The 110,060-nt window shown below is 39.6% G+C and overlaps 2 protein-coding genes across 5 annotated transcripts; both read right to left on the minus strand.

Moving 5' to 3' along the window:
* Positions 1–30,107: 30,107 nt before the first annotated feature.
* LOC137106098 (dexamethasone-induced Ras-related protein 1-like) lies at positions 30,108–31,783 on the minus strand. Of its 2 annotated transcripts, none has more exons than XM_067489112.1 (2): positions 31,408–31,777; positions 30,108–31,219 (listed from the first exon to the last, which is right to left on the minus strand). In XM_067489112.1, exons 1-2 carry the CDS (start codon positions 31,676–31,678, stop codon positions 30,690–30,692), a joined length of 801 nt encoding a protein of 266 aa, XP_067345213.1. In that variant the 5' UTR covers positions 31,679–31,777; the 3' UTR covers positions 30,108–30,689. The 2 variants fall into 2 exon arrangements, with proteins under 2 accessions (XP_067345213.1, XP_067345214.1); XM_067489113.1 differs by having other exon boundaries at positions 30,814–31,145; positions 31,408–31,783.
* A 7,035-nt stretch (positions 31,784–38,818) lies between these two features.
* On the minus strand, positions 38,819–96,871 carry pemt (phosphatidylethanolamine N-methyltransferase). 3 transcript variants are annotated; one of them, XM_067488875.1, is made up of 8 exons: positions 96,583–96,863; positions 94,732–94,839; positions 70,766–70,881; positions 70,229–70,309; positions 59,642–59,787; positions 56,484–56,595; positions 44,695–44,769; positions 38,819–39,104 (listed from the first exon to the last, which is right to left on the minus strand). In XM_067488875.1, the coding sequence occupies exons 1-8, from the start codon at positions 96,688–96,690 to the stop codon at positions 39,050–39,052; spliced, it is 801 nt and encodes a 266-aa protein (XP_067344976.1). In that variant the 5' UTR covers positions 96,691–96,863; the 3' UTR covers positions 38,819–39,049. The 3 variants fall into 3 exon arrangements, with proteins under 3 accessions (XP_067344976.1, XP_067344978.1, XP_067344977.1); XM_067488877.1 differs by lacking the exon at positions 56,484–56,595 and having other exon boundaries at positions 96,583–96,871; XM_067488876.1 differs by lacking the exon at positions 70,229–70,309 and having other exon boundaries at positions 96,583–96,860.
* Between the last annotated feature and the right edge of the window lie 13,189 nt (positions 96,872–110,060).

Here is a 110,060-nt window from a genome sequence, read left to right on the forward strand (position 1 = left end):
TGAGCTTGTTCGGACTGACTCATCCCAGCTATTCTCCACCCACTATTATTGGCTGTCCTGCTGTCTTTCTCCCTTTAATTCTTCCCTTCTTGACAAGCGGAGGTCATCCTGCTCTGACGTCGTCCTGGTTATTCCTCCTACCTGAGAAACACACACACACCTTGCAGGCCCAGCCCTGCGATAACCTGTAAGCAAATAAGCCTCATATCCTCATTAAACTAATTACCTGTAAATCCAATGTAAACTCACCTTTTATCTCCTCTTTAGATCCGGGCTACTGGTCCATCTAGTGAGCCGGAGGAATCCCTGCAAGCTCTCACCACATTGATTCTATTGGCTTTTTGTCAACTTTTTCCCCATTAAATCTTTCATACACTAAGCGATTCGTCTCTAGCCATCTTTGGCTCCTCGTTATTTGATTAAAACTCACAAATACTGCTGAATAGAGGAATCCGTCTATTTCTAACGATGGCAAACATGCCCATTATAAATTTCATAACAAGTCACCCCTAGACAACAGCATATAAAAGGATGATGTGTCCCAAGGAACAATGTAATATGATTCCATTTAATTTCACTGTGTAACTATATTAACAGTTGTACACACTGTAAATTATTAGCTTGCTGATCTTTGTATGTGTCTTCATTGTTTTGTTTTTTATTATTGTTATAGTCATTTTCATTTTTTTTTTTTTTTTTTTTTTTTTTATGTTCCGCTGTTGTGGGACAGTGAAATCTGTTCTATGACTTATTGAGACCAAAGTCTGTCATGTCAACATGACTGGAGACAAACATGTTGCACTCCAGTGTGGCTCCACTACCCACAATGACCTCCACAATAAACAGAGTAGAATTATCACCTCTCTGACAGTTTCAACCAACATTGTAAAAGTAGAATTCATGGCAGAAGTGCTGTATTGGCTTGCATTAGATTGTGCAGGTGGTCATAATGTTACGCCTGATCGGTGTACGTGAGCGAACACATTACAAACCGGGCACGCTGGTTTACTCCCTCATGCAAACTCCACACAAACCAGGGACTTTCTAGCCACTTCACCATCTTGTTGCCCCCAGGACTGTCCTCCTGTGAAATACAAGAGTGTGGCGTTTCTATCGGCCGCAAGCAAAAATTGCAGCAGTAGTCAACATGAGATTGTGAAGTTGTTGGCGGGGGGGGGGGGGGGGGGGGTTGTGGAGGGTTCACAAAACACAGAACTTCCACATAAAATCCAGGGGCTCCAGTCCAGTGTGAGATGACTGTTGCTGTTGTTGTTGCCGCGGTCATGTGGAATCACTGCTTACGTCACAGCATGTGTCACATGAGGTCACGTTAAGGAAGTGCTGATAGTTAGAGCAGACTGCAACTTTTTTTAATAATCATTATTTAGTGGCCCGAACCAAATTACTGTGTGTGCACATTTCATATCCAACATTGTTGAGTGTTTAGAGCAAAAGACGATTATGAACCTGGTCCAATTTCGGCTTCACTGTAGGGAACAACATGTGCCATTTTGTAGTGCCATGTCAAAAGGGTGCAATTGAACAGATGCCATGCCCCCCTGGTGGGTGGATATGTTTCAACAAATAGTTCATTGAGTCAGCGGGTAGGTTCGAATGAGGTCTGTGGGTGTTAAGGTTTGAGCTAGTGCCAGCAGGTGATTAGCTTATATTAGCATAAAGGGTAAATGCATGACAGGTCTGAACACATTTAGAGGATATAAATAAAAAAAAAATAAAAATTATGTAGCACTTCAGTTGTTTGACTGAAAACCAATGATTCCCTCTTAGTTTTTTCATTCCATGCTTTCAGCTGTTTTTGTCCCACTCTCCCTTTCCAGATTTATTGTGTCTGCAGGGTTGTCTCTCCATCTTGCTGTGTGAAAAGCATTACAGTGAAACCCCTATCAGCATCAAGCATGTGGTGTATGCCAACCCTTGAAGCTCAAAGGAGGGAAACTAGTTGCACAAAACATACACCACTCACCCATAGCCCCAACTACGATGTGTTAGGACGTTACTCAGCATAGCATTCTAGAAAGTTATAGTAAGTATTTCAATAGTTTTATTGGAAAAGTGAGTCTTTCTCTATGTTACAGAGAATGTTGATGTGCACACAGACTCTGTCTTAAGATGCACGACGAGTCCCAGTCCCGTGCTCCACACATACAACGAATGATTATCAGTGTGCAGGCAGGGGTAGCAAAGTGCTACAAATGAATAGGATCTGTTGAGAACCCTTGTGGGCGGGATTGTAATCCTGCAAACCAATATTTTCTAAAGCAACCTGGCTTTCATAGAAGCCTCCAGGCTGTGCAATAACACCAGTCATGTTTGCTTTTGTTGCCATCTCTGCACCCAGACTCCAGCTGCAGAACACGCGTGAAAAAATAGCAGCCACTCATGCTGCAGAATATGAAAGAAGAGCCAAATGCTAACTGTAAAGGCCTAACGGGTTTGGTCACTGTCATGCTCCAGATAACCTTTTTCCATTAAAGTACAATTAAATGACACTGCAGGCACTGTTGTCCATGTCTTCTCCAATGAAAAGGTTTATAAGCTGAGAGGAACTAGGGGACTCGTTACCTCTCATTGCTTTTTATGAGTTTACATAGTGGCTAAGAAAACCAATTCTGTATGTTTTAATACAGGGTGAGTGGCAATAAAATTGATTATTGCCATATGGTAAACAGGCCCAAAAAAATAAGGTTGCAAGCATGCGTGTGTGTGTGTGTCTATGTGTGAGTCGGGCAGCTGTGGGAAACTGAGAAGTTGAACACTGTGGGAAGGTTATAATGGAGAGAGGGGATGTTGGGACGGAGCATTCTGTGCCCTGTGAGCTGGATTATGCAGATAAAGACCATGACCTTTAATCATCAATACTCATCCATCCAAACACACACACACACACACACACACACACACACACACACACACACACACACACACACACACACAGAGACAGTCCCCCACAATGGCGCTTTCTTGCAATACTCATCAAGAAACTCTTCTCTAATGCATTTATATAAAATCTTGCACATGAACATGTGTAAGGAGTGTGCGACGATTTGTGTGGTAAGACAGTCGGCTGAAAAGTTGCAGTATTTCTCTTTCCATAATACAGTAGGGCTGTGCACTGACAAGAATCTGGTGATATGATGCATAGCATGATGCAGGTATTGGGATCAAATTGAAACTGTCACTATATAAAGAACACACAGTCACATGCTCAGAATCTGAGTAAATATTTAATTTTCTTTTTATGCAATCTCAGTGGCAAAACAATGATCTAATCAGTTGGGGCTCACGTGTCACAAAGTTATCCATTATCTCTGGCAAAACTTTGCAAGTAATGTGTTATATTTAAACGGACTTTTTGGAGAATACGAAGTGATACTCAATTGTAAGGATTTTTCCACTCCTATAATACAGTATTTAAACTCATATTTATTTTAAGACTAATATGTCAAGAAATCAATTACAAATGATTGTATTTCATGAGCTATTCTAAAACTTGGTGTAAGGCCCTGGTCATAGAATATTTTACAGCAAAATCAATAATTTCAGTGGAAAATATCAACTAGTAATGACTTGTGCAGATGTTTTATGTGCAGCTCTGAGAAAATTACACCAAAATTGACCAAAATTGAGATGCCTTGACAGTTGACCCCGACTCTCAGGTCTGGCAAGTCAGTGCCCATAACAGAGGAAGCTATAATAGCTTATTAGCTACTCTTCACGATCCCCTTATTGTCTTCTGAGGAAACAGAAGAAAGTCACTGTCCTGTAAGTGAGCAAGTCAAGGTCATAATTTATTGTCAGCAAGCTCAATAACTTTACTTACCTCTTGAAATGTGAGCTATTGTGACTGACTAGCTTACCATTAAATTATCTTCATATAGATCAATGACAAATTTTATATATTATATATATATATATAAAATATTATTAATAATGTAGATATATTTAAAAAACAAATTTGAAACGATGTACCCTACTGTAGTAGCTACAAATGAATTTCTTACAGTTAATCCCAATAATAAGAATAATAATAATAACAATAAAGTTGTAGTTGCTTGTAAGTCCTACTTAAAAAAGGTCCCTATTAGTCCTAATCTTAAGACCTAGCAAGCCTTTACTATACACATAATCAGATGGCAAAAACAGAGACACATTTTGACATTGTGCCACTGCAGTGCGCTCGTGATACAGCACATTCCTCTGTTTTCTGCTGGCAGGGCTGAAGTCATGAATGTGATGTGCTTAAACATACACTCCTGCAAATACAGTATCTTTCTCAAGCCTCCTTGTCACTGATATGTACACTGCTGGTGGAGAGTGGCTCCAGACACAACTTCCCTCCCTTTGGACATTCTTATCTTGTAGCCTTTGTTTGCACTTATACTTGTTCCATATTACACTGTATGCACAAAGTCTCAGGGGGGCTGTAAGTGTGGAAGTTTAACAGCCCTAAATAGATGATTAGCGTAAAAATGCAGAAGTGTTCCACCTCAACTGAAGCAAAGAAATTGAAGTAATAGTTGTAGCCTACTTGAAGTAATAAAGGATGTGCTTTAAATGTACCTTTAAACGTTCATGCCTTGTTACTTTTAATTCATATTCAACAAATAAGCATCATTTCTGAGGTTTTAAAGTGAAAAATCATCGACATTGATTTCATTTCTTACCCTTAGACTCAAAACTATCATTGAAACTACAAAGATGTCTGTTCTGCAGAAACTTGATAAAAGATGAAGCTGAATTTTATTGTTTGATTGTTACTTTGTTTTATGAATGTGCATTAGCAAAGTGACCGTTAACTAAAGCTGTAAACTAAATGTAGTGCAGTAAAAAGTACAATAATTTCTTCTGAGTTTTAAAGAAGTCAATGTCAAAGTAACACAATTTAACAACAACAGTAAATTACAACACCTACCTCTAATTATTTCAAGGTTAGTAATGTAGAGGAAATGTTCTTAGGGACACACTCGTTGCTGAGAGGACATTAAAATGTTATGCAATGAACAAAGCAGCATATATACACTTTGTCACCGTTACACAACACACAACATGTGCAGTGTATGATGTACAGAGTAGCAATCAAGGGAGAATTGTTTGTCTGCTGATGTCAGTGTGTTTTGACAATAGCATAACCTCACGGTTAATGTTGTCATCTAAGCAACATAGCAACATGTATTTAGGAAACCTGATAACCCGATGTTTGTAGTAACCTGATTTCATAAATGTCAGGTAAACAAAAAAATCTAGTGTCAGTGTAGTTTGAGTTCGTTGGAGTCGTCAAATTCAGCTTCCCACATTTATTTTTTGTTACACAAATAATGTTAATTTACATATTTGGTTTCATTTAGTGCAAGAAAACTACGGTCCAACACCTAAAAGATGTTTTAATGTATGTTCATCTTTTTTCCCAGAACGTATCATCGTCTCTTTTGAGCTTTACATACAAAGTAGAAATACTTCCAACAAACCAGATGTCACCAGACCAAAACCAGGTTCAGCCCTGAAACTCTTTAGGATGCAGGATTCCCACCCTCTCTGTTGATCACTATGAAAGATGAAGCACATGTTTTCTTTGCTCGACAAGCCTCTTGTAAGAGGCTTCAGTCCGAACTCCACGGGCACTGAAGGTCTTTTGTAGCTCAAGATGATGACTGGGATCTAACCTCTGCTGATAACAGTGGCTGCTGGCGTCACCGTTAAAGATGTGTTTGGTACAATCATCCACCACATGGCACTTGTTTGTCAGTGGAAATAATAAGCCAATAGACAACGATCCCTTTTGTGAAATTAGGCTCTGTAAGCCCTAACATAAACACACCCACAAGCTCAACTAGCCTTGTGCCTGCAGTATAACATACCCACGGATGGCTCATCAAACACAGTTATAAAACAGATACAGTGTGTTGTACAGCTGTTTTATGATGACTCATGACAGCAGTGATGTTTCTAAAAGTAGGATTCTAAATTGAATAATAAATTAGGCCTATAATGCCAGTTCACCCCAAGTCACAAACAATAGAGTTTGTTGGACAGGGGTGGATTTGGTGATTTCAGGGGCAAGTCCCAAGAATATTATTAGTAATACAGATATAGCTGAATTTTCATGTTTGGTGTTTGAAGAAAGAAAGGAAACAAAGTATTGTTTAAAAATGTTGTTTTGTTTAAATGTTTAAAAATTTTTTACAAATTTTGTCCAAAGACAAATAAAAGATAACATTCGACTCCTTTGTGGTAAATATATTTTATACAAATGGCAGACACAGTACATAACGTTATGTACTGTGGGGTCAACGTATGGGGGCCAACATATTTTCATTTGTTGACCCCCATAAAGGGTGACTGCACCCTAAAGGCTGATTTTTACTATTACATTAATGGCTGTTACTGTTAATGTAAAATTCGGTTAAAGGTCAAGTGTCAGTCAACATTTACATGTTCCATGTTTTTGTTTAGGTTCTAAGTACAGCAGGGTCATACAAGGGATTTTGATGACCTGTGTCAAAAATTAAGTTTGCCAACCTTCTGTCACACAATCATTCTGCCCAAACAAATCCCCACGCCTTTATGGGGGGGGGGGGGGGATCCAGCTCAGGTAAGTAGCTCGATCACTGAACACCTCTCTTAGCCTGTTCTTTAAATATATTTCGAGTTATTGTTCATCTGCACTGTGAAGCATCGAGTTTTGAAGCCTTCGGCTGAATCAGAATAAAGATTAAAGATAGATAAAGATAAAGATATAAAAAATTTGCGATAAATTCTAAAGAACTCATCCTCCTGCTTTTGAAATTAGAAGGGAAATTGTTGCCATAACACTCCACCATGATTCCAAAATGAGGCAGTGTGATTCAGTTCAGAACCAGTTCTTTCTCGTCTACAAACTCTTCTCTACCATTATTTTCGTCTTTTCAATTCAATGTATTTACTCTGGGGACATTTCCTCTCAATTGTCAACGGATATGCCTACATTTTAAAGGACATGTTTGATCTAGGCAACAGCTGAAAAAGGGGTTGTTCTTCTTGGAGTGCTATAGAGCAGTGTTTTAATACATGTACTTGACCAAGGGCTGCTGTCTCTCTGCTAGAAGGTTGGAGGTTCGCATCCCCGACTGACCGTGGCCTTTCTGTGTGGAGATTCCATGCTGTTTCCTCCCACCGTCCAAAGACATGCATGCTAGGTTAATTGGAGACTCTGGTGAATCGGGGAAATTTCCTGTAGGTGTGAATGGTTGTCTGTCTGTGTACATCTCTTTGTGTTTACCCTGAGATAGACTGTGAGACCTGTCCAGCGTGTATCCCACTTCTCGCCCAATGACAGCCGGGACAGGCTCCAGCCCCCTCCGACCATGATACATCATGGGACATGAGGGTTTGCACTTTTTTCACGTCCTAGTTCATGAATCCTGTTTCAATCCCAAATAAAGGGGAGCAGATTTGTTTGGCTGTTGTCACAGGCACCGTTTTAACACTCACAGCGGAGCATTTATTACATAGCTGCAACCCCACAGACATGGCTACAGGACAGTAGTTAACAGAACTTAAGAAAACATTGTAATAGGGTGCATATGAAATTGAATGGCAATTGTCGCCACGGTCACAGAGCGTCCGGTGAGACATTACTTGTTCTGCACTTTGGAAAAGCAAAAAGAACAGCGATGGGTTCCAGAAGAAACTGATGTGTGAAGGACGCTTACGCAAACAGAGACTGAAGACTTGCTTGTAGGACCGAAGCTGTGATTAAAGAATTTACCCGCATGCGAGTTTCCTACGTCATGATCTGTTCCTTTTTTTCTGCCACACAATGAGCTGAAACACACAACAGGCCACAGTATCTTAAGTTGTGACACACATTTAAAATGTGTCAAATCTTGCATTAGCTAAAAGATCATATGATGGGCGATGATTGCACAGGGTACACAGGCCTTATTTGGGTTGTAACTGGGAAAGTGAGCAGACTAACTACAATATTTCAAATGAAACAAACTCACACAGTAAAACATAAGTGACAGGAATAAATATTAAAGCAACTGCCTCAGTTATTGTATAAATGAAATGTATTGTATTAAACGACTAAACAGGTAAATTTTTAAAATGCAAAAAATTTCAGTATTTTAAAAATATATTTAATGCACATTCAGCTAATACAAATGTCCCATTATCAGATATTAAAGTCAATTTTGAAGAATTTCCATGAATTGACATGTAAAGGGAGGCAAATCCCATAATAATAATGCACATTCTGCCAGTACAAATGTTTCTTTATCATCAGAAGTTACACACATGGTGAAGGTGTTTATAAACAAAATTATAATACAAATAACAAAGCATTACACTTGTGGCAAAGATGCATGTGCATTTCAATTCTAACTGTAAAAGAAAATTGGTGCCAATTTGCTAAAATGTGAATATTTATGGGTGAGTTTGAAACATTATGACAAAGGAGAAACAACAATCTAAAAAAAATATTTTGATTAATTATCATAATAAATATAGAAAAGCAAGCATTTCATCTGAAGAAGACAACTGGATCTGCTGAAGAATTATCCAGAGTGTATATTTGGATATTGTGCACACGTGTGTTCAGAATTCCTTCATGTCAGGTATTATCTATATTTATACAGCTTTTGTGTTGATCAGGTTAATTAAGAGGTTACACAGTGGAAACATTTGCCATTTCCAAAGCAGCTGCTATGTTTTTCCAGCTTCAAATTCAGATTCAAAGACTGATGACAGCCCAAAGAAAAGAGTGTATAGGAAGCGTTTATGTTTGTGTCTGGTGCTGTCTCTGATGTTCTTGTCCCTGTCCCTAGCAGCATAAGTGAGGAAAGGAACTTATACTACATATGATGTTGTCCATTACTTCAAATAGAATGGCTGTTATAATGAAAGTAAAGTGTTCGGGGAAAGTGAGGTAACAGAAAAGATGCTGAAGAGGCTTTAAGTGAATGTGAACAGAGAGGAGAACAAGTAACAAATCAGCATGAACTATAATAAACTCTCAACAGCTTCCTACAGTTTTTTATAAATTTGTCGCACCATTGCTGGAACCACATACTAAATAATACATAACAGGGTATTGATTGGAGTCACGAGAGAAGGAAGACACCGTTCATTCCTAAAGAACGTTTAACAACACAGCTAATTTTTTCTCTGTGTTGATAAAAACATTCAATGATTAAAATGATGAGCGCTTTTATCCAAAGCGCTTTACGATGTTGATTAGCACATGGTTTGTAGGATATCCTGTCTCCAACTATAAAATCATCCACCTACAGGTATTTACTGAGGGAGGAATAGCAAACTAAGAGTTACTGATTAATCACAAGTCATCATTTAGGTGTTGTCAGCTTCACTGGAACAGAAGAGAAAATAATACAAAGACTTAGACAAACACAATGAGAAACAATTCAAAGACGTTTACAAGGGCACCTGGTTGTGTATTTTATTTCAAATTTTAATAACTTTAATATTTTCATAGTTTGGTCATATTTTAACAATATGTTATGTTCCATGCATTTGCCCAAAATATATTCTAATAAATATACTTAATTTAATATCAACTCATTCAACTAATTAACAATTATCTTTCAATATTTAATATTTTTGTTTACTGACAATAATTTGCAAAATAAGCAGTAGCTGCAGTTGCCAGATAAGACTGGAGTCAAAAGTGTAGCTTTGTTTGAAGGTATATTGAATAGAAATTATAACGTAGCACAACATTTGAATACCTACACAACTTATCTGAAAGTACAGAAGTGAGTAATACATTTTTCATTAAAGTACAAATATACATTGTCTGGCCAAACAATGTCAAAAAAGCTTTTGATTGGTTAATTACTACACTCATCACCATGTCTCAGCTGGCACGTTTTTCCATCACAGGTTTATTTAATGGTGACCACGCTAGAATTCACTGGGCTCAAATTGTGAAAGTTCAGATCAGGGAGCATCATTTCCACACATGGATTAGCCACTTTAACCACAAAAAAAATCTTTGGGATGTGCTGAACAAGACTTTGCATAGTGGTACTACTCTCCCAACATTAATACAAGATCTGAAAGATGAATGCAACTCAGGATGGAAATAAATGTGACATTAAAGCTCATCGAAAGGACGCTGTGGCAAATACATGATGCGATCAAAGCTACGCTAAATATTAAAGCGTGCTATCTTTTTTTGGGCAGGTAGTGTAAATCCCTTATGTACAGTGCCATTTGATATTCATGTACACTAAATATAAAACTATTAATTGAATAAATTAATTAATTCAGTATATTTATTTTGCTTCACAGATGAGCTTGTGTGGTTTTAGATCATGAGAAGATCGTTTCTTCCTCCACATTTTTGCCTTTCCATCACTTGGGTAAAGGCTTATCTTGGTTTCATCAACCTTAAAACTTTGTTCCAGAACTCTGATGGTTCTTCTCAGCGTTGCTCAGTACAACAGTTGTTCCTATCCTTTCCAGAAAATTCCTTGTTTATGTACTGGATGTGCCGACTGTTTGTGAAATGCCTGTTTTTTTTTCTTCTCCACAATCTTAAAAGCTACAGTATCTGGTCTCTTATGTTGATGTATAATTTTCATGAATAAATTAAATGACCCAAAAATGCAAAATCCAAAATTAGTCAAAGTTTTGGATCAACAGTCTAACAGGACATGTCGCACATATTTGTCACGTTCCAGTACTTTTGCTCATTTAAAAGGTAGCTATCTGATACTATCGTCGCTATAAATGATCTGCACTTAGCGTTTTTCAACCTATTGGCACTCAAAGCGCTTCACACTGCTTCTCATTCACTCACACACACACACACCGATGGGGGAGCTGCTATGCAGCCGTCCAACACTCACTGGCAGCAACTAAGTTGGGGTTCAGTGTCTTTCTCAAGGACACTTCAACATGTGACAGGGATCAAACCAACAACTGCGGAATTGGTGGAAGACTGTGCCACAGACCTTTTGTTATTTGATATCTCATTGTAAATATTAATAAATAAAATCTTACCTTTAAATATTGATCTTAAACTCAAATGTCTTCTCTGTACAGCAAACACAGAATTTGAGGACTGTTTGTCTTTTTATTTCAACCAGATTTGCTGATTAGGAAGTGCTTTGAACTTAGTTATTCAGTCATTTAAGGTTAAGGTTCATAGTTAAATTCAAACTTTTTCATGGTCTCGTTGACGTCATGTGCTAGGCTATTGAAAATTACTCTATTATTCAATACACCTTGCAAAGAAAAGTGTCATTGCTGCAAATTCTATCCACCCCAAAAAACTTTTAGCATGACTGTTAAAAATGTACAGGCTTAAGTCCAATCTGAAACAAGACTGATCTGACTGTTTTAAGACTTGACAGGGCTTGTTCAGGCTTATAAAAAATATTATATCACTGTTTTCACAGACCCAAGAAGCCAACCTCAGTGAAACCCTTTGATTTATTTAAATGTAAATTTGTCTCACTCACTACAAAGTCAACGGCATATGCAATAAAATACACTACTACCTGTAAAATGCTTTGCCAAATGCTCTCAGTTTTGTATTGTAATGTCATTTTTTCTCACCATTACTCCACTTAGAGGATGCTCATCTGTTAACCCTTTAAGTGGAATTATTACCGCGTGGTTGACCTTTATTTTTTTTTTTGGCCGCTATTTTGCTGTAGTAAAAACTTTGAAAACCTATCTTTGGCTGTTTATCCTCATTAACCTCACTGAGCAGTGCATGTAACACTATGATTGACTGATTATATCCACTGGGTGGTTATGCTGTGAAGAAATATTGTTTGAAAGCTGTTGAAAAGAAAATTGGAATCGACTCTGTGCTGTACAGCTCATTTCTAGATACCCTAACAATCATATTTCAGTTGATTTGCATAAATCAGACAATAAAATGTATATCTATGATTCGTCAGAAAACAGCGTCAACCGCTCGGTTGAGCTGCCAGTGTAAGGAGGCAGTTTAAATAGCCTCGCTCAAGGTTAACTTCTCATTGTGTACCCACTGCTTGTCATTCAATTTTTAAGCTACACAGACATAAATATATCAAAATATTTGCCTACATGTAACCACATTACTCTTGATTCATATGTGTAAATATCTAAGCTGTGGCTTTTATACTTTTGGAGATATAGCTGTCTGAAGCCACCCATGCAGTTCTGGACTGCAGATTAGCGCCATTGATTTGACCAGTGAGCGCTGTTGTTAATCATATGATCATATCTCAAAAAACATCATACACCTTTAATATTTATATTGCGTGAATCTGTACGATTGTGTGTTGAAAATGATATTCTAAAATATACATTTTACACTAAATTGGCAGCTCAACCAGCTGGTTGACTTGCACATCTGCTTCCTGATTGACAAATGTGACAAATAAAACAGGAAATATTGCAGAACGTAAAGACAGCAACACAATTTCATTAATAAATATTGTTTTGCAAATGTATTTCTTAGTGTACAGCAAAACAAATACAATACAGATTCTCTGATCTTACCTAAAACACTTCAAGACACTGCTTATTGTAATTAATCCAGTCTAAAATTACAAAACATTTATAGGAACATTGCATGTGCATTTCAATTCTTTACGGAGAACAAGAGGCCCAGGTTGAAACAGATGCAGGTTAAGAGTTTAATTTCAAACGCGATCTCCCCCACAGAAAAAGTACACTGGTATAATACCTATTAGTAATTTCATCATTTTGTCAAAGTGGCACCCAGCGGAGGACCCTCACGCTCATTGTGGACTAAAATGCTAGCATCAACCTGAAGATGTACAAAAAGCTGCAGAATGACTAAGCACAGCACTATGTGGGACAGTCGGCACATGTGCCACAACGAGACAATTAAGTGGCTCAGACCCTTGAGTCATCGCCCACCCGCTGTACATCAAATCCATAACTAGAGCCGCCTGGTTTACATGGCTCTAAGATGCGTGTTATATTGTTTCTGTTTGAGTGATGTTGTGCGTCAGTGGATCAGCCTCCACCCCTGCACACACACACACACACATCCACACCCTCCCAAACTCACATCAGAAGGGCCTTTGATGAAAGCGTCTTATGTCATCAGTAATTGAATCTTCGCTCCTGTATCTTGTTCCGATATAAAGGCTTAGGAGGAGCAGATTATCTTCACACGCAAGACACACAAATCATCTGTTTCTCATGAAAAGCCCCTCGTCATGCAGGCCCAATTTTTCACATCCCTGCTGCTCTGTTTCTATTGATCCAAGAAAAACCATGCCACGAAAATCTTGCAGGAGCAGCATGTAGCAGAGGCTTTCTGCAGGGTTGTAAAGATAAGCAAGTTCGGAAAAAAAAAGGAAAGAAAAAAAGGTTTCTGTTCGAAATAAGACGAAACCTGTAAGGTGTTAACAGAATTTTATTATCATTAGCTGTTAATCTATGTATTATTATCCATGTGCATATACCGCATATAGTGCTACTGTCTTTATGCCCCTGTCATATTTATTATAGTAGCATTAACCACGGAAGAGAGAAGCATAAAGTAGCAGCAGGGGAGCAGATTATTATTCCATTCATTACATTTGACCTTGTATTATTAACATGTTTACACAGCTGTGATTATTTATCAGATGTTCATTCAACAACACTAAATACTAAGTTGGCTGCACCACTCAACACTTTGTCTACACACATGGAATTTTAGTCACTTTTTCCATCATCCATCTCATGAGCACCTGATGGAACAAATAGACTTGTAGTTTAATTAATTTCCAAGTGTTAAGTCACTGTCAGGAGAACTCAACATATTGCAAGGCTGAAAGCAGGAGACTTGTGATAACAGTTTATAGTGATGTGCCGCTCAATCGTATGGAAACGAGCTGCTCTGATTTATACATGTTGGTTTTGAACTGTGATTCTGCACAGGTACTTCTCTCATCATCAAAAAAAAAAAAAAAACCCCACCAGTTAAATGTAAAAATAAGCTGGTGTCAACCAGCGATTCACCAGTAACTGGAGTATTTATATGACAATACTTTAAACACAGTCACTGCACTCAGGTGATCTGCATTTGACTAATTCTGTGACTCCTTGCGCTGACTGACTGCACCGGGAATAATTTAGCTGCGTTAGTTCAAAGGAGACACTACTTATGCATTTAATTTGGATGACTTGGACATAATACGTAGATTTTTAAATTGACAATGATTCCATTTCATAACAATGAGTGTTTGTGTACATGTGTATGCGTGTGTGTCTCACTGCCAAGTTTATCCTGTGTCTGGTTTGTCTGTGTCAGTAAAAACAATGACAACATTACAACAGTGACCACAATGACAATAGTAAATATTTAATGTATGGTGTCAGTTTTTTAAAATATAATTATTGGAATTTTACAGTATCAGTTTTTCCCTAAATACAGTGAGACAGTTACAAAAACAAACTTCATAAAACACTTTTTTGCAAGGAATTTTTTTGCACGAGAGAACTACGGGATGAGGCTGTAGGCAAATGTATTTAACTGGCCCACTTCATTTTAAGGAGCAACTTGGAGCAGGGATGTCACAATGCCACAATAATGGCAGCCTGTAGCAATAGCATTGAAATTCCACTATTCTCAATTAAAAATCAACTATTGGAATATATATTTAATATATTTCAACATTAACTTTGATTCTCTTCAGCAACAAGAGCGTGATGGAGCCCTCACGTTATAAAAAAAGGAACAATGTTGTTCAAAATAAAACAATATTGTTACAAAAACATATTCATGAAAACGAATTTCTGATGTAGTGCTCAGCTGATGGAAATCTAAAAATATTTTGCAACTAACAAACTGCTGAGGTATGAGCCGGATACTGGGTAAACACATTACATATATATTTATTGAAAGGAAATCCTACAGGCTGCCGCTGCATGATGTGCTAACACAGACACACACTGCTTGGCTGACAGCGTAACAGTGACACCAAACACTAACATCAGTAGGCTTCACACTAATGTTACAGTCAGCCCCAAGTTCATCGTCCATCTGTTGTGAGCTATCACTTCCTTAGCATGAACAAGCTTCCGTTAGAGTTTGTGAACATTGTCTGTGGAACATGACTACAACAGTTACAGCTGACACGATTCACAAATGACATTACATTTTGTCCTTGGCCATCGGCCTTTTTCCAAAATGAACTACAAACGAGGTCTGACAGCAAATGTTTCCTTTTCATGGGATTCAAGCTCAACATAGGACAGAAAGGATTTATCAGTAGGTTAAACCCATAGGAAGTTAAGTTGATAACATTTAGATAAGATGTCAGTACGAAATTAACAACTAAATCTGTTTAATGTCAAACTACACTTGTAGCGATATGATGCTCAGAGTTTGACATTTTCAGTTCCAGAGAAATCCGCTGGCTATAACGACTGTTTGAGTTCATTTGGTTAGAAACTTTGACTTCTCTTTAAACGCTAATGTCTAAACAAACGTGTAACAATTGTACACTGTAAATTAGTTATTCAACCTTTTTTTTTTTTTTTTTTTTTAAATCATGCAAACTGATTGAAATTTAATTTACACAACTGAAAAGATAAGTGCACAGTACTTGAAAACTTACTTTAGGTGTAGTCATAATTCAGTATGAATTACTCAGTATTAACATTTTAAAAAACAAAATAACAAGCTTAAATGTTCTGAGTTCTAAACAGCACATTTAATTTGAGTTGTAACACTTCCTGTAACTTCAAATGCTTGAGTTCTTGCAGCTATCTGATTTGGCAAAAAGACCAAATAATAATTACTTATACCTACTTATTATATTCCAAACATCTATTATACATGACTTTCTATTTGTATCACAATTAGAGCGATGAAACTTAACCATATAATGGAAGTGAGGAGAGTTATTGGATTGTACAGTGTATTGCTATGTTTAAGGAAAGTTATAGTGGGAGGACAACTTTGTCAGACCAGGCTCTGACTTGGGTTGAAGTGCTGGGGACTTTGGTGTCTTGCATGCATTGCACTGACCCCCACCCTGTTTTGATGCTCTACAAAAATGCCAGGCTATCACTTGCCTTGGTAATAAACAATAACATTTGACGCATGAACATGTTTCAACCAAAACTATACATTATTACATTAATAAAGGTCGAATGAATTGCAGGCCTGATGTATTACACAGCTTTTAAGCTTTAGGTTCAGCTGAACATACACTGGCAGCACAGTGCACAGTATAGCGTTATGTCACTCTGTCCTATCAGTTTGAGCTCAGCGTGTCTGAGCCACGTCTCAGTCTGCTGTGCTGCACTGCTGAAACATAAATACATTACAGATTAAGAGTGATCCAACCGGAGGCTGAGCTACTCATCATCCCAGTTTCAGTCAATCATTTTGTGTATGAGGTGACAGTTTGGCGTAAGAACAATTTGTCCACCTGGTCAAGTGTTTTGCTGCCACAAAATGATTCCATTTGTAAGACAAATGTCCGTGTCAGTGGCACGTTCATTCTTACATAAGGTGGTTGTTAGCACTGAGGGATCAAAGGTTACTGAACAGTCCGTATGGTTTTTGTTTGAAAATATTAGATTAGGACACAGTGGCAAATTAAGGTTTTCCAGTTTTCCAGATCACCAGCCTTTTGTCAGCAGATTTAATTTAAGGAGGGCAGCAGTGCTGCACTTCACTCAGCCATAGAGTTAGTGATAAAGTGCTGTAATACTACAGTAATACTGCAGACACAGGAAACACAGTATTAAAAACCAACCCAAGTTGAAGACTTAGCAGAAAATACATTTGATGAAAATACACAAATGATTAATGGTTTAATCTTAATGTTTCGCATTGTTGCAGACAATATCAAATATCCGAACTAATAGGCCACATATAATGTCCCATCACGTTCAGCTGTGTAGAAGAGTTTGGTAAAATGTTGCACTGACATTCGTGGTTCCAAGTGAGACTCATACAAAATGTGAGATTATAGTGTGTAGAGTACTTTCTGGGTGCAGTTGTTGCCTGAACCAAATCACACACACGATCTAGGAGTCAGACTCATGTCTGTGTAATCAGTGGCCATCATCTGTTAGGGCCCAAGGAAAAAAATTGTGCATCGAAAAACCAATATGCTTAACATATGGAAAAACACACCACACCACACTGCACATAGCACAATAACTTACAGTAATACATCAGTAATTTAGTGAACTTGTCCAAATTTCTTTGCATCTAAATTCCATAACTTAGCATTCATAGCTTGACAGTTGGACACAGCTTTCATCAGTTTACTACAGAAACAGTAGAGTTAGCTGATTATTTGCAGCCTGCTAGCTAAGCAAATGTCAAAGTAAACAAAAAACTATGTTGTACATAGTTGAATTTCTGTCGGCCATTACTGACCTGAGGCCCCAAGCTGTGGCCTGCTGGCACGAAGCGCCTCTGTGTGTACGGTGGTTTGTACACTCACCATCCACCCTAACCACCAACTTGCAACTCCGTAAATACGTAAATGTAGCAAATATCATAAAACATCAGAACACAATTCAACAACTGATAACAATTCTGACAAAATGCATTTGCAGTTGCACAGAAACTGAATCAATTAAGCAGTGTACTTTTTGTATCTTAATGAATACATTTGCATCAAGACGTTTCCACCATGAGGGTGCACGGACATGCAAAAAGAAATAACTAGTAAACCTGCTTCTTTGAAAAGATAATTGTTGTAAACACGCAGTTATTCTTGGCAGAAAACACCCATTGATTTTGTTGTATAAATAATCCATGTCCAACAGCACATTCTTGGAAAGTAACACATAGTTGCAGAATATCAGTGAATCAGAAAAGTAGTTTGCTTTTCTAAAAACAGATGGATGGATACACATGGATGATTAGTTTTAAAATTGTTTGCGTATAAATGAGTAGTTTTTTTTAAACCGCGAGACTTGGACCCAAATGCAAGAACACTGGACACTGGTGGTGGTAGTGAACACATTCCAGAAGAGTTCTGGATTTTTAACCACAAACTAGAGAACTTAGGCCAAAGCTGTTCAAACCAAACAAAAAATCTATGGTAGAAAGCCAATGGTTTCTAGAAAAATGCTGCAGGAGGTGAAGGGTGTGGAGAACATGCCAAGGTAGACAATGGGAGGCAGGCTAAAAAAACTGGTGAGAAACAGGAAGTACAAAGCATGACACAATAAAAGCATGGCCAGACAATCATGAAATATTTAGAATTAACAATAATATCACTACCACGATCTGATCTAATCCAAAAAACATGATTTGCCTTTACTTCCAAAAGCTTAAATTAAAATTTTATTTAAAATGTGTGGTGACATTTAGTCAAATTACTTTCATTAATTGACACAACATTTTGATTTCGCTTCCATCCTACTCAAAAATGTCAAGAAATCTTACTTCAATTTTATTTGAGTAATTGTAACAAAATATTTTAAGTCAGAAGTAAAAATTTTAATTTAAAGACTCAACAGTCCACTAAGAATTTGTCACCTTAGTCAATGTCAACATGAAAACCTCTACATTTCATTCAAATAAAATAAATTGCATTCAAGAAGCTACTCTGCTCTGTGCAATAATTTGTTTTTGTGTCCCAAACTAATTAGTGAGTTGTGACATTTCCGATAAGGACTCAGTCTACAATTGTAGTATTTCAAGGTGACATCATCTAATAAAGATTACGTTGCACCCTGGGATTGACGGGGTCTTGCAGGCAAAATGACAGCAGTAAGAGAGTAACATTGATAAAAGACAGACTCCTCTGACCAAAAAATATTATCTAAGATGATGATGATGTAATGATGTTCTTTTCCCTTCTCTCCACATGCGTTGTCACGCTGCTGCGACATGAAAACACACACACACACACATACACACACTCAAAAAGTAAAAGTCAGAAAGCAGCATTTTCTGTCAATATACAGGTAAAACCTGTGTATCAGGCTTCCAAAATAAGTCGAGTTGGCAGGTTACTGCTGCATGAACATGTGGATTTCCAGTTACTTAAGTGCATGTATAACTAGAGAAAGCTGATTTCTCCGTGTACCCCAGTTTCTTAATTTCATGTAAGTTCTAACGCTCGGATAAGGTTCCTTACTTTGCAGCTCACTGTCATTCTGATCAGTAGTCAAAGAGATGACAATGGTTTGATGGTGATTTTCAGAAGAGCATTAGATGATGGACAAATTCACATGGAGCTGAACAAGCTATTTGGATCAGATTTTGCCTGTTGGACTGAAGTTTTGAAGAGAGCGGAGGCTGCTGACTGGCCTTCCAGTCCAGGGAAATATTTGGCAGATCAGATCATTGCAGCTACCAGAGAACACGAAGATCCATGACCTGAAAACTAAAGACAAATAAAGGTGGAAACATAAAAAACGTAGGGGAAACATAAAAGAACCTTTTTTTTTTTTTTTTGTCTTTATTTTGTCAGGTTTTTAAAGACTTTTACTGAACATGGAATTAAGTTTATTCTGCATGATGGTGACAGTCCTGCCACAAATGCCTTTTTTTGGTAAGTGGTGGTTGGGTTCGCTTACTGTCGTCTTGGATACAAAGATGTATATGTGGGTGGCCAAAAAGATTTCTGTTTGTGTAGTGGAAGCGTGGGCCTGCACTTCTGGGAATAAAAGAATAAGGACCACCTCTGACCATGAAGCAATTCCTGGCGGAAAATTATGAATGCAGCCAGTTCACACGTTTAAAATTTACCTGCACAATCTAATGAGGGACAAAACTGAACTGTTGATGATGGTCCTGTGTTGATGTCCAAGGGTCTGGGTTGAATAATATGAACAAATCTAGAGTGAAATGTCGTTCATTTATTTGACAAAGATGAAGCCATCAGTGTTCAACTCTTTAGAGATGTAATGAAACTCCACCCACATGTTTTAGTTCTTTGGATGGAGATATCAGTCGCGTTAACCTTGTGTCATGCAGCATGAACTAATAGTGATACTTAATGTTCACTCGGCATAGCAAAGTCATTTGGACCCATTCACTTAAATGATTTGGTTTTTTTTGGCTCTTCTCGTTTCTATTTCTGCGACATTTATGCTCTTCTAGCAGATCATTCATTTACACTGTTTGCTGAGGGAAGTGATGCAACTGGGCCCAAAGTTTTAGTAAACCAAAGGAGTAAAATAAGAACTTCCAGTGTCATTATGCTACAACTAAAGAGCTGAAGGAGAGTGACTCATGATGACCACTTTCAAAAATCAAAAATTTTATCCCAAATATTTTTTATGGATGTAGTGAGGGAGGACATGAAGTTAGTTGGTGTGAGTGAAGAGGATGCCGAGGACAGAGTTAGATGGAGGCACATGATTTGCTGTGGCGACTCCTGAAAGGGAACAGCCCAAAAGAAAAAGAAGATTTATTATAGTTTTGTTCAATTGCTAATATGGACTGGTCCAAACTAAAGTAAACAGTATAACATATCATTATATCTTAGTATAATATTTACAATGAAATGAAATAATAATCATAATGCATATCTGCAATTTCACAAATTACAATCACTAAAACTTTTTTTGCACAAGGAAATAACTATGCACAAAATATAGAAAAGGATTAAAAATTCTTTACAAATATAGAAAATAATAATTGAAGCAAATTGCTGAATTGCCAATTCATTCATTCTTGTTTACAAGTTGGGATTAAAGACGCGGGACAACAGTCATTGTGGCGTTAAGTAGCTGTGGCCTGATGGACATATATATTTTTATATAAATTTTCACCGATAAGTTTCATTTGGTTTCTACTTAATTATCACATTACTGTGTATTATCACAGTAGTATTTACAGTGTTCAGCTTTCCTGTGTTTAAAAACTATAGATAAAACTAAGAAATCTGATGCTGTGCTGGAACTTGCAGTACTTCTGTTTTTCCCTGAACGGGGAACACAGTACACGTGCTGTGCCACACTGAGTGTCTGATTTGGTCCGGTCTAGGTGCCCTGTAGGTCGCAGGAAGACCTTAGGATTTGTTTTTCACAGCGTTTCAACAGGCCATCTGAAAAAGTGCAGAGTGCAGCAGGGTTTGTTGTCTCTGGTAAAATCATCATGATCTATTGAGATATTGATAGATGTAATTTTTTATTTTGTCGTGCATTGTGAAATGACTGTAGAGTGGAAGTTGTGTTGTCTGCTATGTGTCATTTTAGGGCAGTGATTTGAAAATCTGACTAATCTGAGTAAACTGAGCCCAAGAGAAAATTTGCAATGTAGTATTTTATGTAGTCTATCATAAAATACTAACTTTAAAGACAAAACTTTATAATTTATTTAGGGCTCCTTGTTGTCAGTGTTTTTGTCACTGATTTTCTGAGGGAGAACTGTTGTTGTGTTCTGCTTGAATAAGCTTTTTTAGGGACTTGTATGAACTGCTTCAGTGGTTTGGCTGAGTTTTGGTGGTGAAATTAAATGTTTGGCCAAGAAGCATGTTGGTAATGCAGATTGTATGAAGATCTGCTCCTTGCAGACAAAAAAAAAATCAGGAACACAGCTTTTAGAACACTTCAAAATGAAAGTGGTAAACTTTCATTACACTGGGCAGGCGTATCAAAATATTTCAAACATTTAGGGATACTGGTACAAACTGTGCGGACGATAATCCAGAAATGGAAGAAATGTGGACACTTCCAAGAAGTAGAAGTGAGCAGGAAACCTGACAAAGTCCTCAGAAGCAACTGGAACAAAGCCCACATCACCGTAGTAAAGTGTAGTCTGCACAACAAACTAAAGTCATAGAAAGCAAGCTGAAAAAAAAAACCTGTAGAAGTTTTTTAAACTCTTCCTGACAACGTGTTACTTCTGATGATGAAGGAACACTTGTACTTGCTGTGCATTGCATATTATATTTAAAAACCATCTGTGTTATAATCATGTTGCCATTTCAGTGTAAGGGGATGCAAAGTTTTGCAGTCAACTATGAAACAGAATCTTTATTGTAATTGTTAAGTGAATTAGGCAAAGTCTCATATTGTTATTGTGGGATTTTTAGGCACAGAGGTTTTATAGTGTTCTCTAGGACAACCCCCCATTGTTTACTGTTCATCTTAGTGATGGCGTGTGGGAAGAAACTGTCCCTTTGTCTGGTTGTTTTGACCAGAAGCAAGGAGTTGGAACAGGTTGTGTGCAAGGGAGCGGGTGGAGTGGGGACTGGGGGGTGGGGGAGTCGGGTGTGCAGGGGTTTTTTTTTTATCTGCCCATTTCCTGGCTCTGGACTTGTACAGGTCCTGAATAGTGAGCCAGTGTTGTGTTGGGACTGTATTGACATATAATTCAGTATTATTAAGTGTTTAGAGTGTCACATCCAAGAGGTTTAAGGACCTTGCAGAGTTTGTACATCGCACTCATCTCTGCAGGGTTAAGCATGTTCGGCTCCACGTTAATCTGACTGTGCAGGACCAGTCGTTCGACCCCCCCTGTCTGTGTGTGGAATCATCACTGTGACAAATGAAGCCGATGATGCTTGTGTCATGTACAAATTTCATATGTTTGCATCTGATCGTGTGCTGGATGTAACTTTCCCCAGTTGGGGAGTTGAGGCTTTGGTTGATGTTGGATGTAGTGCAAAGTGCAGGAGGCTCAGCTTTACAATACGACACACACACACACACACACACACACACATGCCGTGATGTCTTTCAGGTGGGTCATAACCGGTCTCTCAAAGAACTTCATGACTACAAACGTCAGTGCGACCAGTCTGTACTCACCTAGTCATGTAATGGTGTATTTTTTTGGACCGGGTATAATTATAGCACACGTCAAAGGGACTGGGATCCTCGCAAAGGTCCAAAGATGTGTTTAAGTTCTATGTGAACTTGTCAACACAGACCTTGAGAAGCAGACCACACTCTCTGGCCTTCAAGACTTCCTGCTCTTTTGTCTGTGGAAAAGCTGACGCATATCCTTTTCATAGATCCATAATGAGGGTGGGGAATCAGCGGTAGGGTCGGTTGTTTGATGTCTGATGAGGAGCAGGTGCTGGGTGTGTGTTGTATTGTCATTCCTGCAGAACAATGCTGTCATGTCTTTAACTAATTGCAGACCCTCTGCAACGGTGGGGTTTCCTGTTGTTGGTGATGTCCTGCCAGCCTCTCCACAGCAGAGCAAGGCCATTCATTCATTCATGGCTTTCACCTGTTCAGTGTAGCTTCTATTAGCTGCTCTGTTGTCCTTTGTCAATGTGTTGATTTTTATATATTCACAGTATATTTACATATTTGCTTTTAAGAATTTTAAAGACATTTATGACATGTCAATTTTCAATACCACCTCTCTACATCTGGCCACTCACTATGTCCAGTGTTGACATTATTCCAGGTCCAACCGAGTGCTAAGTGGCAAAGAATACATCCGAAAGTAACAACACTTCACCATTTACCTTTTATAACTACGGTATAAACACAATCTACCACTATAGCGTTACACTCTAAAGTGTTTTAGTGTAAGTGTAAGTATTTGAACAGTTATAGTCCCCTGAAGTTGCTTCGAAAGATGAAGAAGAAACTTTGCACTACAAGATTTGCCCTTTGTACTGCAGACTTTGTCGTGCTTTGTTTAAGGATATAAAGGGCACGACTGAGATCAAGGGCAAGAATGGATCACAATGACAACAACGTTTGTTGACAAAAGAAACATAACTGGCTTGTTAAAGAAATGCGTGGGAGCTCAGGAAGAAAACATTGCATCAGTAGGGAGTGGAGCGGTGCCACCATGATTAAGATCACAATGGCTATGACTTTCAAATTACTAGGAAGATCCATTCTGTTATTTAATTATTTTTTAACATTTCTTTCTCTCGATACCTACTGGAGATATTATATAAGCAGCATGTTGGCAGTGGTTTTATTGTACAGTGGACTGTGTTGCATGTATGATGTAAAGGTGCCTCGTAATGGAGATGGGCCACAACTCGCATAAAAACATAAATTCAGTATATATACACTGACTATGTTAATTGTTTTTAAAAGTATCTCATACTTGCAGGGGGCCAGAATGTTTTTTTTTTTTTTACTTGCATGAGCGGAGGGATGGTGTTTCCCACAAAGTCCCTTGGTCAAGTTCTTGAAATGATTCTGTGTCTACATTTCTGAGCATTTTAAAAGAACACACTTACACTTTTATTAATATTATTCAAAGGTTGTCAAATGTAAAAAAAAAAAAAGCTCTAAACCTTTATAGGTGTTTTTGCATGAATGCATGTGAGATGGTGAAGCCAGAGAAATGCGGGATCTGAGTGACAGCGTAATAAAATAAGCAGGTCATGTCTGGAGGCAAATAAAGAATGACCTGTGATTTTTTTGATGGTGTCCAGGGACGACCAGCTGGGATTTAGCTTTGATGATGGATAATACAAAGTGTCACCACTTCAATCACAAACAATGAAAAATCTAGACATGACTGTCCAATGAAAAGCAAAACTCGGACACGAGGTGACCGGAGAGCGAAAATGACTCCTGAGATGCACAGAGCATTGCAGACAGCTGAGCCACAGACTGCCAGGCTGCAGTGTGCCACTTTGTCCCAGCTTCAGCCTCTCCCAGAATAACTGGGACAACATTAGAACATGCATAAGGTCATCTCATTTAATGCCAACGTTCAGATGTTTCCAACCTTGCTGTAACTTGCTGTTAAGGTCAGTGACGACATCTTGTTGCGTAAGCAGACGCTTGAAGACCTTCCACCACAGATATAGCAGCAGCATTTTATTCTTTCACCCTTTGCCGTTCATGACGTGTCAGGCTGATTAGGATTTGGACATATCTCATCATGCTCACTGCTAGAACAGTAGCACCAAAGGACATCTTCGATGTTATTGAACTTTGTCTTTTGGTTCTAGATTTAGTTCTAGTTTGGCTCGTACATGTACAAAAATGCCATTAAACTTCCCCTTGATTTCCATATATTAAAATATCTCTCTACTTCTAGCTAAAAAAATGCCTCCAGATAACTTCACTTGAAAGGAACCTTCAGTTCAGATGATGTCATCTAGTTGCTCACACTATGGAGTTTGTGATCATGGTCAACCTGCTTTTCCAGAGCTCCCACAGATGACGTCATCTGAACACCTAATGATGAAAAACTCCTTGATGATGTCATCTTTCCCTTTATGTAGCTCCGTAAGATTCATTGAACTCGGCTGTGAGCTGAATGGTTAACAGGCCAAACAACCTGTAAAGCCTGATCAATCTGATTGGCCCACTCTGAGTGAAGAACTGCTCTGCTGTGCTTCTCCTTTTGCTGATTAAACTCCCCATAAACATCACCTGTGAGCTGCCTCTTAACTTGCCTTACAATTTTGCGCCACGACACAGAGAAGAAGTTGAAAATTAGTTTAAATTTCTTTTTTAAACGCAGCAGAGGACCAAAACTCAAAGTGCGCTTTCATACCCCACCTCCTAAAGCTGGCTCAGTACCCTGTTATCGTGGACCAGACCTTCACATCATGGTTACAGAAATAAACTCAGAAGGTACCAGGGTCAGGGTCACAATCCACTTTCCAGGACAAGATCACGGTTTGGGTAAAAATAATTACTGCAACAACATGAATCAGTGCAACAAGAAAATAAGTCCTTTGAAATAAACGATAAACAGATGTCCTGCGTTTTTTCCTCCATCTTTTACTGGTGTTAGATTGGTTCAGTTTTGGAAGGTAAACTTGTGTTTTCATGCTCACGCTATACGCATGGTTCTGCTTATGTGCAAATACACATACAGATACAGTTTAGCACTCATTTTTACTCGTCCTTAATTTCTTAAACCTGTTTTGGCTTCTTTGCATGACCTCCGCCCCCATCAGCTATCACAAGATTTTGTCTTGGCATTGCTTACTTGAGTTTCTTGGAGTGCAGAATTGGAGCTCACACAACTGCTTCATTCAGTTCATGCCGACCTGGGATAAAAGCATTTGCCTGAAACACGCAGATGTTATGTTGGAAGCAGGGGAATTGAAAAGCTTTGCAAAGTAGAATCTGGACACTATGCATTTAGCTGTGTAAGCATTTCTTTTAAATTAAAACTACAAAATAATTTTTAGGAAAATATAATTAAATTATGAAAAAGTATCCATCCATCCATTGCAATTCAATGGCTATTAACAGCCCTACTCCACCTCATCGGCTGGCTCAGTAAGCTGTTACCATGCAGCAGACCTTGAATGATATGGTTACATTAATAAGCGCAGGGCCAATGAACACAGAGAAACAACCTGTCCTAGTTCAAATAGCAGAAAGTATCTGAATGGTATTAGTGCTTGACCTCAAAGACGATGTCAAGGTCTGAATAGCTGTGTCTCAACTTACGGGCCACATTCTTCGGAGGATTTCGTATTCATAAAGACATGGCCTTTGGAGACCAGACAGGTTAAACCAAAATGAGATGGATTGATCTACAGGTTTACGTACATTTGCATTGTTGAATTCCACAGGCTCTGACGCTGCCATATTGTTTTTTCAATGGCAGAAATATGTTGAGCTGCAAAGGATATTGCCCTTGGAGTCTTCAGGGAATAGCAGGCTGCATTCGTGGATCACATCTGAAATAGGACAGTCTTGTCATGATGGAGCGATACAGTTCTTAGTCAAATGCAGCCTCAGAAAGGAGACACAGCTAAAGTTTTAGCCCGTTCAGTGACCTCAAAATGATGTCAAACAGATAAGCTGGACTGAGCGTCCTTTGATGGACCTGCCCCGCACCCTCAACGATGAACGAACTGAATCACTGATCATCTCGTTTTGTCCCCCCTCCTCTGTTGTACTATGGTTTGTATTGATTGATTAAATCGTGAAGCCTTTGAGGTGTTTATGTGTTCAGTGACACTTGAATTGCACTTTTTATCCATTTGTCCATACTTTTCTTTGGTCTCACTCTCCTCGGTCTTTGTCTTACTTGCATTTATCATGCATCATGCACGGCCTTTGTTGGTTTACACTATTTTGCCTCACCAGCTATCAGCATTCACTTTTGTAAGTATTTAGTTTGAGTTTCTTGGAAGATATCTGTTGACTCAAAAGCATTTCAATCCTTAAGCAAAGTAAAAATAATAATAACACAATGTGGAAACACTGGTGAAAAGTGGTCGTCTACTCATCTTTCGCACTTTGAATGTCATCAGTTCATCAGGACCATAGATGTTGGTTAGCAGGACTCCATTTTCCAAAGCTGTTATCATGCACCACACCTTTGTTGCTGTGGTTCCAGTAATAAACACAGAGTGTTTGCAGTTAAGGCATGAATACTATTTATTATAAAAATAGTGTTTGGGGTAAAAGAATGACTTACATTACTTAGTAAAATATGAAAGTTGAGTCGCCCACCGTTTATTCCCATGCATTTGTTTTCTTGGCCTTATGGAACCTAAGCGTTATGATACATTTTAATTTTAGATTTGACTAAACCTATGTATTATTGTGACAGCTGAGTAAATTTACTCTGTCCCACAGTTTAGCACGTCTGACCTTTGGCAGAGAAACCTTTGTTTTCATTCTTAACTCCTGTATATGCTTCTGCTTTATAATATAAATACACCTTTGTAGTTTCTTGTTTTGCCTTCTCTTTTCCTTTCAGCCGTGACCTTTCTCAACTTACATAACATTCCCTGCTCATCAGCGATCACAGGATTGAGTTTTTGCACTGCATACTTGATATTTCTTGGAATTGCACAGGGAACCGGAGCTTAAGCAACAGTGGTTCCTCCACTGTTTGTAAACATGCAGCAAATGTGTGAATATTACGGAAGAATCATCGATTACTCCAAGTTTTTCTACACATTTTTATGGATCAACTTTGCACTTAAGTGTCCGTGGATCACAAACGTCTCTCCCAATTTTTTTGGTGCAGGATGCTACAACTTTCAGTTAATACTGTTTCATGGTAAAGTTGCATAATGCTCATCAATGGCCAGTAAGGCAGCAGAGTAGAGCAGGGCGGGTAGACGGAGGCTGGTGGAGCAGAGTGGACTGATCTGCAGACCTGTGCTACAGCACCAGCTTCAGCTGGATATTTTAACTGAGTAAATGTACTTTTCCACTGCTGGGTTAAATCTAATGAAAACACGAGCACATACTGTGCCAAACCACACATCAGACACAAAACTCAATATTTGTCTTAAGATGGAACTAACACATTCCACGGTTATCTGGTATTTTTAATATTTGTTCAGATATCATTTTTATATTCTTTGGGAACTTTGGGAACCTCAAATATCATCTTTATATTCTACTATGAGATATCTTGTATATATTTATATACAAGATATAAATATTTTTCATGATGCAACACGATTTTTGTTAATTGTTCTCGGCCTCTTTCCCATTGTCAGGACATTCTCAAATAAAAATGTAATTAAATAATAATAAATAAAAATGAATTTGTACTCTGGTTTGGGACACCAGCAAATACATACTGTAATGTCTGCACAATTATTATTTAAGACTCTGGCTGTGGCTCAGGAGGTAGAGGGGTTTGTCATTTAAACCCATGGTCAGCGGTTTGATCCCTACATGTGTCCAAGTTCCTCCTGGTACAGGTTCCTTCACTGTAAGATTCTTTGGATTGGATTTGCCAAATGGGACATGCTGTGGCCCAGGAGGAAGGGCAAGTTGCCGACCAACCACAGGGTCACCGGTTCAATGCCCAGCTCACCAGGTCCACATGTCGAAGTGTTTTTGGTACAAAAGTCGATGTTTTTGACACATGTAACAGTGATAACTCCTTGTGATTTTATTTAAATCTCATACATCATGATCATTTTGCACTTTATCAAGTGTCAGAGTGCTGCTGTTCTCCCTCACACTCGGGAAAAACACACATTTTACTATGAGCAAGCAGAGACAATGATCCATATTAATAAGCACTGTAATTATGTATTTCCACAATTAATGCGAAGAGGAGCAGAGCACAGAGTGTTACTGATTAGTTGGAGGGCAGTGTTACAGCACACTGACTGCTTTGTGTCCCTGACTCCTCACACACTTTGTAGCTCACACAGCAAGATAAAGCAGGATGTTCTATGTCTCCCTGTTTGTGTGTGTGTGTGTGTCTGTGTGTGTAAATGGTCAGGATACATTATACAGGATTATTGCTGATAGTGAGCAGCTGGGACGTCATAGAAAGAGAGAGTGTGAGTGAGAAAGTACTGGACACTGTGTTTTTGCTCTGGGGAAAAGGTCGAACTTGTAAACTCAGGTTCAAATAACACAGCATTAAAACCTGAGTGAGCACAAAGTGTGCGCCATGTTTAGAGCTGCAGGCCGCAACAATTCTGCTGGGTGCTGTGTGTTTGTGTGTGTGAGTGGATAGGGAAAAGGGTGGAGGGGTGGGTGGGGGTGTGGGGGGGTTGTTGTGTAGCCTGTTATAAAAATGTATGAGTAGGATCAAAATTGGAAATGATAATTTCGGTGTTGAAGAGGTTTAATCTGTCAGTTCATGCTACAAACGTCGACATGGTGATGTAACAGCTCATCATGTTTTTATTGCGGCTGTAAAATATGTGTGCGCGTGTGTGTGTGTGTGTGAAGATGAATATTCACACAAATGAACAATTTGTAGTCAAGGCCGGACCCTTCATTTCTCATTTTAATAGCGATGAATGTGCTCATATCCATTCGTGGGAATTCATTGCAAGTTGCGATTTGTTTTATTTTGCTTACTGTGATGCAAATATGTCGTTTTTAACCCGTGGGGACACCGATATGATGGTTTCATGTCTCTGTAAACACAGACTTCCTGTTTAAGCCTTACTTGCTCTGAACACTTGAATAAAGGCCCTTTTCTTTTAAATTCATGAGCATTTGTGCTGTTTGAATTCAGACGCTACAGACAAATCACAACGTGTCAGGAGTGAGTGAAGAACGCAAGGTAGAAGTTACTGTCGCTCATTGTGCAAACTAGTTGCATATTTTGAGCACGTGTGCAGAATTTTACATTAAATGCAGGTTTCTAGGTTTTTCGCTCATGTGAATGCTGATGTTTCTTCACACAGGTTCTGCACAGGTTCATGTTGCAGCGTGCACAGGGGCTCGTGTGCCTGCAACGCACACGGGCTCTGGGATACAACGGCAGAGAATGATCAAGGAATAAGAAGCAATGCAATGTAATTATTTGTTACTTTGTTTGTTTGTTTTTTATTATATTTTGAAAATTTTCTTTGCAAAATCCGACATTGACAATAAATATGTATTTACAATAAAAAAAAAATCATTGATTGCAACAAAACATTCAAGTGCACTTAGCCATTATAAAAACTATGACAAGATGTAAACAACATTATTTTTCCCAGCATTGCACCTCTGCAGCAATGAGTCTCTTTTCTCTCTGGCGTCTGTTAAAGGCATCACGTCAACAAAAACACATTTTACGCACTGATGCGCGAGTCTCACAAGGTCTGAAGCCACGTCACACACTGGGCTCTGACTGAACAAGCTAACATTCTCAAATGTCGCGTGGGCAGTTGTTTTTAGGCGAGTTTTTTTTTTTTTGTTTTGTTTTGTTTTGGGAGGACTCGTGTGTCCAGTCAATGTCCTTGGAAACGGCGCTGCGCCATGGCGCGCGGCGGCGGCCCCGCTGTCTCCACACTTTCCGTGTCAGTTTGAGCGCAGCCGGCCAAACAAGTTGCGTCTCAAGCCGACGCACCAGCTCTTTCTTCTTTTAAGGATTCGCGTTGAGCCTCGCGGTTTGCTTAACTGATCACACACCTCTCTTTGTCTTTACCCTGCCCGCCTCCTATCGCCTTCTCCTTGATGTACATGAGATCGCTGTGCACGCTGGGTCTGCGGGCGCACGGAGTGACCACACCGTACGCTTCCCCAGTGTCCTTCAGCTTCTTGTTCTTCAGAGACTTTCTCTGCAGCATGTCGCAGTACTGCACGGACACTTTGCGGTGAAGGTCGGGGCTCATTTCGTGAGGTAGTTTGGCCAAAGTAAAAAGAGTCTGAAACATCTTATCCACGTTCTCGTTGCGCTTGGCGGAGATCTCGAAGTACGCGCACTTCTCGTCTCCGGCCACCAGCTGGTCGATCTCCGCCTGCTGCACCTCCCGGTAAAACTCTCTGTCGCCCTTGTTCCCGCAGATGACCAGAGGCACGTCGATGTTCTCTTTGGTCTTGTTTTTCAGGCACGATTTGGTCTCGTAGATCTGCCGCTTGAGCCGCTGCACCTCCTGGAAGGAGTCTCGGTTGTCCAGGCTGAACACGAGGATGAACACATCACCTAGAGAGAGACAGAGAGACAGGAGCATGCTCTGGTTAATCTTTGCCTTTGAGCTCTGTACAGTGTTAGTGATGCAGCCTGGTGCAGCCTGCAGCCGTGAGCGCGTGGCTGTTGCATTTGCTGCACCAGGTTCTGACACAACGCGTTTATTCCATCGTGCACACAGTTGTACAGACGAGGACACATACCTGTCAGTATGGACAGTCTCCTCATGGCAGGGAAAGGGTGGTTCCCCGATGTATCCAGTATGTCCAGTTGATAAACGTCTCCCTTAATGCTGTACAGTTTCCTGTGAAAATCCTCGATGGTCGGTGTGTACTGCTCTTCAAACCTCCCGTTCAGAAACCGGGACACGATGGCCGTTTTCCCAACTTTAGTGGATCCCAATATCACCATCCTGTAGCAGTTCTTTGCTGGGATGTCAAAATCGCTCTCGGACGGGGACATTTTCTTAATCATGGTTAAACCTTGGTGCCTGCTCTCCCAAGGATGCGTGGGTAAGATCTTTAGCGTCAGCCGCTCGTCTGTTTTCTCTCTGAATGCGGTGCTGGAGTGTTGTATTTAAGCTCGCGGCGGGCCCCTCCCCCCCCGGTCTACGTCACATCTCAGCGAGTAGGTCCTCGGAGCTCGTCCGAGCTCCAGGGAAAGCGGACCGAAGTCCCACTGGTGCGTCAGTTTGTCATTACCAGTGAAGGCAGCGCTGGGAAAGTGGCAAGCGGTCCACGGTCCACGGTCCACAAGATCACTGTCGAGCTGTGTGACTGCAAAATAACTTCCGGCATGTTTGCTGGTTTGGAACACTGCGTTTAAAAAAAAAAAAAAAGTCGACCTTGGACAGCGGGTATGAGTTTTTCTAGACTCAGCAAACTGCTGAACGGCTGCGTTTGTGCTGCCAAATCCACATCCACAAAGCAGCCGTTTAGTGATGTTATACTTACATTGCAATAATCAGCACTGTATATTGTTTAAAGGGGATTTCTCGTACTTGTAAAAGTGAAAATATTTGCAAAATAACACATTGATACCTTTTTGTCTTATGGAAAACAGTTACAGTTATAGACACAGTCAATAATAATTCAGTGATTCACATCCTCAGCGTTGTGAGAAAGCGGCTGCAGTTACTGAAGTAACCAAAAGGGGGCACTCAGGGTTCGAGCGTCTCCACACGAACGGCACAGGATTAATGAAACAAAACAAAACCCTCAACCTTCATCTGTTTGTTGACTTCAAGAGCTTTTTTTTTTCTCTTTTATCACAGCTGGCAAATGCAAAAAGAATCGGAAAAATATGTAAATTGAAAAAGTCATTCATCTGTAATAAACAACAGTTTTTAAAGAAGAAAAATGTTTTGTGTCTTTGTGGGTGGAAGTGGGGGGAAAAAGCCTTTTTGCCACTAGCACTTCATAAAATCAGGAGTTTATGTAAACTGAAGGAGGAGGAGATAATGACTGAGTGAAACGGCAGAAACAAACATATTGATTCACAAATGATAACGATTCATTCAGTCAATGGTAAAGAATGACAAACTGACTGTCCAAAGTCTGAAACTCAGTTTCACACGGACATTATTGAGGCTGAAGTTGACATTTCTTAGCCAGCAGCTTGCAAAGCCACACAAACTGTGTACAGCAAGCTGGACTGATGCTAGGACTGCGTTGTCCCATTGCATGATGAGGCTCTTTGTCTCACCAAGGGAGCAATCACAGTCTTAACTGGAAGGTTTAGTCTGGCTCAGTTACTATGGTAACCTGCAGTATGGTGCACAGCTAAGTTGCTCAGGAGGAGCCGATCAAAACCTGCAGACGTGGTGGCTAATGACCTTTGACTTGCTCACAGAGGAAGGATGAAGCGTTTAGCTGGAAACTCTCTTCTCCTGTTTTATGCTGTAGTGATCTGAGCTCCAACACTTACACCACAGCTGGAGACTCGCCAAGATTCTTCAGGTGACACAGAAACATGGCCCATCTCTCCAAACTCAAAAACCCACAATGACAAATTGTATCCCTGTTTAAAACCCTGGATTCAGACCCTGTGCTGTACCACTCTCAGTTGTGGTCACATTCATTCCGTTTGTTCTAACATTTCTTCAGGTATGTTTCCAATTTCATTTCAATCAACCTGTGGTAAATTGATGTGTCAGGACATAGTTTAGAAATTCACAGACCTGTGAGCAGTAAATAAGGTCCCACAGTTTACACTGCATGTCAGAACTCACAGCTCCACAATAACAGACGTTGCTGAGGTACAGATCATTTCTAACACGCTGAATGTTCCCTGGAGCACGATGGCAAATAACCATGACTCTTCCTAAAGTTGGCCATCACACCAAACTGACTAAGTGGATTAATAAGAAGAATCTTGGTCAGGGAGGTGACTATGAGCCCAACAGTCACTTTAACAGAGACATTCAGGTTCTCTCCATGTCTCAGTAACACGGCATCAATAAGACCTTTTGGTGTAGAGTGGTTAGATAGAGGCCACGGCCTAACAACATTTAAACCTACTAATATCCGCGGAGAGACTGAAGAAAGCACGTTGAGATAATCTGCCTGTAGGACTTTGATAAACTACCTTAATACAGAGGTGAGAAACTAGACTTTTATTATTTATAGAGTGTCCAAGACCTTTAGAACCATGATTTCTCCTTCAGTGTGGCTCACTGAGTGCAGATTTCAGGATAAAATCAGCAATTTTATCCATTTAAAATAAGAAAATGCAAACAACAAAAGGTGTCTGAATTGTTCTCACCACTGAATGAATAAATAAATAAATAAATAACTTTATAAAGGTGTACCGCGGTGTCACCTCCTTGTTGAGGGACACCGTGATGTTCCATACATTCACTCCTGAAGAGCGTAGTGGAGGTTTGACTTTAATTACATTTTAAAAACAGGATTTAACTTGTAAGGGTGAATGTTTATTGTGTGGAATAATTTTTACTTGGCTTAATTATCTGGATGTTATAAAGAATAAATTCATTATTATTAATTAGATTCATAATTACAAACAGTTGATAAATGTACAAAAGTCTGGATTTTTGTGCCAAGCGAATTGACTGATTCCAAAATGACCCATGTGCTTGATAACAAAACACGCTGGTATTGGGCCACTCTGAGTGTGTGTGATCATCCAGGCGAATGCTTTCCTACTCGTTTTCTCACTGAAGGACATCGTCCTTGATTGTGATCGGCCGCTGAGATTCAAACTGTGGAATAATCAGTATGTGTGTGTGGCGGTGTGCCTCACCGAGTGGACGGACCCACTCGACCCACTTTGATTTTTGATTTAGTTTTTCCTGAGGCATCCTGCTCTGACACACATCATTCCCGCTGGGTGCTGGAGAGAAAAAAAAAAGCATGCTGACCTTGTGTGTACGATGACCTGGTCACTTGTGTGACTGTTGTTGCCCTATGAGTCATGACCCAGTGTTTTTCAAATATGTGCCTCTTGGAGCAGCTGTGGTGCAAGGAAAATTGCATGTTCTAGTGTGTGAGAATATGTAGTGTTACCAGTGTATTTACCCACTGTAACCTATCTACCTCCTCACTAGCAGGCAGAGAAAAGCCATGAACATCATCCAATGATTTACACTAAACTACACAAACTTTAAGAGCAAGGAGGTTTTTCAAGTTTCAAAAAGGTTTTCCCCATTTATTTCACCTTGGACGATACAGTGAGAAAAAGAATGGGGCTACAAATGAACAGTGGAGTCAAAAGAACCATCGTCAGCACAACCTACAGACTCCACCCTTCTGGAGATATAAGTAGACTTTCAGCACAAGTGCATAATAAGTAATCAGGGAGAAGAGCTCATTAAGCATGTGACACTAATGGATGTAACGAACATAATACTGTAGAAAAACTTCTGATTAGTCTTGTGTGGCTTTTATTCAGCTCTCTTCATTTGTCAGAGCTCAAATGCAAAAGAAGTAAAACAAAAGACAAAGCAGGTCTGGGCAGTGTTTTAAGATCGGCTGGCTGATGGATAATGACACTGTGAGGAAGGCCTGATGTACCGAAGAGCAGCAGTGGAGCAGGAGATGCAGAGGAAGAGTGGAAAAACAAATGGTGCAGACACTGAGCAAATATGACTTCTGCCCAGCAGCTCATAAAAGACAGTGACAGATGCACGTTTAATTTAGTGTGAAGTGGGGTCGAAAAACTGGCATCAGACTGCCTTCACATACGGTTTCAGCAGGACCCTTGTAATTAGAGAGAGAACAAAATGCAAAAGGCAGTGTGTGTGATTTCTACACCTCCACAGGGGGTTACACAGGGGGTTGCAGTGCTATGGAAATTGCACTTTGGTTTACACTTGCAATCAGGAAGCACCAGAACAAAATACATGCTGTCACTTGTTAAACTGCCAGGTTGTGAGCGGATTAACTGTAGGTGGCTGCAAGCAATCAGTCGCATTCATAAATTCAACATGTATCAAAAACATGTTCCATTTACACTAAACTACACAAACTTTAAGAGGCAAGGAGGTTTTTCAAGTTTCAAAAAGGTTTTCCCCATTTATTTCACCTTGGACGATACAGTGAGAAAAGCAATGCGGCTAGAAATGAACAGTGGAGTCAAAAGAACCATCGTCAGCACAACTTACAGACTCCGCGCTTCTGGAGATATAAGTAGACTTTCAGCACAGACCAATCAGGACAGGAGAAGCCCGGAGCATAAGGTGTTTCACATGAACGCAAATTAACACTGGCTGCATGTCTGTGTGTATGCAGCACTCATAGGTCTCCGAATACGAGCTTTACATTCTGTGTGCACGTTTACAAAAAAAAAAAAAAAGACCCTCGAAGTAGCACTGTGCTAAGTGTCCTGACTCACGCAAATGAAGAATAATGATGGTGATTTCTGTCACATCCCACATCGGCCAGTTAGAAGCAGATATGTAAAGTGCTGCCCTGTGGTGGTTCCATTAAGTAATCTTCGTTTCTTGAGATGCAAAACAACCAGTGCTGTGAACCCTGACTCATTCTTTTATTACATAAAAAAGAGCTCATTAGCATAGTGTACATGACCAGGTACAGTCATGTAGTCCGGTGTGCAGTATAAAGTTTTCAGATTGTCTGATTGTACAAGGACTCATACTTCTTTATGTATATCATAAAATATGTGTACAACTAAAAACTAGTATTTGGCTCAACAAAAACATTTGGTGAAATTAAGTAGACTAGATAAAATACATTGCAAAGAGGGAATTAATGTTTCTTCTAGAAATTAATGCATTTTTTTATTTACCATCCACTTAGTTATTTGCATTATTATAATATATAAAATTGCTAATTGCTCTAATTAGTTTTTCCATAGAAGAAAAAACACACTTTCCCTCCCAAATTTCACAAAGGCCGCTTTTTTAACCTTATGCACTGACACAAGGCAAGGAAGGTCCGATTACATGGCTAAATACTTTTTAGTGTTTTTAGTCTCATTTGTTTACAGTCGGGAACAGCTGTTCGGGCTGCGGCAGACCAGCACCGTTAATTAAAATTTAGTTTGGATTTTACACACCGTGGACCAAATAACGGAGGGGTGGAATGTGACATCATACACTCAGTTGAAGCCAGACCCGACATCCTGGCACCCTCTTAAGGATCTCTGTTCTCTTTAATCATGCAACCCTCTCAAAGACCCTCCCCACCATCACACAGTATGTGGGTTGTCACACCAAAGGGGAGAAGACACTGGACCTGATGTACTCAAATGTCAACCCCCCCACACAATTTCAGTCAGAGACAAACAAGTGCTCCACAGGACTCCACACATCTTTTCTCCCAAATGGACAGTTAGTATTGCTTTTATTTTGTTTATTTTTACTCCTCTAGCTGGGCTTTTTCTTACTTATTGATCAGTAGTTTGCATTTGTTGTCTTGGTTTGGTAGATGTCTTTTGTCATGTGGAGAGCAACTGTAACAAGGCAACACAATTTCCCTATGGTATCAATAAAGTTGTTGAATGTTAAATATGACCTTGCTGCTCCAATACGTCCAAAGTGGATTGTACATATTAAGTTGGACTATTAATGTTTTGCTGAATATCCTTCGCCACTGTATCTTAGCATCCGTCGCTGAATCTTTCCATCCTCCCTGGTGATGTTGTCCCAGAATGTGACCACATTTACTCTCAGCTGTTCCCTGTTTTAGGACCTTGAGTGGGGTTTTTAACCTGTTCTTCAGCAGGTGGAATGCAACTAAAATCAGACTGAGATCAGGCGATTGATTCAGCAGGTTAAGGTTATTCCATCTCCTCCCTCTTTGGAGAGGCAGGTAGTTTGGTTTCTTTGGCTACATGCTACGTGTTGTTGCTGGATAAGGACGTGTCATCCAGTGAACTCTGATACATTGAGCAAGGCACTGAACCCCAACTTAGTTGCTCCCGGTGAGTGTTGGCCAGCTGCATAGCAGCTCCCCCATTTGTGTATGAGTGTGTGTGTGAATGGGTGAATAATAAGCAGTGTAAAGCGCTTTGAGTGCCAATAGGTAGAAAAGCGCTATATAAGTGCAGAACATTTTGCTGTAGGTGTGACAGAGGAGTTCAAGGTTGAGGTGGGTCTGCATCAAGGATCAGCTCTGAGCCCCTTCTTGTTTGCTCTGGTGATGGACAGACTGACAGATGAGGTAAGACAGGAATCTCCATGGACTATGATGTTTGCAGATGACATTGTGATTTGAGAGCAGGGAGCAGGTGGAGGAAAATCTAGAGAGGTGGAGGTCTGCTCTGGAAAACAGAGGAATGAAGCTTAGCCACAGCAAGACAGAATACATGTGTGTGAATGAGAGGGACCCAGGTGGAATGGTGAGGTTACAGGGAGCAGAGGTGAAGAAGGTGCAGGACTTTAAGTACTTAGGGTCAACGGTTCAGAGCAACAGAGAGTGTAGAAAAGAGGTGAAGAGGCGAGTGCAGGCAGGTTGGAACGGGTGGAGAAAAGTGTCAGGTGTGTTGTGTGATAAAAGAGTATCAGCGAGAATGAAAGGAAAGATGTTCAAGACAGTGGTGAGACCAGAGATGTTGTTCTGCTTAGAGACAGTGGCACTGAAGAAAAGACAGGAGGCAGAGCTGGAGGTAGCAGAGCTTAAGATGTTGAGGTTCTCTTTTGGAGGGACGAGGATGGACAGGATCAGGAATGAGGACATCAGAGGGGCTGTGTAAACTGCTCAGAGTGGCCATGCTGAACCTGCTTCTCCATGACATTAAGATCACCAGTGGTGATGTCGATGATCGCTGTAGGAGCTGGGAGGGGGTTTTTGCCTAGCTTGGCATTATTCCTGGGAGCTGTAACTGTTTAATATTTACTTATCATAACCAACAGTTTATTCCTCCATCTGCTGGTTCTGTAAAACATCTGTGATGGCAGTTTGAACTTAATGGTGCTGACAACAGATGAGGACTCCACATAGCTGAGTCTTTTAAGGCATGAAAATGGACCACAACTACAAGTAAAACATGATTCATGTACATACATAGCAAATGAGTTACAACATGTTCATTTATGAGCTTTGGGGCTGTTGGTAAGTGCATTTTTTGTTTGGAGACAGACATTAGAGCGCTATTAGTGTTCTTATCTAATTCTCTGTAAGAAAGTAGATTAGATTGTTTTTAAAATATTAAACTTTATTATTACAGTTGGTCATAACCACATGAATCAGAAAAATGTAAAAGAAAAGGTAAAACTACATCAAAAACAGAAAATTTGCAGAACTTAGCCTTAGTATCCACACATTGGAGGTGGATTACGGACCAAGGCTGATGGTAAAAGTGTGTCTGTCCACATGACAGGACGGGAATCTTCAACCAAGAAACATCCGGGAGGGAGGGAGGCAATTAATCCTGCTTATGGTGCTGACTCCTCTCCTGATAGATCTGTTCAGTGAATGGTCTGTAAATACAGCAGAACAAACAAATCAGAGGACAATAAATCAGAGACTGGATCGCTGTACCACTCTGTGCCAGGGGTGCAACTGCGTGACGAACCGTATAAACGCTTGAATGGATGATAGGGAGATGCCTTGTGTCTCCACGTGTTCCTCCATTCTGTTGCACTTATCAAACTAACAACTGTACCAAAGAGCAGCACTTCCTTTCCTGGGGTTTAATTGGCCGAATTAGCTAAATAACAGCTCTGATAGATGAGAGAGAAAATATTTGAAGTATGAAGACAGAGTAACTGTTGTGCCGTTGTCAGTGAGTCCCCGTTTGTTTCCCAAGCAATTGGCAGCCGGACACTACACCAGTGAATCACTAGACAGACACATTTGTAAAGCGTGCAGCAGAACGAAGGATGCTCGATACCCTTTTTAAATATTTTCTTTGAACATCATGACTGTACTTTCGCGCCTAAGTTGGTATACTGGTATTGGTATATTTGCAGCTGGGGTACTTTAAGATAAAAAGTAAGTGGGTTCTATTGGATGCCACATGTAGACGGGGAAACATATACTGTATATATGAGCTACAGCCGCCTAGTCCCTCCTGGCTCCATTTTAAAGTGCCTTTGGGCAAGAAACTGGACCCTGCTTAGTTGCTCCAGGTGGGTCAGGGGAGCACATTAAAAGGCACCTGCTGGTGTGTGAGTGTGTGTAAAGTACTTTGGATGAAAGCACTATATACAGTAAGCAGACAAATATATTAGTATTGTGTTCTCAGAAAGGGCGGCATTCCAGCAACTACACTTGGTTACTCGTGCCTCTTAAACACTGCTGTAGGTTTAAAATGTCAGTGTTTCATACGTGCTTAGGTTATGTCTGATTCCCAACCAGATGATTCTGCAACAGCAGATTCAGGTGACATCATCACTATGGATGACAAAATATATTAAACAGAATACGAGAAGCCAGGGTACAAATTGCCAATTGCCTACTTATACTGTAATAATAGTGTTGTTGGAGGGTAAAATGTAGAATGGATAGTACTTATTCTATGTACTTAGAATAAAAAAAAAAACATTCTAAAATGTGGTCGGGACATCCAAAGGTGGAAATCCATATGCTGATGTTTGCTCTGTCTCTGTCACTGTCTGGAAGGTGGAGTAGCATCCTGCACAAACACCAATCTGGATGTTTGAATCATAAAGACAAAGAGATAACCATGTTTGTTATGTTCCATATCACACCCCAAATATGGTTAAAGGGAGGATGCAAGAGTGGAGGATCCTCTATTGCACTGTTGCATTATTTAGATATTTTGTATTTTTGATTAACATTTTTGTGTTAACATTGTATTTATATTCATGTCTGTAATGATTTGCCTAACACACGTGTGTGTGTGTGTGTGTGTATTGCTCTTCTGATCAATATGATGTATCTTTTTTAATGCAATCATTTAAGTAATTGCTGTGTAGCTCCCTGCATGTACTGTATCCCAGTGGTGCAATGTATTCTATCCAACTAGACACCTTGCTTTCATCGCGCAGGTTACCAAATGATATCATTTAGAACTGGTGCCAGCGGTGAAAGATAAATTTAGCATATGAATCCTTCCCCAGTCACAGTGTAGGGTAAAATCTGGCACCTGCCTTTCGTCTGATTCACAGGTTCAGGCTAAATTTTCTTTTCCATGGTTTTACGTGGCCCTGATGATGTGGCAATTCCTGGAGCGACATGACACCTCATGGTCTCATTCAAAAACCAAGCTATTAATGTGTGACATTTTCAGGAGAGCATGCTTCAGTTGCTGAGAAAGGGTAACCTCTCCTTTCCTTTTCATGTCTTCGATGGCTTTTTTATTTGCTGTTGCTGGAACATGGATCAGGGGATGTGAATAATAGGATGTGACGAGCTCAATGAAGTCGCTGATATTTGGATGATGTACACACATTTTTTTAATTCAGTGCTTTTAAAAATATTTTTTACTTCACTTTTTTAAATTTTCTTATGTACCAGAATGATACTACAGTTTGAATAATTATTTTTCTCATTATTCTACACTCAGTGCCCCATAATGACAAAGTGATAACAGAATCATAGAAATGCTGTAGATTTCTAAGAAAAAAAAATCACATGTTCATGAGTTTTCAGACCCTTTTCTCAGTACTTTGGGCGAAATTACAGCCTCGAGTTGTTTTGGTTATGATACCACAAGCGTTGCACACCTACATTGGGGGTTTTTCTGCCACTCTTCTTAGCAACACATCATCTCTCAAGCTCAGTCAGGTTGGATGGGGACTGTTGGTGGACAACCATTTTCGGGTCTCTCCAGAGATGTTCAAGAGGGTTCAGGTCAGGGTTCTCGCTGGGCCACTCTAGGACATTTACAGAATGGTCCCCAAACCACTGCTATGTTATCTTGGCTGTGTGCTTAGGATTGCTGTCATGTTGGAAGGTGAACCATCAGCCAAGCCTAAGGTCCTGAGCATTGTGGAATAGGTTTTCATTGAGGATTTCTCTGTACTTTATTATTCCATTGTCCCTGCTGCTGAAAAACATCCCCACATCATGAAGCTGCCACCACCATGCTTCACTGTAGGGATGGTATTGGGCATGTGATGAGTGGTGCCTGGTTAGACATAAAGTTTCGAATTGAGGCCAAACAGTTCAATCTTATTTTCATCAGACCAGAAAACTTGTTCACCACAGTCTGAGAGTTCTTCTTCTTTTCTACTAACTCCAAGCAGGCGTTTATGTGTTTGGACTGAGAAGAGGCTTCCGTCTTTCCACTCTGCCATAAAGCACAAAATTGGTAGAGGGCTGCACTACTGGTTCTCCTTCTGGAACTTTGTCTCTTCCCCACACCTTGGATTTCTGGAGCTAAGTCAGAATGACCATCAGCTTCTTGGTTGCCTTTCTTAGTAAGGCCCTTCTCCCCAGACTGCTCAGTGTGGCTGGGTGACCAGCTCTTGGAAGAGGCCTGGTCGTGCAAAACGTCTTCCATTTGAGAATTATGGTAGAGAGGTGCGTGCCTTTCCAGATCATGTCCCATCAATTTAATTTACCACAGGTGGACTCCAGTCAAGGTGTAAAAACATCTCAGGAATGATCCGGAGGGACCTGTGCTAAATTGTTTGCTAAGGAACAATGCTAAAGTGTTGTTTCAAAGAGCCTGAATACTTATGTACATGTGATATCCGTTTTTCCTTTTTAACAATTTTATAGACGTTTCTCAAATTCTGTTTTCACTTTGTCATTATGGGGTACGGATTGTAGATTATTGAGAAAAAGTGAATTTAAACGATTGTATCAGGCTGCAACATGTGAAGGGGGTCCCTTCGAATGCACTATGTGTGACATGTATAGGTCGGTCATCCTGAGACGTAATCTACAATTTGTTTAAGATTTTCTTAGAGTTTTAAAAATTGTTGTGACACAGTATGATGTGTTTAGGTACAATCGTGTCTAACTGTGCATCGTTGTTGTTAGTAGATTGCGGATTTTAATCATAAGCTGATATGCTGCTGTGCGACAGGTCCCTCTCACATCCAATGAATAGGACAGCTGCACAGGTACATGCATGTAGATACAAACACTCACACACCTGCACTGAAGATGAGAGAGCATCACACATACACACAGACACACACCATGGACTTGATGAGTAAGTGCAAATAGCAGCTGCTTCCATGCTGAGCTCTGCCTTGTTTGTGACGGCCTTATGTGGTAAAAGCATGTTGGTGTCTTTCTAGCTGTGTGGGTTTCTACACACCTGTGTGTGCGCGGACAGATGTCCAGAAGTAGGTCGCTCGTAACAGTTTTTCAGGTCTTATCTCGTAATGATTGTAGACAAGGAGGACGCGAAGGGACACGGGCTTTTAATGTGTGAGAACGTCCAGGTCAATTTCAACTTTTTGCACAGCTAATAAATGTTACCCCGAATAAATGGAGTTGATGTTTGAGAAGAAAACACAAGAACAGTAGGAAGGAAAGAACTAGTATTGTTTCTAAATGAACAATACGCATACCTGGTGGAGCTCTCACTATATTATCAAGTAACAACAATAGAACACGTATTAAAACTACAGTATGTAAGTTTTATCTTACTGAGATATAGGACATGTTATTTTATAATAGTCTGAAGAATAAAGTAATTAGTAAATTATAATTAGCTAAATACTGTTTTCATCTTTGCATAATGGGGGGGCCTGGCTCAATGGGTAGAGCACAGGATGCCAAAGCCCACGGTCCCAAGCCCAGATGAAATGGGACGGTTGCGCAGGAAGGTCACCTGGCGTAAAAACGCATGCCAAAATCAATATGCAGAACACGTTCTACTGTGGCGACCCCTGAAGAGACAAGCCAAAAGCCATTGATCTATTGATTTGGCTTGACTTTGTATAACTGAAAAAGCTGAAATTCGTGTATTATTACAAGGAGGAAACCTAATGTATTAGAATTCCCTAACTCAAGGTACAGGGACACTTAATTCAAGACAAAATGAAATGGCTTCAATATTCAATACTGGAAAAATGTTAATAATGGATGTCTATTCAGTGGTTACAGCAGGTCAGGCTTTTGATTTAGCTATGACCAGTGAATTCCAAGTATACAGAATTGCTACTTCTTTACCGTTTGGCTTTAGAGCAAATCATCTGACCCAAACAGCAGCCCTAAACCTAATTGAGCTAATAAAATTTGATGAAGGAGGAGTAATTGGTGCTGTACCTTTAGATTCATGTAAAGCTTTCGATGCAGTCAACCATGATATTCTTATTCTTAATTTACTCTCCCAATAAAACTTCACTTGTATGCTGGCATGGATTCTTTAACTTTAACAAACAGGATGCAGTGTGTTAAAATAAACGAGAGCTCCTCAAGGATCAGTGTCAGGCCCCCTTCTGTTTAATCTATATATCATTTTTCAATTTTCCACAACACTGATGTGGGAAGAGCCTTCAGATGTAAGCTGATGACATTATTGAATATACACAGGCAAAAACACCTGAGCTAGAGGCTGAGAAGTTAAACGCCATGTCGCATGTCATGACGCCGTGTCAGCATTGTGACTTTATGTGACCTACTTGGGGGAAATCAGGTAAAAAAGTAGCTATAGGTTAACTCTGGTGCAACACATCAAATGGAAACATTTTAAATTGCAAATGCTCTTTTTTTATTTAAATAAACTTTGCTAATCATAATAACCCAATCAGAACTGCTAGTTCCTCAGAGAATCTTTTTGGGTCCCATGTTGATTTAATTCTGTGTTAATGCTTAAAAACAATTGACAACAAGTTGGAATAAAACATTGCTCTTTATTGCAGATTTTCGTGATATGTTGGAAGAGATTGATCAATGATGTTTTGAGAATATATACACGTTATCTATCAAGAAAATAATCACATTGTCACAATAATTTTATAAGAAGAGGTAAAAAATTCTTCCAACTTTATGGGCAGTGTATAAATAATCAAACTGGCAATTGTACAAAGAGAATACAATATGTAATATCCATCAGTAGAATCTGGCCAGAATGATGATAATTTATTTTAGTCTCATTATGTTGACAACTGTGCACAGGACCCACAACAAAGAAAGACTTACCCCTCAAATCGTAAAGCCACTTTGTAAGCCACAGCTACTAGGGCAGTGAGAACAAGACCAACAGGACTGGCAGCACTAAGGACAGAGATGGGAGAGAACAAACAGTGGGATGGATACATCATACATTTTTTAAAACTATTTTTCAATTATGTTGAAATCAAAGTTAAACAATTAGTTAAAAATATCTAAAGGGTGTAAATAGAAGAGGCAAGAGAGGGAGAGAAATACATAAAGGCAAACAACAATTAGTATCTCTGTATCTTTGAACAAAAAGAGGAACAAAGAAATGTTTTTTTTTTTTAGAGTTAAAAAGAAGAAAATCCAAATTAAAAATGATAACTGTTTTAGCCTGGAGTTCAGCCTTGCAGAGAGAAACACACAAACACAGCTTATTCGACCTACATAGCTGCTCAGAAAGTAGCCCAGTGACACAGATTTATGAGGAGAAAACGCTAAAAACAACACTCGTCATACAGAGACACTTGCAGGTGAAGGTAATGCAGTGAGCATAAAAACCCTCCAGATCATCCCATGAGCTTATTTCTTCTAAATCTACCAAAACCATTTAATTTGGGTTAGAGAGACACAGTTTTTACAGAGCTTAGTGCACGTATCCTATTCGACTGTTACACAGCAGTGGTTCAGGTTTATTATTCATACTTACATTTCAAATAATCTATCAAAACCCCATTTCCAGAAAAGTTGAGACACTATGTAAAATCTAAGGCTGTTAGGTGACTGTAAAATATCACAAATATGACTAATGATATTTATATCCATAACTTATCTACGGAGCTACTGCTGTCCCCCCTCACCATGGAACACGAGTGATTAGTTTTGAAATTATCAGTAAAAACATGAACGTAAACCAGGTCAGTGATGACCTACAGTATACTGTAGAAACAGCGGAATGCTCCACGGGGGAAAAACCTGTGAGTGCTGGACTAAAGGAGTTGCCATATGGAGCTCGAGTATGACTAACAAAAAGCTATGCACATATTCAATATACTGTATACACAGTATGAGTTGGAGTCCCAACCGTGCAGCCTATGGTTTGTCCTTAACCAAAAGAAAGAAGCAGGATCCCATCAATGAAAACGACAGCACATTGCTGGGCAGCTAAACAAGAGCTGCTGATAAGACTTACATAACTGACCTAGTTAAACAGGCTCTATGGAGTCCAGGCAAATTTCGAGCCTTCTGGACATGTTCAACGACACTTACACATGAAGGCAACAGTAATATTTAAAGAACGACTTGCAGAATCTGAACATGAGACATTTAGATGGCAATTCCCCTCAAAATGCTTCAGCTTACGTGGGCTGCAAGGAAAATGTTCAACAAACCAGGACACGGCATGACGTGGTGGAAGGTTTTGGACTACCTGTGGTTCCCAAAAACATCTTTCACTTCTTTCAATTCTTTTAACTGCCTTGGACCTTTCTGCAGATCACGGGAGCCACAGAAAATAGGACAGCAGGTTGTACGCACTGTGTGCTCCCCAGTCAGTCTTAAAGGGCGACTTCACCAATTTTCAACTTTAGTTTAGGATTTAAATATACGTTAGTGCTTTTAAACTTCCCTTTGACTTCACTATATTAAAATACTCATCTGCTTCTAGCTGAAAACCTCCAGATGATATCACCCAGAGGAATTTTCCATCATTAGCAGTTCAGATGACAGCATCTGGGGGAGCTCTGGAAAAGCAGGTTGACCATGATGCCGTTTATGTACATGTACCACCCAAACTAGAACCAAGAGAAGCAAGTTCAAAATCAGTGAAAATCAGTGCCCTTTAAAATAAGAGGTCAGCTCTCAGCAGTCCCTCAAACATTAAACAGATTTGACATACAAATTTGTCACAATTGTGACAGACTTTCTTACACAAGTAAACATTTCGCAGACACTGTTATCCAAAGCTACAAGCATGTAGCACACACTAGGAGCAACTTGGGGTTCACCAGGAGTTGAACCACTGACCCTTTGGTTTGTAGATGAACACGTTCTTAACTGAGCTACAACTGAGGTTTAATCACTCAGTTATTCAGTACGCAGAAACTTTCAGGCCACAGTGTCCATCCTATTGCAAGCAGGAAGAAAACTGTCACATTTTTTTGAGCATCCCTCTCGTGCCTTTAAACATCGGCGTCAGCTCAGGAACAGCTGAGATCTTTGAAAATTCAACAGATGCTTTCAATTACTACCAATCTGACAAAAGACACCGTCTTCAGTGACACCCACAGATTGTGACACATCAATCTGACACCAAGATGAGTCAGTAGACCTTGTGCGGTCATACAAATTTACAACTGACCCATATTCCATGTCATAATTACAAATGACAAAATAAAAACCAAATGTTGGCTGCTTTGTTTTTACCAAACTGAAAAAAAGTAGATAATCTCTCTCCAGTGAAACAAATGTTTTTGTGCTGGACTTTCTTTTATGTGAACCATTATTTGATAAGATGAGCACAATCATATCAGCCACAGAGTAAGAACAGCGCTCAGAGACATCTGAACAAATGAATGCTGATGTCAGAATAGTGATATTATTTTTCTATTTTGTGCCATTGATCAGATTTTTGTTGGCTAAAAGTCTCAGTCTGGACGTTGTTTGTTAAATCTGTATGGAAATATGTGTCTATTATGCATTGCTGTTTGAATGAGTCAGACTGAAAACGCACATGTTCTAGAACTGTGTGGAAACCTCAGTATTTGGGAGAGAATGTTAAGCCCATAGGGACAGCAAAATCAAACAGACGTTACTGTAATTTTTTTTTGCACAGGACAGAATAATATGTGCTGATGATCCCGGAGCCAAATGTTGGCAACCTTTTCATTGAGGATTGATGCCAAATGTGCACAATTTGACAACAAAAGGGCAAAAAAATCCTCTGACACCTGTTGCAGATCCTAGAAATGGTGGAAATGTGACCCACATTCACAATAAAATGCCACGTAAAACGTAAACAGGATGCGACTGACACATCCTGCTGCTGAACCTGACGATATTTGCATGTACGACGTGCCAACTGGAGACAAGATGTTCGCTGCATAATATTCAGATTATTTAGGTCATATTGATCATCTCTGCACCATTCTTGATAACTGACATTGGTAGAGCTTATTGCTGGATAGTCCACAACCTGGGGAGAAGTGCTAGACTGCCGAGTCAGGTCACACGAGACCCCGGACAGACATTCACACTTGATCATGGCAGGAAGAAGCTGCAGAAAACAGCCAACTGTGAAGCCCAAGTGCACCCTCAACAACTCTCTCTTCCCTCAAATGTCACTGGCACTTATCTTCGGTTGGCAAATTGTTAGGTACACCTACAGTTGATAAATTATACAGTCTAACACAACAGTGCTGTAATAAATAATCCTTCATGAAGGAGGGGAAAAGCATAATAACAGAAGAACTTTCCTTCAATAGCGAAGATGATTTTATTGCTCTGTATGTCCTGGAGGAAGAAGTGCTTCCGTCAAACTGTACTGATATTAAAACGATGGGAGTTTACACATAAATGCAGGCATTGAGACTTTGGGGGATGCTCCTTTTACACCCAATCTTGATCCTCACACCTGTTACCAATTGACAGGTGAGAGGTCTTATCAACTTTTGTGTTAATGGTGTGTCACAAGCATCAAACTCAAAATTTCCTTATATTTAGAAGATTTTTATAAAGTTTGGCAGCAAAAACACTGAACAATGTCTTATCTTTGTACTTTTGTCAGTTAAAATTACTATTATTACAAATGGCAGATTTGAGCTTTTCTTGCATTTTGTGAAATAAAGGCCCAGTTACTGTATATATAATTGCTCTCTCTATGGAAAATTCTCCCGGCTGTATTTCTAATAGGAGCCTCAAACAGGAACAGATGCCACTGACCCATTTCACATCTAGTTACAAAACTCAATGTACTATGTGGCACATGACTCAAGCGTTGCATGTTAAGTACTGTGCCTTTGTAGAGTAATGTTTTTATCTACACAAACACACACATCTCACTGACATACAGTGAATGAGGTTCAATCCCATAATTTACTGTTGCCTGTTTTTATTTCTTAACAAGAAAAAGACAACCAATAGAGTCATTACACAAAACAATCAAAATAAATCAGACATTTGTAACAGTGTGTGAAGCTATGAGCAAATGACCGCTTCCAAGCACTGACCTAGTTTAGAGACAATCTAACCTAGAACCCTGAGTTCGAAAAAAAAAAAAAAAAAAAAAAATCTTCCTCATACACAAAAGACATATGAATGAATTTCATGTATTTTTAATGTCAAGACCTGGGTCATCTGTTTCCGACAGTTTGCAGAGAGCTGTTGGTATGCAGAATCAAATTAAAAACACAACTGAGGTGAGGAAAAACTGGAAAAATGAAAACCTGCCAAATGTCTGGCATACTCTACGCCTTTTTTAATATTTGAAAAAATGTAATGTAAATGTAACAGCGGCATCTTCATGTTCGACTGAATGTGCTAGAGACAACAATAGGCTTGTGTTAAATGTCCTGCCATGTGTAAAAAAAAAATGCGTCTGATCTGCTCACAAACAACCACTGAGAAGCTGCTCACAGAATTCATTGTCATTACTGCCCCCGTGTCATTGCTCTTTTTAGGTTGTACTGTACAATGGTTAATATTCTGCACTTGTGTAGCATTATTCCTAACTATTGGTACTTGGCACAACACGTTGTGTCTTGCTCGAGGGTGCATAAACATGCGACTGGAGGAGCCGGCAATCGACTCACCAACAAACAGCCCTGGGATTGGTCAATGTAATCTAAATATAAAAAATAACATTAATGCGGCTTTACGTCAAATGTCTCGATGTGTATGTGTGTAAATTGTGGCATATAGCGTAAACCAACCTAAAAGCAGCCATGGCACTGTCTGCCTTTCAAAGCGAAGCTACAACTAATCTAGTTATAATGTTCTGTGTATGTGATTTCTGTTGTTTACTACAGCGGGAGACTGGTGTTCACTAAATTGGGGTTTTAATGCAATGCCTTCTTCCAGGCAAACCCTAAAGAGGAATCAGGCCTGGGGAGAAGTGCTGCCTTGAAGAACTAATCCAATTTCGCTTGCTACTATTCCACAACCATAAACTTTATAGTCGGGTATGAGAAGGAGAATTAGAAGCACAATCATACACAGGTGGAAAAATGAAGCAAACACTCTTCCACTAGAAACTCATCCACACGGAAAAACAATTTATAACCAACCAAATGCTGGAGGAAGTTGAAAAAGAAGCTGAGACACAAGTAATAATTAGTAACTGACCTTGCGGCACAGGGCTGTTGCATTGTCAGGCAAAACCACTCAGACAACTCGACAGACAGTCGAATTTCAGGAGGTCTTAACAAGCCAGCAGCCAGGTCCTCTGTGTTGTTATTGTTCACTTTGAACATATTCACAAAGCTCGGGGAATGAACGGTGGTAGGTCAGAAAAGGGAGAGTGTTGAGGTCACAGCAGTGGGACACTTGGGCGAGGACACGCGGACATATTGCTGGCTAAAAAGATTTTAATGGATCCGCTTATGCACTTTGCAGGCTTATTAGAGATCATATCGGAGAACCTAAAATACCATGTGTCATGTTAGGAAAGGAATTTCAACTCGGGTTTGGATTCGGTATAATTTACTCATAATTGGAATAACCTTTGACAAATGAGGACCATAGGCAGCAGATAACATTTTCTGTGCTCTACTGATGATAAATTTTTTTTGGCATACACCAATATATAAGTAGGGCAGCAAGGTGGTGGAGTGGCTGCGGGATCGTTCCCTGGCCGGCTGCGGCCTTTCTGTGTGGAGTTTGCGTGTTCTGCCCGTGTTTGCCGGGGTTTCCTCCGGGTACTCAAGCTTCCTCCCACAGTTCAAAAATGTGCATGTTAGGTTATTTGGTGAATCCAAAGTTGCCCATAAGTCTGAATGTGATTGGTTTTCTATCTGTCCACGTCTCGCTGTGGCCCTGCAATAGACTGGCGATCTTGCTTCTTGCCAGATGACACCTGGTATAAGTTCCAGCCCTCCGCCCACAGTGTTCCCTCGCTAACCCACATAGGTGACAGATGATGGATAATGGATGGATAGTAGATAAGTATGTATGGAAGAATCCAGACCGCTCCAGTTTCACCTTGACTAATATTGTTTTTTCATGATTATCTGAGAAACATGAGTTCTTGGATGTTCAATTATAACATACTGATGACCCACATTAAAAATTGGAGCAAATAACATAAATTAATTGTGACGCCAGAGGAAAATGACCACTGTGGAAATAGGCTGTATAATGGAACTTTTTGTTTTAACAGTTTGAGAAGGACATTAGTAAAAACGTGTATTCAACCTCCCTCTTCAGCTATTATAATGCATAATGGGGACCAACAAGCTGGGAACAAAAAAACTAAAAGCAGCTTCAATTACTCACATGACCTGAGGGGTCCAATATTGCATCTGACATGTGCAACTCTCAGTTTGCCACGTTCTTGGATAAATGGATTCTAATTGTTGCCTTACATGACATCAGAGATGTACTAACGTGTATATTCACATGGTGTTGCTCTTATTAGAGTTTGGCCAAACAAAAATCCAGATGCTGAAGCGTATACATAGCTACTTTATACTGTAATCATGGTGCAGCAATGATAGCGATGAATACGTCCTTCGCCCTTGAAGCTGTCTTGAAGTATATTTAACTGTTTCAGGACAGAACTCTACCTGTTACACTCTTTCATGAATGGACAACAAGAGCAGTGCGGTTGAATGATGTAAAATTTCTCTCTGCTGCAGGCAAAATCACAAGTGGGACTGTTGTTTTCTCTTACTCAAGGATACTGCTCCATCCCACAATATCAACACATGATATTGGTCCACGGGGGGGCTGAAAGGCATTTTTCTCTGAACTATTATTCACTCGAAAACAACTCAACTGTCCCACTATGGACTGAAAAGCAAACACACATGGGCCAAAAAGCTAAATAGCTAGTATATGCATTTGCTACAATTCAGCTGTTAAGATCCTTAGGACTTTTGTATCATTGTATAAAAGCCCCGTTTTTATATCATTGGGGGGAAATTGATTGGCAGCTTTGGATGTAAAGGAACAGCTACTGCATGGTCTGTAAATGGAAGACCTACTATAAAGCCAACAACTAGTTTACAACTTTGTTTGGCCTGAAGTTACATGTGTTACATTCACACTACTAACAACCAACCTCTTTGCTTGTTACCTACTACAGTATAACTGGACAGCTGTGTTCTGACCCATCGGCCCACTCGATGACACGATTTGTTTCCATTCCACTAACGGGCTCAAATCCCAGCCTACGCTCAGTGCTAGCTCCCCAGGCGCCCCCCTGTGGCTGCCCACTGCTCCCCCAGGAGGATGGGTTAAATGAAAAGAATGAATTTCATTGTAACATTTCTGGGCAATATGTATATGTGCTCACTGACAATGGAGATTCTTCTTATTTTATTTTGGCTAGTAAATTTACTCTTTGACCTTCTGATTTGACTGAACTTTGTCACAGTATATTTGGAGGAAGTTGAGTTTATTCAGTGGCTAAAGTACAGCTGATAACGGCTAATCTGACTTGAGGTTGTTCAACATTAAATGATGAATTGAACTGAAGAGAGTTCACTCCGTTGGGTAAACTCACTAAAGTTACAAAATAAAGTGACATATTTTTTGGAGACAGAAACTTTCTATATTACAGTTTATTTTTATAACAATAAGAATTATGGTAACCATGATAAAGGTTAGTGATGAATTCAGCCCCTATAGCCGCAGGCAACTAGAATTTAAGAGATTCACTGAAACCGCAATGAGATATCTTTGTATGCTTTTGGTAAAATATTAGTTCAGGAGCCAGAGCTTGAAGTTCTTTACAAATTGTAAAAAAAAAAAATACATAAATAAATATATACAGTATCATTTGGCTGACTGTGTGACTAAATAGATGAGTCAACATAATATCTCAAGTTCAGTTAACTGAGTTAGTTTACTTATACACAAACTTCCAGCTTCCATTGAACTAAATAATAAACCCAAGTTTAGTTAAATCAATATTTCAAGGCAGCAGGTTAACTTTTGTTTGCAACATGAACAGTTTAGGGGCTCTAAGCTTTATCGTGTTTTCCCTATAGGCATGGAGGGCTGCCAACAAAACCCACCACCATCCCTACATTTAAAATTGTATTTTTAAATCTAGTGATGTTGTGTTTAATTCACTTACAAATGTCAGTGCCTGTCCTACATCCCCTTAACTCACTTTTTCACATTAAGAAAAAGAGCCAGCCACTGTCTTTGAATATATGTTGCTGACTTAATGCTGTGTGATTTGTCCGTTGCTTTCCCCACCTCCCCCCCCCCCCAGCTTGGTAAGAGTGAGAGCAGTGGAAGGGTGGGATATTGAGTGACTGAAGAAAGGGTGTGGTGTTAGTGAGAAAGAACTGCAAGAAAAAAAAAATTTAAACGATCTTTTCTGATTGTTATACAGCTGTTATCTTCCAAAACACAAAGAAATATATAACTGAAGTGTTCATTCATGTGATATGCAAGAATTCCCATGGTAATTTTTTATTTGTTGACTTCATAAATTTAAAAGAGAGTTTTTATATCATCAGCATAAACAGCTGGTTAGAAGAGGTACATGCCAGAGGGCTTTAATTAAGATTCCTGAGAATTATTTTATTATCATCTTATTAATACTCCCTCTTTACTTGACCTTTTTATGGAATATACCAACCAAAAGTGCTGTATGACAAAAAAGATTCTAGGGGAAATACTTCATCAGATCTTGTTTTCTACTTTTATCCTGGTTTTTGCTCTTAATCTAAAGGTTGGCTAGACACATCTGAAGAAAATATTAAAGCAAACAGAATGGTTGATCACCATGTGGACTACTACAACAAGGACAGATAACTTTTTTAATAAAAAACAACCAACATAAAAATAAGTAAATACAGAACATTTGTCTTTGTCTGTATGGGTTATTAAGAGTGGACTGATTTATTTTCTCATTTCAAATAGTCCTGAAATAAAGTCATCCATTTTTGCATTTCTGGTTCCCTCATCCTGAAGTCTATGGGCTTCTTGAATGGGTTTTTGGTGAAATGCGTGAAATTACGTGTCTTAAAAAGGCGATTGCTAAATGATACTATGGAAGATGTTGGTAACATTAAATACCGGAGATTCATCTACTCACTAATCTCTTTTTACTGCCTTGTTGAGTTTATATTGTAATGTGATTAGTATCTTTATCAGGTAACTAGAAGACGAGAGGCTTCTTTATAACAGGCAAGTGCACCATTGAAAGTTTAGTGTTTGTGACATTTAAGTCATGCAACTGTGGTGTATTTCCTTTATAGCCTGTCAAGTTTTTTATATTTTATTTTATACCTTATCACTTCTGGTAATTGTATTAAAGTAAAACATGAAAATATCAGAATTTTCTCCTTGTCACAGAGCTTATTTTCCTCAATAAACCAAATGCCAATGGAAAAAAAATCCCATAGACATTTTGCAGAGGAAACCAGGGGAAGGCAAATGTCCAGGTTGGCCAGCAAAACAATGTCTCTGAATGTTGGGAGCCAAACAGAGCTGTGTAGCTCATTGCTTATTAAATTGCACACGTTTTTTTGCTTCTTCATTTAAATTTCTTAAATCATATACAGAAATATTGTCACTGTATGAAAAGTACTGCTCTTTATAAAACAAAGTTTTTTTATGGTTCGTATTTGGAGGTGGACTATTTCAGAACTCCTCCTTCTGTTTGGGATTCTTTCTTTGGGTTGTGCTCCAGGTAAAAGCATATGGCATGCAATCACAAAAAGAAATGGCATCATCCAGCTATTTTAGCTCCAGTCCTATTTATTTAGCAGCAAAGGTTCAGCTCATGTTCATGTATTAGTTGAAGTGTATCTGCTAACGTGTGTCAGCTAATCTCTTGTCCAGGTCACACATAAAGTGGCCTAATGTGTGGGGGAGATTGTCTGGCACAGCAACGGATTTAGAAGAGTGTGAGGGGTGTGTGTGGGTGTCTGTTTAGAGAGTTTTTTTTCACACCGACATGCGTGTTCTTTGACTGAGTTTGAGAATATGACAAATCCTTCAGAATAACTGAAGTGTTCTCAGTCACAGCGAAGAATGTCTTTGTGGGCTTTGAGGACTTGAGTCACAGTTGCCAACATATCTTAAGCCTCTGAAGTCCAGGGTATATCTGGTCATTTTTGCATACTTTTGATTTCACCTTTACATTTCACCTTAAAACTATTAAAATCCCAATAGTTTTTTATGGGAAGCCAATGGAGAGAAGCTAGTGAAGGTGAAATATGATCTTTCTTGTTAGTTCCAGTCAGCTCTCTTGCTGCAGCAATTTTGGATTAATTGCAGGCTCTTTAGTAAGTTACTGGGGCATCCTGAAAGTAGGGACTTACAATAGTCCAACCTAGAGGTAACAAATGCATGGACCAGTTTTTCAGCATCACTTTGAGACAGGATGCTCCTAATGTTCCGTAGGTTCAAGAAGGCTGTTCTAGAGATTTGTTTTATATGTGAGCTAAAGGACAAATCGTGGTAAATTGGGTTTTCTCTATATATCTTTGTAGACTTTATTATGTAAAGTGCCTTGAGATGACATTGATGTTAATTAGCACTATAATAATAAAGTTAAATCTGAATGATTTAAACAACTTTGCAAGTATGCAGGTAGCCCGTTATAAAGACTGTAGCAGGATGACCATATACGCTGTAAATGGTACATGTGTCTCCCAACAGTTCACATGTCTTGATGTAGCTTCACATTGTCTATAACGTAATCTCATGGATGCACAGCTCCTCATGAACCTGTCTGAATAGAGGGATTTAAAAAAGTTTGGTGAAGCTGACGCGGAACATTTGTCTGAACAAATATGTAAATATTCTGCTTGGTAGATATTGTAATATTATGCACCTTAGAAATACACCATTCTCAGTTCAAAAGGGGTTTGTTTCACTGTAGAACAACAATAGGAAAAAGACTAGAGTAAGGACAGCAGAGCAGTTTGAAGCGGAGGCTGCTACTGTCTCGTAACTGAGTTTAAATAAAATAAAGGAAAACAGGAGGGTAGAGGTACAGTAGACAGAGACACTTGTGAATGAGAGATACAAAAGTGAGATGAGGTGATCATCAATCACAGAGGATACAGGGCTGAAAGTCAATTCAATTTAAATCAGAAAGGAAAAAGGGGCAAACTGAGTCACAACAAAAAGGACTATACAGGCAGTGATGCTAGAAATGGATCCCACAGCCTTGTGTGACAGAGAATACAGGGCTAATAGCTTTTATCAGCGTCTGGCTCGTCAACTCTGGAGCACTCGCCTAGCAACCACAAACGCTGGGCCATGAGTGATGTGGCCACAGTTGTCATAGAGACAAGACACACTTAAAAAGTTTCTACCTCCTGACCTTTTTCAAGAGGGAAGTGATTCGGAACTCGAGGATAACATTTTCCATTTGCAGGTCCCAGTTTGTCATCTATGCCTCTTCTGCATGCCCTCACTTTTTAAAAATGACATTTGACGTACATCAGCGCTTTGCCAGCAAAGCACCGGGTCATTTTCCAATGATTTTACTTTATTTCTGTGTTAATAGTTTTCTCAGGGAATAGCTAATGACGAAAGCCAAGTCCAGCTCGAGACCTCAGCATAGACATTAAATTCAAATTAAACCCCTCCAGTCTCGCTCACACACACACACACACACACACAAACACACGCACACAGACACTTACATCAGTGCCAAACCAAGGTAGTTGGCAGTGCTTCCCCAGTACATTGGGTTATCTATGATGTTGAAGGGAAAGCCCGTCACCTTCTCATCCATCAGAACGCCAAAGTAATCACCTGAAAAAGTAAACACAGACACACACACAGCAGGTTGATGCTAAGAAGCTCAGATAAGACACATTTGGTTTTTGACAAATTTGTACGCCTGCCATTTCTGTTCAGCGGTGCAGGACTTTGAGGCTTGTCCCAGCGTGCACTCCCAAATGTGTCAACCACCTCAGGTAGACTGGGAGTCAGTGCCAAGCTTGGCGTAATGCTTCACACTGCTGTCATGGCTGGCACTGTGCCATCAACCTTGATTCCTCGTTTTAAACTCGGACCAGACCGAGTTTTGACATGTTTCTGTCAAAACACCAGGGGACACTGAGTGAATTCAGACTGGGGATCCACTGCCAGGGAAACACACAGCTTGGTGCTGTCCTAAACTTTCACATGCTGCAATGTCACCTGGCTGTTACTGATGTCAGCAATATGACCGCATGGATATGACCTCGTGTGGAGTTAAAGTTGGATTACTGTATCAACACCAAAAATAAAAAATTACAAATTGTGTAACTGAAATTTTTCTCACATGTGTGTTAAAAAATATGAAATAACAGATGATTTTGCATTTTTCACGCAGGGATATGAAACAGTTGTTATGAACCAGTGTCTAAGGTTAAAGCTTGTGGGCTGGCGGTGGTCAAATAGCTTTTTGGTTTTAAGGGAGATTTGTAGTCTATTTTGAGATGGATTATTAACCGGAAAATTAACAGAACATGAAGGTACCAGGAGGGAAGGATACTGCCAATTTGTCCCAGAGTCCACTATCAATATGCCAATGAAAAAAATCTTGTGATGTGCAAAATGCATTTTCCCTGCGGGCCAGAACTGACAGAACTATATCTATAAACGATGTTGTTCTGTTGCCCCGTTTTTTCTATTGAGCAAGGCCATTTTACTGCAGAGCTACAATATAGTCTGTTCCTTTTCCATGGATCAAGTCGTGGTGCCAGCAGGTGACTCGACAGTTAGTATTGTGACCACATCACCTTGTACATTACCTCGTGATTACAGTCCTCATATAATGTACAGCACCATAAAGTATAGAGTCAAGCTTGAAGTAGGCAATGTTAAAATAACTGATGGACCTTGGCAATGGCTAACAACATTAGCTGTATAGTTTAAAAGCTAGTTAGGCCAAACATACTGTGCCACTCAAATTACAATATAAACACACTCATAGTCACTTATAATTTTGTGCCTCTTTGAGTGTTGACAAAATAAGAACATAAGGCAAACGTAGCACTAAGGACATATAAACAGGTTTCTAAAAAAAAAAAATTAATTCACATCTTATAGTAGAAGTACAAGTTATTTTAACACATTTCTTTGATCTTGAATAAAAAGATGCTATATCAATATACAGTATCTCAAACATTTGGGTTGTGTGTGTGTGTGTGTGAGCAAAAAAACATTGGGGGCATCTGAACTAGGACACCTAACTGTAACCTGAGCACTTACTATGGTTTGCTATGTAATAAGTTCCCCAGATATTGTGAGCACACAAACACATGCATCTGACCCATTTAGCGCCTTAAGTTTAAAAGGACACATTCACTCACACACATCTCACACACACACACACACACAGTAATGCACAAGTAAAGCCTACCCGTAAAAAATACACATGAAGTGCGACTGGCCCTGTTTTCTGTTGATAAAAAGCTGTTAATGCCGGAGTTATATAACAAATTTCATTACGAATGCTTATTTAAACACCAGGTAGAGCAGGGTAAAAAAGAGATTATATAAACAAATGTGCTTGGCGGTGAAAAGGGACCCAGCTGTAGCTGTCCTTTAGAAGAATATGCTAACCCCTTTTTTTGACCTATAAAGTGAATACCAGCAACCTATTCACATTTCAAAAACCAAGCATAACACTTTTTTCATGCTCTTGCATTATTGTTGTTTCCTTGCGGTTATGAAAACATGCCCACGGGCTATATCCTCCAGTTGGATTTGCTGGAAGGTAGTTAAACCTCGGTGGTAACCTAATGGTTAGAGAAGTGGGACTGTGTCTAGTGCGTTATGATCAGTGTATTTATCTCGGGCCAGCTGGCCGACGCGTAAACACTAAGTGTAATTTGATTGTGTTTGGATTTTTGTGTCTATCCCTGTGTCATCAGTTTGAATCACCAGGTCACAGTGATTCAAGTAGCTTAATAGAGCTCAAAAAAGACACATCAAATTACAACACACATGCCCAAAGGCTGTGTTCTCCAGTATGTGTGTTGATGTTTGAGTGTCCAGAGAAACACGGTGCTCGAAGGTCATGGTGCAGCATGCAAAATCAGCCCCCACATACACACAGAACAGAATCTTATCCACAGTAAGTTAAACTAAATCAGTTCATTTGTAAGGTAACGAGAAAACATTAGCTGATTAGCGTTTTAGAAATGTAGATGAAAAAAAGAAAAGGTGACGCACCATCGGTTTTAGAGAGCTACAGTATGACGGAGGAAGATCGTGAATTATCTCCCACAGCTGACTACAATTTTAAAGGGTCGCCACAGCGTTTGGTCCGCATTTTGATTTGGCACACTTCCTGACGCAACCCTCCCCATTACACCCAATAAACCCATTCGATTACACTGTAATGTTTTAGGGGACATATTTGTTCTTTTAGCCTGACACTGGAAGGAACATGTTGAACAACATGTTGAAATTGGAAAACGGTCTGGGACAAAAACCAAAACAAAAAACTGACTGACCCCTTGAAAAACGGGGATAGCTATAAAAACTTTCGAGCACGAATGAATGATTGCTGTCAAGATCTTAACAAAGCCTCCAGCATAAATAACCACATGGATCAGAGAAGTATTTAGTGGTACAACAAGTACTTTGTTAAGGTTAGCAGACATTCATAGTCATGGTTTCAATAATTATCAACAATGTAAGGTTATGAAACAATGAACTCCTTAGATATGTGCAAATGCTGGAAACTACAGTTTCTACATGTTTCAACCAACACATCCCCAGTTTGTAATTCTGGTTGTCTGTTCAAGTTTCGTGTCCAAACCCCAGCTAATGCCCTTTTTGGTTTTATTAGCTCGATACTCACCTAGGAAGGTTCCAGTGAATCCCAGAGCAAGGAAGCTGCTGACCACCAGTAGAGTCCCCAGCACTATGAGAACTACCCCAGTGTAGAAGACGACCGTCCTGTCCATCATCTCCAGTCTGCCCTGGGCCTTCATAGCCACAGTCATACTGCAGAAGAAGATAAATAATCATCTTTATTTAACCAGTTTTTGTACTGCAAGTTTCCCGCGTGTGCAAGAGAGTGTGGATTCTAACTGTAAGCAAGGACTGTAAAGGTTTGAGATCTAAGGGAAAATAGGCAAAGGGAACCAGTTATATCCTCCATAGTTGGCCTTGTTTCTATCTGGTCCTGAATAGGCGCGTTATCGGTACATAGGGGAGGTGAGAACAGAGCGGAGTCAGGGATGTAATGTTAAGACTCTAAACACCCTTAGTCCTCTAGAATGGGGTCGTTAGGCGTCGCCTCCTCGGTGGATGTGTAAAGTGATCTTAATCTTCCTGGGAATGGATGAAAGGGCAACATGAAAATGGGACAGTCATGTTAACATATATGGCTTTACGTACTTCAGATACTCAAATGTCCGTGTTTTTAAAGAAAATATGTACTGGATGGATTATGTGCCGATTTAACATATTTATGTTTCAAATGATTTTAATAATCTCAGAGGGAAATTGCTTTACTTGTGAGTACGTTAATAAATGATGTACTACATTTATTATTGGAACGCCACTCCCATCGAGGTGGTCTGATGTGAGTGTAGCCACGAAGCCCAGGCTTTTTACATCAAATATTCATACTCAGACTTTAGAGTCCTGTGTGTGTTAAAGTTTAGGCAAGAAAAGGACTTTGGTTAAGGTTAGAAATACATTTTGAGAAATGTCCTCATTCATTGCATACATGATAAAAAAAAAAAAAACAATACGTGTATAATTTTTTAGTAGCCCAGACACAAAAGAGGCTGCTTGTTTGTGAGGGTGCTTTTAACTTTCTCTGACGTCACACTCGACTGAGGTCTGTGCTTATAGAGTAAAAGCATTTTCGTTTTGGATCCTGTTTAATGTTGGAAGTAAACCTATGAAAGGTGCCAAATTTGGTTTTAATATTGCCTAAGATGCAACTTGCTGGCAGAAAGGATGCACTCATACTAAGATTCAATAGTTGGTCGAAATTCTGGAGCATTTTACCGTTTACTTTTTTGCAGTTCCACTTAAAACGTGGTGGCACCAAATAACCTCACAACCTCCTGCTTCACAGTTAAACAGTAAAAACCCAAACACAAAAGCACAGACCTGTTTAGAAAGTCTATCTACCAAACTAACTCAACTGGTGTTTGTATTCTTAACTGGTATTAATGCATCAAATGGTGAGACTATGCTACACCTCCTTTTTAATGCCAGTCATGTATAATTTCAGTGTTTCAGTATATTTATTATCTATTAGGGCAATAATATTTCAGTAGTTCTTTTGTACTCAAAAGGATCTTAAATCTTAATCAGTCTTTAAAATACTTAGCTTTAGGTTTTTTATGCAGTGACCACAACTGTTTAAAAATTGTGAAGAGGTTCAAAAAATAAATGTTGGTATTTATGTAATAATAAAGCCTTTGTATTGCTTTTATTTCATTTCAGCAAGCTAGAGAAAAGTGGCTAAATGACAGTGCAGACTTTGCTATTTTATTGATGCTATTTTAACCAGATTTTATTGAGGAATGTAACCACATTTATTTACACTTGTAAAATCAGTTCCTACTACTAAAATAAAAAATAAATAAAATAATAATGTTAACATGCCACGTTAATACAAGTCTAACATGAAGCTTAACAGTTCAAGGGGAACCTGGATACATAATTCCTCCCAGTTCAGTCCTGAATGATGAAAGTGGAGAAGAGAAGAAAAGCTGCCCATACAACTAGTCCACACAAAAATGTGCACATTAGTGAAACAGAGAAAATCCGATGACAAAGAACAGCCCTTATTAGAGTGTCTTTCGTTAGAGCAATGCATCCTTTCAGTTGGCGTCAATGCATTCAACAACATTTCATCCTACATTATATGCAGACGGTGCACCTGAATGGCAGGAGGGAAGCTGTAAATAAATACAGAAATATTGGCTTGGCTAAATAAAGGATCCCACACTTGTAAACATAAAAATGTAATTATTCCAAATTAAATCCAGAAAAACTGAAGGACGTTGGTGACATCAGGGTGCAGCGAGCATACGAATGTGTGTGAAATAAAGAACAAAACAAGAAATCCTAAAAGAACCATCGGCTCACACAACACATTGCAAAGAGAAGGTAAAAATGGGGTTGCCACAAATGACCGATACACTTATCATTACAGTTCCTATAACACTTAATAATAATTAAAAATTTAATGCTTAATGTGAATTAATGGGAAGTGTAGTTACACAGTAGCAGTAGAGCTAAGCAGCTCATAACAACAGAATAGCAGACTGACTGATACAGCTGTCTTTAAATGTCACTAGAACAAAGATTTCATGCTTTTCTAGTGGTAAAAAGGCTCCTAATGCTGCAAACCATAATGGGAACCACACAGGGGCTGGTGCTGAGGCAGCTTTGTGAATGTGTGTCCATGTGGGCAAAAACAGCTGCAGATAAAAATGGTTCCCAAATCAAAGCCAGGTTTGGGGTTAATAATCCAAAACTAGGTTAGGGGGTTTGTGCTGTGAATCCTCGGGCGTTTCCCCCCTTTGTCAAAGTAAGCAGGAAGTGCAATGTGATGCAGCATCTCTCCAGGACGAGGCACACTGCTGGGATTTGGATTAGAAAAGAAGGAAAGTGGGTCTGTGGGACGGATGTGTGAACAGGGGGCTAGTGGATGTGAGGGTGTGGTCACTGAATGTACCTGAACAACTCATCAATGAGTCACTACTGATGTGGTTTCTTGAAATATGGGTTTAACCTTAGTTGAAAAAGCATGTTAATTAGTGCATGTTTTTGCTATTTTCTGTATATTGTCTGTGTTTCATTTATGTTTGTGATTATGCATGTTAACACAGCTGGGTTGAAAATTGAGGACCCTCTCTGGAGAAAAAGCCATGCATCTTTTTCTACCGCGCTGAATGTAATTACAAAGGGCGATAACTGTAGGAGTCAGACAAAATCCTCTTCACAAAAAATCTCTTTACAGACGAGTTTAGAAATGCGAGAAATACAAGGCTGAAGAAGAGCAAGGCTGCAAGTTTATCTTTAGTTTCAGAAACACAGCTTTGTATTCTCCCAAATGTATTTGCACTGTGCAAATAAAAGAAATGCAATGTTTGGTATTCACTTGTCCAACCCTATCAAGCTTATCCATGGTCTCCCACTGTACCAAGTTCTGGAAATTATGTGGTAACTTACAACTACTTTCTAGAATATGTCTTTTAGTTATAGCAATCAGGTTGTGGACCTGCTGCTGTTTGTGTGGATAACATTAACAGTGCACTCTTTAATAATTTGTTTGTTTGGTTTGCATTTTATGAAACAATTTGCTTTGTTTGGGGTTTGATCATTCTTTTTACAGCAGTTCATTTTTCTGCTGCCATCATATCTTACGTCATCAATGAAGATTAATGAGCATGTCCCAGAGGAGGCCATGACATTACCTCCACTGTGTTTCAGAGATGAGCTTGTATGTTTGGGATCATGAGCAAAACTTTTCTTACTCCACACTTTAGCCTTTCCATCACTTTGTTAAAGGGCAATCTTTGCCATAATCAGTCCATAAAACATTGAGCCAGAATGTTTGTGGCTCATCTCTGTACTTTGACCGAAGTCTATGTGGGTCCCTCGTTAGCCTAGCACGAAGACCCACTCTGCAGCCCTGCTTCTGTTTCCTTTCTCTGTGGCAATCCTACCACCTTCCGGCTGGGACAGTGATCCTGGGCAACCCTGGTGGTATCCCAGTCTCCGTCGATGTCATGATGGTCAAAAGCAGTTGGTTTGCAGCAAACCAATGCCTATTAGGTTGAGCGGACAGTATTTAATGCCAACATGATCATACGTGGTGTTCAATACCGAACCCAGTAGAAGAATACCTATTAAGGAGATCTGTTTTACGGAGTCCTGAGCCCCCGCATGCTATTGTTGCTATTGTATTTAAATGACACACAAAAAACTTTTACTTATTAATGATACAAGATATGGCTTATCAGATTTGGTTCTCCAAAGCATCTTTCCACCCATCACCAAAAAAAAACAACTGGTTCTCAACACATGCTGCTTTAATTGTAACTACTCCAAGACTAAAATGGGCTTTACTAGAAATTTGATTAACATATGAATAATTTGCCTGATAGACAAACTTCAACAGTGAGTTTGACAGTCATGCTCTCACTAAATAACACTGGTCAATGAGGGTTAAGCAGTTGTAACTTGAATTACTGCTTTGTATTGGTTTGCCTGCATGAACCAGTCAAGTTGCACCATATATGCATGTCTGTCCAGACTCATGTTTTAAGAAGTTCATGCATGAGCCCAAGTGGATGTTTGTACCAGATGTAATGAAATTCCATTAGGGCTTTCTGAGATATTGTACCGAAGACAATAGGATAGATGGGAGGCCACAGTAACCTTGACCTTTGACCACCAAAATCTAATTAACTAAATTTTTAGTCTTGTTGGATGTATGTGCCAAATTTGAAGAAATCCCCTCAAGGTGTTCATGTTGAAAAGAAAGGCATGATGCCACAGTTGTCTTGACCTCTGACCCTCAAATCTAATCAGTCCATTCTTGAGTCCATATTGATGTTTGTGCAAAGTTTGATGAAGTGCATTAATAAGGTATCATTATTATAATATTTTAAAGTCTACATTTTGTTTTTTACTTTTTTACTGACAGTTCTTATGACATCCCCTTTAGCCTCAGTTTTACAGGTTTAGAGCCAACTAGGAAATATTAGCATCTTAGTGAGTGACAAACATAAAATCACTAATATTTCTAAATAGAAGTTTTGTTTTGTAACATTTAAACATTTTCTGTATAAACACAAAGGGAGAGAAAGTGTAATGTTATAAAGGTAATACTTTTTTTAAAATGATATTACATAAAGAGGTCATACCCAGTAGTGAATCCTAATCCTCTCATCTAATTAAGCTTGCTGTTAAAAGCTGGGACACCATCAGTCCATTAATCAGAAATTAACTCGTTAAAGCCCCTGGAGTTTTCCCTAAAACTGTGGTAATTTTGGTAATAAAAATATCTTTGTCAGCAACCTCTTTTTTAATCCCTGTGGCAAAGATGAGATGAAACTGATGTTGAAACAGAGACCAAAACTGAGACAAAAACAGAGGAGACTCATTTCCACATTGTCAAATAATGACCTAAGGACACAACTCTTTTTCTTTGAGTGGCCGGGCTACAGATGTCTCTTCCTCAATCTTCCCAGACACAATTGCCTGGACCAATTTTTGCACTTCAAAGTTACATCTGTAGGAGCTCAGAAAACATGAAGTAACAAGAAAAGAACACGATGTCGAGAGTGGGACTTGGTCAGAAGTTGATAACTGAGCATCTGAGCACTCGTAATGTAGAAACTGCTGAGAGACAAAAAGTACCTACTTTAACGTCAAGATTCAAAATATCATCTGATTTTAAGGCATCTGCAAAAAGCAGGCACGTCACACTATGTCAGACCTGAATCTAGAAATAGCTGACAAAATGACACAATCCCGAGAGACTTATTTAGCAACAATAATATTCAGAGTGCATCACTGATGCGTGTTAAGCAATAAACACTCTGTATCTTCTATGTGTCTATCTGTGGTGGAGCTATAAAAAGACATGGCTGTCAGTTTGTTAATGAGCATGGCAATGCAGCTATCAGTGTATATGCAAGTCAATGAGAGAGACAATTTCACAGCATGACATTGAAGCGCTATGTTCATTAGTCTGCAAAGTGAAACTGTCAGCCTGTCTGTTAGTTGGCACTGAAAAGACTAATTATGTTTTTCTATAGGACTGTAGAAAGCTGTTTAGCTGCAGACTGGTGGGAGATCCTTTGCTGACCCCTGGCTGATCTGTGTTCATTTACCTAAGTTTAAATGAAAGGTATTTGTACATTACTCAATTCTAATTCAGGGGGAAAACTGCATTTTTTACTTCAATACATTAGTTGCTATTTTCACAAATGAATGTTCAACATACAAAAACACGATGAGCTAATAAAATATGTGCACGACTTTACATTACAATGCAATCTGTACATATATAAAATAGTAGCTCCAACTCCTGTTTATTGACAATTAAACCAAGTTCACATTTTAAGTTGTGGTATGAAATCAAAAGTAACATAACTCCCTTTCAGACATGCACTGGAATTCAGACATTTTCCAGTCTTTCTCTGGGGTAGGTGTATGCATGAACGCAAACACATTCTGTTGCCCCTGACATTACTCGGCTTTTACCCAGCCAGTTCCCTAGTGCAAAGTCTGGATTATCTCCAACCGAGTTCATGTGTGAATAGAGGAGGTAATACTTAGGAGAATTCTCCATGAGTGACTGGGCGTGTCGATGATGTCCATTTTCTGCAACTGGCGCGAAAGTGGGCAAGTACAATCACTCGAAGGTGAAGAACTCGTTTATGTAAACGCACACATCAACAATTTCGAACAAATGTCGACAGCGAAATTCGTGAACTTTTCTCGGGAAGGCCAGACCTGGGACTGGTCAAACAAATACAAGGAACAGCACAAGATTCTGTGGTATACGACCAGATTACTATGTAAAAGACTGTCACTTCCACAGTTTTGTTTTTGCATCATGTTCTGCTCTCTGCTCAAAGCCCCACCCTTTGCTGAATTAGATGGAGTAATTCTTCTTTAGTGAGAACCCATCTCACACGGACTATTTACATGTTGGTTACATGTCAGAAAGGGACCTTGTCAGGACCTGATCCTCCTGACATTCTCAACAGTTCCTGTCTGAAACAGGCTATATATAAATGTTCCTCATCAGACAACAGAAGAAGTGTGAACAGTCCGTAAGGACAGAGGTAGCTCTCCTGTGGACACTGGGGTTGTAAATAGCCTACAGAGAAGGGCAGTGGAGTCCTGGTGATCTTTTCAGCAGTCTTCACCACTCTCTGCAGACTTTTACGGTCCATCACAGTAGTGCAGCCGTACCACGCGGTGATGCAGCTGGTCAAGATGCTCTCAACAGCTACAGAGGTTGCTGAGGATCTTAGGCAACATGCCAAACTTCCTTACTCTCATCAGGAAGTACAGCCACTTCTTAATCAGCTGGGTGGTGTTGAGTGTCCAGGTGAGGTCCTCAGTAATGTGGACCCCCAAGTCTTTGACACTGCTCCACTTTAAGCTACCGGATAAACAGTGGCTGATGAGTTCTCCTGTCATTACTCAAATCTACTAGCATCTCCTTCATCTTGTCTGAGTTGAGGGTGACGTTGTTGTCCTCACACCATGTCATCAGACTGATGGGTCCTATCACTGCGGTGTCTTTGGCAAACTTCAGGATGATGTTGTCCTTAAGGGAGGCGACACAGCCATGTGTGAACAGTGTGCAGAGGATGGGGCTGAGAACAAACCCCAGTGGAGTGACTGTTGAGGATTGAGGTGAAGTGGGACAATGTGTTGTGGTCTGAGGAGTCAAAATTTGAAATTATTTGAGCCATAGGAGCTGCACACTCCATGCTAATTAGAGTGAGATGATCTGACTTTCTATCTTGTTCAATATCTTTCTATCTTGATAGTGTCACAGTGAAATAGTACAGGAGTAATTTGCAGATTATTAAGGGGTCCATTAATGTTGTACGATGTATAGAAGTTTCAAAGAAACCAAAAATGGGAAAAAAGGTTATTTTAAAATTAAAGTGGTTGGTCTTCTGAGTTCCCAAGTGAGTGCTAATAAATGAAGAGATAATGATATTGTAACATCATTGTAAATTATGTTGTAAACAACTTTTTACTAGTGATTGATGCGGAGCTCAGGTTCGTTCCTGAATGAAGCCTGTCTAGAGAGCACCACTGAACACACAGAACATGTCTTTGTTCTAAAATCATAAAGTCTTTTTTGCGAGTGTCAGTTTAATATGGTACTAATGTGCAGTGGAGTCACGTCTACACTAAATAAATATTGTGTATGGCACTGATATTTGGTATTTACTGTAAAAACTGACATCAGGAAAGAGGAAAGTGGACAGGAAGGCTTGGTGGTGGGACAAGGAAGTTCAGGAGTGTATACAGAGAAAGAGGTTAGCTAAGAAGAAGTGGGACACTGAGAGGACTGAAAAGAGTAGACAGGAGTACAGGGAAATGCAGCATAAGGTGAAGGTAGAGGTGGCAAAGGCCAAACGAAGAGCATAGGAGGACTTGTATTCTAGGTTGGACACTAAAAAGCCTGTAGAAAAGTGGATTTGTACAGGCTGGCGAGACAGAGAGATAGAGATGGGAAGGCAGGATGCTGAGGACTGGAGAAGTGTACTGGTGCCCATTTTTAAGAACAAGGGAGATGAGCAGAGCTGTGGCAACTGCAGAGGAATAAAGCTGATGAGCCAAACAATGAAGTTGTGGGAAAGAGTAGTGGAAGCTCGGCTAAGGGCAGAGGTGAACATTTGTGAGCAGCAATATGGTTTCATGCCTAGACAGAATACATGTGTGTGAATGAGAGGGACCCAGGTGGAACAGTGAGGTTACAGGGAGCAGAGGTGAAGAAGGTGCAGGACTTTAACTACTTAGGGTCAACGGTTCAGAGCAATGGAGAGTGTGGAAAAGAGGTGAAGAGGCGAGTGCAGGCAGGTTGGAACGGGTGGAGAAAAGTGTCAGGTGTGTTGTGTGATAAAAGAGTATCAGCGAGAATGAAAGGAAAGGTGTTCAAGACGGTGGTGAGACTAGCGATGTTGTTCTGCTTAGAGACAGTGGCACTGAAGAAAAGACAGGAGGCAGAGCTGGAGGTAGCAGAGCTTAAGATGTTGAGGTTCTCTTTGGGAGTGACGAGGATGGACAGGATCAGGAATGAGGACATCAGAGGGACAGCTCATGTTAGATGTGTTGGAGATAAAGTCAGAGAGGACAGATTGAGGTGGTTTGGAGAGGAGAGGAGAAACTGTGAGGAGAAACTGTGAATATATCGGTAGAAGGTGCTGGCTTCATCCTTAAATAGGGGCCACGTGATTCACACCTGTTTTTTCACTAAATTGAGGACCTCAGTGACTGAATGCCACACAGCTATTTTTTTGAACAAACCCCTTTCAACTAATTTCCCAATTGCACAGCCTTAAGAGCTGCACATCATGAATGCTGGGTCTTGTTTGTTTTCTGAGAATCTACTGCATCTACTGGTACGTAGCAATAAAAAATATACTAAAAACCTGGATTATTCGGGTTAGTCACATTGTACTGCTATTATTTTGAACCATGCTGTAGATGTACCTGAAGACCTAGTTTATGGTTGGAAAAAATGCATGACCCCCCCTGGTTGTAGCTCTCTGTGTTGAATTTCTATTGCAGGCATTTTAAGATTGAAGACAATTTTGAACATAAACATTCACATTTTTCTTCTTCAATACTCTGTGTTAAATGACACAGCTAAAAATAACACAGATTCCACTGAAAAGATATAAGTTCCAAACAGTGAGAGTTGTTGGGGCTGCCCTACATCCTAGATGTAAAACAACAGAACACTTTCGCACCTAAGGAACTACAAGCCCACAGGTTGAGACTGTCCTGCAGCGAAATTAATTAGGAGCTGATCAAACACTTTCCCTTAGAAGACTGCAGTTCCACTCTATTTGATGTAACCACCAGGACTGTATAGGATGTAATGTATGTGACATTAAAGCGATAATGTAAAGGAACTCATACGTCTATGTGTCTTAACCCAACCAAAACACTATGTTTGCCACCATTTGGTGCCATTGTAAGAGAAGAAAGCCAGTCTTTTGGTGCCTGGCAGCAAAAGGGTGCCATGGAGGTGCTCTTTTCACAAACCCCCGTGTGGTTTGTGGGAACAAATGACAGACGGTAAGGGCATTTAGGTTGGAGGACTTGTTGCCCAGCATACTTTCTCATATACCGTTTCCAAGCTGTTATTTTCTGACTTGACAAAGTTTCTCAAAAACCACAGATGACATAAAAAAAAAAAACAGACTGTGCAGTACAAATAAATGACTTTTATGTGTAACATCTCAGAATTTCTCTTCATTTTGATAAAAGGTAGAGGAAGAGTGTTAATGGAATACCAGAGTTTTCTCTGTATCGTTACCGTTATTACAATTGTCTAACTAAAAGCATCACAAATGCACTGCAGGTTATTTTAAAGTAAAGAGTGACTTTTATATAAAAAAAAGTCCAGGTTAAACAATTGAGCCACTTTTCAACTCATTCACATCTCCTACTCTTAAGACGTCTGAATGAATGAATTGTTATGCATTAATACTATTTTTAGTTTGTCATGATGGACTGAATGTTGATTAACACTCTCCTGAAAAGCAGAAGAACTGGCGAAATCATGATTTGCTTAAAAGCAGCTTGTTCCCAATCTGTTGTTGCCCAGCAACAGACATCACAGATATCCTTCTAGAGAAGAACATAATCTTGCACTGGCGTACTGTACATTTGTGGCTTTGTGTAGAAGGTGCTTTGTCACCATTTTGATCCATAGTGGGATGTGTGGGAGTGTGCACTTCCAGAGGGTGCTGTACGAAGGCAGGCGGAGGGCGACACTGGCCTATACAGAACAATGGGCACAGACAAGAATAGGAGGAGGAGGAAGAAGAGCATCTAAGACAAGGAGAGAAAGAAGTATAAGATGGAAGAATATAAGAAATAAAAAGCAGGCGAGTCCTGCATGATAGAAGCTAAACTGAATGAGAGAAAAGATTAAGATGAATCTTGAATTGATCAAATTACAGCAGCATTTAAGCATAAAAACAAAGCAGAAATAAAGTAACAGAAACAGGGTGCTTTCTTTCAACGTAAAGATTAAAGATTTTTCTTGGCTGAGCCTTGTAATAGGATGGAAGAGGAACTTTGTTTCTGTGCATTCGGGTCCTCAGTCGTAACACTGACAGTAAAATTCATAAGACAAATATGTTAAAGATACAACAACAAATGTGAATGAAAAACTGCTTTGACAATGACTTGAAGACTCCCAGCTGTCTCCACCTTATATAATGTACTTTACCTGTGGCTGCGGTAGACGTTGAGGAGAATGATGACAAAGGCCAGACAATAACAAGCCACATAGGGGCTACCAAAGAGCCGGGTGAGTTTCCGTGTAGAATGCTCCCATCTTGCCACCTGAAAAATGACAGAGTAGACGTCATAATCATTGTCCCTTAATATTCCGTTAAAATTGCAGCAGTATGAATAAACGATGGCTGGAAATAGTATGTATCGAAGCATCCGAAGCATTTGAACTTAGTAAATGACAAACATTTACTAAGTTCAAAAAGCACATGTTGTGGTATGTCTGAGGTTGCATTTGCCTAACACTAAGATCAGATGATGAAGATGAGGTCTATGAAAAAAAATTTCTATTGACAGAAATCTGGAAAGCTCTTCTGGACATTTTGATTGCACTTGTGTGATGACTTCATCCCCTAAATCCATCCTGTTGGTTTCCCTTCTTCAACTCATACCGGGTTATATATCTTATGTGGTAAAAATGACACCTGAGGAATAACAGTCAAGCTTTATACTGTGTTGCAAAACAAAAGGAAAAATTTGAGAATGAATCTCAACCAATGTGTATTATTAGTATTCTATATGCTCATGCTGAAGCTTTTTTAAAATATTAATTTTCCTTAGTTATCCACAGGCTACCATGCATATTCCATGGGTCCTCTAAAAGATTACAGCTCCAAGATACACTTTACTCTTACAATAGAAACTATTTAGTTATGTAACATAAAAACATTTGGCCTGACTATGCTTACGGTGAAGCTGGATATCTGTGGCTTTAGTGACTGAATGGGTTCTTGATGGCCTAACAAACTGTAAATTACTGTCTGTGGGCTGAAGAAGTGCGTACACAACTGTAAAACACAGCAAAAAGCAAGATAGGGAAAGAAAAGGAAAATGGATAAAAGGTGAGAGGAACGTTTCATGTTGAGAAAGTAAAGAAAGCCATTGCCTTAGCGACTGCAGAAGTGCACCTATTAAGACGGCATTCTTTCGCGTTTTTGAGCTGTGAAAGGCTGAGCATGCACAGACTGACTATTAGTAAACTAAGCATCCTGTGACTGGTGGGTTACGCTCCACTCTCCTTAGAGACAACATTAGAAAAACTTAGCACAGGCCTGTCTCCTTAGTCTCCGTCTCCATATTCTCTGGTATCTCCTGATTTTAATCAGAGCTGCCAAAAACCTTTCTTCTGTGACTTAGACATATGGGTACATCCAGATATTGATAACATTACAGGCTGCTCTGTAGGACAGTGGGACACTGAGCCAGAGAGAGACATGACGATAACAATGAAGGGAATAATGGGAAGAACTGGCCTTACAGGTGCCAATACATAATGCATTTTATTGTTGCCATTAATCATTTTAAAGGCAAAACATAAGATAACAGCTATCTCGAAGGCAGAGGCTTTTATGTTTATTTTAGAATATGCTATGGAAATGGGGTTCATTATGATGTATCATACGTGATAATAACATTGCATGAAAATCATCTTCCATGACAATAACGTTACTATGCCAGTGACATTCACGTTTAATCAGCTAATTCATCCAATGACTATGGTTCACAGAAGACATGAGTATGTTTATTCAGTTAAATAGAGACAAGAGAGAAATCAATATTTTCAGCGATACAAACGAAATTGAAGGTTATTATTTTAGCTATATTCCGGAGCTGTCAAAAACATAAAAAGTAAAATACAACCCGAGGTAGAAATGATGGTGTTTTAATTGAGTGAAATCTGAATATCAGCAGCCACATCAAGGCCATAACTATTCCACTTTGTACTCAAACTAACAGCAAGTTGTTAAATCCTGTGAGAATGGATATTCTTGCATGTTCTTCTGCCAAAACAAATATGGTGCTGACCAGACTTTTATAAACAAAGCAAATGTGGCTGAAAAGCCATCTTACATTAAAACACCTCCAAATCACAGATATTGTTCCACCTCCGCCTACCTGCTTAAACAAAAACAGGTTTACATGCTTTCGGCTGCGGTATCAGAGGAGTTTTCCAAGTAAACAGTGGCAGTATCGGACCTGATACCCAATACTGTTAATGGTACTGGGACATCACTAAGTTAAATGAAAAAGTTGGAATATTTTACTCTGAGGGCAACAAAGGATCTTCGAGTTCCCCCACAAACATTCGACAGGATTTACAAACCCTCAAATGGATGACAGAGTAAATAAAAAAAAAAAAAAGGCCTTCTTGTGATGTTCAAATCATCAATCAAGCCATGGAACTAACACAAGGCAGGGGTGAGGGAGTGGTACGAGCAGAACTAGCAGCGCTCCAAAAGCAAATTCAATCAAGGCTTAGGTAACAGGCACCTCCTGTGTCCCCATCCGCCCACTTAAATCTGAGAGGCAGGCACTTGAGTGAGTTTGAAGTCAGGGCATTAGCAAGACATCTGAGCAGTAGGTACTTCTGACGTCTGATGTCCCTTAGTGGAGGAACATCTAAGCAGCGGAGAAAGGAAAATATAGCAGCGTCCAACTCATCCTCACCTCATCACACCCTCATCCACACATCAGGAATACACACACACTGACAACACAAGCATAACTTATGCAATACCACAGTGTGAAAAGAGAACTTTAAAGTTTTCAGTCTCTCCAGGGAGAAAGTCTAGAGCAGGGAGCAAGGACCACATGAGTCGCCCGCGGGCCTCTTCTAAAAATAGCTCACCATAACGCCACTTAGCAATGAGCTGCATCTAATTTTTTTGTTGCTATTCTTTTTTAAAATCACATTTGATAGTTAGTGTGAGAAACCATTATCATGATCTGTGTCTTCACATAGATTAATATCATTAATTTAATTGATTATGAATACTAACATATCATTGAAGGTAAATTGAGTAAATTTGTTATTTTAAAAATGCGTATCAAACTGGTAGCCCTTCGCATTAATTGGTACCCGAGAAGTAGCTCTCGGTTTCAAAACGTTGGTGACCCCTGGTCTAGAGCTCGGACTGCGATTCTGTCAGCCTGATCAGCAGCTGGTGGTTGGTCCAATGAATTAATATACAACAGTTTTTAATGGGAGGACAACATGCACACTGGCGTGCACATGCACACCCAGGTGCTTTTGAAGAGAAATAGAATAAAGACAGGTCACATGCACATCAGAGACCCCCTAAATAAGTACTCCTTCACTGAAAAGTTACTGTATGAATATTTATGAAGAAAAGAATGAGGGCGATGGGCTGGGTTCAGTTAAATTAGAGCGTTGCTCTAAGCATGGTGATGCTGCTCTGCCAGCAAATTAAACTACTGGATCCTTTGACTTGATGGAACCATATGTTTTTGACATTTTTATTTGGTTTTTGTAAAAGTATAACTACAGGATGGCAATGCCTCTAGAACGACCTAGAGGTGAACATTTGTCATTTGACACAACAACAATAAATAGAGAAGAGATTTTGGTGAAATTTGATTCGGATGCATACGCTACCATCGGGATCACGCTAGTGACCCACAGATCTTTCAATTAGAATCAGGGCATCGAAATTTCTAACACTTTGTACACAACAATTCTGACTTCAGATGTGGACACATTTCTTGGTAGTCTTCCATGAAAAAAGAATGCACAATTTTCTTTTGAAATAAAGTAACATATTTTATTTAAAAACGAAATCTGACTTTGCTTTTGATGTCTGATTTAACCACATATTTAGTGTCACCTAACTTGCTGCACAACCTTTAGAGGCAACCACTGCAAACAAACGATCTCTCTCAATTAGACTCTACCTGTTCCATTGTCAGGTTTGAATGTAACTGCATGTTTCGGCTCTTTCCATGGATGTTCACAGGATTTAGATTGGGGCTCAGAGAAAGCCATTTCAGAATACTTCAGTGTTTAGCTCTAGTAGCAGGGGTGAAGTTTTGCGCATGAGTTAGGGTTAAGTGTTAGGTATGACCCTGGCATTAACATGTTTATGAAAAGACAATGATGTAAAAATCTAAAAAAAACAATTAATTTTATTGTATAATTATTTTATTGCATTTATATAACACTTTAAAAAGAAAAAAGTCATTTTCGTTAAAAGTCTCAGCTGGTTGTTGATAGAGGGTTCGGCAGCTGAGATGCACATCTCTGTGATGTTGGACCAGTTTACAGAGAGGAGGTACAGAAGAAGCCCAAACAAATAGCTTAGAGCCAAAAGTATGTGAAGTTCAGCATCGAGCGCCACAGTAACACTGCTGCAAATGTGGTCAAGTCTAAGACAGCGAAAGCCAGAGACATGTGTAGAAGCAGACCTCCAGAGGGGCTTGAGCCTTATAGCCCCTTCTTCTTTGTTCTTTACCCGTCTTCAATAGTAAAACTGTAAGTAACTGTAGTAAGCAATAGTAAAACTGAGCACAGTGAGTGTGTGAGTTCGAGACATAGGGTGAAGAATATGAGTTGTTTTGCAGATGGAAGATCAGGGGGCCGGCTGAAGAACAGGAACAAGCCTTATTGTATACATCTCCAAATAAGGAAGGCAACCTGGAAAGAGACGCTTCCAGAAAAAGGTTCAGCGGCAGTAAAACCAACTGTCTATATAAGATTGGGTCAAGGGAGAGAGAGTCAGTTAGACTTTTGGCCTGACACTCTGTGTTGTTGTTAGGGAAGAAAACTCTGACCCGGAGCTCTGTACATTTTGCATTTTGGACTTTGTATTATTTTGATTATAGTGTTAAATTGTTATAATAGAATAAAGCATCTTAAAAGGAGAAACTGCTGGCAAGTCACAGACGATGGCACCATCTTAAAAAAAAACAAAAAAAAAAACGTGTGAAATGTCTCCAAGTCTAAGTCATAACATATTTAGCAATCTGACAGTTTGTTCATTAAAACAAAACTACTGTTTGTTACAAGTTTGGTTTTAATTTTAGAGCTCTGGTCATTTGTTCCATCTGTAATAATACGCAAGTCTCATTGCTAAGATCTCCAAAACATCACTTTGGTTCAACTGGCCACAAGTGTTGAGGTGTCTGTATCATTTTTAAACAATTTAGACAAGTTAGATAAATGTTTTTGTAATATAAAATGTAGACAAATGGGAAATTATTTTCCCTAACTTTCAGTTGCAAATATCCTATAAAGTTCTAGTTCATAGGGTAAACTGGTTTTAAGTTTTACTTCTAAATATATTCTTTATTATATTATTATATTATAAAGTGTCTGTGGAGTTACCCAACACATGTAACTAGTTACATGTAATACACTGGCAACACTTGTAATCAGTTAGTTATGTAATGAAATTACAGCAACTAATTATTTTGTGGCAAAGATATTATATTTATATACATTTGAATATCCTGTATCTGTCTGTTTTCAGAACATTTTAAGCTTTACTGACCAATTCACAACATTTGTTGGAAAATTAAACTGTAAACTACCTATGTGCAGAGCTAATTTGGAAAAATTGACCAGCTGAAGTAACAGTAACAATAGAAGCAAAGCTTAGCAAGCAGTTAATCGTACAAGACTGGTATTATATCAGTGCTGCAAGCTGAATAAGATGTCCACAATTTGGTACTATGCAGTACATCGTCAGACATTTTTATTTCAGTTCTAATGCTATAACTGGTTCTTTACATTGATAGAACAGCAGCATATAAAGTCACACTACACTTCATCAATGCAAAGTTCTCACTTTACGCATCCGTACTGAGAACAGAAGTTGTATTGAGGTTGATTAAGTTTGTCTTCTAAGACAAAGACTTATTCTTCCATGTGCGCAATACATGTGTGTCAGAGTTTAAAAATAATCAGGCGGAATGTTATCCACTGGATTTCATTCTACCAGAAGCTGCCATTAGAGCATGTAACCTGGAGAGTCATATGTTTATTCCTCAATTGTCCCCTTTTATTCAGATTCTTTTTTAATGTCTCATTTGTTAAACAACTACGAGTTTTTTAATTCGTGTCCTCACGGTCTCTGTTACTCTGTCACTTTTTTTCTGCTTTGTCTCCCACGTTTTGACACATTAATAACCCACATGATCTTTCTCTGCCTCATATCTGTATTAGCATTTAGAGACTATAAAGAACAATGCATCAGGTCAAGTACATCACGTTGTAGCTCCACTTTTGTTTACAGGGGCCCAGAGAGATTAAAACTCTTGTAAAGAGACAAAACACAATGACGTAAATCAAGTAAACACCTTCAATTTGAAGCATCAAGTGCAGCATTTAGAAGAATAGAAAACTGCAAAGAAACAAAACAACCAAATAGAAACAACAATTTTTCCCATGGTAATAATGAAACATTAAATCAATCAGGTTTTAACATTATGGCTCATTCTTCAAAGTTACTCCTATGTATGCTATACACAAAGAATTGTCATTCTTTATATACTGACAACAAGATAGTTATTATAGTTTTAACTTGTATTTGTATATGCTGCAGCAAACTGTGCTCACTGCTTTTTCGAAACCCACGCAGTGATTATCGCTCCACATAATGCAGTGCTGCCTGAGAGGCTCCAAAGAAAAAGTATCAAAGTCATTGCAATTTTATATTGATATAAAAAAAGAGATAATGGAAAAAAAGTTATATTGCATTTTTTTCCTTTGAAAAATTGAATAAACTCACTAGGTGAAACAGTTGGATTCATTGTAGGGTCACGAGTTATACGTCATTTTGTCAATCTTGACCGAATCTAATTTTGTGGACTGATCACTGACCTATGATAACACAGTGTGCGTCCCAGCAATTCTTTTGTTCCAATTCAAGCTACTTGCATGTGCACATCACAATGAAGCAATATATTGATTGAGAAACATTATTTTTTAAGTTTGTGATCGGAGCGCATGCAGTCTTTCAGAGCATCGCCCCATTCTTGTTACTGGAAGCCTCAGTCTCTGTGGGGTTCTGACCTGTTGCCAGTTACCTTCATTAGTTGTGAAATGTTCCATCAAGTCGAGGAAATTCATTCTGCAGGAGTCATCAAGTGCAGGAGTCATCTCGCATATTCAGAGTCTTGTGTGGTTAGTTTCAGGCGTGATGATGGAACATTTGTACCGGCTGAATGTGCAATGCTATTATAATAGGTTTTGGGTTAACTTTGCATCCCCTTACATGCAGAGGTAGGCAAACTTAACCCCAGCTAGTACAAATGTTCTTTTATGAGCAGGACTAACACAAATGGTCAAGGAGCCTATATAAAACTGTTTAGTACAAACGCTTGCAAAACTTTTGCACATGACTGTATTTAGTCACATGCTGAGACTGACTCAGTATTTGGACAAAACTCAAAGTTCTATACAAATCTTTTCAGTACACCTTGACCACAACTGGTTAGAAATGAATGCTCAAAGGAAACAAGGATGTTATCTCAAATTCAACAATGTTCTTTTTCTATCTAAACTATTTTGCATGTTGCGTCTCATGAAACAGAAATATTGCTTCTTCTTATTGACTTTTTGCTTTTTACTTCCTTTGTAATTCACTCTGCACAAGTATTTACCTAATAAGTAAATGTATATTAAACCGATTATTCAAACTTCTGCTGCTGCAATGCAGCATTATTTAGAAGGTCAACAGAATGTGACTTGCACCACTGTCCCACTGCTGTAGTTGCACAGTTACAGTTGCTCCCACTTCATGTTAGCTAAAATTTGACACAATATCAACCTGAGATTTCAATCTGAGGCAGAGAGATTAAAAAAAAGAACACGCTGACCACCTTCATCCCCACACCTCAAAGTCAGTGTGACATCTCTCTGATGCAGCCTCAAACTCAAATCTAATCTCCTTCAGGACCAGATCTGACTTTGAAATAGTTTCAACTATCTGCAGAGGCTGGAGCTGTGACAACCCCTTAATGTCCAGAAATTAAAGCAGGCTAAGAAATCAGACTCACCATAAACAACATTGGAAATGTCAACTAATCAGAAGCTATGCGAGACACACAGGTGTCCCACACCTTTATCACTATACACAAGAATATGGTACATGAATGCAACCGCAAGGGGGCACAAGCCAGTGTCTTCTTGTGCCAGTCCCAAGTCTGGATAAATGCAGAGGGTTGTGGCAGGAAGGGCATCCGACGTAAAACACATGCCAAATCAAACATGCGAATCGTGACAAAGACTTCCATACCGGATCGGTCGGGGCCTGGGTTAACAACGACCGCCACCGGTGCTGTTGACCTACAGGGTACCGGTGGAAATTGGACTACTGTTGGTCGAAGACGAAGAAGAAGAGGAGGAAGGTGTGTTCGTAGGCAGAGAGAGAAGAGGAAAGCTAAGAATGTAGGACTGACAGTAGGGACTTTGAATGTTGGTACTATGACAGGGAAGGCTAGGGAGTTGATCGACATGATGCAGAGAAGGAAGGTGGACATACTGTGTGTCCAGGAGACCAGGTGGAAAGGTAGCAAGGCTAGAAGCTTAGGAGCAGGGTTTAAGTTGTTTTACCATGGGTCAGATAGGAAGAGAAATGGAGTAGGAGTTATATTGAAAGAGGATTTTGTGAGGAATGTTCTAGAGGTGAAAAGAGTATCAGACAGGTTGATGAGTCTGAAGCTGGAAGTTGAAGGGGTGATGTTCAATGTTGTGAGTGGTTATGCCCCACAGGTAGGATGTGAGTTAGAAGAGAAGGAGAAATTCTGGAGTGAGTTAGATGAAGTGATGCAGAGCATCCCCAGAGGTGAGAGAGTTGTCATTGGTGCAGATTTCAATGGGCATGTAGGTGAAGGGAACAGAGGTGATGAGACTCTTATGGGCAGGTTTGGTGTTCAGGACAGGAACGCAGAAGGTCAGATGGTGGTTGACTTTGCAAAGAGGATGGAAATGGCTGTAGTAAACACTTTCTTTCAGAAGAGGCAGGAACATAGGGTGACGTACAAGAGCGGAGGGAGAAGCACTCAGGTGGACGACATCTTGTGTAGACGTTGTAATCTGAAAGAGATCAGTGACTGTAAAGCATTGGTAGGGGAGAGTGTAGCCAGACAACACAGGATGGTGGTGTGTAAAATGATGCTGGTGGTGAGGAAGATAAGGAGGACTAAGGCAGAGCAGAGGACAAAGTGGTGGAAGTTGAAAAAGGAAGAATGTCGTTTAGTTTTCAGGGAGGAGCTGAGACAGACTCTGGGTGGTTTGGAGGTGCTTCCAGATGACTGGACTACTACAACTAATGTGATCAGGGAGACAGATAGGAGGGTACTCTGTGTGTCATCTGGAAAGAGGAAAGCGGACAAGGAGACTTGGTGGTGGAACGAGGAAGTTCAGGAGTGTATTCAGAGAAAGAGGTTAGCTAAGAAGAAGTGGGACACTGAGAGGACTGAAGAGAGTAGACAGGAGTACAGGGAGATACAGCGTAAGGTGAAGATAGAGGTGGCAAAGGCCAAACAAAGAGCATATGAGGACTTGTATGTTAGGTTGGACACTAAAGAGACAGAGGTGGATTTGTACAGGGTGGTCAAACAAAGAGATAGAGATGGAAAGGATGTGCAGCAGGTTAGTGTGATTAAAGATAAGGATGGAAATGTATTGACAGGTGCCAGGAGTGTGATGGGAAGATGGAAGGAGAACGTTGAAGAGTTGATGAACGAGGAAAATGAAAGGGAACGAAGAGTAGAAGAGGTGACTGGTGTGGAGCAGGAAGTAGCAAAGATTAGTAAGAGTGAAGTGAGGAGGACGTTGAAGAGGATGAAGAGTGGAAAGGCAGTTGGTCCTGATGACATACCTGTGGAGGTATGGAAGTGTCTAGGAGAGGTGGCAGTGGAGTTTCTGACTAGTTTCTTTAACAAGATCTTGGAGAGTGAGAGGATGCCAGAGGACTGGAGGAGAAGTGTACTGGTGCCCATTTTTAAGAACAAGGGAGATGTGCAGAACTGTGGCAACTACAGAGGAATAAAGCTGATGAGCCACATGATGAAGTTGTGGGAAAGAGTAGTGGAAGCTCGGCTAAGGGCAGAGGTGAACATTTGTGAGCAGCAATATGGTTTCATGCCTAGAAAGAGTACAACAGATGCAGTATTTGCTTTGAGGATGCTGATGGAGAAGTACAGAGAAGGTCAGAGGGAGTTGCATTGTGTCTTCGTAGATTTAGAAAAAGCGTATGACAGGGTGCCGAGAGAGGAGCTGTGGTATTGTATGAGGACGTCTGGAGCGGCAGAGAAGTATGTTAGAGTGGTGCAGGACGTATGAGAGCTGTAAGACAGTGGTGAGGTGCAGTAGGTGTGACAGAGGAGTTCAAGGTGGAGGTGGGTCTGCATCAAGGATCGGCTTTGAGCCCCTTCTTGTTTGCTCTGGTGATGGACAGACTGACAGATGAGGTTAGACAAGAATCTCCCTGGACTATGATGTTTGCAGATGACATTGTTATTTGTAGTGAGAGCAGGGAGCAGGTGGAGGAAAATCTAGAGAGGTGGAGGTCTGCTCTGGAAAACAGAGGAATGAAGCTTAGCCACAGCAAGACAGAATACATGTGTGTGAATGAGAGGGACCCAGGTGGAATGGTGAGGTTACAGGGAGCAGAGGTGAAGAAGGTGCAGGACTTTAAGTACTTAGGGTCAACGGTTCAGAGCAACGGTGAGTGTGGAAAAGAGGTGAAGAGGCGAGTGCAGGCAGGTTGGAACGGGTGGAGAAAAGTGTCAGGTGTGTTGTGTGATAAAAGAGTATCACTGAGAATGAAAGGAAAGATGTTCAAGACGGTGGTGAGACTAGCGATGTTGTTCTGCTTAGAGACAGTGGCACTGAAGAAAAGACAGGAGGAAGAGCTGGAGGTAGCAGAGCTTAAGATGTTGAGGTTCTCTTTGGGAGTGACGAGGATGGACAGGATCAGGAATGAGTACATCAGAGGGACAGCTCATGTTAGATGTTTTGGGGATAAAGTCAGAGAGGCCAGATTGAGGTGGTTTGGACATGTTCAGAGGAGAAACTGTGAATATATCGGTAGAAGGATGCTGAGGTTGGAGCTGCCAGGCAGGAGGTCTAGAGGAAGACCAAAGAGGAGATTTATGGATGTAGTGAGGGAGGACATGAAGTTAGTTGGTGTGAGTGAAGAGGATGCAGAGGATAGAGTTAGATGGAGGCACATGATTCGCTGTGGCGACCCCTGAAAGGGAGCAGCCGAAAGGAAAAGAAGAAGACAAGAATATGGTACATGCTTGTTTCAAAGGTAACTGATTAAAGGGGCTCTACATGTTGAAAGATGCAAATGACATGGAATGAAGAATTCAGACCTACAACATAACTCCACTCTCTACAAATGAACCTACTATAACACACAAACATTTCATTTCTGCCTGAATGCTTATAACCAAAGAAACTGTAAGAATAGTGAAGTGTGTATACAAAAAGATAGAAAGACAGATGACTACATGGGCTACTTTTAATTGAATTGTGACTTCAAAATATATTATTAATTACTGCTTTGTTAATTATACCTTTCAGAAAATAAAGAATACATTTTTTATTTTTATTTTTTTTAATTTAGGGATCTTTTTGGCATCACCTGCATGATTGTGCATCCTTGTACACACAAAAAATAAAAAACAACAAAACGCACACTAAAGAACATTGCTACTTACCAATCTATAGAACATTAAGACATTCAAAACAGTGTGGTAAAGAATATTTTAAGTATTTCTAAGTTTATACTAGTTTTTTTCCCCCAAAACTCGCATCAGAATTTCAGTGAATATAAACTTACTACTGCAGCTTCTTAAATCTGTTCTCTTTGCACAGATGAAGGCCTATGCACCCTGCTGCTAATGTCACACAGTGACACGGTAATCATTGAGATAAAGATTGGAGCACATTTTTTTTCAGAAGAAAAAAAATAAAATGCGGTGCCTGATACACTTATCATAAGATTATTCTGCAGAATAGACTCAGACTGTCAGACTGTAGTCTGTCTGTTCCCATTAGTAAAGAAATATACTACACCAAATGGACAAAAAGGCTCAGACAGGTTATGCTCATCAGTTAGCTAGTCATCTTCGGAGACAGATAGGAGAAGTCTTCTCCTCCTCTTCTTCTTTAGTACAGTGTAGTACCTATAGTACTACAATAAGCTACATTACATCAGAAACAAAGCCAATGTTTGGCAGATGCTTTTATACAAAGGGAATTAAGTAACATACACCTGGGCAACGTAGCATGCAATGTCTTGCCAAAGGGCAATTTTAAATGTAGCCAGGAGAAACCAAAAGACCCTGTTGTTTATAAATGCATGAACCCCATTCTTAGAAACCCTGTCTACAAAAAAGAAATCTATAATCTGTGGTTCATCATTATGCACATACAGTGCATTTTCACCTGCAGTCGTCTGGCTACTGATGATTGCTCGACTGAATAGAGCCACCACTTTCCTCCACCCACTGAACACAGCCAGTTTGCAGAGCCACAGCCACATGAAAGCACTTCCACAGGGTATATTAGTACTGTAACTATCTTCCAGAGAAAAGAGTTCGTGTGCGCCCAGAAATTGGTTTCATTTGTCACTTTCGCATTCGTTTCCAAAAATAGTTTTTAAAGGGGTCTTTAAAGCCTAACTTTTACTTTCTAAACTAAAGGTAAAGGTCAACAATCTTCATACCGAGAATAATAATAATACATTTTATTTTCATAACACTTGGGAGAGTTTTCGAGTTAAGAAAAAAACTTCAAATGCTATGATTCACCATATTTCTACCAGAGATCTTGCACTCGTGTGGTTGACTGCCCTACTTCAGACTGTGGTACAAAGTAATGTAAGTTGGGACATTTGGGACCCCATGTTCAACGATGTCTCCACCATGACTTGTGCAATCAAAAAAAAATGTCACTGAGTGGTGTGATGCGCCTGTATGAGGTATTTTCATTTTTGGGCAATAGTGGTCTATAGCACAGTTGAAACATGAAACCCAGATTTTAAATTTAAGAAGCAAATGCAGAGGAACAATCAGAGGAACAGTGAGAGAAAACTATGGGTGATACGATATGTAGCCAAATATGAGACCAGACCTGGGAATCATTGAGAAGATTGGGAGCTAAAACCCAGTCATACAGGGAAAAATTGTTACTGTGTGATTCTCTAACTCTCCCAGGGACCAAAACCACTAATACCAAGAGCAGCAGCAGGACACAGTGAAAGAAGAAAACAGCAGGGGGCACAGAGAGAAACACAGTGCAAAAGTGAAATCAGAAAAACAAGGTAAATGAAGAGGAGGTACACAGAAACACACGTTTGTATAAGTAGATATTATCTTTTTTTTTTTTCTTTTTTTTTTACCTGGGTAATATATTCAGGATGAAGGTCCCTGCATGTGATTTCCTATTCTGTCCAAGTCCAGTTCACGTGGCTGGGCATGATCAGTGTTTTGTCAGACAGGAAGTGATGGGTTGCATGTATCAAGCAGATGACACGAGAGAATAACACCAGTGTGTGTGGGCTTGTTTGGATGGTAGTAGGTGCAGTGTGCTGTAAAGCAAGGCAGGGGCCCAAAAACAGGGGAAATTTACACAAAGAGAAAACAAGTGACCACCAAGAGCAAAAAGAGACCAAAATGATTAGAGAAAAAAAAAAAAAATCAAAACCACCGAGAGACACAAGGTGGCCATAATGACACAAAAACGTGTTAGAATAGATCTTCAGTGAAGGATAAGGCATTAAAGCAGTGTTCTTTCTATAACAGATCCAAGTACATTATCTATTACAAAGTGTATCAAGGACACAAAAAATAGCTTTAGGTTGTTTTTCTGAGGTTTATATAACATTTCATTTCATTCATTCTGCAGTAAAACAGGCTCCTTCTAATATTTGGCACAAATCTTCACTAAATATATAAAGAATTACAGAATACAACCTTATTTAAAACACTGTCTGATTGACAAGGAACATCTTTAGAAAACTCCACAACATGTAAGATGACTCCCACACAAATGGATGGAAGTCATCTTCATTCAACTTCTAATGACTGACCCAACATTTAGACGCCACATCTAATGCAGTGACTAATCTGATCTGCCTTAACAGAAATCTATTGGATTCCTTGTAACCTTTCTTCACGAATATAAGATTTTTATTGGAATTCTTGAATCTAACAATTATTATTACTTTCTGTAATGTACAGACTGCAGGCACATTCACAAGTTAAAGTTAGACAAACGTGATGATGAGAAATGAGCTTGCAGCATGGCAGTAATAACCAAAATTAACAACACTTGCCTAGTAGTATGAAATTATATCGCCGGCACCTGATGCAACCTCTGAAGTCACTGCCTACTGCAGGTACTGAGCATCGGCAGGTGCAGCATTCTGCAAACTGGGTTTAATGAGAGCACTGCACCAGCTGATAAACAGGCTGTCCATGTGAAAAAGTGAACCTGTGCCTTTCTGAGGCTCAACTTAGTCTGCACATGAGTCACTGCGCAGCCCACACTCGGACTGTAAGCCCACACTGTGCAGGTGAAGTCAGTTAATCCTGCAGAGATTCAAACATTTCAAGCAGAGCAAATCTATCAAATAGAAAACCGTTGCAAGTGGAGGCTGGTGACAGGGTTGGCCTCGTTTCTTAAGAAGGTCAATGTGTCACTTCCTCAGACTTGCCCTCCTGGCCAGATTTTTAACCTGGAACTTTCCAGTTTTTTACTCCGATTCAGTTTTCCAGCTGATCAAAAACCAAATCATTTAAGCAGCAGGCACATATTCAATGGTCCACATTTTCAGCTCTCGTCAACTTTCAGCATACATTGTATTCACAATCTCATTCTTACGGCCACTACCTAAAGCTTACTGCACCACCACAGATGGGAGTTTGAACATAGACTAAATAGTAAATGGGGAGCACTGCTTGGTGCTTCGGCTCCATCTTACATTTTCATTTAGAAATTTGGCAGATGCTTTTGTCCAAAGTGACTTACAAGCCAAGCAGAAAACATAAAACCAAGGTCCTATCAGAAGATGTGTTTCCGTATAACGAGTTTTTCAGGAAGCTAACAGGAAGCCAGCGTAAAGATCTGAAGAGTGGTGTGACAGGAGTCCTTTTTGGCTGTATATAAATGAGGGGAGCTGCTGCAATTTGGATCATCTGCAAGGGTTTGATTGTGCAAACTGGTTACCCCATTAACGTGGCATTGCAGTATTTAAGCTGGGATATGACAAGCTCCAGTACAAGGAGTTGGGTTTTATATTCCTTAAGGTAGGGTCTGATCTTTCTGATGTTGAAGATGACAAATCTACATGCCTTAGAGACTGAGGATATGTGGTCTGCAAGGCTCACTTAGTCGTCGATGATAACCCCCAGATTTCTGGCCGATCACTGAAGATCCAATGTTGAGGCTGTGTTGTTTCGAAAGTCTGGCTGGAAAGACAAGAACTTCGGTCTCGGAGAAGTTGAGCTGAAGATGCCTCTTTCTCATCCAAGCAGGAATGTCTGAGAGACAAGCAGAAATGCATGATGACAGTGAAGTCATCTGGTGGAAAGGACAGGATGAGCTGTGTGTCATCAGCATAGCAGTGATAGGAAAAGCCATGTGAGCAAATGATAGAACCCAGGGATGTAGTATAGACAGAAAAAAGAAGAGGACCAAGAACTGAACCCGGCGGCCCACTGGTACAACGGCTATGAGATTGAGAAACACGCCCCTGCCGGGATACCTTGAAGGTTTGTCCTGATAGGTAGGAGCAAAACCAGGATCTAGAGAAGTCACAGAGTGTTGACAAGCGATCGGATGGTTCACAGTGTCAAAGGGTGCAGATAGATCGAGTAGGATTAAGACAGAAGACAGACCTGCGGCTTTTGCAGCTGGGAGAGATTCCATGACCATCAGGAGTGCTGTTTGTGTGGAGGGACCACTCTTGCTGCCACACTTAACCGCAACACTTCGGTACAACTTTCACATTACTGCTTATGCTGCACCAATCTGCTTGTTGATCCAAGTGAGGAGTCGGCCCTCCTCACTTGTGAACAAAGTAGTGAAATGGTTAAACTCTTTCGGCTTCAGAAACAAGGTACATAGTTCGGACATAGTTCAAACATCTAAAGGGAGCATTGATACAATTTTAGAATTTAAAGTACATCTGAGACATAGATTAAGCCTATAGGTCTTCCTGTGTGTATGTGTGTGTGGCCAGTGTTACAGTCAGTTTTCGAACAATCTAAACCACGACACCGACTGAACTGTCGGACTAACTTATAGAATAAAAATCATCATTTTGTGTTTATATGTATATGTAGACAAATGTATAATGAAGCCAATAATGCAATTATGTCTGGACAACATAAGCACCCCTTATTATATAGTATGTTATAGTTGTTTAAAAAAAACACATACCCCATTTCCAGAATGGTTGGGAGTACAAAGAAATCATTTTCAGTGTTTTCACATATTTTTTCCGCAAAACTAGCTGAAATGTTGACCATCTCACCACAGAACACATATCTTTGCATCCATGTATATGGATATGGATATTGACTCAGGCCCCACGAACTTGCGTTTCTGAACAGAAATCGATGATCTGCTTCCTCCTTCTGTAATGGTTTAGGTTGCATTTCTGGATGCCAAGGGTTTATGCCCCGTTTATACCCAGTCCAATTATGAATTAACCTGTTAATTTCAGCATAATTTGTTGTGTTGTGTTTCTAGGATATTCAATAAGAATTTCAGTCGTTGTCCCAACTTTTGAAAGTCTAAATGTACTTACATCTACATTAAACAAAGCAAGATTCAATTGAATTATTACATCATAGATTTCATGTTTATTGAATTTTAAAGTTCCATATTTTATGGCAGATATTTTAAAATTCATTGTGCTTTGATGTTTGATTTCTTTTTCTTTTTTCTCTCCTTTCAGTCTCATTTTATGTTTGTTGTTCCTGCTTGACCTTTTCCTTTTGCACATTTCCAATCTTAAATATTCTTCTCTGTCTACTGTTGCACTGTTGCATTTCGAACTTCTTCCTCTCTCTGTCTCCCCAACCCTTCACTCTGCCAATTTAACGATCCAAAACTCTGAGACAGAATTGTGCAGTACTCAAACACGCATATTATTTACTGCATAGGCAGAGACTTCCTCCGAACAACATAGCAGTTGTTCTTAAACACAAAAATTCACTATTTCACTAAATGTTCATAGTCTCATCATTAACACATTTATCACAAATCACCTTGTTCTCAGGAAACAAAGAGTATATGTTTGAACTGTGAACTGTTTTCCCGGTATAGGGGTCAGTGTTTTTGGCAGCTAAATTGAAGTGCAGCTACAAAAAACAGATGATGTATCAGCTTACTAATAGTCCACTTTGGGTTTTTTTTTTGGACATCATGCATGATGCAATACAAAAGCTTCAAATGAGCTGGGTTATTTCCCAGGTAAGGGTTTGTCAGTGCACACCAGCAAAACATTGAATTACACGGTGAATGTGCAGTCTTTATATGGGAAAATGCTTTCTCATTGGAACAGAGTTGTGGTTGATTTTTGACGTCAAACAGCTAAGCACGTGTAGGCACACACAGCAATGCCTCCTCCAGGCTGTTACCTCAAGGTTCAGATTCATAATGGCGATCTGCTGCCTTTTGCAGTAAAAACCCATCTCTCCAGTAAAAGAAAAGAATACTTAATGATCTCAAAATCCCAGTGCAGGAAGGGCTTTCTTAGCCCTGACGGGTTCCTGCAGTCACAAAAAATTAAGGTCTCAAGCCAAAAAAAAAAAAAGATTGGGAACAACTGCCAAACTAACTAACTATTCCCAGTACTTTATTCTGACCCTGACCTGTGAGCTCCCTGTGCAACAGCAAACATTCAATTTCCTGATGATTGCACTGTAACCATCCTGAAATACAATCTAATACCAACATTTGCATGATGCTTCTTGAAAGAGCTACATACATGTTGTTCCCCTGCTTAATTGGTTCAGACTCTGCTGGTCACAGCGTCCACAGCTTCCAAGGCCATAAACATGTCCTTTTACAAGTACTGTGCAGAGCTAACTGCGTGGCACCCCCCCCTCCCCTCCTACAGCTCCCTGCAACTGTTAAAGAAAAGGTGAAGCTTCTCCTCCCTCAATACTTGGAGCAGATCAATAAAAGGAGGGGTGTGTAGGTGGAAAATGAAAAAATGTAAAAACTCCATACAATCAGTAGTTACGTAGGAACACGAGACAGTACCTCATTTCAAGAGGCACTAGACAGCTTTCAAAGAAGTTTGATATAAAGTTTCAAATTAAAGCCCTTTCATACTGAGCAACAAACCAGCGGCACTATGGCTAAAACTAGCACTTGTTTTTATCATTGCTCAATATAAAAACATTTCAATGAATCTAGGATACATTTTTGTTGATTTCAGTTCTCTCTGTATTTAATAATGTCATCCCAGCTTTACTACAGGACATGATCCTCACTGAAAGGAAGCAGCCATAAAGTAAGGCGAACACCGGCTGCCCACAAGGGCTTTCGCCCCCTACTTTTCTCTCTCACTGATTGGCTGAACCTCAAGTCTGAAGTGTGTCAAATCCTGTCAGATGCCAGCGTCTTCATCGGGTTCACATCCAAGTCTGCAATGATTTGCAGATTACCCACTAAGTGACCTGCTGAAATAATACAGACACACCCACCCCCATCACCCTGGGGGGCTCTCCAGTGAACACTGTGGAGTAACCCAGGTCCTCTAAAGAAAGCAGCACCACTATAACTGTACTAGACTGCCAGGTTGCTTCTCAGCCATATTCATATCCACACCACAAACATATTGCCACAAGGCAAACCTCTACAATGTTTCTCCTTTTATGCATTTGTCTTTTGTTTTTTGCCCACATGGAATGATTTTCTTCTCTGTGCACCAACTCACTAAATCTTATTCCTTGTATGTGAAAACCTACCTATCAAAAACAGAACAAACGTCGATTCTTGTGACAAATATTGCTATTGTTAAAAGTATAACTGTGAAAAATGTGAATCACACTGACTACAAAGCTACAATGTGAGACTTCGAACTTGCTTTGAACTTACTTTTCCATCACCTGCACAGCTCTTCAGGTCAAAACAAAGAAAATAAAAATGCTACAAAATGTATTTTCCCTCACATGAGACAATGAGATCTATGACTTTTCTTATCCGTTGCCCCCTTATGGAAAGGTGTAGACAAAATCCCACCTAGTATTTTTATCCCACAAACCAGTAAACCTCAGAGCATTGTCACATCTTTCATATCATTGTTTTATGGCTCACAACTTTACAGTTCTGGTTCATCACGCGACTGTTTTTAAGTAGATAAACCTGCAGTACAGTGGTGTTCATTCCTAGACTCACTACCAATAGAAAGATGAATTTTAACGGACACAACTGGGACAGACTTGTTGCCACAATAGACCTTTTTCAGACTTCCGCATTTCTCAACCCAAAGCTGCCGAAATCGGACTGGTTTACTTCCGTTGTACGTTATTGTATACGGACAATGGCATAATCTATAAATTTGAGCTTTTGTAGTTTACCTGAATGTTCGTGCTACTCATTTCCAAAAAGATCGACAACTTAGAAAATGGGTGCAAGCGATTAGCTGAGATGAAGGAGGAAAGCGCTCATAGGTACCACGTAGATTTGTAGTCGTCACTTCACTACAGAGGGTTACATCAAAGCAGGCGGGAGTCGTCTTATAAACTGAGTTGTCCCAAGCTGCTTTTCGTGGAACAACTTTGTTCACAAGGGCAAGTAAACGTTTAGCTGCGGGGGAAACAGTCTCCTCTTCGTCTGATGTGTGGATACATTTTGGCTGAATGTCCTGCTTTATGAAAGTTTATGCTCGTAACTATACAAATACACCATTTTATTCATTGCAGGAACATTGTAAAACACTACTGCAATCCATTGTTACTGTGTCAATGCGTTGCACAGCTTAAAGCAAAAATTGGGTTCCCCGTTCGCAGGTTTTTGTGGGGGAAAAAACGCACAAATTGGCCTGAGCTCTCCCTTAGTGGGTTGAATAATAACCTTTTTTTTTTTTTTTTTGCGCTATATTTCTGATGACCACTGTTAACCAGTCTTAGCATTTTGCTTTGGTTTTTAAATTTGCTTGTGTCTTGTCTATTTGCAGTGATGTGACCTCTCAGGCCCACTGTACATTGGGGAAAATGTGCAATGCTAAGAGTTCCTCAGCCAGCATTTACTTTAATTCCAATAAATGGCTTCTCCTATCTAAGGATAGACCCTCGGATCCTGACTAAGTGAATGGTCAAATGAGTCACCATTACAGGATAGTTAAATGACTCTGGAAAGCTCTGGAAGCTAGAGATGATTATAATACATACCATCATTACCATCACAATTAAGAAAAGAGGTGAATGAAAGAAAATGATGAAATTGCAGTTTATCTATTAAGCCTCTTGTGAATTCAACCATTGTGCTTTTTGGGGCATCAACACGATGAGTTTGTGCCCTTTATAATTTATAAGTGACAAAATAACCAGTGGTGCACCATGTACCATCCTACACCAATCCACTCAAACATTATTACAAGCTGGGGGATTTTGAAAAAATATATATATTTATATGGGGTTTTATAAGAGCTGTCAATTCATTTAGATTTTGATCACAAATTAATTGCAAATGGTTTATCTACTCAAAATTTGTTGCAAAGAGACATTTTTCCACGCATATAATACGTGGATACATGATACTGATGGCATTGACTTGGCAAAGCTAATGAACCAACAACTGAGTGAAAATATACTAATTTCTACAATAATATGTCCCTTATCATTTTATCTGCATGAAAATGTAACAAAAAGCAATTAGACAAACTCACTATTACCGCAGGCGGAGCTGATATCACTGTTCTGTGTTTATGCTTGTTTAACAAGTGTTTTAATTAGTTACTTTTATTGGCTTATTACTTGCTGAAGTGCATTTGCCTGGAACAAGACAGTGACAGAATTGTCCACCTGAGTGTCTCACCTCAGGTGGGATCCATCACCAGACTGCTGCAGCAGCTGTTGCTGTGCGCTGTGAGTCTGTATGTTTAGCCTCTTTCACACATGCATTGGGATCTTGAAATTCCCGGGACAAAGTCAGGAGATGGGGCTTGTAAGAATGCAAATGCCGAATAGGAAATCGATCTGGAAATGACCCTCGCTCTGTGGTGTGTGTGTACAGGAGCTGCCCCACCATCTGGAGAAACTGACATAGAAACTGTCACTCAGTGCATTTAGGTGCAAAAAAAATAAAAATAAAAAAGGATGAGAGTCGGTCAGCATTGCTACTGTCACTCACACTGTCAAGCTATGCACAGGCGAGGCAATGAGTTATTAAAACAGAACACACATTTTTAAAAAAAAAGTTTATTGCATTAGCCCCATTTTTAATAAATATAAAACACAGCTGGATAACTCTAATATCTGCAAGAAATACCTGCTTTCACAACTACAGATTGACGAGGTACAACACAAATGCTACGGATAGGGGGAGCCAGGATGACAGTTCAGGAGGAGATATCATCATCATCATCCCCACAATCAGACATTGGGTTCCAAGCCCCAATGACAACAAATGAGTTTAATGCAAGAGCAGCTGACCTGAGATTGAAGATCATGGCTAAGATGGACACCTGTAACCTCTGTGGCTGGTTACTAAGATTAAGTGATGTACCTTCTGAACGTCTACTAGAGGATGTGAACGCAGCACTATGAGCAATTTCAATTATGACCATCACTAAGACCAACAGGGCAACCATGATCCTTGAGATGCTTGGCTACAAGATCAACATAAGACATAAGGTGCAGTATCCGCCATGGAAACGGTGGGCGGAGGCTAAGGTCAAGGCAACACGGAGCGACGATCCAGCACACACAACAGTGGAGTGCAGGCAGCAGGCATACATGGAAGGCCATAACCACATGGCTGGCATAGTGCACCGAACACGCGCTGGAAGTCCCAAAGTCAAAATGGGATACACCTCCAAAGGTGGCTGAGAATGACAGATCTAAGATCACGTGGGACTGGTAATGGCCTACCAACACTGGGGGCTGTGACCCTTAAACTGGGAGAGTGGATCCAGCAGATTCCAGGAACAACATCTCAGATCAGCTAAGAACAGCTAAGATACTGCGCAGGACCCTCAAGATCCCAGGCCTGTGGTAGAGGACCCAAAGCTTGTAGGAAGAAGTAGAACTGCCCCAAAAGAAGGACCGAGTGGGGCAATAGATATATTTATGTAATTACAAATTTTATGTTAGAAGGTAAAATGGTTAACATCAGCTCCACCTTTACCAACAGGGACCTGTCACACTTAGTTTTTTTGAATAATTGTTTTACATGTTTTGCCATAATAACTGTTTAAAATACTTTGTTGTTGTAAAAGAGTACTTTTACCTTTGTACCTTTGTAAGTGCCCCGGCATAATTAAACAAAACATTTTCCTCCAGTAAACTATGTAAGCAAGGAAAGATGGGACTTGCTATGTCCAACTAAACCCTGCTTAGCATTTGTGCATATACACTAGAGAGCATTTTCCTTTCATGCCTTGTTTCTTTTCTACAGGGCACCGCAGTCCACTTAACAGAAACAGGAACATCAATTATGGCATCATTCTGATGTGCACAATTTATGGCCGATAATAGGGTTATTACTCATAATCAGTCTTGAGCCCCTGCTGAGGATAAACATTTACTATATCTGAGGTCTGTAGCTATCTTGTTTGTCTCTGATTGACCGAAGGGCAGTTTAATCAGGCTCAGGGACACTGTCGAGGCAGTTTGCTTTGATATGACAGAGGCAATGACAGATTGTTTGTAGACTAGACATATTTAAAGCTGCAACACTTACTGTGATAACTGACTTGGTGACCTAGGTGCCGTTGAAGCTTTAAAACATACATTGCCCTCCACATGCATATCGTAGATCTTCTGGATGAGGAAGTTCACACCTAAGGCCTTTTCAGTCCAAAGAAACTTTGATAGTTCTTAGAAATGCTGGAGGAAGTTCCCGCTTTTTTGTGTTGTCTGCATTGCAATAACTGAAAACAATAATAGCTGTTAGAAAGCCCCATTTGAGGAACATTTTTCATAGTAGGAGCTCTCCCACCACAGTAGGGACCATTGGTGACATAAGTATAAGTTAAGTGGTCAAATACTGAGCCAAGCAATGGTCAAGGCAAAGCATTTGAGCCAGAAAGTAGCCATTAAGATTTTGAATAAAGTATGTGGTCAGTTTATCCCAATTAAGTCTGTTTTTAAATTGAATCTGATGTAAAATGCATTTTGCCCAGTGGTCATCTCAGCAGCTAATAGCCCTGCTCCTGAGAGGAGTGACCGGTCAGGGCCTGCTGTCACTCCTGGGGAGATCTCATTTACTACTGGCTCTGATGTTTAAGCATTTTTAAATATGAAATGATTTATTCTGGAACATAAAATGCTTGTGTCAATTTTTTTTCAGTTTTCCTGGACGTAAAGTTAAAAGAGCATTCCTATGGGGGTGTGAATGCAAACAGAAAAAAGTATTTGAAGGTTTGTAGATTTTGGGGGAGCACGCATGTGGTTAGTCCCTACGACTGTTTGGTCCGAGTGGACCTTCTTACTCTTAATTCTGCTGTAGTGACCAGCTGCCACAACAGAGAGCAGCTGATACCCCACTGTAACTTTAAGGATTCTTATCGTGAGAAACAAACAATGATCGTCTTGTCAATCTGTCATGACTAACTTCTGATTACTCATAGCAATAAACAATGGCATGAGTTTTGATATTGTTTGCAGCTGCGAGTGAAGGTTTTAAATGAATTGAAAACCCTGCATAGCCAGACGGCATTCACTCACCAAAGTTGCTTAGAAGGCTACAGAAAACTTTCTCAGACTCGAGCAAAATCCTATAAAGAGTAATATTTAGGACCTTTTCAAACTTCCACCAAATCACAATTTTCCCACACAGCTGCAGTCTCGACCTCAATGAGCTTGATCAGAAAAAAATATTTGCTATGAAAGTATACAAGATGCTGTATGTGTTATTTATAAAGCTATATTATCTAGAGTATAATCTACAGCAGGTCTTACCACATTCCAGAAGACAGGGTTGAAAATGATGGCGATCACAGCGATACAAAAGCTGGAATCACGAATGTTGATGAGCTTTAGGAATTCATCCAGTGGCTTCAAGTCCATCTGAAAGGCGACAATGATGTGATAAAAAGGGATTTAAGAAGAAATAAACACAGAAACATAAATAAATGAAATACATCTATTATATATTGATGTGACAGCATACTATTGTCTTCCATAGCTAGTTATGAGACGGTGTTAATAACACAGTTTGTTTTCATTGTTGCATTCTGTGAATTGTACAATATGCATAAAACCAGGAGGATGAATAGCCCCTACATATTCTGCCTAATTATGTCTATATTCTTAGTATTGCTAAAGAGTAACTAAACCTCCTCGTCTGAGCATAACCTTACCCACTGCATATTTTTTTTAAATGCCGGGGATTCAAACCAGGGACCTTCTAGCTGTAAGGCGACAGTGCTAACCACTCCACCAGTGTGCTGCCAACTAAAAGGCACATATATGTTTGTTTTAAAACATTTGTACTTGATATTAACTCACTGGCCACTTTATTAGGTACACCTATGCAATCTAATGCAACTCAATACAGAAGCTCTGCCTAGAATTCTACTTTTATAATGTTATCATTTCTCCATTTTTCAGTTAAAACTGTCAGAAAGGGAATAATTCTACTCTGATTATTATTGAGGTCTAAGTGGTTAGTGGGGTCGTACTGGAGTGCATTATAAGAAGAGGTGGTTCTAATGTTTAGGTCACCATATTTTAAATTAATGAGGGGGCCAAAACATTAGAACCATCTCTACACATACTGCATAACTCTGTGTACACTTATGCCCATATGACACCAGAGGAGTAGATCAGCTTTCTTTATTTGTTGCTTGACAAAAATCAGTACCTTGCAACTAACTGAGAGACGAATCGATGGCTGTGCTCAGTTGTGTTATTTGTTGCAGGTCAGAAAAGAAGGACAAAACAGAAAGATTGAATTTTGGTAGAGCACTGGGTTTTGATGCAAAAGGCTGCGGGTTCAAATCCCCACCGCACCAGTTGTGGCCCTGCCCAACCACCAGGGCCATCAATGGGAGGGTTGTGGCAGGAAGGGCATCAGGAGTAAAAAAAAAAAAAAAAAAAGGTGATGCCAAGTCAACAACTGGAACACGTTCTGCTGTGGCGAAGAGACAAGCTGTTGATCTTTGAATTTTTTTATGGTTAGGCATAGCACGTTTGAAAAGACTCAAAATTATTAGCACACTGTGAATATCTACTATGAATATATTGTTTACTGTAAAGATGAAGCTATTTATTTGCTATTTACTCAGATAGACATAGATGCTGGAAAAGCTAGTATGAGAATTACTAGACCAAAATTTGAAAAGAATACTATATGTGACAGTCATACATCCGTTAAGAGGTTTTCATAATATCTTTATTTTGCTGTTATTATCCAATGACGTATCCCAATATTAAAAAAAAAATTGAATGACGGTAACGAAGACATCTCTTATTCAAATTAAAAGCTTAAGAAAGTTTGACTAGCAAAAAATACATTTCATTTAATTCATGAATTTGTTTGTACACATATGATTATTAAATATATGAACACCTACAAAAACAACAAATACGCTTTGTTTTGGTTTTTATTGGAACAGAAACATGTAGTTATCGTGTACCCTGCTTTTATTTTGAAAACCAAAAAGGATTGCGCAGGCTGTGTTCCGGTAGTGAACAGACGCTACCAGTCGGTCCTGCTGAGGACTTACGTTCATTCACTGTGATGTTGTACTGACACACGAGACATTTAAAGACACTGAACAGTTTAACTTTGACCATTTTCAGTTTTACCTTGGAGTAATCCACGTTGTTGAGTCCTCCGCAGCAATCGAGCGGCAAAGGACGCTGACCTGCGGCGGGATTAATGTTCCGCTCGGCGGCGGCGCCTCTGCCGCTCATACAACCAGAATGAAGAGTGTCAGACGACCTGCACTCACCTGTGTGTACTGGTGATAAGCTGTACTGCACAATATTTGCTACAAGAATCTTATTCTTTAGTGAATGAGGGCTGCAGCTGCTCTGCAGCGGAACACATGCCCGAATAACCTGTAACCCTGTTCAGTGCATTCTGGGAAATGTAGTTCATAGATCATTGGCATTGGCAACATTAATAAGACATAAAACTCGAGTAGTGATGTTTTTTTTTTCTCATAATATAAACCCAAGTGATTTATTTTAACCTGCTGCTACACTGTAAATATTTTTTTTAAAAATGTAATCCTTTACTGACAATGGTTTGTGAACAGTATGACAAAAGTGAGGTGTTCACCTTGTACACACAAACATATATGAACATTCTGAAAATCCTAAAACTGTAGGACATGTCTTCTTGTGATTGTTTCCTCTTTTTCAGTGAAGGGAATGCGGAGTGACATCTGCTGACTGGAAACTGTAAGGCTACTCAGACTGTGCATGTGTCGAGGAGAAACTTCTCAGCATTAGACACATCTCTTCAGTCCTTCAGTCGATTCGCATTTTTGACTGGCCAAGTGTTTTCTTTGCTTTAAAAATGTCTGTCTGCCACAGGGAGATATATATTTTTAATTTATGTAATCCTGCTGATAATATATTTTTTCTTATATGATCAATATGCAATCAGTACACAAACACGTATATTTGTCATATAAGTCAACATATCCAATGAGGTATATCTGGTTTGATCATTAGAATTTTAAAAAATGAACGATATCTGTGTATATTTTCTGTTTATTTTTCTCCAGCCTAAGTTTTATCTTTGTAAATAAAATGGAGAAGAGATTTATGTAATTTTATTTCCGTCCTTAGTTTTCCTCCTATTCTTGTCTTTGTTCTTTTAGCCCTTTAGTCGTTCTTATCCCGACTCCTCTTCTTCTTCTTTGCCTTCTCCTTTCTTTATTTCTATATCCTTCTCTCTTCCTTTCCCCTCCTCTGCTGTTTTTTTTCCTTCCCTCCTTAATTAATTTCACCTCCTTTCATCTTTATCTCTCTTCTCCTTTTCTTTGTTTGAATTTTTTTTCCTCCCTTGTCTTGTTACCTACTATGCCTCCTCTTGAGCCTTCAACCTTTTCTTACCTTCAACCTTGCATACGTACTGTTTTGTCTCACTTTGTTCCATAATTTACTTCTGCTCCTCTCTGCTCTACCTCCTCCACTGCCCGCTGGTTGTGTGGAGTCGATCGTTTATGTAGCAGACGCCCCATGTGAAGGAAGAATAGGAGGAAGCATGTCAATCTTTTCATCTCCCTGACTAAGCATACTATCCCTTCATTATGCTGCGAGGTGTCAGAGGCGAGAACTTTATCATGTAAATCATTAGATTAATGCCGTAATTGAGATTGTCTCTCCTGCTCCTACCGTACTTCAGCATACTTCTGTCTTACTTTTACTTTCTGATTAAGCTTCATACTGTAAACTGTTTAAAGTGCATTTAGAAACTTTTCAGACCCCTTTTAATTTTTTCAATTTTTTTTTTTTGTAATGTTGCTGCCCAAAACCCAGTATTGCATAATGACATAAGTGAACACAACATTTTAAAAATGTTTGCAAATGGATGAAAAAAGAAAAACTGAAATATCACATTGGCCTTAATATTTAGACCCTTTGCAACAGCACTCGAAATTTAGCTCAGGTGGCTCCCGTTTTTACTTGATTGTTGCTGAATTGTTTTCTACATATTGACTCGATCTGTGATAACCTACAAAAATCCACATGATTCTCTGGTCTGATGAAACTATGATAAAACTGTTTGGCCTCAATTCTAAATGTTATGTCCAGAAGAAACCAGGCACCCCCCGTCATCACCTTAATCCTAAAGTGAAGCATAGTGGCGGCAGCATTATGTGTGTTTCTCAGCAGCAGGAACTGGGAGACTGTACTTTACTCCATTCAGCTTTTCCTCAACTCTGACCAGAGATATCCTCAATGAAAACCTATTCCGAAGCTCTCAGGACCTCAGGCTGGGTCGAAGGTTCACTTTCCAACATGACATGGCTCAGAGACAACTCTGTGAATGTCCTAGAGTGGCCAAGCCAGAGTTAACTGCTGACAAAGGTGCTTCAACAAAGTACCGAGCAAAGGGTCTGAATACTATGGGGTATGTTTTACATGTTTTCATTTTAAATAGATTTACGGGCATATTTAAAATTCACTTTTTACTTTGTCATTACGGGGTGCTTTTAGATTATTGAAGAAAAAATGTGGTATCAGGCTGCAACATAACAAAATTCCAAAAAAGTGAAGTGAACTTTCTGAATGCACTGTACATACAAAGCCAGCATAGCGTTATCTGAGCACAAAAGGATGGTATTATTGTGTTCAAGCGTTTTGCGTTGACTGAGGCAGTTGGATAAAGATCTGATTCTTTTCTCTCTAGCGTCTATCTTTTTATAGCCTGTTGTGTGTCCTTGAGGCGAATAATGTCAGTTATGGAGACTACATACTAACAAACAGATAGTATTGTGAAATTATGATAGAAAGACTGAAAAAACAGCTGGAGGATAGAAAGACCCAGTCAGACAAAAGAATTAGGGGACAAAACCACACTGAGAGCTCAAAAATATCTTTAAAGCTGCCATATATAGGCCTGTATCTGTATTAACCGTAAAATGAGTCAATCATTGGGTAAAACACACTTTAATTATGAAATGACTCAGCACTTCCTTACAGCTGTATGAAGCTTTTTTAGCACCTTTACGCCCACTGTTTTGGTTTTTCTCATAGTGTTTTTGTCCACAGCAGGTAGCTCTGGAAAAAACCCAATGCTCAGCACGAAATGGCAGGTAATGTGAGCAGCTGGCGTGTTAAACGTGGAGCATTTAGCACCTAAAGTGCTGGTGAGATGTAATGACAAATCTTAGTCTGAATAGTAGGATTAAACTAACTATAGGCTTAAAACTCAGCACGTAATCAAACCTCCACATAAAGGCTAATGCTCCAGGTGTAGTGAACATGTAAATAAGCTATTTACCAACAACTTACTTTTTCATTTCACAATTTGCTTTTACTTTGATTTTACCATAACTAGCTGCATTTACTGAGTATACTGGTCCATTATAAAATACAGTTGGTTCGCTGATTGAGCTGTTGCCAACAAAAACTGTCATGTTATTGAATAGTCTTTTTAATAATTCAGGATATTCTGGATTAGATTTATTTCATTTCTTGCCATCTGATTTATCAATTTATGAGAATAGCATAAAGAACATGGGGAAACAGGTCAGGTACTTTGTTTTCAAAAGAAATTTGTATAGATATATGTATATAGACAAATTTGTAAAATCCACATTAGGAAAATGTCTGAACTTTGCCTGGTGGTGTATTTCAGATGTTTTTCCTTATCTATACTGTCACAACGATTCTTTTTATGATTTAGTACTAATATTTTGTAATCTAAAACATTTTGGTTTCTGATAACTGGGCCCTGCCGTCTCCCTATGACCATGAGCCAAAATCAAGCACTTTGTACACAAAGTTTGTTGTTATTCTCAGCATAAAGAAACATATAATAGGCACAATCAAATGTTTTGCAAGTCCTGTCGGTTACATGCAGTATTTGTTCAGGTTGCAGGACACACAAACCATTACCACATACAGTTAAACATTCACACAGCTCACTGTTTACTTTTCCGTGGGTTAGACAGGAAGACGATGTGTGTTGTATTTTCATTTCCACAATCAAGCACACACACACACACACATCATAGAACAGTTCTCCGCACAAACCACTGATATATTTAAACACAAAAGGGAGTGGAAATAAACATCAGAGCAGCGGCAGAGGGCTGTTGATGTCGCATGCACTTGTGACTGCACTGAGAAATTCATGAAGTTTGATGAAGAGAGAGAGAGAGAGAGAGAGAGAGAGAGAGAGAGCATCATCTGCTAAAGTGATGCTTGAATTCAACACAAGGATGAGAACATTATAAATCTTTCCTACATGCTCTCAATTTGTCTTTCTCTTAAATCTATACAGCTAGTAAGACCTTTATTTTGCGCTTTATATTCACTGAAATTGTAGAGAAACAGAAGTAAAAACATCTGGTACTTTATGCAGTTTCTGTTAATTTGATGATTCTACATCATTTGTGTGTGTGTGTGTGTGTGTGTGTGTGTGTGTGTGTGTGTGTGTGTGTGTGTATCTGTGTGTTTGTGTGAGCTAACTATAAAATGGATCCAACTGCTTAGTCAAACACCACTGCATAAATTGGTCACTGTAATTCAGCAGGTGCTTATATGCCCCTAAATGTAGGTGATTGTATGGTTTTCATATAGTTGATGCACAACACTCAATAAAAAAAAAAATAATGTTCGCATCAGGCTAGTATTTAAACACAAACCCATATTACACATAAACATGCACTCAGAGTACATGCACACACGCATCAGGACACACACGCATGCACATGATGTTACTGTAGGTGCAGATAACCACACTGTCTATCACGATAGCAGCTTGGCGACATCATTTCCTCCAACATCTTCTCCTGTTTACAGTCAGATGCTGTCAGAGAAAAGGAGACCAGGCAGAGCACAATAACAAGGCTCCATGTTTGCTTTCTCACAGTCCCTCTGTCCCTACTGAAAGCACCAAATTATTAAAAACATGGATAGGAAATTAGCCTGACATTTGTTTTGAAAAAACACACAGGAGAAGTTTTCTCCAACAAACACAAAGCAGAAAAATAAATGGTAACTGGACACACTCGTTCAGTATCATAAGATTTCAAAACTGCACTCGTTGGCAGTGACACCTCCACGAAAATGGACTTGTAGTTCCTCTCGGCTCTGCTGAGGATTTTAGCACCTTTCAGCCTTTTGTTTTGGTTTTACAGCCCACAACTGTTTCACTCTTCTCATCTTGTTTGTTTTTAGCTGCAGTGTGCTGTTAGATTTGGTATTTCGAGCTTTGACAAGCCAAATGTGGACCACCTGCTCAGTATCCATTACCAGACAGACAGTTGGAAAATAGCTAGTGGACATAGTGAAAGATTTAATTGCTGAAGAGCGGGATGTTTCTTCTGGGATCAAGTGAAGAGCAAAGCAGAGCTAATAGGAGAGTGAGTGTGTTTGGACTGGGAAGTTGAGATTACCAAGTTCCCAGATATAAGTTTGACCTGGAAGGGCCCCTGAAGTCACAGTTCTGACCTGGAAAATCAGAGAAAATCAACAACCCCAACTTCAAAGATGGCAGCTCCTCACATTAGCACTAGTTCATAGCAATATACTGTTCATAAGAGACTGTCCTCCTGTGAAATGTGATGTAAAATTAAGGCACATCACATTAGTTTGTACAATATTTAGGTCGAAATATTGGTGTTATTCTTTAAAAGTTCTAATATGTCAGAGTTGTCTTTATTGGTACCGATATACAGTTAACAATCTATTTATGCAACTTCAAAGCTGGTCATTCACATTGTTTTTTCTATGGTTACAAAGTAAAAGGCAATATTTTTTTATATATTTACACCTACTGCTATTTGCAAAAAGCATATGATAATGTGCTGCCACTCAGTTAAGAGATTAAGTTAATGACAAACTGCTTTAATGTTATAATAATTAAACTGGTTCACAGTGTGGGTGAGTGCACAGAGAATCAGCATGTCACCAGAGAAAAGTCACATAATCACCTGAAGTCACTGAAACATTCATGCTCAAGGAGTCCATTAAGTGGAGTGTGCTCCACTGGCCTATTCCTTTGTTCAGTGTGTGTGTGTGTGTGTGCGCCCAAGCCATGTGATTAAAATCACAATACTCTCACCTGAACTTTTTCATTGTGAATTTGACCTTGTTATGCTGTAGACAATCAGCACCAGGTTTATGAAATTCAATAGACCTGCAAATGCCCAACGCTACATCAGTGCCATTGACCGACAGGACAATGTTCAGAGATCGTTAAGCCTCTAGACATCTCGGGCCTAAACTAAAAATGAACAAACTTAAACATATTTTTTTTTCCTTTTTTTTAAAAATTTTGACAAGGGATTACCCTTCTTTTTTTATCCTCGACTTACTGGATTAGGTTCTTACGAAAATTAGTAGAGGGATGAATAAATGGCAGAAATTATTTTAAAAACATGACATGCTAAAACTGAGAAATGTGATTATTTTCATGGAAAACATAAAATATGGTCATTTCCAATTGGGACATGGCAACAGAAGGGACAGTCCTACAACAGAAGGCAACAGTCCTGGCTATATGTCAAAGTGTCTCTGGGCAGCCCATTACCATCCCCAGCTGTGCAGTGCCGGTCCAAGCCCGGTAGAAATTGGGGAGGGTTGCGTCAGGAAGAGCATCCGGCGTAAAAACTCCCAAATCAACATGCGGACAATGATCCACTTTGATAACCCAGAACTCACGGGATAAGCTGAAAGGACAAAACTAAAAATGATAAACAAAAATGGTTTAGTAATAGTATGAGTTCCTCCTTTATTAAAAATTATTAAAATGATTTAATAAAATCCTCTTTGACATTGACAATGGCGCCAGGGACAATGAGACTACCTCTACTTCTACCTCTAAAATAGCTGCACCTTAACAGAAAAGAAAAACATATTTACACACATACAGTATATTGATATTTCCAGTTGGCACAGAAAGCACCTGTGTTGTAAAAGAACAGTCCTTCCACTTATCCATCCTCTGAATCATAAATCTATTTTCCATTTCAATTTCCTTCCCCATCCATTTATTTACCAACCAACAAATGCTTCATTCATCCATCTACTGAACCAATCCATTCACTCCGTTCCACCTTCCATCTGCAAACTAATCGGAGCTGAGCCTTCGTCTTATTCCTAGTCTCATTTCCCAGCACTATTGGCGGCTTTGGCTTGTTGATGATTTGCAGAGCAATTGATCCTAATAGTAAGGATCTAAATAAGGCAGCGCAGGAAATGCACAAGCATAGGAAATTTATCAAAGGAAAATTATGGAGATAGTCCTGTTGTTTATGTCAGCTCAACTGAGATAGCGCAAACGATAATGTGTAATCCTAAAACTCATCTACGTTTGGTACTGTACACCTCATCCACCACGTGTCGTCTAAGCTGTAAAGCCGATGATCTCACAGAGAAAACACTCACACACTCTACATACTATGACGTACAGTTACAATTTCCAACAAGACGTACTAATAGTGTCTATATGTGTTCAGGAGTTTCTTGTAAATGAAGAAGAAGGGCGTCATTGGGTTAAACATGTCTGGCACGTGATGTGTAGTAACGAATGTTGTTGTTTTGGTACAGGAGGTGGTTCCACGTGCTGCCCACTTCTTCTCTTTCCTGTTGTCAAGTAAACAAACAGGTTTATTATATTTAAGTGGCTAAGTGCAGCTGCACTGATGTAGTGAAAACCAAATATGTTTCTGTCTTTTAGTGATTAATCAGTTTAAACCTAAACATCTTCCCATAAATGAGGGTACAAATGAACATCACAGTGACGGGTGCATGACCACTTTAATAAAAGAACACTGATGACATTAAATAATCCTATTTGTGTCACTTTCGTCTGTACAGGTAAACGAAGCACAAGTGGTTATTTGTACAGGTCTCCACGTTCACCTCTGTCTTTCTTTTTGACATCCAGCAACATTTACTTATCAATTATACTCCAGCACTATTTTGAAATAGGTAAACATGCAAGCATTTGATTTTCTACTACATCACACTACACTACTATTCAGAGGCAAATCTTGTATTAAATGTAATTCGTGTTAGCTAAAGTTACAATGTCTGTTAAGGCTATAAAATGAATTATTATTAATATTATTATAAGATGCAACTTTTAGAAAAGCACATGTGTCAGATCCCATTGCTTCTCTGTCAGGGTTTGATCTTCTGGTTAGAAGGATGGTTCTTGCTCAAGAACCTTTAGAAGAAACTTTCTCTGCACAAATGCAAGTGATGTTCTGTAACTCTTATCTACAAAAATAATTATTATAATAATAACACTAAACAATTTAATGAATTCATAAATTATATTATATATATATATATATATATATATAGAGAGAGAGATAAATAGATAGGTAAGAAAGAAAAAACATGTCAAACTGAGCCCCAGGTGTAACATTAAAAAATGTACATATGAATGTATGAGTAATTCTGTTTCAGTAATATAGCCTATTTTGATTGTATTTTTGATTTGATCTGTACTTATACCACCAATTTTACTTTGTGGATTGTAACATGGTCTTTAAGCTAAAAAATGTAATAACATGACACTAACATGAGCAGTCAATCACAAACCGTAACGTCATTGGTTCAGCTCCTGGTTCCTGCCCAATGTGTCCTTGGACAAGACACTGACCGTTTAATTGCACTTTATGTGTCCTCTCAGTTGCAAGACTGCTGATTTACTAATTCACAAGCAAGAACCATGAAGTCAAATCTGATACGAAGGAAGAGTTTATTGAAGATCCACAAGTCTCATCTGCGGAACAGAAACGGTCAAAGATGATGGAACAGGGTGACAGCGGCAATGTGGGACCATGGGCCAGGATGGAGGTTTGGTGAATGCTCGGTGCAGGCTCTGCTATTACTCAATGCCCAGCAGACCACCCTGGTACTATAGAAACAACGGAGAGAAACAGGGAAGGGTGTGTGGGGCACGAAAAACGAGACAAGTTCTGATGACAACGGCAGGAGGGCTTTCATAGACAATAGGCTCCTAAACTTCAGATATTATTCTCCATTTGTTGTTGATATTATGTATATTAAAAGGTGTCTTCATCTTTTTGTTGTAATTGAATTTTCGAGCATTTTTATTAATGTTTTTTATGACTATTTGAAGTTAAATGTGGTAGAACACATTAGTTCTGTGTTTTATAAACACATAAATAAATTAATATAAATGTATTTTTATCTAAAATGCTATTTAATATTTGTGTAAATGTGCCACCTCATTCTGAGCATGTGCCCTGCTTTAGATCCATCTACTTAGGTTTCTCCCCTTTCTTCCTCCTCTTAACCTCTTTCCATCTTTCCCTCCATAAACGTGCTCCTCTCCCTCCATCCTCTCACCCACCGCTTCCTCCCTCGTTTCCCCGTCATTACAGTGTAAATGAGGCAGGCCCATGATTGAACCCTGCATGTAAACAAAGATTCGCCATGTCACAGTGGATCGATGCAGCGGATGGCTGCCACGTGATTGTTGCATCAGATTGATGGGAGACGAACCTGACAGCACGTCTGCATGCAACCGGGCTCTTGCCGGATCATTAACTGTTGCATTAAGAAACGAAAAATGCCTGCTTGCATCAGTCACGGGCTGACACTGACACGCTCGTTTCAATCAAATATGAACAGAACGTCGGTGGAGCAGCCTTTTATATATCTAAAAGTATGACTCATACATTTTGAAGAGCAGTTAAAAAGCGACGCCGGCCTTGATATTTAAAACACACAGCACCTCATTAAACATATTAAATGTGGCACCTTGTTACGGTTCCACACCATCAAATACATTCTCCCATTAATACTGAATGTGACAGAGGACCAGGTTCTACTTCCTTAACATTTCCTATATTGTCACCGAATCACTTGCGTCAGCTCTCTGTGGGAGACTTTTTCAGTCCGCCCAGGGGACAAGATTTATGCCGTTTCCTAATTTGATCATAGTAATTTCATGAGTCTGTCAACCAAGAGGCTTCTGTAGCAGTGACGAAGGTTGGCTGCAAAGTGGCCTTTAATTTTGGCTGCCAGTCTGAGAATGAGTCACACCGAGCTCCGAGTGCCAGTGTTCGATCAGTCTCCGGTGGCACAGTCAGCCCAAACTTGTGTTTACACACACCGATACCAAAATACATGTACACTAAACACATTAAATATGCATTTCCTTGTTGTTACACTCTGCCTGTATTTCCGTTGCTCACTCCCTGACTTGTTTACTCTGTCACTCAGTGACTCACTCATCCAAACACTAATTTTCCCCAGTTACTTCCCCAGACTTCACTTAAGCATCTTACTTTCTCCTAACCCACTCTTCTCTTTCACTAGCACACAGACAATCACTGTCCCCTCTGGTCCCAAAATGAACTAGGTATAAAACCACGCACACACACACACACACACACACACACACACACACACAAAGACACTGCCAAACGCACATCCAAACAAACTCATTGTCCGGATTATGCAACGATGTTTAAAATGCAAAACACTGCCCTGATCCACTATGTGAATTTATACACACGCGACTGCTAAAAGCACATATTATACGTATTACACACACGTGTGTGTGTGCTCTCGATGCTGGGGAGAGGAGTGGCAGATGCCCCTCCCAGCTGAGAGGCCTCAGGTCTAATGTACATAGCCAAATTGAGCTGCCTCTGAAAATGAATAGCTTCTCATAGATTTACAGTAACTTGGGCTCTAAAAGCATTCAGGGGGCACCGTAGTTGTTCTGAGTGACTGCAGATTTCTATATGAACACAGTGGTTTATGCGCTTCAGCACATAGAGCTTCATTTGTAATAACTATGATTACAACATAGTTAACTAACTAAGCCAATGAAGAGAGGCCACCGGCGGAGATACAGTATGTCCATGTGTTCTGTCTCAGTTTAAAATGCTGCAGCCCATGTTCCCACTGTCCTTGACTAAGACAGCGATACAATGATTCACAATTATCGGAGCACACACTTATTTTTTTGGCACATTAAAAAGTATATGTCTGGTCTTTGCAATATTTAAGATTTGCATTAAGCACAATTACACATGCTTCCTAACATGAAGCATTAAGATGACCAATATGTATTAGTAGCAGTGTACTGGGACCAAAATAATGTGAAAATCCCATTGCCCAGCTTTTTAACCTGCTATAAGATACCACAATAAAAGTCGTCTGGATTTCGATTTTAACCTATAGTTGTTTACATACTTATACTTAGTGTTGATTTGTGTGTTTGATAGTCACAACAGATTTTCAGTGAAGTATTACTTTACAGTTTGGTCCAGTTCAGTGTATTTGCTCTTGGTCACTGTGGTTGGCAGCTGTATAATCTTTTGCTGCTTTTCCTACTTTTCTGGCTATGAAAAGTATTATTCTTATTATTCTTACTACAAGTTGGATTATAATTCAAAGGATGCATTCAGCTTCTCAGAATGAAGACCCATTTTAAAAAAAAGGAGCAAAAAGGAACAAGCTGAAATCCATCCAAAGAGCCAAATCTTACGTGTTGAGTTTGGTGTTGTTCCCTTTTCATCCTCATCAGATTATCTTTGGGATTTAGTCTGTAGATGTTAATCACATTACCAGGTAATTGCTGTTCAGTGTGAAGTGCAAGTGATAAACATCTTTCTCGTCAGATTTTCCCTTATTTCAGCATCTTCCATAGCAAAAAGTTATGTTTGGAATTTTAGAAATGCTGCGTTTTTAGTTGCTGCTGCTCTTTAAGTCAGCTACTTAAAATGACCAAACCAATACAGTGTGTGTGTGTGTGTGTGTGTGTGTGTGTGTGTTGGTGGTGGGGGCTCAGACATTTCCACTAACAGCACTTGAACTTGTCTGATTAGACCGATAATTGAAGTGGCAGAGCACCCACAAGGTGATTAAGTCTAACAGCAATGCGAGAGGCAGAAAAATACAAGAGTTAAGCGAACTAACAGCAACTAACAAGGGAAGAGAGCTTTTACGTAACTTCACATGAGACATCGTCCATCATGTTTTCATTCCCTAAAAGATGTCTGCATCGCAAGGTGAAGGGAGGCATTACTGTGCATCAGACCTTGCAGAGCCACGGGATGATCATGTTGCGATCACTATTAAAATTCTGTTGCATAACAAAAAGTGAATCACGGTGCCATTGAGAACACCCACATGCGCCAGGTGAATGGCAGTTTATGTTTCAGAGCACTGAAACATTAACTGAAAAGTACTTTTAAGTACTCTTAGAGCAGTCAAAAGCTAATGTTTTATGCAAAATGTGTTGGAACTTTATAGAATATACACACAATGCAGGGCTATAACATCATGCCATGCACTGCATCTGTATTTCAGTATTTTATAACACCATGCTTACAGAAGACTAGACTGTCCTACTGTATATGTGTGGTGTCTTCATCAGATGCGATGTAGGTGTTTTAGTATTTATACTGTACATGTCTGAGTATCTTGATGCTTTCATTACCATCTCTTACCATAATCTACTGAGCCAGCAGCTCAGCGTCCACCCTGCTGTGAGCGCTGAAGATGGAGAGAAAAAACAAGTGAATCAGTCTGTTTTTTCATCAGCAGGAGAAAGAAAGACAGAAAAAAAAAAAAAAAGAAGACAATAAAGACAGATTGATAGTCCTTGAGGAGCTAGAGCTCTTCCTGACACAGGATGGGTCTCTTCTTTATTCAAAACATGGTGGAAAGTGAGTGTTTGTGTGAATGACATTTTTTTTTTTTTGGTGTTCCTGTTTCTCTTAAAGGCACAAGCACGCACACAATGTAACTGTGCAGCCAATTACGAATGTGGGTTTAATTGCGACGACTGATAGGAAGTAGTTGGTCCTGGTCAGTGTCAGTCCTAACTGAACGTAGCGTTGTTTTATCAAGTAATTTTAACCGTATTTCAGAATTAAAAGTTCCTGGTTGCCACCATATTTGTTTTGGCACAAGAACACGCAAGAATTTGCCTCTCAGTTGTTACTGAACAGAGACCAGAAACCTGTGATAGGTGGAAACAGTCTTTATGTGTGAACTGTCCAGTCTAGACTTCAAGTGTGTCTCCATCCCTTTAAGCCTTGTATTTTCCTTTGACTGACATTGCTGCATCCTTAAACTTCTCATACTTAGTCAGTCTGTGGGTGCCGCTTAAATTATGTTTCTAATCAGACACTGAAGAGCAAATGTTGTTTGAGACATGTTGGTTAAAGTCGTCCCTGTAGCCAGTGTCTATGCCAACGACTTACAATGTCTGTAATGCAAGATACCTCTGTTTATAACACCTGGATTAAGATTAACTTTATTGTCTGTCCCAATCAGTGACAGAAGTTCATCTTTGACAGGCTCCACAAATCACATGTACTACATACAATAACCAATACAGTTGACCGTTAAAAACAACAACAACAGCATAATAAAAAATTTTTTTTGTTGTTCCAGAAAAGTCATCGTGTGAGTTTCAAAAGTAACATTTGCCCAGTTATTCTTTCACTCAAAGCATTTCTAGATAATAAGATAATAGCTATAAACATACTGTTTCACAACCAGGACTTCCACTATTTGGATCAAGTAGCTCCTGAAAAATATAGTAAGACTGAGCATGATACATGTTATTTCAATATGTCAGCTATGGATTAATG

This window comes from Channa argus, chromosome 20, assembly GCF_033026475.1.
Source record: "Channa argus isolate prfri chromosome 20, Channa argus male v1.0, whole genome shotgun sequence".
Taxonomy (NCBI): Eukaryota; Metazoa; Chordata; class Actinopteri; order Anabantiformes; family Channidae; genus Channa; species Channa argus.

Coding starts and splice junctions, on each gene's coding strand:
- LOC137106098 (XM_067489112.1), bottom strand. CDS start 31,678: ATGATTAAGAAAATGTCCCCGTCCGAGAGCGATTTTGACATCCCAGCA. Junction 31,220..31,407: donor GAGACTGTCCATACTGACAG/GTATGTGTCCTC, acceptor GTCTCTCTCTAG/GTGATGTGTTCATCCTCGTG.
- pemt (XM_067488875.1), bottom strand. CDS start 96,690: ATGAGCGGCAGAGGCGCCGCCGCCGAGCGGAACATTAATCCCGCCGCA. Junction 56,596..59,641: donor ATTCACTGGAACCTTCCTAG/GTGAGTATCGAG, acceptor TTACTTTTTCAG/GTGATTACTTTGGCGTTCTG. Junction 39,105..44,694: donor GTGGCTTTACGATTTGAGGG/GTAAGTCTTTCT, acceptor CTGTATTTACAG/ACCATTCACTGAACAGATCT.